Here is a 144,179-nt window from a genome sequence, read left to right on the forward strand (position 1 = left end):
TTATATAATGTTGTTTAAAAATGCTTTCCTTGCTAACTATATGTTCTCCCACTCTATTTCCCATTTACCATTCCTCAAGTCTATTGTATCCCGTCATTTTGTCTGTAACCTCTTCTTCTAAAGAAATCTACCTTTTGCAAAGAGAATGGCCACTGTGAATTCTTCATATGACTGAACCTCAATATTTGGTGCCACAAATGTTGAACCCCAAATACATCATTTGGAACCAGGTGTTGCACTCCTCAATCACATCAGTTCCCAAGTTCTGAGGATGAAGGATGTTACCCACCTTCAAACAGAGGCGACAGACTCGTTATTCAGAAATGAGACGTTTTTGGATGTGGCCAATGTAGAATTTTATTTTGCTATGCCTACTGATGTGCCTAGTTTTTACAAGAATTGTGTTTTTCTTTCTTTGGGGAGGAAAAAAGGAAAAATGCTTGTTAATTTTTTTATTAAAGCTTTTTATTTTCAAAACATATGCATGGACAATTTTTCAACATTGACTCTTGCAAAACCTTGTGATCCAATTTCCCCTTTCCCTTTACCCTCTCCCCCAGATGACAAGTAATTCAATATATGTTAAAATATGTATTAAATCCACTACATATACATATTTATACAATTATATTGCTGCACAAGAAAAATCAGAACAAAAAGGAAAAAAATGAGAAAGAAAATAAAATGCAAGCAAACAACAACAAAAAGAGTGAAAATGCTATATTGTGATCCACACTCAGTTCTTCATCCTCTCTCTGGATGAAGATGGCTCTCTTCATCACAAGATCATTGGAACTGGTCTGTATCATCTCATTGTTGAAAAGAGCCACATCCAGGAGAATTGATCATTGTATAATTGTATAATCTTTTTGTTGCCATGTACAATGATCTCCTGGTTCTTTTCACTTCACTTAATATCAGTTCATGCAATTCATGGAAAGACAAGTCTCTCCAGACCTTTCTGAAATCATCCTGCTGATCGTTTCTTATAGAACAATAATATTTTATAACATTGATTTTTTTTTTATTTCATTGAATTAAATGTAGGCTAAGGAGTCAAAATCAGTGTTTTTACCCTCCCAGACTGAATTCCAATTTTTTATTATTGCATATCTGAGTGCTTTGGGGCTGCATCTGTATACTTTATTTTGCTGTTCCTCACACCCGTTGATATATCTCTCCTCAAGCAAGATACAGTTAAAAAAAAAAAAGATATATTTATGTATAGATATATAGATATATACATACATAGATACATGTACTCACATGCACAGGCTGTCCTCCGTTTTCTCTATGCCTCGAATCTGTTATGCTATAGTTCTCTTTTATTATCCTGACTCAGTTTCTGTAATTATCCTAGCCTAGTCTTGACTCAGTTTCTCTAAGTGTTCTGCCTCAGTTTATAATTGTCCTGCAAAACCTCCACTCCCTCTTAATCAGAATATTTTATAAGGATAAAAGATCTTACGTTTTAGAATATCAGAATGCCTCTCCCCATCCCAAGCTACCAGAATGTCAGATAGCGTTTTTATCGAGATGCTGCTCCCCAAATCTGGGGAGCCTCCGCCTGTTATGTCTCCCCCTCTCCAGAGGCTCACCTCACCCTGTCAGAGTCCCTTCCCCGCTCTCAGCACCTGACTCTGCCCCTGCCTCTCTCTATCCCCAGAGTCTGAGCCATGTGCATGTATATGTCACTGAGAACTCACATTGTTGCTGGATTCTTGGAGATTATAGTCTCATTCAGCCCTGGGACAAAACCATGGATCTATTTCATCCCAGTAAATCTCTCCCTTTTAAATAAATTATTAAATTGTTCTCTAATCTCTATCTTGCCTCAGTTTCTCCGGCATTACACTTTGGAGGCTTCCCACCACTGTGTTAGAAAATGAGCAGGATTAGAGATAAGAGACCTTCAGGTCTCCTCCTTGGGCCTCAGGATGGCTGCAGATCTGAATTCTTGGCCTGGAGAGGCCAGGCCCCCTGGATTTTATTCCAGAGCCTCCAGGAAAGAGCAGTTTCCAGCCACAACTGTGCCCAAAGCCCAATGGTGGACACTCTATTTCAGCCATGGAAGAGTAAGTCTGGATATCTTAAGACCTGTTCTGTCTGTCTCTGCTAGCATCTGGATTCTCAGAATAATGAAATGCTGCAGGAGTACTACCTGGGTGTCTAAGACACATCTGTGTGCCAGTTGGCACAATTCTGGGCATTCCAGAGTATAAATCTGGGTGCCTTTTTTTAAAGACATCATCTGGCTAAAAAAGCTCTGTTTGGATTCTAGGAGGGAAGACTCTGGGGCTGACAACTTCCCTCAGGGCTATTCTTTCCAGATAGCCTCTGGTCTGTGAGTTAAATGTTTTTGACTGTCAGTCAACGTCTGTGGGTTCTGTGTGACTTGTTTGTTGGTCCTGTTGGTTCAGAGCTCTGCTAAATTAAGAAATTTGGGAATTAGTTATGTGTAGTACGGAAATGGTGAGGGAACACCATTTAATAAAAAAAAGCTGGAGAGAGCTCTAGAGAAAAGCAAAGTTTATTGTACATTCTCGCGAGAAGGGCGTCCCACTCTTCAAGTAGACTATCGAAGAGAGGAAGCGCCTCCTGTGGGCAGGACAGCACCTTTAATCCCTAACGCAAAACGCCCCCTCCCACCACTGACCCTCATCCTCATTGGCTGAGAGTCTTACATTCTAAACGCGAGATCTACCCATGAAATTGAACTTGACCAATAAGTACATAGTTGCCCATATTTGGATGAAATAGGGAGATGTCATAGGAGGGGAAGGCAATGCCCTTCAGAGTCCTTCAGGCCTACTCGAACTCTGAAGTAGATGAAGCCTTACTCGATTTTCACAACTGTCTTGAAAGATCTCACCTCATCTCATTCAGTCCCTCCTCTTATTTTGTACACTGAGATCTCTTCAAATTTTTGTAACATAATTTCACATTCCCTATGAATTCCTCACTTCCTTCTGATTCCTGTTGGCCTTGGGCCACAGGCTCCACCCTTACCCTTTTAACAGCATCTATTTAACAGACCCTTCAGCTTTCTCTTCCAACCTGATCATTCCAGATGATGAGTTTGGGACAATTCTGGTTATTAATCTGATCAAACAAGGGATGCAGATAGGGAATAATATAACACCACTAAGAGCTATAAGGCCCAACCAAAGGAGCTGCTTCCACCAGCTTCCCAAACCAGGACCCCCAAGAAGTATTGAACAGTGAGGTCCAAGTCTGTACAGCAACATGAGCAAGTTTCCTAATGTTCTTAGTGATTTCCTTCACTAGATTACCATTGTTATCAATCTTTATACAACATGTGGATAAATTTAGTTTAGCACAAACTCCCCCTTCCTCAGCCAACAAATAATCCAGCACAAGTCTATGTTGTAAAACAGCCTCTCTGGTTTGAGTAGCTTCATCAGCCAAAAGATCTAGTGCCTCAGCTGTCTGATTGGTGATAACCTCTACAACTGCCTGAAGCCTAATTATCCTGTTCAACATGTATATTGGAGTTCTATATCCCCAACTTCCATCTTGAGCCCAGGTCGCTGGCCCATACTCTTTGACTATTCTTTCTGGAGGCCAGGCCTCACCCCAACCATTTGCATCTTCAGTCCAAGTGATGGAGTTATCTAAACTCCGTTTCTCCCTTCCCAAATTATCATACAACTGAATCCCTAAATATTGGTTTGCCTGTTCGCAAAGAAAGAAAAATTTTGGCCTTATTAGTCCAATATAACAATTCCCTGTCCAATTGAGAGGCAGGTGATTATAGGCAGTTAAACCACAGATCCAATAATGACCCTTTAGAGCAGATTGTTCCCTTGGAAATATGTCTGAGCTATTCCTTGTAAAAGGGTAATATTGTTGGTCTCTCGTCCCTAGGGGGCTTCTCCCAACAAAGGGGTCATACTGGCATTTCCATAAACCTTGCTCTTTTCTCCAACTACAATTGGCAACTGGCCACTGGCCTGTTAGATTAGAGGTACTCCAAAATGTGGAAAACAGAGTCCCATGTTGCCCGGGTGTCCCTGGGGTGACATTATACCAACCCCATTGGTAACTGTACCCAATGTATATGTCCCTTTCCTCTTATTCTCTTTTATACATCCTAATACATCCCATTCTACTTCAGCAGTAGTGACTTGTTGATAGCAATATCCCTGCTCTCCTATTTCTGGGAGAACATCCAAGGTACAGTCTTTCTAGTCCTTCCCACACTTCAGTTGAGGATTCCTCCCCGTATCCCGCCAATATTTAGACATTTTTGTACAGTCAATTGTCTTTGGCCTCAGGTCTGTTCTCGAATAGGTCCACTCACATACACTAATTCCCAGCTTCAAACCTCGTCCTGTCTGATTTAAGCAGTATTTCCCTTTCCTATCTTCTGTCAATGACCACTGATGTTTCTCTTCTCAATTCTGGAAACCGGTCCCATTATGAATTTGGGATCTGTTGCTAAGGATCCAGGCTGGGCTTAAGGGGACAGGTACCCATGGCCATTGTTTGATTGTTGGGATCCACCACAGATCCAACAATTCGATAAGTTAAATGTGCTCCCTATATTCTGCATGAGCAGGAGAAATTGGTTCTCATCTCTAGAAGGTCATAAGGAAATAGATAAACCCAAAGCTTAGGGAGAGCCTCATAATGTTCAACTATTATAACACTGTGAAGTTAAGGTGAACTTCCCAAAGGAAAATATATCAAATCACAAACAGGCAAAGAGACCCAAAGTAAGGAAAGAGAAGTCATACAGTTACAATGCACTGGATTCAGAATCAGTGTTCCCATTCAGTGGAGGTCCCCTCCTCTTATGTAATTGGAGGTCTCCCCTGTCTTCAACTGTCCACTCTGATAAAGGTGGCGCCACAGGTCCTTTTGTCCTGGTGTGGTGTGTCCAGCCTCGTTCCTTGGTAGGGTCCGTCCCAGGACGGAGTCAGCTTCTCGTCCTTCCAGGAACGGATCAGCATCCAATCACCAACCTGAATTCTATGAACAGGGAAACCTAGAAGTCTGAGCTATTAGCCCTTTTTGTTGAAGTCCTTGCAAATGTTCCAGCAATGATTTCACATATCTCTTAACAAACAAATCCTTAGTTTCTAAAATAGGGTCCCAGTCTCCCTTAGGATAAGCCTGGAAAGGATGACCATACAATAATTCATAAGGTGAAAGCCCAATATCTCTACGTGGCTTGGTCCTGATTCTAACCAGAGCGAGAGGAAGGCATTTCGTCCAAGGTAATTGGGTCTCTAAAGATAACTTAGTCAGCTGCCATTTTATTTCTTGGTTCATCCTTTCTACTTTCCCAGAAGAGGGAGGATGACAAGGGGTATGGAGATCCCAAGTGATTTCTAAGGCCCTAATCAGATTCTGCAATACCTGGGCAGAAAAATGTGTTCCCTGATCCGAGTCTATCCTCTCCACCATTCCATATCTAGGAATAATTTGTTCTAATAAGACCTTACTTACTGTCGAGGCAGTTGCTCGGCCTGACGGGAATGCCTCCACCCATGAGGTCAGATGGTCCACTATGACCAGCAAGAACTTAAGGTGACCCACTGGTGGCAGCTCAGTAAAGTCCACCTGGATGCTTTGGAATGGTCTGATTCCAGGAGGTCGTCCCCCTTTTGGAAGCTGGCGTTGGGCAGCCCTGTTAGTCCTTCGACAAACAAGACAACTGTCCACCAGTTGTCGAGCCATAGTATATAGGCCGGGGGAAACATACCTTGTCAGTATAGCATCACACAGGTTTTGGACATCCCAATGACTGCCCTGGTGCAGTTGCTGAAGGACTTGCCTCAGACTTGCTTTGGTCAGTACCTCTCTGCCCGTCAGGTAAGAGCCATCGTCCTTCCGAGTTCTCAACTGCTCCGAGAGTTGAGGCTTTCTCTTTTTCCTCCTGAGTAAAACTAGGAGAGGGTAGACTAGGGGGAAGTACAGGTATCAAAGCCATTATGAGAGATTTCCTGATCTCCGGCTCCCTTGGCCTCCCGGTCTGCTAATCTATTTCCCCTTACCTCAAAAGAATTTCCCATCTGATGTCCCTTTACATGTATTACTGCTATATTCCTAGGAGTCAGAATATTTTCTAGTATCTCTCTGACTAGTGTATGATGAACCAGTTCTTTACCTTTACTGTTTACATATCCTCTTTCCTCCCAAATCCTCCCAAATACATGCACCACACCCCAGGCATATTTAGAATCAGTGTATATATATTCCCATCTTGGTCACACAATAATTTTAACGCTTGATTTAAAGCATACAATTCACAGCAATTCACAAGTTTGAGCCAACTAATGGGCAGGTAGACTGCCCTTGGTAACAGTGGAAGTTCTAACAAACCCATTTCTTTTCCCATTTACCATCCTAGAAGAACCATACATAAATTCTAAACGAATATTTATCATAACCTTGTGTTGATAACAATAAGGAATTTGTCCCAATGAGTTTATATCCAAGTAGATCTTTCATAAGTGAACATTATTCATACAAATCAGTTTGTTTTTAAAAACACCCAATGCAAATACAATCATATACAGAATGTCTAATTCCACACAAGAGAATTCAAGAAGTTTTGATAAGAGATTCCCATTATCTTATAATGGGAGAGACATTCTGCTATTCTGAAACATAAGGTCTTATCAAGTATTCTGATAGAGGCGGGGGGGGGGGGGGGGGGGTTTGCAGAACTAAGAGGCAAGGAAACTGAGGCAGGACTGAGTCAGGACAATAATTCAAAGTTAAAACATAAGCTAGCCAATCATAGTCTAGCAAATTTTCAGCTAGAGTCCCCTGTAAAGGCCTTTTGTCTCGGCAGCCTTCTCCAAACCCCGCATCTGCTAAAATCAGGTGTGTCTAGCTAGTGGACAGGTAAAGAGCTTTTTCAACTTTTTGCAGCCTCTCCCTTATCTGTAGAGACAAGAGAGCGAGACAAAAGGAGACCTTTCGTCAATCGCAGCAATTCTTAAAAGAATTGTGCCAAGCATAGAGCTCTAACAAAGATCCAGGCCAGAAGCAGCCTGGATGTCCGGTGCAAAAAAAGAAAAAAAATCTTTTACCTTTTCCAGAGTTCCATTCAGTACCCAAATTATGTCTATTTTTCGAGGTCCTTCATCAGGGAACCAAAATGATGAGGTAAGCAAAGAGTAAGTAGTTTCCAATTATGCCTGAACTGAAATAAGACATCAGTTTTTCCCAATTTTCTGACCAGTTAAAATCTCAGTTTCCCTTCCCCCCCTGTTTACAGAAATTATCAGATTATACACAACAGACTAGTAAATTTCCCAAAATAGCAATAGTCATACAGTTTTATACAGCAATAGTTCTGTTCTCCAGGGGACAAAAAGGAAGCAGGATTAAAATTATGATCTTGGATTATGGAGCATTCTTTTCTAATAGTATTGCCTCATGTTTCAACACTCTGGATTCTGTGAGCCATCTCCCAGCCCTCTAGATTTAATATTGTTCTAACTTGAATACCCCTTCATTTCATCTTCTCTGCATATTAAATAGGGGATTGATTGTCAAAAGTTCTTTCCCCACCATGATCATGCAAAACATGAAAAACGCATCTGAATATAGATCTATAGTCAGGAATTTGGGATTGGGGTTCCAGAGATTGCCCAGGTTCGTCTCAAAAAGAAAGGCAAAGTGGGAGCGGTCCTAGCAATGTATATCTCACTGACCACTTGGCTCTGATTACAAACATAAGAGGAAAAACCAGGGGCATGATTTAAGGCAGTTTTACTTCAGGTAGCTGTCCTAATTTTAACCATCCCACCTCCAGATGGTGGAGTTTAACGACCTATGCAAACAGTTATACCTGAATTCAAAACTCCAAGTAAATATTAGCTTCAGTCCCAAAAGATTTTATCTAAATGTAGGCTGTTCCTTTAAACAGTAGAAATAATTAATATCTAAATCAGCAAGGAGGTGCAGTTATTAAAAACAAACTAACAAACAAACAAAAAAAAAAACCCACTATACTTAATGGGAGGAGGGACCTCTCCACATGGTCACCCTTCCCCCACACCACCATGCTTCCCGACCCAATATATCATAGCTCCATTTAAACTATTAATTACTTTTACAAATCAATCTTTCCTGTCCCGTCTTTAAGTAAATATATATGTATATATTTTTAAACTTTACACTTCAATGTTCGCAAGTAACTGACCCAAATTTCATAAAACTTAATACATGCCCAACAGAGCTGACAAATACTTAAGGCATAGCTCAGTTACAAATTACCCAATTACCTCTAGCAAATATAACATCTAAGTAGGGAGATACAACCATAACCTCCCCGAAGTAAAAAAACCTATGTTTTAACTTAAAATCCCAATCACAGCTTTAAATTCCCAGTAATATAAAACTACTTTGCCATCACATTTATAACAATGAACTTCACTAAATAGCAGTTTCTTTCCCCTGGCCCACGTGGCCCTGCTGCAGTCAGGACACGTGGGAGGAAGAGGAAGGAAGCCACCATCTTCACTGGCTCAATCCCACAAACTTCCCCGAGTACAGGGTTTCTGATCCCAAATGGGATCTACTAACAGGTATTTCTGGTCAGCTGGAACGACCCCTGCTTCAAAAGACCTAGTTCTCCTCCCCGCCCGAAGGCCCCTGGAAGGGCTAATGGAATTAAATCCTCTCAGGTCCTTCCTTTCAGGTACCATTTAATCCTTTTGGTACCACCAGTCTGCAACAAAACAACATTACCTTATCCACTTTTTCCTCATATTTTGGTAGTTTGTTCCAATTACTTAATTTATCTCCCAAGGGAATATCTACCAGTATTTTCTGATATTTTTCTCATTTCTCTCCGTGAGGGCTGGCTGGGACTAGGCCACACCCATTGAATTTGGAAGGAGTTTAACAGACTCCTAAACGCCCAAACACGCTAACAGTCGCCTGTTAACCCAGTCACCCAGGAAGGCCTAGCTCTCTTCCTGTCTACCGTCTACAGCCCCCTCCAGAACCTATAACTAGACTCAAGGGGCTTCACAGGACGCTTACCTCCACTGGGTTGCTGTGCAGCAAATTTCTTGACTGATCTGTCCTCCACCAACCGGTTGGGATTTTCGCCGCGGAGTTTCCGTTGCTTTTCTCTGAGTTTCTCCATTTCGGGTCCACTCTACGTCAGGGAGCAAGGAGAAGCCCCTGGAAGCTGGCGGGCTGCCTAAATCAAGGCAGGGCGCCATCCCACTAGCACCCAGGAGTTCACTTACTCACCGAGTAAAGGATCCGGACTAGCCCCCAAACTGTGTGGTACGGAAATGGTGAAGGGTCACCATTTAATAAAAAAGCTGGAGAGAGCTCTAGAGAAAAGCAAAGTTTATTGTACATTCTCGCGAGAAGGGCGTCCCACTCTTCAAGTAGACTATCGAAGAGAGGAAGCGCCTCCTGTGGGCAGGACAGCACCTTTAATCCCTAACGCAAAACGCCCCCTCCCACCACTGACCCTCATCCTCATTGGCTGAGAGTCTTACATTCTAACCGCGAGATCTACCCATGAAATTGAACTTGACCAATAAGTACATAGTTGCCCATATTTGGATGAAATAGGGAGATGATATCATAGGAGGGGAAGGCAATGCCCTTCAGAGTCCTTCAGGCCTACTCGAACTCTGAAGTAGATGAAGCCTTACTCGATTTTCACAACTGTCTTGAAAGATCTCACCTCATCTCATTCAGTTATTTCAATGTTGCAATTGTACTTAGTATAAAATTTGCTTGTAATTTAAACTTTTAACAACTGGCACTTGGGTAGTTTAAATTCAGGCATGGCTTGGATGGAGCTAGCCTAGATAAGACCTCTGGAGAACAAAAGTAGTTTATGCTAATTGCTTTGAACTCTGGCTGGAGAAGACATTTGTTTAAGAAATTTAGGATGATTCTGAAATTGTGAGAAATAATTTTACTATTGCCTCTGCAGGCCAGATTTGTTCTGAGTATTCTTTTGAGAAGTTTTGAAATTGTGGGAAATAATTTTACTGTTGCCTATGCAGGCTAGATTAGTTATCTTTGAATATAAGATCTTAAGAAGTTCTATTAGCTTGCCTGAAAGGGGTCACGTGCCTCTAATTAGGTAAAGAAGGGTCTGACTTTTTTAAAGGCTCCAACTCTGGCCAAAGTTGGAGCTTAGGAAAAGTCCATTGGGAATAATGGCCATGTGGAGCCAGAGAGAAATTTATTATTTGAAATATGATAGGAAAAGCAGTTTTACATTATTAGGAATTTAAAGCTATAGTTGGTTGGATTTTAAGTTAAGATATAGGTTATTAAAACAAAATGCCAGTAGCTTACCTTGGGAGGTGGTGTTTATATCTCCCTACTTAGATGGTATGTTGCTTTCTAGAAGTATTGGGTAATTTGTAAACTATGCTCTGTTGGGTATATGTATTAAGTTTTACGAAATTTGGTTCAAAATTATTTGCGAATCTTGAAGTTTAAAGTTTTTTTTTAAAAAATGAGTTAAAAGACAAGGGACAAGAGAGATTGATTTGCAAAAGCAACTAATAGTTTAAATGGAGTGGGGAAGAGCAGCCACATGGAATTCTCTTTCCCCCAACTAAGTGTGTTCCAATCTCTTTCTGCAGAGACTTGGCTTTGGCAAAAGATTTCAAGAGAGAGGACCCACTTTTAAATTAATTGATCTATAATTTGGTAGGGCTATTTCTAAAAATTTAAAGGATATTTTAAAGAATCAGATTCTTTTCTGTAGAATTGGGTATTCTATATAAGTTTAATTGATCCTGATATTATGCCTATCATTTAAAGGGTTTCTGAAAATAATAGTATTTCCTTGTCCTTTTGAAAATGTTTCTGTTAAATATGAAAGATAACTTGTGAATTTACTGAAACCAATTTATTTCTGTTATCAGTATGAGGTTATAGTATTTCTAAAAGTTTAACAGTTTTAAGAATCTCTTGGATTCTTTTATGTGATATTAGGATGTTCTGCATAGGATATTCTAAGTTTTAGTTGATTGTATTGGGTCATCCTGAGGTCATTTACAGGACCTCTGAAAATAATATTTTTTTTGTCCTTTTGAAAATGTTTATGCTATGGACAATATGTAATTTGGGATATTTATCTATGTACTGGGTATTTTTAAAAGCAAACTGATTTGTATGCTTAATGTTCATTTATGGAAACATCTACTTAGATATGAAAGAAGTGAACTTACTGAGACAAATTCTTTTTTTTTTTAATTTTATTTAGAATTTTTTTCCCACAGTATATATGCATGAGTAATTTTTTTATAATATTATCCCTTGTATTCATTTTTCCAAATTATCTCCCCCTCCTTCCACTCCCTCCCCCCCGATGACAGGCAATCCCATACATTTTACATATGTTACAATATAACCTAGATACAATATATGTGTGTAAATCCAATTTTCTTGTTGCACATTAAGTATTAGATTCTGAAGGATAAGTAACCTGGGTAGAAAGACAGTAGTGCTAATATTTTACATTCACTTCCCAGTGTTCCTTCTCTGGGTGTAGTTGTTTCTGTCCGTCATTGATCAACTGGAAGTGAGTTGGATCTTCTTTATGTTGAAGATTTCCACTTCCATCAGAATACATCTTCATACAGCATTGTTGTTGAAGTGTATAGTGATCTTCTGGTTCTGCTCATTTCACTCAGCATCAGTGGATGTAAGCTGAAACAAATTCTTACTGTTATAAATATAAGATTATGGTAAATATCTGTTTAGGATTTATCTGAAACTTCAGCTAATGGAATTTGTTATTGGAAGTAAAATTCCCTGGGCTTATAGCTAATATTATTTGGGAGTTTTAAAGCTCCATTGGTACAATTAACTGGAGTAAGAATGAATTAAAGCTATTTGATCCTGTTTTGCTGAAAGTTAAGTTTAAACTGCTTGTGTTATGGTTGTGTCCCTGCATCTTTTTCTCCTGTAACTAATTTCTATGATAAGACCAATAGTCAATAAGAAACTGTTAATGCAATTCAATTATGTCATACCTTGCTATTTCCAATCTGGTTATAGTTATCATTGTATCCTAAATACTTGGGCAAATAAGTATTTAGTCTGATCATTTATCTGTTATTGGATATTGTGTCTGTGGATATTTAGATTTTTAAAGGTTTCTAAATAATGAGAGGACAAAAGCCTAACTGCTGTTTTATCTATTGGGAAGTTGCTGGCCAATTCATACTGGCCTCTTTACGTTTTGTATCAGTCTGTTCTAACCTTTATTTGTTAGATTTATGTTTTTTGTTCTAGATTTTGGTCAAATTACAGGTATTGACTCGCTTCTGGGACCTAGATCAGCTTTGATTGCCAGCACACCAGGCCATACCACATGTATCCTCTGCATGGACTGAGAGTGTCTGCCAGTGCCCAGCCTGAAGCAGTTTTGAATGAAGCTTCATCCCTTATCCCTGATGGACTAACACAAGGAATTTAGGAACCCTGATTGGGTCATCTATTACTGTTTAAAATTTGGGATGGGTTTGTTAAAACTGTAACTATTGCTGTATGTTTGAGGGATTTTTAGGAAACTTACTATACTAGTCTGTTATGTATAGGAATTTTGATTCACTCTTGGGATTTATATGTGGAATGGTCATTTGATAATTCCTTTCTGTGAGAAAAAAAGGGAGAAAGAAACTGGTTGAAACTGGTCAGGAAACTGGGAAAACTGATGTATTTTTCTTAGGTACTTCTGCCCTGCCCCCTATTGTTTTTCTCCTTGCTTAAAATCTAATGCACTTTGATTTGCTGGTTATGTTTTAACTTTGAAATCCCTTATTCTGCTGGAATTGCCCTGACAAACTCAGTGTTGGGGATTATTTTTTAGAAACAACCAAAATCAGACACCTGTCCAGGGACTGGCAGTCTCTCTTATCTGTTTCTCCACTCCTTTTACCCCAGTTCCTTAGTTAGTATTGACATCAGGACTCTAATAGTTTTGGGTTACCTGTCCTTGTCTAACTGCATAATTTGCTCAGAAATCTGTTTCCTAGCAGCAGCTCCTATTCTATCAGAGGGGACAGGTGGAGCTACTCCAGACCCCATTTTTTCCCTCTTTTGGAGTCCCTGACAGACTTGGGGTACCCTCTTAGGATGGGCAGCAGAACTGTCTTGAGTACTGCTATTCCCTACATAAGCAGAGGCTGAGTTAAATGCACAAATGATCACAGACCTAACTCACAGTGAACTAACTGTCCATCTCTGGCTGAGATGCTCCCCAACTGCAGAGGACCTGAACAGGGAGGCCTGTGTGTCTCCCTAAATGAGGAATGCTGTTTGATGCTGATAATTCTGGGATTATTAGGGAGAAACTGGTCCTTGCCATGAGTCCTTGCATTTTTCTAGTTTTATTTTGGTTTATTTGCTTTACATAAGGTTGGTCAAAAATTATGGTGCTAAGACCTTCTAGAGGAAGGCAATTCAATGATTTGAATATTCAGAAGAGAGAGTTTGTGGAATGTTATGCTACAGTTCTCTTTTATTGTCCTCAGTTTCCCTAATTATCCTGACCCAGTCCTGACTCAGTTTCCCTAAGTGTTCTGCCTCAGTTTATAATTATCCTGGGAGACCACCCCTCCCTCTTAATCAGAATATTTGATAAGGATAAAAGATCTTATGTTTTAGAATATCAGAATGCCTCTCCCCATTCCAAGCTATCAGAATGTCAGATTCCGTCTCATCAAGATGCCTCTCCACATTTCTGGGGTTCCTCCCCCTCCATTAGGTCATCCCATCTCCTATGTCTCCCCCTCTCCGGAGGCTCACCCCACCTTGTCAGAGTCCTGTTCCCGCTCTCAGCACCCTGACTCTGCCCCTGCCCCAGTCTACCCTGAGTCTGAGCCACGTGTATATAGGTCATTGAGAAGTCTCATTGTTTGCTGGATTCTTGAAAATGATAGTCTCATTCAGCCCTGGGACCAAACCATGGATCCATTTGGATCTCTCCCTTTTAAATAAATTATTAAATACTCTCTAATCTCTATATTGTCTCAGTTTCTCCAACATTATAAATTCTTAGTTTCTTTCAAAGATCCTCTCAGGGGTCACTATTTATGTGAAACTATTTCTGAGCCCAGTCAGCTTCTAGTACCTCTCTTCACAAATTATCTTGCATTCCACCTAGAATTAGGGGAAACATCCCACCATGATCTGGAAAATCTATGTGAATTTTTTCCCCAAATTTATTTTATTTGAAAAAACAGAATAAACAAAAAAGAAAAACAGAAAAGCAATACAAAATAAAATGAAACAAAACAAAAAAGAATGTTATCATGTAACCACTAGAACATCAAAATGTTGAAGTTGAGAAAGGGACTCCAAAAGTTTTGGATCATAGAGCAGTGTTGCAGGATGTCTCAAAAGAATTTGTTGGCTTGAACCCATCTCCTTAAGCCAAGGTGCAAAGTTTATAGTAAGTGTAATGCTATTACAAGCAGACTGAATTGTAGGAGAATCCTGCAGACAAACAGAAGGAAACACATTTATCTGGCTTTCTATCACTGACATGCTAATTCTCCGGCTCAGGAGTGGTCTCCTAAATTTGGTTATCACTGACAAGATTATTGCTATTGTCTCTGGAGTTCGGTTAAGGGACTATCCTGAGGCCAGAAACTGTCTGACTGTCAGCAATGAATTGAGGAGGGGTCTATTCAGAATCTCATTGCTGTTCTTAGATAGAGAGTGTGGGAAGTCTCTGAGGCAAACTCCAAAGCCAGAAGATTTAGGATTAAGAAGCCCCTCCTAAAATCCTATTACATCAAAAATATATAATAACAAATACCAATTTAAGAAAGTATATATAAGTAAAGAAATTATATTCATGAGCGTCTGTCTTTATTTTCTTGTAAATTGTTCTTCTCTGTTGAGCATCTTTTTTACTTTATTCTTTTCTCCTCTTTCATCCTCACCCCTTTTCCCCCAAGAAAGCAATAGTTAAGAAAGGATATATATATATATGTATGTATATACACATGTAAATATATTCATATACATACATATGCACATATATCTCCCTTTCATTCCCCCCCTCTTAAGCAAGTTAAAATTAAGAAAAGATATTTATGTATAGATATGTAGATATATACATACATAGACAGACACACCCACATACTCTATATACATATATCTTTCTTATCCTGGCTGACTCTTTAAGTTCTGTTCTATTAACTTGTTTTTACTATTACTTAATCTCCCCCTACCTAAGAATCCCTCCCTTGTTTTCTTCCATCTGCCCATCCCTCCTCCTCTCATTTCTTCATAGATTTTGGAGAATGCTACACCTTTCATGGTATATATGTACTATTGCCTATTGAATCCATTCCTGACTGAGTAGGTTTTCAGAATTATGAGCCCTCCTCCCTGCTCTGTATCTATTCTTACTTTGCACCTCATTTGTATAACATTTGTATAACATAATTGCTATTTTTATCTTTACTTGGCCACTCTTTCTTTTGAGCTTAGCTTATTTTTACGTAAATCTTAAATATAAAGCATATATTTCCCATGTAGAAAAAACATAAACAATTTGTCCACGTTTAAATAGTTTGTTCATTTTGAATTCCTTAAAATTGATCTTTGATATTGGCTTGTATATGTTAAATTTTCTATTAAGTTCAGCTTTGGTTAATAGAAAGTCCTGAAAATCTGCAAGTCAGTGAATGTCCATTTTTTTCTCATTGAAAATTATAGATAATTTTTGCTGTATATAATATTTTTTGTTACAAGCCTAGTTCTTTTGCTTGTTTGTAGATATGATTCTAACACCTATGGTCTTTTATTATAGCTGCTGCTAAGTCTTGTACAATTTGAATTGTAGTTCCAGCATATTTGAATTGTTTTTGTTTTTTTTTCTTGTTTCTTACAAAAATTTCTCTTTGATTTGGGTGTTTTAAAATTTGACAATAATATTCCTGTGTGCTTTCCACAAAGGATCTCTTTGAGGTGGTGATTGGTGGACTTTTTCTAGTTCTACTTTTCCCTCATGTTCTATCACTCCAGAACAATTTTCTGGGATTATTTCCTGCATTATTGTGTCAAGGTTCTCTTTTCAGTCACAACTTTCTGGCAGTCTAATTATTCCTATATTGTTTCTCCTTGATCTGTTCCCAGATCTGTTTTTCTTATGAGTTGTTTCATATTCTGTTCTATTTTCTCATTCTTTATAATCTGAATTGGTATTTCTTGGTTTCCTCAAAGCTTCACTGGCTTCCCCTTGACCAATTCTAATCTTCAAAGCATTATTTTTGTCTTTGAGACTCTGTACTTCCTTTTCTAGTTGGTTAAATTTTTTTTCCATACTTTTCTTACTTTTCTTGTGTAATTTTTCTTTTTCTTTTTAGTTTTTCCTCAATATCTCTCATTTGATTTTTAAATTCTTTTTTGAGTTTTTCTACAAATTCTCTTTGGGTAGGGAGCCATTTCACATTACTCTTTGGGGTAGAAGTTTTTTTTTTTTTTCTTTACTAAAATGTCCTCCTCTGAAAGTGAATCCCAGTTTTCCTTGTTCCCATATGTTCAGTGGTGGAGTTCTTTCTTCTTCTCCAGTTTATTTATTTATTTTTTTCAAATAAGAGGTATTCATATAAGCACTTCTAAATTTTTTGATGTCTCAAGCTCCCCTTCAGTTCTATATTCACCAGGAACCCCAAACTCTCCTGCAAGTGCCCACAGCCAGCAGCCTCCCTGATCCTCTGCTTTTACATTCCCTGGTGCTGGTTCCTTCTGGCCCAGGACTGTGTTGCAGCAGCACAGCTGGGACCTTTTGCACTTCAGACAGGTTAATCTCAGCCTGGAGTCTTTCTTCAGATCTTGTCTATTGTATTAGGAAGACCCCAATTCTACCCCAAGTCTTGATTTTCACCAGTCTGTGTTTGCCCTAAGGCACAAATTTGTTCTATTTGTGGGGGAAATTGAGAGAGCATGAAATTTACCAAACTACTCCATCATCTTCCCAAAATACTTCCCTCTGTGTGAAATTTTTTTTTATTCTCTCTTCATACCAGAGAAAAAGCCTGAATTATTACGGTATTAAAAGATAAAAATATATGTTATGCCACATTACACATGTGTTTTATGCATTTCTGAGTTTCTAAACATTTTCTAAGTTATCTGCTGGCCTTCCCATGTTGTCTGTGGCTTCTGTAAAACTCCTCCCCAAATTCTCACTTAATTTCTTATGCTAGTCTGCAATATAGCAAAACCACCAATGGGAAAAGTTGTAATGTGGAAGAAATAATTGTATTTTGCATGAAAAGTAGCCTTGTATAGGGAGAGAAGACTGGCCTTGGAGGTTTTAATAGCTGGATTCAAGTCTCAACTCTGACACATACTTGGCTATGTGACCTTATGCACTTATAGATCTAGAGCTGGAAGGAGTCTCAGAAATCTTTTGGGCCAAGTTTCATTTTTTATAGATAATAATAGCTAACATTTACATAAATCTACAAGATTTGCTAAGTGATTTTTATATGTTATCTCATTTTATCATCACAAAAATCCTCTGAAGTAGTTGCTTTTACTATCCCAAAAGAGCTAAAAGAAATTCAGTGATTAATCCAGTCACACATTTCATAAATACTGGAGGCAACAGTTTAACCCAAATCCCTTGACATTAGAGCCAGTGCTTTTTCCAGGAACAGAGTGACCCAAGCAATTGTCTTATTACAATAAAGTTGCAAACCAAGTGCCAGTTAAGCTTGGTAGAGAAGTTGTTCACTTGGAACCCCAATAAGGATAAAATAACAAGTCTAGTAAAAAAAAAAAGTGCATTATATAATAATATAGAATATATGTTACATAATATTAATATGTTCATATTACATATGTTCTATATTAATATATAATAATTATACATTATTATGTACATCATTATTATGCATATGCATGTTTTTGTAAATTGAAATATTTTTATGTTGTCTACTCCAGTAGAAAAGAGACTTTCATTTTTGTCTTTGTATCCAGCACCTAGTACAGTGGCTGGTAATAAATGTGAGCTAGATTTGATTTATCCCTCCTTCCCTTTTCCTATCTACTTTGGGATTGAATTCAAGCTAATGGTTCTTACCCATATAACCAAACAGAGGGAGACCATTACAAGAAGTGTCATCACTCAGTCATTCAGTGACAGAGCTGGACCTGAATGAATCTTCCTTGAATCTCTGTGTTGTGCCTTTTTTTCTACCATAATTCAGCCCTTCGGGGTGTTGTTATTTTTTGAAGTGTTGTGAATCCCTGAACACCACAAATGCTTGAGTTTGTCATGGTCATTTCCATTGTGTCTGACACTGTGACCCTTTTGGGGGTTTTCTTGGCAGAGGTCCTAGCATGATCTGGCATTTCCTTTTCTAGCTGTGGCAAATAAGGGTAAGTGGCTCATTCAGGGTCACTCCGTGTCTGAGGCCAGATTTGAACCCAGGAAAACGAACCCTTCCCAACTCCAGGCCCGGCACGGTGCACTGTGGCACCCCCCCCAACTGCCCCCTCAAGTCCTAATGCATAAATCTATATGTAGATAGGTTTCCCTCTCCCCCTCCCCCACAAAATCCATATGAACACTGTTAAGGAGCACAGGCTGAGAATGTGAGAAGCACTGATTGGTCTAAGAATGTATTAACAGAATTTCAGACAAGTTTTAGATTGCTCAGAAGCATCTAGTCTAACCCATATTTGGAGAAGACTCCTATCACTTATCCAATAGTAAAATCTATTTAATTTAATGAGAAACTTATCGAGAGCTATAATTCTCTACAAAAGCCCGTAGGTTGCCAGGTAGTAACAGGGACAAATGAGGCATCAGATTACTATATTCTGGCAAAATCTGAGCTGGGAATCAGGGATTTACAACCCAATGACAGAGGTTCAAAGGTCAGAGGGAGCAATGACATTGCAAACTTATTTAAGGTTGATGGGGACAGATGGCTGCCCTGAGGACTACCTACCTGCCGAGGCCAGGGGATGGATGTCAGGTGGGGAGAAAGGAGAAAAGTTACTCTGCTCACGGGATCACCCATTTGCCACCCATCTCCTAAACTGGCTAAGTGCTTCTCCCCTTTCTCCTATCAAAGATATCCATTCTGACAGCAGGATTGTGATTACATTTAGCAGTTTGTAAAATCTAATTAGACATAATGGGATAGAACACTAGGCCTGGAGTAAATAAGCTTCAGACCCCAACAAGTCTCTTACCCTATTTATCTCGGTTTCCTTATCTGTAAAATGGAGACAGTAAGAGCACTTCCCTAGTACCTGCAGGATTGTTGTGAGGCTCAAAGGAGACAAAATTACAAAATACCTAGCAGAGTGCCTATATTCATACTGGCTATTATTGTCACTGATGTCTATATGGAACCAAGGAAAACTCGGGAGAAACCCATTATATTTTTTAAAAATATACTTTATTTTTCCATTATGTCTTTTCATTATATTTTCACATACAAATGATTTTTCTTTAAAAATAGGAAATGCTGCACAAAGTACAACTTAAAAAGGGTCCTCATCAGTTCCATGTGGAACATTTCTACAGAAGAAATGAGCACAGACCAAGGGTACCTGGGACACCAGCACTGCTGCAACCTCATCATCTTCTGCAGGAATTCCCCTTCTGCCTTCTCCACCCCATGAGGAAAGCCACAGTGCAAACAATGCAGCCCCCTCCAAAACTCTGTCCTTGCTTGTCCCAGAAACCCTGGAGCTGCACCTGTTGGCAAGATGGAGCTATCAGAGTCCTGTGATATGGAAAGAAGAGCTCCTGGTCAGTGGTAAGCCCTAGGGGGCTCAGCCTGCAGGCCTGCTTCCATGACCCCATGGCTCCCTGGCATCAAAGGAGCAAAGCAGGGTGAGGTTCCCCCATCCCCTTGGCTCTGATTGTCTAAGATGCATTTGTATAGTTTGAATGGGTGCTGGCTCTGGGAGTGCGTGTAGGCCAGTAAAGTTAACTGGCCAGTAGTGTGCACACTTAGCTAAGGCTTGTTCTTGGACAGCAGACACGGCCTGCTCTGGGAATGCAATCAAAGCCTCGACAATGTGGCAGGAGCCACCGGAGCTTGTGCTCCAGCAGGGAATCTCCAGGAGTGCTTGCTGGGAGGAGGCGCTAGGCTGGGAATCAGAGCGGGGGTGCAGAGAACAAGACAGGCTCTGGCCAGTGTTTGGGGGCCTGAAGAGGCGGCTGCCTCCTTAAAGGCTGGGGCTGTGACCTGGCACAGAGTCCTGTACCCAGCAGGCGGCCAAGACGTATGCGGGGCTGATGCTCTTCCTGAGGACTGGCTGTTGCTAGCCAGAGCAGCTCTGGGGAGAAGAAACTGAATCTTGTCAGAGCCAGGCTTTGGTCCAGACCACTAGGGCGACATCGCTCAGATGTCAGCCACTATTGAAAGGCTGAAGTGCACATCTGCCCAGCAAACAATTCTCCATGAAATCACAGGATCTCCTGATTTGGGGACTGGAAAGACTGTCAGAAATCCAAATCTTCTCCTATAGATGAGGAAAGTCAAAGCTCATTCAACAGTGGTTAAGTGACTAGACCAGTCACACAACTAGTAACTGACAGTCAGAATTCAATCCCAAACCTCTTGACTTGAAATGATGCCTTACAGTTTCTCAAAAATACTTTCCCCCCTTTTTGTGAAGCCATAATTGCCTTTTGGTCTTGCCCTTGCATTCTTGGATCTGCTGACAGAATCTCAATAATGGGAAACCCATAAACTACATTCACCTCTTCAGAGAGTAGTTCAGTCCTGTTCCCTGGGCTCTTCCACACTCAATCCTGTACCAGCTTCTGGAGAGAAAGAAAAATATGCCTCGGTGTTCTGTCAGGTACTCTTCCTACTTCCCAGCAAGCCTGGATGTCTTACACTTGCTGGTGTCCCCACAGGACTAGGCAGAGGTAAATAAACACCCCTAACCCCACTGGCTTTCTCCTGTGCAGCCCATCCCCTCACTCAATTCTTGGGCAGAGTGAGCACTCAGGGATGTTACAGGGACCACGTGGCCAGCCTAGACCTGAGCTTGGAGGATGGACAATGGGAGACGCAGAGGCAGGGTCACAGAATGGTACACAAGATGCTGCGGCTGTTGGGACATCTGCCTTCCACTCGGGTGGCTATCCTGGTTGTCACATTCGCCACCTTTTGACTATTGTGGGCCGTGGAGATGCTTCTTGTGCTTTCTTCAATGTGAGGTCTTGCAGGGGGATTCTCTAACTTCCAAGGGACGTCAGACCTGCAAGGGCCAAAAACACATGGGGTGAGTTCCCGAAGTGATGGGAAGTTCAGGGGACAAAAGCCAAAACCTTCATTTTTATCTTGAAGAGCTTCAGTGAATTCAGTGAATTCCTATAGCACTCTCTGTGTCATGTAACCACAATTAATCTTCATGGAGTGGATTTTAGAAAGGAAAGTTAAGATAAGTATACAGGTGATTAATACAAATTATAATCACATAAGAAAATTCATCATAGATGAAAAGTTGTAAGGGATCTTAAGTACATCTAGTTTTATCCCCTAATTATTTTATCCCTGTTTTAGCCCCTATTTTTACAGATGAGGAAACTGAGACCTGGAGAGGTTAGGTAGCTTGCTACAGAAGCATAAAGAACTATGATTTGAGATAGTGAAAAGATAAAAAATAGGAAGAAAACAAAAGGATATGATTAATTTGCTTCCTTGTATGTCTAAAGTTGGTTGGTGTATTACCCTGCTTCTTAGAAAAATTAATTGGTCTGGGATTTCATCAGTATAAACAGCTTCTGCAATTATGTAGACAGTGGTTTAAAAATTTATCAACTGGTAGCTAACTTGGGGAAAGCCTCTCGGCCCTTAGCTTAGACAACAGATAATCAGTATAGTCTGTCACCAGTCTAAGATCACTACTGCGATAATTTTTGAGATCTGATCATCCTGATCCCACAATAGGTCATTAGAAAAAGACCCTACTAGAGAACACTGAGAATAACAGTCATGTTAATGTAAAATACTTATCTTTAAGTGCACAAAATGAAAAGCTTTCACAATAGAGAGATCACAGTTAAAACACATATTCCTGTTGTTTTGTTTGCTCCTGAAGTTTGCAGTGAGGATGCTTTCAATGAGCCTCCCAAGGATGAGCTTAATTCTAACTAATACTGCTATTCAACCACAATAAATATCCACTTGTCCAATAGTCTGTATGTGATGGGAGCAATACCTTAACTTCCAAACTTCTGATAAGTTCTAGGTTTTCCTTAAAAGAGAATGGAACTCTTTTTGAGAGGGGGTCAGGAGCTAAGGGCTCAGACTGCTAACACCATCCAGTTAGTGGACCGCAGTGGGCCAGCTCAGACATCCTACATGTACATCCTTGTTGAATACCAGAGACTACCCCTAGTAAGGCTTAACGGTTGTTGTTCAATTTTGACCCCATTTAGGGTTTTCTTGGCAGAGACACTGAAGCGGATTCCATTTTCTTCTCCATCTCATTTTACAGAGAAGGAGACTGAGACAAAATGGGATCAAGTGACTTGGCCAGTCACACAGCTAGTAATTGTGTGTAGGTCAGATTTGAACTCAGAAAACTGAGTCTTCCTGACTCCAGGTCCTGTACTCTGTGCACTATGGCACTACAAGGTCATAACTGCAGAACATTAAATGTAAAAAAACATTAAAATAGCAAGTGACTTGTGGTGGAAGAAAGGGAGGGAATTTAAAGCTCAAATTTTTTCAAACTTAAATGTTTAAAAAACACATTATAAAATCTGATTGTTTATTTTAAAGATAGTGACTTGTCCCAGAACTGTTTCTATCTGGACCCCATCTAAAAAGATAAGAATTGGATGACTGATGATGATGATGATATCTTATGAGAAGCAGTATGGTGATGAATTAGACCTGGACTCAAATTTCAGTTTTGACCCCAGCTGGTTGTGAGTCTGGGTAAGTCATTTAACTTTTCAGTAACCCAAGCAACTCTCAGACTAAATCACAGAAATGCTACAGATCTGCATCATTTGAAAAAAAAAATCTGCACTGAATTAAACTTAGAGTGCCCAAATCCTAAATCCAATAAAACATCATAGTGTTGTACATTTATTTATCAATTTCTAGACAACAAACATATCATCAATCATACATCATCTCATTTGAGCCATATAACAATTTATGGATCATAACTCTCATCAGGAAGGCAGATAGATTCGTGCCAACTTTTTTTCCTTTCAATAGCAAGAAAACAGGCAAAATCTATGTAACTAATGGCTCCAATCTGGCCATCATGGGGTGCAGAGATTTCGTCCTAGGACCCCAAGTATGAGCTAAAAATTGTTTTAAAAGTTTTACTCATAGACTTAAAAAAAACCACATCACTCACTTTGTATAGCTAAGAAAACAAATCAACTGGCTGACCAACTTCTCCTCTCTGCTGGAAGTTAAAGCTGCTCAAACTGTTCTGGTCCCAGTGGACTAGTTTCTGTGTAGGCCACCAGAAAGTGACAATGACTTACTTTTTGAAAGCCAAAAGCTTGTTGTTTTGTACCAAACATTCTTCAAGATTGGAAACCTGCTGCAAAATGGTCTTTTTGGTCTTCCCTTGAAAGATCATATTTTCCTGCACCAGGCCTTTGACATGGTCAAGCATTACAATTCCATAATCGCGGAAGGAGTGGATCCTATTCTTGGTGATCTGAGAAAACAAAATACAAACCTCATAAACAGGTAAGAACACAAAGCCACTTAGCCCGGATCAGCAGGACAATTCAGGTTATTGTGGCCCAGGGGGTGCAATTCAGGGAAGGATAAAGGGGTAGCTGCTAAATTTCACCCCCTCTCATCTTTCTGGACGCTGATGCCTTCCCCAAATGCAGTCTGCTTACTTAAGCTGGTTCTCTGTGCTCTTCTGGTGGAACTTGGGAAAGGAGCTCTTTGAAGAGTCAGCATGGGGCAGTATAGAAGTGGTAGACTTAGAATCAGGAAGAATTGAATTCAAATCCTGCTTTAGATACGGACTAGCTGTGGGACATCTCTGTGACTTTAGTCTCTTCATTTGCAAAGTGGGAGGATTGGAATCCATGGCCTCTTTCTGCTCTACACCTATAATCTTAGGATTCTTAGCCACTTTTGTTTCTGATATGTTTTAGGTCTTTAAATATCTTAAAGACTTCTTGTTTAAATACTTCAAGGATTTATGGTCTCACCAGGGTGAGCAGGGTGACCTACTAAGTAGGGGTGAATCCTTTCAAGTTTCAGATAAATCGAGGAAAAAGAGAGAATACTTAGGGGTGAAGAGAGAATCAGAAATGGCCTTGAGGAAAAGGGGAATGCCTCCAGAGAAATCATAAAAGAAGGAAATGCTTTTTTTTGTGGTGGCAAAGAACTGGAAAATGAGTAGATGCCCATCAACTGCAGAATGGCTTGAATGAATTAGGGGATATGAAAGTAAGGGCATAGTATTGTTGTATAAAAAATGATGAACAGGCTGATTTTAGAAATGTCTGCATTGATGCTGAGCAAAACAAGCAGAACCAGAAAAACACTGTGCACAGCAGTAGCAAGAATGTATGATGATCAACTATGATAGACTTGCTTCAGTGATCCAAGGCAATCCCAAAAACTTTAGATGGAAGCCACCATCTGCATCCAGAGAGGAACTATGGCGATTAAATGTAAATCAACATATGCTAATGTTCACTTTTATTTCTTTTTCTTGTTTTTTTTTTTTTTTTTCCTCTTGTGGTTTTTTCTTTTGTTCTGAATTTTCTCTCCCAACATGATTCATAAGGAAATATATGTTAAAAAAAATGAAAGTACATGCATAACCAAAAAAAGGGTTTGTTTTTTTTTTTAACATGTAACCAGGGAGAAATTATTATTATTTAAAAAAAAGGTGATTCCTGAGCCGAGTCTTGAAGAATTACACACTGACTATAACGTTACAGGCTTTACTCCTACCTAGTGGTAGTCTTATCGAGAGACAGAGGCAGCCAGGGAGCACACTCACGCCTATAGTCTGGAGTCTGCATGCCCTTCCCTGTGCCCAATGCTGCTCCTCTTTGGGCTACCTGTACCAAAAGCCATCAATCTCCTAGTTATGAGCTGGGGCTAAAGCTATTTATTGAAAGGTTTGTAAGTAGTTGATAGTTTAGTGGATGAAACAAGATACAAACAACTTATGTAGATTGGAGATAATCAAAGAAAGGCACCAGCATTAAGGAAGATAATGAAAAATAAACCACAAAATAAAAAGCTCAAATCCAGAAAATGAAAAAAAGAAAAGAAAAAAAAAAAAGGAAAAAAAAAAGAAAAATTTAGAGAAGACTTCTTCCCATCCTGCCTGCTGAATCTGCATTTCTAGTGAGAAGTCTCTCTTCTCAGCAAACTGCCCTTCTTGTTATATAAATATAGCTTTACCTACTCAGGGGATTAGACCCAGTATCAGAGGATGCCCTGGCAAAGGGGTGAGACACATACCTTCATGTTTGCTGCCTGCAGTAACTGTAACCCACAGCCCCGGTTGCCAATGATGTCATTTTCTAGGATGGTCCCGTCTCCCTTGGAGGAGACCCCAGGCCCCTTGTTGTCATAGATGCCATTTCCACGAAGCTCCACTCTGCACTCAGACTCGACAAGGACCCCGCCAAGATGGTTGCAGGAGATGCTGTTGTTGGCGATCCGGGTAAGCTGGGTACTCTGCAACACAGCCAACCCGCTCTCCTGGTTGGCGTGGATAACATTGGCAATAACATTCAGAGCTTCATTGCTCTTGACATACAGCCCAGCAGCTAGAGGAGAGAAAAATATTCCAGTGCATCAGTCATGGGATCATGCAGGAGTGAACCTTCTTCTAACCAAAGAAAAAATAAGAGCTCATTCTATACATTTCAGAATATAGCACACAAATTGAGCCCTGCATAGACTTTAAGGAACAAATCCTTTAAATATGAAATAAAGAAAGGATATTGTGAGGTGCTTCAATGGAGAGAGAACTGGACCTGGAGTCAGGAAAACCCAAGTTCAAATTCTTTCTTAGGAAATTACTATCGATGGGACCCTGGGAAAGTCACAACATTTGTCTCAAGTTTCCTCATTTGTAAAATGGGGATAATAGTTTATCTACTTCCCAGGATTGTCATAAGACTCAAATGAAAAGTGTTTTGGAAACACTTTCCATATGCTATGAAAACACAGTACTATACAAATATAATGTTAGATTGTAAAACAGCTAGAATGTTTCAGTTAGGATCATGTCATGAGTGCCAATGGAGTTGGAGGCTATCTTTTTCCTTCCTCCCCCCCCCCCCTCAGCAGAATAAATGAGTCTTTGAGCAGAGGAATTCTCTTACCTTTGCCTTTGACTCCTTGGCACATGACTGAATATCTAGCACATGGGAAGGATTTAATAAATGCGTGTTGAATTGAATCAATAGTCTCTCTTTAAAGAAAAACTGAAGTGTGTGAGTGTGAGTGTGATTGGGCCTTCTTTATGGTAGGGCTGAGTACTATCCTATTGGAACTCTGGGGACTTTGCTTTCATGCTCACGTTGGGAGAGAAGGGGAATGTTTCTAATTTCTTGGTTGGCTCTTTGACCATGGGACTGAAACTTCTGCTTCCCAATTCTTCCCTGAGATTTAATTTCTCTTTTATGCAATTGAGACATTAGATACACTTTATGTACTAGCATGATAAGTGCTGCAGTTTAGCTGGCTTCCATCAACCTGGAGAATCATGTGAATCTAACAATCCCTCAATTTCTAGGGACCCATAAAAGTTAATTATTAGGAGACAATGATTTTGGAGATCATAGAATCCCAGATTCAGAGCAGGGGGGGAACCTCAAAGATCATCCAATCCAATTCCCTTATCTGACCCATCGGTCAGAAATAGGTACAGAGAGGTCAAGGTCATACAGGGAGTGAGCAGGAGAGGTGGAATCTGAATCCATGTCCTCTGACTCCAAGTCTGGCACTCTTTCCCCTGGATCATGTTTCCTCAGGTTCCTGCCAGTTCTGTTAGTTGGGGTAGAAAAAACAAAGGGATAACCTTTCTGTCATTGAAGGTCAGTTTGCATCCTCCCTCTGGCCATAAAACATGAGCCCAGAGTTAGGGTGGGATTTATGTGGGTTTGAGGGAGGGAGGGCACTTATTTTTCCTTTGGTTTGCTGATTTGTCTACTCAACTGGCGCAGCCTCTTGGATGAGGAGGAAAGGCATACAGTGTGAGGAAATCACTGCAGCCACATTTGAAGACTTTAAGTTCCACTCAAATGAGTTTTAAAAAAATTGATGATGCCATCTGGGTTTTGAAGTACATATTCTGGAGTAAGGGAGAAAGCATCTGGCTTATTTAACAAAGAAGCAGGCTTGGCAGTGAACCGGAAACCTGCAGACGTTGTTTAAGAATGAAACTGAAGTGAAATGTAAGTCGTCAATCAGGGACAATAACTCAGATTGGGCAAGGTGGGGGATTAGGGGAGAAGGGGACTAGATACCAACACTGAGGCGCCTTATAATCTTTTTTCCCTTAAGTCCCAACTAAATTCTCAGCTTCTAAAAAAAAAGCCTTTCCTATCCCCTCTTAATTCCAGTACCTCCCCACTCTTAAGTCATTTCAGTTATATCCAACTCTTTATGATCCCTTTAGTGGGTCTGTTTTGGTAAATATACAGGATTGGTTTGTCATTTCCTTTTCCAGTTCATTTTACAGATAAGGAAAGGAAGCAAACAAGATTAAGTGATTTGCCTGGATCATCTAGTTAGTAAGTGTCTGAGGTTGGATTTAAACTCAGTTCTTCCTGACTTTAGGTTAGGTACTCTATCCACTGCACACATAGCTAGCTACCCGGGTATATAGTTTGCTTTATATAAATTTGTTTGCTTTTTTGTCTCCTGTATTAGAGTGTGATCATCTTGAGGACAGAATCTATCTTTTGCCTCTTATCCCCAGAGCTTAGCAGTGTGCCTAGCACAAAGTAGGCAAGTAAATGCTTATTTATTGATCCCTTTCCAGTCTGAGCCAGGAATTCTAGTGGGATTATGAAGAAGAGAGTAGGAAGTCTTTGTCTTTCTCATCCATCTGGAGGGCTAGAGTCTCTCCCAAGGTTATTAGTCTATTCCCAAAACATAACTTATTCTTCTACTGGTAGATGCTGAAAATTTAAGGTTATTTTTTTGTTTGTTTTACTGTAATGAATTATTATTATTAGTGATAATAATAATAGTAACGATGACTAGTATTTATATAGCACTTTAAGATTTGTAAAATGTTCCACGTTTTCTCATTTAATCCTCGAATTATCCTGTGGGGCAAGTACTATTATTACCCACATTTTATAGAAGAGAAAACTGAAGTTGAGAGAAATAAGTGATTTAGCCAGAATCTCACAGGGAATGGCTGAGGCAGAATATGTACGCTATCCACTATGTTATCTAGAATTCTCTGTCTCAAACTGGAGCTTATCTTAATAGCCTGTGAGCCAACTTCTGCGGGAAATTTCCTTTTTTTTTTTGGTAGATTAGAAAAGTGGGATTGTAAACTCCACTTCTTTCCAGTCCTACAGTTTTCACACACTCACCTCCATTGTGGTTAATACTGTTAGACTCAATGAGAGCCACGCTAATTGGCCGCCGAGAGGAAAAGTGGTCATCTTCACCATCCAGGTCATTTTCCCAGTTGGAAGCTTCACCTTCATCATTGAAATTTTCATTGCTTCCTTGGTTAATGAGGTAATCATTAGCATCATCCTTCTGACAAAACACAGCCACCCCATAGATGCTATTGTGGGCAATCTGGTTGCTTGTGATGTGTGGGAGGCTTGAGGACATAATCCACATGCCACAGCCTTTATTTCCTAAGAGATCAGAGCATAGAAATGAATGGGGCTTGATACCACATCTTATTACTTTAAGGAATTTAGGCAGAAGTGAGGAAGAGGAAAGATGAAGGGCCATTATTTTATACCATGAGATCCTCTGACAGTATAGCCAAGCCATCCGATGAAAATTGGGGGGAAAAAAGTAAGGAAAAAAAAAGTTCTTGAATATACATAGTTGAGCTCAACAACTTCCCACATTAAGCTGTGCTGAGGGTATAATAATATACTCAGTGAAATTTTTTTTATAGGAAGTTATGAGAATATGGTACAGGTAAATGGCTTTCTGATTTAAACTTAAAACAGATTGTTGCATTTTACACCTACTCTTTGGAAAAAAAGTATTCTGCTTGCTCCTCATTTAAGGGTATAAAAATCTTGTTTAAAATCTCATTTTTTCTTCCAATGAGATGCCAAAAGCTCCTAACAGGGTCCCTGTGCTTTTCTGCCAACACAGAGATTAAACATTAAGTGATTCATCTCTTCCTCCTCTGCCACAGATCTTGTAATTTCTATTGCTTTTCATTTCTCCATGCATTAAGATGCAGGCAGAAGCATCATAATGTATGGCACTTTGAAAGTTAGTGTGTGCTTGTTCTAAATAGAACTGAATAAAATGGAATCACAGGAACTTCAAATCATTCAAATTTTTAAAAGACAAGGAATAGGAATATAGGCAGCCACTTTTGCAGCTACTGTAACTGCTTATGATTTTTTAAGAGATGAAAATTAAACATCTGAATTTTAGTAAAAATAAGATCTTATATTTAAATAGCATTTTCTCCTTTCAAAAAAAAAGTGTGTAAATGAATGTATGTGTATATAGATTCCCATTTTTATTTTCATGATACCCAGGGAGTATGAAAAGGAATTAGTCCCAACTTATAAGTGATAGAACTTAGGTTTAAAGGGTTGTCCAAGGTCACATAGAGAGAATTAATAGCAAAATCAGGATTATAATTTTTTTTTTTTTTTTTTTTTTTTTGCCAATCTGTTCCACATTTTCCAAATAAGACAGACATAGCTACCGGACTTGTAAGGTTTCTTCTAATTCTAAGATCCTTTGTTTCCATGCCTGAAGGCAATTCTATATTTATGTACAGGCTTTTTCAAGGAAGGGAATTGCAAAGTATTTGATTTCCTCATCTGTAAAATGGGGATAACAACAGCTATAAAACTTAGCTCATAAGTTTTTTGAAAGGCAAAAATATGAGAATGTGCTGGAAAGCAGAAACCACTTTGCAATCTTTAAAGTGTGATAATGGCATCAATCTGTAATCCTTCTGCTGATCATTCAAAATCAGGTTTTGAACTATGAATAGGGATTTTAAAAAAAACGTCCTTTTAAGTAATATAGCCAGATTATTTCACCCAGCTCAATAATTCCCTGCAGAGATTCTGCCAAATACAGTGGTAACTTAGTCATATATCTCTGTATACATTACTGCAGCCCGGAAATCAAAGATATCCATGAAGCTTGATGTTCTCTGTGCTCTTCACATATGTCTAATCGTTTTCTTTGCTTCTGATCTCCCTCACAACATCTGAAGGAAAACCAGGTTTAATAAGACCTTTTTTTTAGTTAATTTACTTTGTTCTTGGAAAACAAAACCAAAAGTGAAAAATCCAAAAAATTTAAAAAAATTAACACAATCACATTGTGCTATTCTGGGCTTCAATCATTTTCAACCTAGTTTATAATTTTATTATGGAAATATCTATTTCATTTTAGTTTTTATAATAGCAGCTTTTTATTTTTCAAAACACACGTAAAAATATTCACCCTTGCAAAACCTTGTGTTCCAAATTTTTCTCTCTCCCTCCTCACTTTCCCCTCCCCTAAACAACAAGTAATCCAATATAAGTTAAACATGTGTAATTCTTCTAAATATATTTCCACATTTATTTGATATACTTTAAAATCTTTCTTCATCCCCACATCTAATATGAAAACATTTTCTTACAGCAATTTTCCTTCCTTCATACTTATCTTTTTTCTTTCTTACCTCCTTTCCTCTCTCTTGTTCTCCTTCTCTTTCTTCCCCCCTCCTCATCTCCCCTCCCTCCTTTCTTTCTTTTCTCTCCCTCCTCCCTTCTCCCTCCTTCCCCTCTCTCCCTCCCCTCTCTCTCCTTCCCTCAATGCTCCCCCCCCATTTCCTTTCTGCCTCTCAAAAGGAGGTACAAGTTAGTAATAAAAACAAGTATGGATATGATCAGTATTTCTGACAAGATGCTCAGTTTTATTTATATCTCTAGGAAAACCAGTTAGGGGTAATGTTAAAACATCTTTTAAATGCTGCAGTAAAATGTCAGCAGTGAAAAAAAAGAAAAAGAAAATCAATGTGGAGCATATCCATACAAATGACTTAAGAGACTAACCTTCAAGTCTCCTAGCTAACTATATATCTTCAGCATCTTAGATGTCTTGTATTTAAATATGGTTTCTCGTTCATCCTCATAAACTTCTTCATTTATCTTTCAAAGCCCTGCACCACTGGTCCAAATCTATCTAACCTCCCTGAGCATCACTCTCTCAATTCTCTTGGCAGCACAGCTTGACTTTTTCTCTATTTCTCCATCTCCTGTCCATGTGCTTTTGTATAGGCCATCTCCTATGCTGGGAATGTACTCCCTCCTCACTTTTGCTTCTTAGAATTACTCTCTTTCCTTTCTGAGTCCTTTAAGACTCAGCTTAAATTTTTGCATGTAATATGAAAGCCAAAGTTTTTGTTTGTAAGAATAAAGATACTTCCCACATACAAAAATAAATTGCCAAAAGAAAAAGGCAAGCAGTTGATATTTTTAAAGAATGGCAAGTAATATGTAACTATTTTAATATTATTTTTCCATCATGTTAAAGTAAGAATGTCTCCAAACTATAATTAATGTGTAAGACATAATAAAAACTCAAAACTATGAAACTAGATACAGTCTATCACATAGAGATCACCCTTGTAATGTATTTAGGCTCACTTTTTCCTGGAGTAGTTTAAATAAAAAAATTCCTTGTTTTGAAGTTCTATAGTTAATTTTAATTTTATCTATTATTTGGAAAAGATGAGCCATTTGTAGAGATATAAATATATTTTTCCAAAAAACAAATTATTTTGTATTTAAAATACCATTGTGCTTACTTTTTTAACATTGTAGTTATTTTAAACTATTTGTTATACATATGGTAATATTAACGCAGAATTTAAAAATTAAGGATCCTATAATACCAAAACCAAAAAAAAAAAAAAAAAATCTTTCCTAATTTTTCCCTGCTATTGCCTCTCTATCTTTTATTTAACAAATTTAATTTGTTTTTATTTTCTTTGTACTAATTGTATTTATTTATTTATTTCCCTCATGAAAACACTTAAGCTCTTTGGAAGAGAGATTGTTCTATTCTTTGTATTTGTACCCCAGCTCCTAGCACAGTCCCTGTCATATAACAGTGGCTGAATTAATATCGATGACTGATTCTCGACCTCCAAAGGCTAAACATTAACTTCTTCCTTTCTAACAAACTAGGCCCCTCTTTGCCTTCAAAAATACACCAAACTCCATGAAGCTTTCTCAGACGAATACTATCTGATTCTACTTATCCCCAAAATTTCCCAATACTTTTATTTGTTATGGTCTATCTCTCTGGATGGAGGTAAAACCCATCATAATGGTGATACATTTTGAGAAAGAGATGTTCATATTTTTCTTCTTTTTTAGTAGGAGGGAGGAAAAAACAGGAGGGAGAGAAAATAAATGCTTGTTAATTGGGGAAAATGAAAAAGATTTTTTTTAAAAAAAGAATATCTACCCAGGTAGTCATGGGTTTCACTGACTTTCTAAAAGTCATTTAGCAAGGCTCATATATTTTAAACTTCTAAAAATATTTTGTGGATTTCTCAAATATCAGTTAATTCTCATACTCTTTTTTGCCTCCTCTCTCTCCACCCCATCCCCAAATAACAGTAAACATCTTGCTATATGTAAAATAAAGGCCTTAATATAGGATATCACAAAAGTCTATAAAATATAACATGCAGAACAAATCTAATCTTATCATGTGATGGCATTGCAATTATATTAAAATGTTGACAATGTTCTCTTCAAGTCTTCTTTTCTTAGGACTCAAGTTCTTCTTGATCTCAAGTTCTTCTAAGTTATCACTGTATGAAATCATTTGGACTCTCTGTACTATTGTTGTTCCCCTTCTCTGAAACTAGTCTATCTTGTTACTATACTTTCTTCTTTTTTTATTTTTATTTTTAAAATGTTTATAATTATAACTTTTTTTGACAGTACATATGCATGGGTAATTTTTTACAACATTATCCCTTATACTCACTTCTGTTACGATTTTTCCCTTTCATCCCTCCACCCCTTTCCCTAGATGGCAGGCAGTCTTATACATGTTAAATATGTTATAGTATATCCTAGATACAATATATGTGTGCAGAACCGAATTTCTTGTTGCACAGGGAGAATTGGATTCAGAAGGTTACTATACTTTCTAAAATGGGAAGCACCTAACGGGGAAGCACAGAATATTCTGTGAATTGGTCATCCCCCTCATTTTGGATACTGTGCTAGAATTAAGACAGTCTTTCACAGAAGGCACAGAGGTAGAGTAAAAATGGGGGCAATGTATAAAAAGGAGTATGCTAGAGCCAGCTTATTCAGGCTCAATAGAGTCAACTGTTAAATTTTCTAGGTGAGCATCTACCTCCCAGAAACTGGAAAATCCTACAAATCAAGATTTGATTTAATGTTTTGTTGATTGTCTAGACTTTAAAAAAGTGAGGGAGAAAATGTTAATAATACAAATTAAATTTTCTGATCCAATCATTCTGGAGAGCAATTTGGAACTATGCCCAAAGAGCTATAAAATTGTGCATATTCTTTAAACCAGCAATAACTACTATTGGTCTGTATCTCAAAGAAATAAAAAAAAAAAGTGGGGAGGGGAAGGTTCTGTTTGTACAAAAATATTTTTAACAGCTCTTTTTGTGGTGGCTAAGAATTAGAAATCAAAAGCTATCAATTGTGGAGTGGCTAAACAAAATGTAAATATGATTGTGATGGAGTGCTATAAGAAATGACAAACAAGATGATTCAGAAAAACCCAGGAAAGACTTATATGAACTGATGCAAAGTAATGTAAAAAGAAGCAAGAGAATATTGTGCATAGTAACAGTGAATGACTTAGTGATTTTCAGCAATATAATATCCCAAGACAATCTCAAAGAACTAATGATGAAGCTTACTATCCATCTCTAGAGAAAGAACTGATATTGTTTAAATATAGATTGAAATATGCTATTTTTCACTTTTTTCTTTCATTTTTAAAAATTTACATCTTTTTGTACTTAATAACTAATATGGAAGTATTTTACATGACTGCACATGTATAACCTATATTTGATTATTTACTACTGTTGGGTGGGGGAGGAGGAAAGCCATTTGGAACTCAAAACTTTTTTTTAAAAAATCAAATGTAAAAATTGTTCTAATATGTAATTGGGAGAGGGGAGATGACATTTTTTAAAGCCAAAAGTGTGTCAATCACAATTTTTTTTTTTGAGAATTGGTTGTTAAAGATTTATTAGTAGACCCCTAGGTAGACTCTATTATAGCTCATTAAAATTTTTTTTTTCTTACCATATATAGTATTTCCTTCGATCAGTCCTTTTCCCTGTTCTCCTACAACCACACCATCTGAATAGCCAAAGCAGATAAGGTTGCTTCTAAGAACAGGATCACCTCCTTGGCGAATATCTGCACCACCCCAGTGATTTTCACGTATAACGTTTTCTAAAGTGAGATATAAAAGAAATTCACTAAGCATAATCAATCTGTCAGAAGGCCTCAAATAATCTAACAAAAACAGATAATAGAAACGAGAATGAGAAATCTAGTCAACTATATAATTGTCACATATACTTTGGCTTATCTGCATCCCTTCTGTGCCTTAGTTTATTCAGCTGTAAAATGAATTTTAGACTACATGATCTTCGAGGTCCCTTCAAGTTCTGGAATTCAGTTATGCTAAATTTACACATATACAAAGTGGGATGATAAAATATCTATGAACGTTATTCTGAGCAGGCTCAACCAGACAGCTAAAAGGATCCAAAACATAAAAATGTTTAAGTGTGTGATCTATCCCCTCATTTCAAAGTCCTAACTTGAATCAAAGGTACAAAGAATCTCTTCTATAACCAACTGCCAGAGAAAGGATGGAAGGTGGGGTATTGTGCCATGGCAAACAGATCCAGTAAAAAGACAGTTATATTATGTTTTTAAGAGTCATTATGTCTGTTGGGCTAAAAAATAAATTACTCCTAGTGTCTTACCCTATTATTGTCTTCTCTGTGCTAATGAGCATTTTCTCTCAGTTCAATTTCTAAAGAACTAATTATGTCAGGTTTTTAGAAGCAGAACATAGAAAAAACCGAAATAGTTTTTAGTATAATTCCATGTTTCTAAATTTTCTTCTAATGAGAATTCTGATGACTTTTAAGTCATATCATATAATAGATTTAGGACAATTTAATTAGTATAATTAGACCATATTCTCAAGTACTACTCAGTTCTAAAATTCAACAATTCCATAATTCTAAATCTACTTTGGTCATCAAATCTGAAAATCTGAGTAAAAGGCTGCTATGTATTCAATGACTAACTTTAATTACACTTAAACTATCAGTGAAGCTCTTCATAATTATTTTTTCACTGTTACTATTGACATTATCATATTCCCCCCCCCCCCTTATACAACTATTAAAGCTTATTACTGCACTAAGTCTTTTGGGACACCCTGTATAATGGGGGAAACAAATCTGTGGTGTTTTGAAAATGTAACTGTCATTATATCTGAATCTTTGTTTAAAAGATCATAGCATCAAGACAGCTAGATGGCACAGTGGTTGGAATGCTAAACTTGTAGTCAGGAACACCTGAGCTCAAATTTGACCTCAGGTTTTTACTAGCTATGTGAAACTGAGTAAATCATTTAATTTCTAAAATGGGGATAATAATAGCAACAACCTCTCAGGGTTTTATAAGGATCAAATGAGATAATATTTATAAAATGCTTAGGATAGTATCTGGCTCATAGTAAATATTTAATTACTGCTTATCTTCTTTCTTTTCTTTTTGTGACCCTTCAGCAGTCTGATGAAACTTATTAACTCTTTCTTAGAAGAGTGTTTTTATTTTTATTTTTTTTATTTTTTTTTAGAAGAGTGTTTTTAAATGTATAGAATAAAATACACAGGATTACAAAGAAACCAATTCTTTCAAACTTTCAGCTATCAAAATGTGTATATTTAAAAATAAGTATATTATTAAGTTAAGAACCAACTCTTGCTTTAGAAGGTCAACAAATTCTTTTCCTGAGTATTCTTTCACCGAAAACTTCTCAGCTGGTTTTAAGGAAGAAAACAATTAGGAGAACTAATGCTGGCTCAGATTTTATGGTGTGCTTGAAGGTTGGCAAGATATTTTCCTTATAACAACCTATATTAGATAGATACCTATATGCCCAGGATCCTGTAAAAATTTCCTTGACAAAAAGGGGTTGTGATTGGAAGAAGTTTAAGAAGCTCAGATTTAAATTCTCTGAACCTCAGTTCCCTCATCTATAAGATAAGAACACTAAAGCTTGTACTCTTAACTCCATAAGGTGATTGTGGCCTTTATTTGTAATCTACAAAGTGCTACAGCAATGAGAGTTGTGAATATTAGAAAGGGGATTATCCAGATTCCGGGATGAGATTGTTGAACTCAACTACATCTTCAAGTATATCCTGCCTCAAAGTGAAATGAGGCAGTATTTTGAGAGTTATCCCCTGGAAGAAGGCAGCTTTACTTTCCTACCTGTTATTTGTCCTCTTCCATTCTCATTTACTGCTATGCCAGCAGCAAGACCTTGGAAAATGTGGTTTCCACTAAAAGGGAAGGAGAGGAAAACCAAGCAATCAGATCAGACCATGTTCCAAATAACAATTTATAAAAGGCAAAGAAAAAAAAGGGGGGGGGGAAGAAGGGGGAGGGAGGAAGAATGGAATGGAGGGAGGGAGGAAAGGAGGGAGAGAGGGAGATAGAGAGAGACAGACAGACAGAGACAGAGAGAAACAGAGAGACAGAGAGAAGGCAGAAATAAACAGATTCAGGGAGGCAGAGAGACAGACAGAGATACGGAGACAGAGAGAGAGAGAGAGAGAGAGAGAGAGAGAGAGAGAGAGAGAGAGAGAGAGAGAGAGAGAGAGAGACAGAGAGAGAGAGAGAGAGAGAGACAGAGACAGAGAGAGACAGAGACAGAGAGAGACAGAGACACAGAGACACACACACACACACACACACACACACACACAGAGAGAGAGAGAGAGAGAGAGAGAGAGAGAGAGAGAGAGAGAGAGAGAGACAGAGAGAGAGAGAGAGAGGAAAAGAGGAGAGACAGAAACAGAGAGAGAGACAGAGAAAGAGACAAAGAGAGACAGAGAGAGACAGACACACAGAAACAGAGAAGACAAAGAGACAGAGAGAGAAAGAGAGAGAGGGAGTAGAGAGAGACAGAGAAAGGGGGGGGGGGGCAGAGACAGAGAGACAGAGAGAGACAGAGAACCACTAACCAAAATAAAATTATGGGCAAATCCGAAATAAATTAAAATAAGTCTTATATGAACTGATATAAAGTAAGCAGAACCAAGAATACACTGTATGCAGTAATAGAATGATCAATTATGATTTAGCTATTGTGAGCAATACATTATCCATATATTATCCAAGACAATGTTATGATGAAAAATGACATCTACCTCCAGAAAGAGAACTAATCAACTCTTACAATGCAGATAAAAGCATGCTTTTTTTTCCATTTTCTTAATTTTTCTTGCTTTTTGTATTATGTATATATGTGTGTTTTCTTTTGATTAATATGGAAAATAATCTGTAAGACTTTGCATGCATAATCAATATCATCTTTCTTGTCTTCTTAAAGAGATGGGAAGGGGTAGAAGGGAAAAAGAAAATTTGGAACTCAACATTTTAAAAAATAAATCTTAAAAGTTTTTTTAAATGTAATTGTGAAATATTTAATGAAATACCATTTATATCAATTAAAAGGCATACAATCTTTAAAATAATAAAAAATAAAACAGGAAAAATAATTAAGTGCTTACCTTAGTTTTTTTTTGAAGACTTCTACAAATATGACTATGATCTTGGAAATATAAATTCCAAGAAGTTTCTTTTCCCTATCCCTCAGAATCTCTTCAGACTAGACTAGTCTCACAAATAGGTCTCAGGCTTCTCAGTCTTAAATAGGAGAAATGACGAAGCAAAGGCAATCCTTTTTTCTCTTCTCCAACCTATCTAAATACAATCTATTCTTCAAAGCCCTGTTCAAGTCTCACTAACTCAGTGAATACTGTCTGTGCTATTCATCTGACACTTGATTACAGTGAAAAATTAACTTGTCAAAATGCTTTGGAAAGAGGCAGCATGGGGTAATAGATTTTAGGCAGAGCTCTAGATCTGGAATGGCTCACTCAAATTTTTTTAGCTTTGATAGTGATTTTCAGCTTTTCAGCTTTTTCACCTTTCAGCTTTTCCTTTAACTTCTGTGAGATTCAGTTTCCTTATCTGTTAAAGGGTATGATACTTTCACTATCTCAGGGTGGTTTGGAGAAAAGTATTTGTTATACCTCATGATGCAATAATAAACATTTCATTTTTGTGTACCTCTAACATAAGTTTGCCTTATGTTAGAGTTATTTAAATTTACATCCTATCTTCTGCTAGATGGCAAGTCCTTCCAGAACAGAGCTTTTAGCTAAGTGACTCCTGCAAGGACTTTCTTTGTACAAAGTACATAAATACCTTGATTAAGCCTCTTTGCCAAGTGTATCAGTGATCAGAGTAAGAACCAGGACAGGACTACCTAAACTGACTTCCCAGAAACAGAATCAACAACTCATTTGCAAGCTGTGAAAGGCAAAAACATTTTGCTTCTACCTTAAAATTATTGGAGTTAAACAAGGGAAATTATCTGTAATAATTATATATATTTGAAATTAGATGAAAAAAAATCAGTAGGATAGATAGAAACAAACTGCTTTTAACTTCTTAGGTTTCAAATCACCTGGTGGTTATTACATATGGCCCTTCAATTAATGGGCATTAACTGGTTCCTGATTTAGGAACCAGTATCATATAATTATCTCTAAGAACAACTTGCTGGTACACTGAATTATAGGTTGTGTGTCATAGTGAACAAATGTGTGGTTGGTTCTCTTCACTTAAGTAACTTCAGGGATATGTTTTAATTACTCTTAGAACTGATTACATAACCTAAGGATCATGGGACATTGACAGAATCTCTACCATTTAAAAGATGAAAAAAGTAAATGCAAAAGAAATATACATATAGATAGACGAGTATAAATATTTGTGAAACACTTTGCAAACCTTAAAATACTATATAACAATGTGAATTGGCAGAAATGTGTGTATATAAATATATGAAAACATATACGTCTCATGAAGCTAATTACAGATCTGTGTTAATATATGTATACATATATATACACATAAACGTATGTTGTTTAGTAGTGTCTGATTCTCTGTGATCCCATTTGGGTGTCTCTGGCAAAGACACTGGAGTGTTTTGCCATTTCTTTCTCCAGTTCATTTTACAGAGGAGGAAACTGAGACAAACAGGTCAAGTGATTTAGCCAGGATCACCCTGCCAGGAAGTGTCTGAGGCCAGATTTAAACTCATGATGATGAGTCTTCCTGTTTCCATCCCTGATACTTTACCTCCTGTGCCATCTAGCTGTCCAAATATGTGCAATATATGTGCACTATACACACATGCACATGGCATGTTCCACAAGCATATGGGCATTCCCAGTGTGCGTGTGAATGTGTGTGGCTGCATGGATGTACATTTACATGGGCATACTGGGGCAGTTTCCCCACACTGAGATCTTATGAAGCAGTGTTTTTTACATCCAATTAAGTTAAGATTTGTGCTCAGACAACAACAACATGGTAACTGGAGGTCCCAATAGAGGCAGCAGCGAAGGGGATGTGAAGATGACACACTCTGCACATACCTGACCTAAGTAAGCCTTTGTCACACAGGAGCGGGCAAAGTCACAACTATAGGAGTAACCTGGAGTCTTTGGAAAAGTCTAAAAAAGTCCTGAAGCAGCATTTAAAATGGGAGCTGTTTTGGTTTCTTCTGTGTGTATCCTTCCAGTACACTGATATGTTGAGAAGACAGCTAGAAAAGGGGGTACAAATTCCTACAGAGCTTGTTCCTTTTCTTTCTATCCCTTCTCAGTCGGGGAACAGACCGGCATCTAAATCTAAGCCTGGCACTCCTGTTAAGGACTGAATGCAGGTGGGAATAGCTCCCTATGGAGCAGATTCCCTGATGGAAGAAGGAACCTCCTGTTGGGGGATTTGGGGTTCTGTAAAGAGAAGGCCTTAACTTGTTTGGGCACTAATAGCAAAAACACGATACAGAAGGCATTTGTTAGGATGACTAGGAGGAACAACAATTCAAGGTAGTGATTTTCAAGCAGTTATTTTGAGTTAAGAAGAAATGCAGGATTTACAAAGAGCTTAAATTAGGTGTTCCTAACCCGAAGTCCATGACTGTCGAGTGATTCATGAAGAGATTTCAAATGAACTTTGATGAGGAGAAAATAATTCTTTGTTTTCACTAACTTCTAGCTAATATTTAGTTCCTTTCGATTGAGTGTTGTCAACAAGAAAGATTTCTTTTGAAAAGAAGACAGGGGCTTAGCCAGATTGCTTAAAAGATCCATGACACAAAAAACTTAAGAACCAGTAATTTAAATAAAGAATTAAAGCATCATTTAGTGTGGCATTTGATTCATACAAATATGACCAAATTAATAGATCATCAGTCCAACTCTCGGTTATCATTTGGACATAAGATAAAAGGGACAGTCTTGGGCTAATAATCAAGGACAGGATGAAGGTGAAAAGTCCAAAACATATATCGGGGAGAGGGGGAGAGAGCCCATAGTCCTAGGCTACAGGCATACTGGGACTATTGTGGCACTTGTTTTGTTGTACTGCATCTAACCATTGGTATCAACTCTGTAGACAAGACATCCAGTTTTGGTTACACTTAAATTGTCTTTCTAGGTTTCAAGTCACATATAAATCTTCAAGATGAGAAGAAAACACATTCATCCCATATTGCCACTCCACTTGCTCCTGCCAATGAAGCTGGATCCCATTCCCTTTACATTCAGCACCAAAGACTGAAGAACATATATTTCAGGCTGATTATAACTGACCATCTAAAAGGCAGTTGGCTGTTCAGGACAGCATCATTAGAACACACTGTCCCTTTGAGAAGGGTAGCAGCATAGAAAGGGCATCAAAGACTGAATTTCTGGAGTGCCTTTTGAATGTGCTTTACAAAGCTTTATATACAGAGGTATCAAAATAAACAGTGACCAAATAGCATCTATTTCAAAAGTGTGCTAAAGTACTTTCTACATTTCCTTTGCTATCAGTAGCAATAACCTGTGAGAGTAAGGCAAAACCAGAAGGACAATTTTCATGATGAACAAGAAAAAAAGTAAAAGAAGATAGTCACCAAATATTTCAGAATTCTGACACTGCAGTTTTCATTCAAGATTGCAGGGGCAGAGGAAGCTCAGAAAGGGGATAGACCGAAGGTGAGGAATGAGGCGTGCATTGTCACACAAGCATGTTTTACAAGGGAAGCTTCAACTGGGGGTCTGGAGGAAGAAAAGTCATTGAGAACTAACAGTGATATGAAAAAAAAAAAAAAAAAAAGAAAGAACATTAAACTAGAAAACATTTTTAAATGACCAGCAAGAATTCATTGCATTAAGAGAAAGATTTCATGTGATTTAGACCAAGAGATAATCTAGTCCAATCTTCTTGTTTTAGAGATGAAGAATATGAGGATCAAAGTAGTTAAGTAACTTGCAAGTGACAGTTCAAGGATTCAAACCTAGATTTTGCCTTTAAAGCTAGGGCTCTTTTCATCACATCATTTAGTTTCATTCCCTTTGCCTCTGAAAGCTTTTTGTCTCCAAACACCCATGGTCCCATGTGTAGCAGGTTTAGTTAACGTTGGAAGTTATTTAGCTAGGTTGAGAAGTAAACATCTTGTCTCCTTCTTAAAACATTAAGCCAATGAATATAATGTGTTGATAATGAAAACAAAGATGACAGATCAACAAATGGGCATGTAACTTATAAAATCAACTAATTGAAAATCCCCAATTAAACACTAAAATTGAAACCCTGAAAATTAAAATATTAATAAACTGAAAACAAAAAATACTTCAAAAACATCAAATTAATAACTAAAATTAGGAGCTAACTTTTTTTTTTTTTTAAATCCAAATAACCAGGATCAAAAATGACTGTCTGTGGTATGATCTGAAAAGCTCTGGTTGCAGCCTAAGCAGTTAATTTAAAAAAGAAGATGGTAGAGGTGGAACAAAGCCATTCTTGGCTTCTTTACATAGCTCATGAAATGAAGTCCCATGCAGAGCCTTCTCTTAGCTGCAAAGGGAATGCCAAAGACATGATTTAAGTCAGTTGAATAATAATTACAGCAGCAACTACCTAATAACAGATTGCAGGGCACAGAAGAGAGTGTCAAGAAAGCTTGGATCCAGCAAGAGCTGCAAACATGTACACCTATATGAACATACTTGTGTACATGTGACTCCATGTGTGTCAGTTGTCCGGCCAGTCTTTGAGAACGTGGGTTCATGCCTCCAGTATCAGAGTTGTAAAGGACTCCAGATGTAAAGGAAGCCTTACCTTTTTGGACATGGCTTTGGTGTGGGAATATGTTTAGCCTGATCATGTAATTTTGTTAGATGGATTTTGTTTTTATTTTCTTTTTCCAACTGGGGGAGAAGTGAGAAGACAAGATATAAATAAAGATTGTTTTTTTTTTTCAAAAAAAGAGAGGCCAGAATCTTAAAAAGATGTGACAAACTGCACAAAAGAGAGATTTGCAGTTTCATGTTAAATTTCCTCCTTCTGTTTATATAGTATATTATATTATATTTTATTTGGTATTTGAGTTCAAAATTAAAATAAATGAAAACAAAAGAATTTGGGATTTGGATAAGCATTGGGGTAGAAGTTTAGCAGAGGAATACCAACAAGAGTACTTTAAACTTATTTTATTTTTATACTTCTCAGTGTACTTTCATATAAAATATTTCAACCTCACAAAATCACTGTAGATTAGGAGATATTCCCCAGCTTTCAGGTAAGGAAACAAAGTCCCAAAGGGACCTTCCTAAAGTTACCCAAAGGCCTGATGGCAGTCAGGTGATAATTTGGGTGGCCATGGTATTCCTCTTATTACTTCATAAAATTGCTTCTCAATCATAATGACATTTCTGTATCCCTACATGATCCTTTTTCACAAAGCATACTCTTAAAAAGTAGATTCTTTTATTTTTATTGGAACAAAATCCACTTTTCTCTCTCTCCAAAAGATAACAAATTAAATGACTTAAATGTGTCATATTGTTTGGTCTTGGGTGGTCAAAATTCAGAATATAAATGTCTAAATTAGGTTCAGCATTTACTAAATATGACTTACTTCATTTTCATTCCTTCATGTTTTATTATTCAAATCTGGTTCAGTTTATATGTTTTGTCACACAAACTTTCCATACTTCCAAGTTTGTTGAATGACTATTAAAATAGGTTGATTGCTAGTAAGCAAAAAAAAAAAAATTAAGTAGAAAAGTGGAAAAGAAAACATTATCTAAGAAAGGTGCTTTCCCAATATCTTTTCTCCTTAATTCTATGCTGACTTATCCCATGACACACATGCTTTAGACTAAACTACTTTTCCTCTGTTAAATGTGAGGTTTTATATTTATTAAAGGTCAATTCTGGGAATTCCACATATGAATCTGAGAGATAAATGTAGAGAAAATTGGTTTCCACAATTTTGAAGATGCAAACATCCTTATTTTATAAGGCAAATTCTTAGAGACCTAATTCCCCTTGAATGCTGTTGTATCTCCAGTCTCCTCAGCAGTGGCAGTACTCTTTCTCATACTCACCCAACATAGGGGTCCTGTAGGGCAGGCAGAATACACCTTGCCCTTCCTGCCATTTCCAGACTCCCCCTTTGCCTGAAAGCACTGGGGAAAATGTTCAGTTCAATCCATCCTAAGTTATCACCCAAGACACATCCTAGTAACTGTTATCTCTAGGATCCCCAAGTCATTATCCCTCTTTTCTCAAGGAGTTCAGTACCTAGTTTTCAGTCTTACCACCCACACTAACTCCTGCTCTTATACTAGGGAACTTCAATATATGTGCCCCTCCAATTTGTTTCATCCATAGAATACTGATTACACACTATTTCTCCATCACCTTCTCATCCATAAAGTCACACTTCAATGATCAAAAATTCTAGAATCCTTTTAACAAGTCCTAACCTCCCACCACTCCATCTCTCCTTATGTCTTATCCCTCCTAAACTTATTCTTTGTCCCCAAGGGATCCTTTACTTTCTCCACCCTTCAATATTCTGCAAAGCAAACATCATTGCTTTAATCTCACCTCCTTCTCTTCCCCAAATCCATGCTCAGCCTAACCAATTCTATTCTACACCATTCTCTAGTCTCAGATCTCTTGCCCAGTGTCTTCTCAGTGCTCATGACTTGCCAAAACCCATTCCTTTTTTTTTTTTTAACCATTTTCCTTCCCTACTTAATGAAATTGGAAGGAAATTGTGCTATATGAATGCATACACTCTTCTAATCTTACTAATGCATTTTTCTAATCTTAACTAATCAACCCTCTCTGACAGATTTTCTATCCTATTCCTCAAAGGGCTATTCCATACCTCTTCTCTTCATAAAAAGTTATTTACATTCATTGTCCCTATTTCCTTTCCTCTAACTTCTCAACCTTTTGCAATCTGGCTTCTGATCTGATTTCTTGGGTGAAACTTCTCTATCCAAGATTGCCAAATAAATAGGACAGTTAGGAATATCGGATGGTTGATAATTTGATGGCCTTTTCTCAGTCCTTGGTCTCACAATATAACACACTGACCATGTGTTGAAGCATAAAAGACTCATAAACAAGTGTAAAGAAGTAGAACTATTAAATGCATCTTTCCAGACCATAATGCAATAAAAATTACATTTAATAAAAGGCTGTGGAAGTACAGATTAAAAATCTGTTGGAAAGAATGACAACAACGAGACAACATACCAAAATTTGGGGATACAGTCCAGGCAGTACTTAGGGAAAATTTTATATTTTCGAAATGCATGCATCAATAAAAGAAAGACCAGACCAATGAATTGGCCATAAAACCAAAAATAACCCAAAAAAAGACAAATTTAAATTACCTAATTGAGTACCAGAAAAAAGAAATCCTGAAAATAAAAGGAGCAATTAACACAATAAAAAGTAAAAAAAAATAAAAATAAATTAAAAATAAATAAAAGTGAGAAGTAATTTTATGGAGAATCCCAACAAAATAAACCATTGATTAATGTGATTTTTTTTTTTTAGAAAAAGAAAGAAGAAAACCAAATTATCAGTATCAAAAAATTAAATGATATATGCACAACTTCTTCCATGAAGAAAATTAATGGAACCATTAGCAGTTATTTTGCCCACTTATCAGCCAGTAAAGCTGACAATCTAAGTGAAATAAATGTTTTACTCTCCCACCCCAGGCAATTGGGGTTGTGACTTGCCCAGGGTCACACAGCTAGTAAGTCTTAAGTATCTGAGATCAAATTTGAACTCAGGTCCTACTGACTTCAGGGCTGGTGTTCTATCTACTGCACCACCTAGCTGCCCCCTAGGTTCATGTTTTACAAAAACAAATTGCCCTTAATAACAGAACAGTTAACAGAATACTTAAATAACCCTACCTTAGAAAAATATGTTAACAAGCCATAAATAAGCTTGCTAAGAAACAATTCCCAGAACCAGAAAGTGAATCCTACCAAATATTAAAGAAGTTAATTCCCAAACTATATAAACTATTTGAAAAAATAGGTAATGAAGCAATTCTACCAAATTCCTTTTGTGACATGAATATGGTTTTGATATCTAAATAAGGGAGAGCAGAAACTAGGCACAAAGCAAGGGAGAAAGTTATATATCAATTCCTTTAGAGAATATTGTAGCAAAAACTTTAATTAAAATATAAGGATAATACAACAATATATCACAAAAATCATATACTATGAATAGGTGGGATTTATACCAGGAATTCTGGTCTGGTTTAATATTAGACAAACTATCAGGATTAATGACTATATCAATAACAAAAACAATTTAAAATCTCATCCTTATTTCAATTGATACAGAAAAATTTTTGGGAAGATACAACACTCCTACTAAAAATACTAGTAGATATAAATGGAACTTTTCTTAAAACAATCAACAGTATGAATCTAAAACCAAGAGCAAATATAATCTATAATGAGAATAAGCTAGATGCCTTCCAAGTAAAATCTGGGGTGAAGCAAGGATGTCCATTAACATCATCATTATTCAATATTGTATTATAAATGATAGCTATAGCGATAAGACAAGAAAAAGAAATAGAAGGAATAAGAATAGGCAATGAAGAAACAAAACTGTCAGTCTTTGTAAATGATGAATCCTAGAGAATTAAATAAAAAAATTAATTGTTACAATAAACAACTTCAGCAAAGGTACAGGAATATAAAATAAACCCACATAGATCATTAGCCTTTCTATATATTTCTAATAAAGTCCATCAGTAAGAGATAAAAAGAATATATGTATATATAATAAAGAGATAAAAAGAGAGATTCCATTTGAAATAACTACACACATTATAAAATACTTGGGAGTCTAGCTACCAAAAGAAACCCAGAGACTCTCTTTATTTATTCATATAAATAAAGACAAATCTAAACAACTGGAAAAATAGTAATTGCTTCTGGCTAGGCATATAAATGACAATTTCTACTTAATTTAATATATTATTCAGTGCTATAAATCAAACTACCAAAGTATAATTTTATAGATGTAGAAAAAATTAATAAAATTATATCTGGAGAAATAAAAGGTCAAGAATATCAAGGGAATTAATGGAGGAAAGTGTGAAGGTCTCCTAGCAGTACTAGATCTCAATCTGTATTACAAAATGGTAATCACCAAAGCACTCTGAAACTTGCTAAAAGTAGAGAGGTATATTTTTCATGATTACACATGTATAACTTGTACTGAATTGCTTGTCTTCTCAATGTGGGGTAGTGGTTAGGAAAGAATAAGGGAATGAATTTTGAATTTAAAATTTTAAAAACTAATGTTAAAAAGTGTTTTTACATGTAAACAGAAAAAACTAAAATACTAAATGAGCAAAAATAAATAAAAAAATAAAATAAGGTGCAAATACCCAGTCACATGTCTTTTCTTGTTTCCCCTAAAGGCAAAGATCAAAGTCTTCCTTTGAAAGCCAGATTCCAGAACGTATTATTCCACATATAAACTGAGTTATCTTTATATGTAATCAACAACCATACACCTATATACACTACATGAACATGTTTATCTTATTTAGTGTTTATTAATTTCAGAATTTTTAAAAAAGAAAAAATTTCAACAATAGAAAAATAAAATGTTATTGTTTATGAGCTACTCTGTACTTTTGGTGTGTTTTCTGAAATAAAAGTTGCCCTACATCCAGTAAAAGAGAAAGAGAAAGAAAGAGAGAGAGAGAGAGAGAGAGAGAGAGAGAGAGAGAGAGAGAGAGAGAGAGAGTGTGTGTGTGTGTGTGTATAGTGGATCAGTGGGATAGTTTAGGTATACAATATATGCTAATAAATGATCATATTAATCTAGTATTTGATAACCCAAAGATCCAATTTTGGGGAGCAAAAACTCATCATTTGACAGAAATTGCTGAGAAAACTGTAAAAGTATGGCAGAAAGTAGGCACAAACCATCATTTCATATCATATATCAAAATAAAATCAAAATTAGTAGATAATTTAAACATAAAGGATCCTGTCATAAGTAAATTAGAGGGGTATGGAAATTTTATCTGTCAGATCTATGGACAAAGGAAAAGTTTATGAATAAATAAAAGAAAGAGAATCACAGGAAGTAAAATGGATAATTTTGATTACATGAAATTTAAAAAGTTTTGCAGAAATAAAACCAATGCAGTCAAAATCAGAAGGAAAGGAGGAAATAGGTGAGAGGGGAAATTTACAGCAAATTTCTCTGATAAAGGCCTCATTTCTCAAATATGTAAGGAACTAAGCCAAATTTGCAATAATAAGAGACATTAACCAATTGATAAATGGTCAGAGAATGGGAACACAGTTTTCATAAGAAGAAATCAACACTGTATCTACAGTTATATTTTAAAATGTTCTAAATAACTACTGATTAGAGAAAAATAAAAAAAGGTAAAACATTTTAAAAGAAAAAAACCAAAGATTCCACTTTCTAGAATTAAGAAATCATTATTTGACCAAAACTGCTAGGAAAACTAGAAAACAGTATGGCAGAAACTAGGCACAGACCAACATCTCATAACACATACCAATATAAGATCAAATGATTTAGACATAAAGACTGATACCATAAATAAATCAGAAGAGAAAGGAATAGTTTACTTGTCAGATTTATGGAGAAGGGAGGAATTCATGACCAAAGAAGAACTAGAGAACATTATGAAATGCAAAATGGACAATTTTGATTTTATTAAATTATATGCCATGGACATTCCATATACTCCAAAGACTTAGACATAATAGTAATAAGATCAATTTTGAAATGTTTATGATACTTTGCCTATGTTTATACATCCACAATTAATTAAATAATCTAATCAACAATATCTGAATTAACAGATACTGACATTTTATATGAATTATGTGAGCTGATGAGCTAATTGACTAGAAATGTTCTTCAAATCAGATAAACTGCTACAGAGAAGCATGGAAAGGTCTATATGAAGTGCTGCAAAGTGGAGCAAGTAGAATCAAGAAAATATGCACAGTAACCACAATATAAATGGACCACTATAAATCAACCAAAAATCATAAACATAATACAATTATAAAGATCAATCATGACTTGAATGAAGATATATCAGGGGGAAACCCTAATCATGTCTAGGTCTACAGATGTTCCACATTGCATTAGTATTTCCAGAGCAGAAAGACAATTCAGGATTACAAATGATGCGAAATATTTGGTACTATTTTTCTTTTCCCCTGACAAAACTCAAAACCTTTTAAGTAAAATAATTATATGACCTAATTTTGACCACTACTCCAACCAACCCAATTCACCAGTCCTAGATTCTTAAAGTACAAAAATTAATAATTTTGGGGGGTGGGGTAAGGGAGTGTTGTTAAGTGACATATCTATGTGCTTTTGACCAACTACGTGACTGGAACACACCTCTGGATTCAGCTTTAACTTCTTGAATACAATAAGATTTTTTTTTTTTTTTTTTTTTTTTTCCTGAGGCTGGGGTTAAGTGACTTGCCCAGTGTCACACAGCTAGGAAGTGTTAAGTATCTGAGACCAGATTTGAATTCCGATCCTCCTGAATTCAAGGCTAGTGCTCTATCCACTGTGCCACCTAACCACCCCTATAAGGAGATTTTAGTCCAATCTCACTGTGAAGTTTGCATAGTTTTGTTAGGTTTTGGGGGACAGAGTAATCCACATCTTACTTTCCTAATCCCCCCTCCCCTGTTGCCACTACCTCTCCTTGCCCACTAGGCAAGGCTCTGTGAAGTAATCTCATCAATGCACCTGATGAATTTGGATCTATTCCTAGTAAGCTTTTCCCAAGTCTACAAATACAATAGAAATGCTAAAGAATTTCTTAAATATAATTTTTTTATTTTTCAGAGCTGAAAAAAAAACATTCCTCAGTTTAAATCTACCTAGTGTTTGGAAATCAGTTGCCTATACATCTTTAATCGCTAAATCCAAGCTTATGGCTCTGATTAAATAGTATATCATGAGAACTATAAACAATGTATAAAAAAAAAATCCAAACTTCCCTCTCACTCCAAAATGAAACTGTCACTGCACATGTTTTGTTGGATCCTTCCTCCCCCACATATGAAAGGACAAATGTTCTTGGTAACAATTTATTATAATGTACTAATGTGGGTGTTTTATAGATCATTATATTCTTGTCAATGCAATTAGAACTACATGTACATGAGTCACAACTCTCAAGTATATAGTCAGGGGTTTAATTTACAGATAGTTTTAGAAATTAGTTTTGTTTTAACAAAACATTCTGTTCTTCAATTTGTCAGAGACAAAACTTGTGATCACTCAATTTCTCTCCTGTCATCCTCTGACAATTTCACTGGAACTGAGCCAATAATGGAAGAAAAGAGATCATTGTGCTTGTGTAAGGGAGCCATTTGGGTATTTTTCCACATTTAACTTGTGAAAATATCTACAATGAAACCCAAAAGTACATGTGTGATATATAGGGGGAAGGGAAGTAGAGGCCACAAGAAAAGTAAATTTATAGGGAACAAAAGGCAAGAGAGAAGAGGAGTGAGGAGGTCTGAATAAACATACCTCACAATGGGATTTCCATTATACAAAATGTAAATTCCAGCTTCTTTATTTCCATATATTTGATTGCTACGGATGATGCCTTTTCCGTTGCCAAGGACGACAATGCCTGAACGAAGGCCACTGTGTATCTTATTACACTGCAGGATTTTTATGCACATACAAAAAGAATAAAAGACAAAACAGAAGAAATATCAGTCATGATAGCGAATGATGGATGAAAAAGACAAAAAGCTTCTGTATATCTAGACAAAGAATAATGTTATTTTTTCATGAAGAAAAATAATTTCATTTTTCTTGAGATTTAAAACACAAAAAAATGTTATTATGCACCATGTGCTTTTTTCTTTCTTTGGCTTATCCACTGAAAATAATTTGGTCATGCTTGTCTAATGGTAGATTGCCTATCTAATTATACTATCATACTAAATAACATACTAGAAAAGGAGGGAATTCAATTTGAATAATCTAATTAAGACATATTCTTTAACTTTATGCAAATCTAAAAAGGTAGCAGACATTCCTCTCTGGTGTCATTTAACAACAATATTCTTCACTCATGTTACCTCATTTGTTCCTTAACAAGAACCCTATGAAGTATTCTTATTATTTCCATTTTACAGATGACAAAACTGAGGCTGAGAAATTAAGGGACTTGCTCTGGGTAATAAGAATAAATGTCTAAAGCAGGAATAGAACTCATATCTTTTAGAATCCCGAGTTTATTCTGTCCACTATGTCTCAAGATAGTGTTAAAAAGAAGCATTGAAAGAAAGGAAAAACAATTTTAACAAGTTTTTTCTTGGCCTTTCAGGATCCCAATAAACCACTTGAAGAGGATAAAACACACTGATCTTGTCTAATAGATGATGCAGCTTGGGCTGATAAAAGTGAACCCTGAACTACTGTAGGTAATAGCAGGATGACTGATGTGAAGCAATATCAATATCACATAGACCAAAGCAATGTCTTCCAAGGAAGTAGAAGCCTCCTCATTAGTAATAACTGCCTGTTTTGTCCTTTGGGACTGGGAAAAAAATGCTGTCAAATTATGTCCCATCCCTGAAAGGCTACGCTGAAACAGATTCCTGTCCCAAACTCCCTAAATATGGATCATGCAAGAAAAGTTTGATGATGGTTTATAACACTGAAATAATTACTAAACTGCCTCAACTTTTCTAATTAAGCTAGTTATGGATGTCATATTATACAATTCTGATGAAGAAAAGTCCAAATAAGATGACTCCTAACAAAAGAATATAAGAAATAGGAGGGAAAGACTTCTATTTCACTGTATATCCTCAGACTTTTAACCTCCAGGTGCATCAGTTTCTTTATCTGTGAACCAAGGACAATTGTAAAATTTCTTCACAGTTTTCTATTGATGTGAGTTGCACAAAAACAATCTTCACCACTGCAAATACTGGCATTTCCATTTCTAGCCCCTTTCAGTAATCTGGACAGAAACTGTAGCAACTACAAGCTAACCTTAGCAACATTTTTCTCTGTACATAAAAAGGTATAACACTTACTTTTCTTTTCAATGATGATGAGAAACACTTCTTAAACAACAGTTTTAAAAGTAAATGTTCTTATTTCAAAAATTAATCCTCTGACTGAAGGGCCAAGTACTTTTCTATTTATAGCAAAGAACTTTCTTTCTAATTTGCAACAATAGTTTTGGTTTTTAATGAGATTCCCAGACCTCCTAAAAATTACACAGACATAAAAATCAATAGGCCTGGTTTGACCTAAAGGTCAAAAAAATATAACATCATTTTACTCTACCATTGCCTTCCTCTGGATCCTAAAATAGAATATAATGACATTTATTTCTATCTATAAAAGACTTTCATGATTAAAGGCAATAGAAATACAGATTTTTAATTGTTTAAATTAAACTTGTACCTCAAAAGAAATAAGGAGAGTTAATTTTCCTCTTTCAGTAAATTTGTCCTGAGAACAGCTACTTCTAGAGAATTCTTTGAGTACATTTTTATAATTAAGATGGAACAAATTTGGAGTTCAAAGAAAAATATTGTTTCTGTTTAGTTTTTAAAAAGCCATCATAACCTGGCTCCTTCTTACCCTTCCAGTCTTGCTAAACTTGATTCCTTTCTATAAAATCTTTGATTCAGTGATTGGCCTTTGCTGTTCTGGGCACAAGGGACTTTAGTTCCATTCTACTGAGTGTATTTTTTTTTTTTTGGCTCTCATATCTAGAATGTTCTCCCTCCTCATCTCTACCTCCAGACTTCCTGGCTTCCTTCAAGTCCCAGCTAAAATTTGACCTTCTGGAGAAAAAAAAAAAAAGAAAAAAAAAAAAAGTCTTTTCTGATCCTCTCTAATGTTAGTACTTCTCATTCTCATCTAAGAGTAATTCCAGTCTATCCTGTCTATATCTTGTTTGTACATAGTTGTTTGTATGCATGTTGTCTCTCCTCTTACACTACAAGCTCCCTGAGGAAAGGAACTATTTTTGCTTTTCTTTGTATCCCCCCTTACTTAGCATCGTAGTAATAATGCTATGGACCAACTAGCTATTTCTCGTATTGGTATAAAACCAAATGATCTTAAGGCAGAACTAAAATCCTAAATGTTATTTCCTATAACATTAAATTAATTTTAATTTGAATGATTGATCTGTCTCTATGTCTTAAATGTCCTTACAGGGAGGGAACATTTCTATTCACCAATATTTTTAACACTGTAGGTACTTAAATGTTTGTTGAATTAATAGATGTCCTGCAACTGAAGTAAAGGGAAAAAAAAGAATGAAGAAAAATGACTAAACAGATTTGTGTGTGTGTGTGTGTGTGTGTGTGTATGTATGAGAGAGAGAGAAAGAGAGAGAGAAAGAGAGAGAGAGAGAGAGAGAGAGAGAGAGAGAGAGAGAGAGAGATGAACAGAGCCAGAGAAATAGAAAGACTAAACAGATTTACGAATGGAATTTTGAAATGTTAGCAGAAACCAGAAATGTCTGGTAGTCACATTTATAAAATAAAAATTTAAAAAGAAGAAGAGTAAATGGAGTGATACCAGTATGAATGGGTTGGCTCCCTTTCGGATATCCACACCAGCCTCGGAATTCGAATAAATGTTATTGTCAGCAATCAAACCTCCTGCTTCCAGGCGCAAAAATATTCCTGATGCTTTGCAATGGTAAATGTCATTCTTTAGCATGATGATCTAAACCAGAAAGAAAAAGTATTCTTTATTGTTCAGTTACAAAGTTCTAAAATACATGACACAATGAAGTCTAGTCTCTACTAGTCGACATGTATCTGAATTCTTTTCAATTCTTTTCTTTTAATTCTTCAATTTAAGCAATATGTATACATATATATGTAGGTTTATAACATATGTGTATACATATGTACATATATAAAAATATGTACTGCATATATATATATATATGTATATATATGTGAATAAAATCTGGCCATAGATTTCAAATAAAAGCCTATTTCCCCACCCCACCCTACCTCTCATTCTCTTACTCAGAACTATAGCTTTCTTATCACCACCTTGTCAATTTGAAGACAACTGGATCAATTTAATGTTTATTCTATACTTATCTATAGGTAGATGAAATGTTATTTATAAACAAAACCAAATGACCATTTTTTAAAAAAAAATTACAATTTTAAATCATGCAGCCTAGCTGTGACTTAATGAGACCCAATGGAGATGAAAAGAATAGCTATCATGTAGCTAGAGAAAAAATGGGGGAAAAGATAAGGAGGGATTTTCTGAGCAAGGGCATTGAAATGAAGCCAGAAGCAAAAGGCTTTTAAAAACAAGGGCTGCAGCCTCAAAATCAAAACAAAATAAAACAAAAATACAGTATTCATCTGTGTACTGTGGAAAATTAGAAGCCACACCCACAAAATATTGATCAACATCAGCAATATTCACTGGCACATTCAATACAGAGATGTTCAGGAAGGCAATAATTCATTCTGAATTCCTTTAGTATTGCTATATCATTTTGGAAACTGACACTGAGATGTGGGCTGAATATAAAAGGAATAGTTATCTCAATTCTATCCTAATAACTTCTGTTGTTTTTGTTCAGTTGTTTTTCAGTTGTGTTCGATTCTGTGACCCCATTTGTGATTTTCTTGGCAAAGATACTGGCTATTTCCTTCTCCAGCTCATTTTATGGATGAGGAAACTAAGGCAAGTGGTGTTAACTGACATGCTCAGGATCATAAGGCTAGTAAATAACTTACTTTTTAGTTACTGACATTTCTTTATGGCAGGTCTGCCTTTCCATATGGAGGAAAAATTTTAAAAAATTATCTTGAGCCTCTATAATTACCCAGTCCCAGTTTTGAATTTTACCTCGTCACCCCCAGTTATTTCAAGTACCTTGCCATCTGCCCTTCTGCTACTATATGTTCCCATCCCTACTCTTTTCTTTTTCTTGCTCAGCTCCAAATCATCCTAGAGCCCATATGGGATGACCCAATTAGAAAGCCATATTACTATTGGGGCACCTGCTCCTTTTCCTTCATTCTTTGACAATGCTGCCTGACCACCCACAAGGCTTGGATGACTTGGGAGCCAATCCCTCTGCCTCTAGGACAAAGTGCAAACTTCTTTTTTGATTGTCTCAGTTAGGCGATGAGGGTTAAGTGACATTCCCAGTGTCACACAATTAGTATGTGTCAAATGTCTGATTTGAGTTCAGGACCTCTTGACTCCAGGGCCAGCATTCTATTCACTGTGCTACCTAACTGCCCCAAAATACAAATGGGGTTGCAATTTCAAGGCCCTCACAATCCGGCTCCCATCTGCCTTTCTAGGCTGATTCTATATTATTTTTCTTCACTCACATTAAGCTTTAGTAATGTAATCAACTTCATCATACATGACATCCCCATTCCCCATCTCTTCACCTTTGTACAAGCTCTCTCCTAGGTCTGGAAAGTCTAGCTCTTTTCAAGAATCAACTGAAATGCCTCTTTTTTCAAGTGACCTTTCTCACCGGGATGTTTGGAATGACTTGGAAGCAGGTCTAGTGGAGGCAGCTGCCAATAATTGGTCTCATGCTAATCCTGACGCTGATAAGCATGAGAGTAACGTTGGCAGAGAGAATACCCTTAAAGAAAGAATTTTAAAACTTGCTAACTATCCTCTCATTGTTAGTGCCTGAATCTTCCTCATTTAATGAAAAATGTTAAAACTATAAACTACAAACATTAAAATATTTTCTAATCAGTTTGAATTTCCCTGAGAGGTATAGTTATAATTTTCCCCGAGTTTTAAATTTATCTTTATTTGGTGCTTTTTTAGGGAAAATCAAATCATATTCTTTTGAGGAAAAATCTCAAACATTTTGAATTACACCAGCAAGGTAAACATAACAGTCTATCTTTGCCCAAAGAAGCAAGCCCTTGAAAAAGAAAGGCTGTTATTACTGTCAGTATTAAATGACTAACCCTCAATTTTCCTAAGTGCCACATTTCAGATCATATTTCTATTACTAGCTAGATCCACCTGGCTAGCATTTACATACCTCTTTAAGGTTTACAAAGCAGCTTAGGTATAGTATCTCTTTTGATCATCATACTAACCAGATACTATAATTAATCCCAATTTACAGATGAAGAAACAGAGATTGAGAGAGGTTAGTTAGTGACTTGCCCAGTCACAAAGCCTAAGACTTCAAATAGTTTCTTTATCTTCTATTTACTTTACTATCAGCTTAATTTCTCTGAAAATAAACTTAGGTCAGAGAATTCCGGTTCACTCAAATATCCAAAGGATCTTGTTTGGCATGAGGGATGTCTTCTAAAGATTTTCTGTCTACCTTTTCCTTTTAATTTCAAATTTTCCTGAAAGATACAATCACTGACCATTAAATGTGACAATTAAATCAGGCCGCTTTGCAAATAAGATGAACCACAAAGATCAAAGTTGGAGAATAATAATATTTCAAATAAGAAAAAATTATGAGCAGAAGAACTTATTAAATAAAAGAATGAAACCATACTGAGATTCTAATTAATCTTGCATAAGTTAATGAGACTCTGACAGGGTTCTAATTGGTGTAAAAAATTTTGTTCATTCACAATTCTGGAAATAACTTGGATTAAGACTATTAGACAAAGTGCTAAGCAAATTTTATTTAGTAGAGAAAATCAATTCACCTATGAAAGAATTGGCTTGCATTTCAATAGACTTGTGATGGAAAGTGCCAACTGCATTCAGAGAGAAAACTATGGAGACTGAATGTGAATTGAAGCATAGTATTTTCACCTTTTTTTTTTTTTTGTTATATTGGTTTTTGTTGTTGTTGTTGTTTTTCTTTTCACATATTTTTCCTTATACAGCATGACGATTATGAAAATATGCTTTGAAGAATTGCACATATTTAACCTATATCAGATTGCTTGCTGTCTTAGGAAGGAAGGGGGGGAAATTTTTAGAACACAAGTATTTGCAAAGGTGAATGCTGAAAATTATCTTTGCATGCATTTGGAAAAATAAAAAAAAAAGGAGTTAGTTCAGTCTTTTCTCTCAAGCAATCTACACAATAGAGAAGGAACAACAGAGTGAAATTCAATGACACAGAGATAGAGACAAAAGACAAAGGTTTTTGTTCTCAACAATATCCTCACTGTGTTTAAGAGTGTGAAGAATTTGTTTAATGCTCCTGTTATGTTACAGTAACTGGGCTCTAGGGATACACCAAGTGTTGATCAGGGTCTGAAATGAATTCCTCTGGCATCTTAAGATTTTTTTTCCCTCACACAAGACTAGTTATGGTCATTTCTCCACTTATCTGGTCAATTCCTGGGTAAACAAAGTCTATGAAAGGTATAAGTGAAATAGTGTTAAATCAAGGGGACATTGTTGGGAAAAATGTTTAATCAATCAATTTTTAATGCATATTGCTTTATGAATCATGTTGGAAGAGAAAATCAGTACAAAAGGGAAAAAAAAAACGTTAGGAGAGGAAAAAAAAACAGAAAAAAGAAGTGAACATATAGCATGTGCTGATTTACATTTAATTTCCATAGTTCTTTTGCTGGATGCAGATGGCATTTTCTATCCAAAGTCTATTGGGATTGCCTTGGAGGGAAAAATATTTAATTAAAGTTAATTCATTCTCCAGGAAGCAAACTAAAAATGGGTCTAATTTAATGGCTGTTTTTATTTATTCTTCTAATAAAATAAAAAAAAATTAACAATAATAGAAATAATTCTAATAATAACTAGGGATTCATAAATAGATATTTGCTTTAGCTTTGGACAGCTGTGAAACTGTGTCAAAATTAGACTCCTTCTTTTTCTCCCTAAGGGAGAGGTAATGGGCAGAAGTGTCGCAGGTGGGGATAGCCATCAGGAAAAAATTGCAAGCATACTGACAGGTAATTGTAAGGTGTTGCTTTTAGGATATAGGGAAAAAAAGTACAGTGTGACTACCTTTCTCTTGTCAGGAGGAGGACTTAGGAGGATGGGATCTTGCTTCACCCATGAGACGTAGAGGAGAAAGTGAATGAAAAAGAAATTAAGCTGATAATGAAACAAATAAAAAATAAAAGACACTATTTGGAGTGTTAGACTAAGTGAAGTTTAAATCATGAGTGACTGCAGCAACAATAAAATTATATGATGGTCAATTCTGATAGATGTGGCTCTTTTCAACAATAACGTAATTCTGACCAGTTCCAGTGGTCTTGTGATGGAGAGAGCCATCTATACCCAGAGAAATTGTGGGGATTGAGTGTGGATCACAACATAGCATTTTCATGTTTCTGTTGTTGTTTGTTTGCATTTTGTTTTCTTTCTCATTTTTTTCTTTTTGACTTGATTTTTCTTGTACAGCATGATAATTGTGGAAATATGTTTAGAAAAACTGTACATGTTTAACATATATTGGATTACTCGCTGTCTAGGGGAAGGGGAAAGGAAGGAGAAGAAAATTTGGATGAATGTTGAAAATTATCTATGTATATATTTTTTTAATTAAAGCTTTTTCTTTTTTCTTTTTTTTTATTATAGCTTTTAATTTACAAAACATATGCATGAGTAATTTTTCAACATTAACCCTTGAAAAATCTTCTGTTCCAACTTTTCCCCTCCTTCCTCTCACCCCATCTCTTAGATGGCAGGTAGTCCAATACATGTTAAATATGTTAAAGTATATGTTAAATATTATATGTATATATATATATATATATATATATATATTGTGTGTGTGTGTGTGTGCGTGCGTGTGTGTATGTATATATATATATATATATACACATACATACATACACACATATTTATACAGTTATCTTGCTGCAACAAGAAAAATCAGATCAAGTAAAAAAAAAAACAAACCTGAAAAGAAAAACAAAAATTCTGATTTAGTTTTCTCTTTTATGATTTAGGTTACCCTAAACCACAATGAGCAGCTACAAGGGCACAGACTTAATGCTGTAGGACTGGAATTTACCTAGATTAGATTTGGTTTGCACTCTAAACAGAAGGTTTTCTACTTGGGTTGCATCCTGCTCAAAATGGAGAAGAGTAGGGCAATCTCATCTATCAGCCTTATCCTTCAAAGGCTGGTCCCCTGAGTGTGGAAATAATGTGGAACCCCCTACCTTAATCCTAATTTAATAACTGGTTATTATGATAATAAAAATAACTTCTTCTCTAAATACTTTGGAGCAAAAGAAAACCATGCCTTTTCTACAACTATCATAGGATTTAGAACTTGAAAGCACTATAGCGACTAGTTCAACCTTCCAATTTTACAAATGAGGCCTTGAGAGGTTAAGTCATTTACCAAAGGTCATGCTAGGCCTAGATTTGGACCCAATATTTCTGACACCAAATCCAGTGGCATTTTTCCTCCTGTCTCTCTAGCATGGAACACACAATCTGCTATTTGTTTATATAATGAATGGCAGCTATATTTGCTCAAGGAGGTTCAAATTTCAAATTAGCATAAAATATTAATTTGGAATTTTTAGGCTACAACTTGCCTACACACAGATAGAAATCTGACTCAGGCAAATTAGCACTATGCCTTCTTAAATTGGAGTCTATTTCATTTCTCAAAATTTATTCAGTCAAAGCTCTACAATTTTTACTAGAATAGGTGGTTAACTATTCTAGTAATAATCACAAAAGAAATACCTAAGAGATAAATTTCAGAATTTTATAAGCTGTCACACAGACCCCAAAATAAGTTAGGTTTGTAAAGAGCATGACTATTGTATAAAAGAACATTACTGAGAACTGCTTCATGCCTTGAATACACAATTGGAAGAGCATATGATACCTGTTCATTTGGGAATCTTCTCTTCCCTTTCCTATTGACAAAATCTCAGAATAATAACTTAAAAGTTGTAAAAAAAATTTCAGAATGCAGAAATTCTCTGAAACCACTAAGCAAGATCTCTCCATTTTAGAGATAATGAAAATACCACATAAAAACCCAAACTGTCTACTTGTTACAGAAGAGCATCATACATCTAAGCCACAGCTGCATAAATATGGAGGACTGCAGCTATCTCCTCAAATAGGTGATCCATTCTTGATCCTATGTCTGTCTCTGGTCTTCACAAGAGCATGAATGAAGAACAGACAGCAATTTCTACATTGACCTCATTTTTTGTGGTTTTGATAGAGGTTTAGAATAATTTAAAAACTAATTAATAATAATTGGCTAATATGTTCCTAAATCCTACAGAGGAAAGAAAGGAATGCAAATTTGATCTCAAGCTTTCAATAAAAAGCTCTAAAATAAATCAGATGTTGTATATTTTAACTGTGAAAAGGGGTGTTTAACATGTAACAATAATACAAGGAGACCAAGATTTTAGAGTAAAAGTGAAAGAACCCATTACTCATCTAACACTCCTCGGGAAGATATGGGCTAATTTCAAACATGGAAAATCTGCAGCAACTACAGCACTCTGACAAGGGCTTGATTCTCCTTCAATTTGTCAGCAATTAAAATCAAACTAGTGAAGAAGAAAATGTACAAGAACTGCTTCTCTATGATGCTAGAAAACAGGACAATTCACAAGAGCAAATGAAATGCACTTGATGCAAGCTGAAAAAAATTAAAATCTTCCTGAAAAGCAGATATCTCTCCTTGATCCATATCAGAAAAAGAGGAGATCCGTGAAGATGGAAGCATGAAGTAGAGTTGGGGGAGGCCCTAAATTGAGTCAGATTCGAAATTCTATTTCTAGTTCTAACTTGTCATAGCCTTTTTGCCTCCCAATTTTCTTTAAAAAGTATAAAGTAAGGAGCTGACCTCTAAAGATAAATTCTCTTCCAGTCCTAATGGTAGTGACTTAGGCAAAGCCCTTGAGGTATATTAATCATCCAAATTTACTTCCTCTTTGTAGACGAAAAATAAACGCCAACTGGATAACTTTACCCCAATTTTTCCAAAAAGAAATTCACTGGCTTTTAAAAAAGAAATTCTAAATAAAAGAATCGCAAATTTTCTGAGCCTAAAAGGACCCTTACAAATCTCAACCCCCTTAAAATCCTTTCCACAACATAGCAGCTTCTGCTTGAAGATGTCAATGAAGAGGAATCTACTATTTTCTGAAGCAGTCACTTCTGCTTTTAGAGAGTTGTAATTGTTAGACAGTTTTTCATTACATAAAGCCTAAATATGCCTTTCTGAACCTTCTACCCACAGCACCTATTTCTGCTCTCTGGAGTGACAAAGAACATGTTCTATCCCTTTTCCAAATGACAGCCCTTTGTATACTTAAAGACAGCTTTTGTGACCTGCTTTCTCCTCCCCCAACTCCAAATGTAGCTGAATATTCCTGGTTCCCTCAGCTGATGCTCACATAGCATGAGCTGATAATAGGTACACACAGCCCTTCACAATCCTAGCTGCTCTTCTCTGAATCCTCTCAGCTTCCTGATGACTTCTCTAGAAGGCAGTGACAAGAACTAAACAAAATATTCCAAATGTATTCTGACCAAGGCAAGAAGTGAAGGTGGGGAGAGGAAATAATCTTTATTCCTGAAAGAACACTTCTCAATGAGTCCAAGATTGCATGAACTTCTTTTAATGCCATATTCATTTTTTTATATAAATATTGAGTTTGCAGTCCTTCAAAATCCTTAAGATCTTTTAAAAATAAACTACTAATCTTGCTTCCCCATCCACCCTTTTGTACTTAGAAACTTATTTTTTTTTTAAACCACGATGCTACATTTATTCCTATTAAATTTCATCTTTTTTTGGACCAAAAAACTAGGATCTTTTTTTGTCCTACTTTGTCAAAATTTATTTGGATCTTGACTATCATCCAATGTGTTAACTCAGTTTCCTTGTTTGTAAAAAATAAAGCTAGATTGGGGCAGCTAGGTGGCACAGTGGATAGAGCACCAGCCTTGAATTCAGGAGGACCTGAGTTCAAATGTGGTCTCAGACACTTAACACTTCCTAGCTGTGTGACCCTGGGCAAGTCACTTAACCCCAGCCTCAGGGGGGGGGGAAATAAATAAATAAAGCTAGATTTGCTGGTTTCCAAAATTTCCAGGCTCTAGATAGATCTATGGCACTATCTCTCTCACATTTGTTTCATCTTCAAATCTGATTAAGGATGCCAATTATTATTTTTTATTTTATTATAATATATATTATATTATAATTAATACATTATATTAAATAATATGTTATTATTATTTACAAGACATATGCATGGGTAGTTTTTCAGCATTGACCCTTGCAAAACCTTCTGTTTCAACTTTTCCCCTCCTTTCCCCCGTCCCTTCCCCCAGATGGCAGGTAGACCAATACATGTTAAATATGCTAAAGAATATGTTAAATACAATATATGTACATAAGAGATGCCAATTATATAGATAAAAATGTTAACTTGCACAGGATTAAGAATAATTCTCTGGAATACTCCATTGTAGTCTTCTAAATTGACATCAAGCTACTAATGACTACTCTTTGGGCCCAGCCAGTCAACCAGTGCCCAAATCCATTAAATTATACATTCACCTAGTCTACAACTTGTCAGTTTTCTATAAGAATAGCATATGACACTTTTGTAAATGCCTTGCAAATTTACCTAAGTAAATTAGCATTTCCTTGAACTCCCAGTTTAATAATCATGCCTGCAAAGGAAATAAGATAATTTGGTATGACCTATTCTTGATCCAAACAGGATCGTTGTCCCCACTGATTTTTTTTTACCTCAAACTTTCATGGATCATCTTTTTAGTAATATATTCTAGAATTCTTCCAGGAACCCAAGTCAAGTTCACTAACTTACAATTTACAAATTTCATTATCATTCCTTTTGTGAAATTTGGGAAGATAGTTATTTTTCAATTCTGGAGTTTCTCTCTCATTCTTGAAGACCTTTCAAAGATTACTACCAGTGTCTCAGTGATCATATCTACCAAGTCTTTCAGAATGTAATTCATCTGGGTTAGGTGACCCAAACCATCATCAAACACTGATAGTTGTCTCTTAACTATCTTCTTATTTATTCTGAGTATCAATTTCCTATTTCAAACCTTTCGCTCAGTTCTTTCTATCCAAAGAGCATTTTACTTGGCAGAAAAAACAGAAGATAATAATTAAGCACCTCTACTTTCTTGTTGCTATTGTTAGGGCTCAAGGGGGATCCAAAAAGTTAGGGTTCCATATCAGTTGTTGTGTCTCAAAAGAATTTGCAGGCTTGGACCCATTTCTGGGTCAAAGAGCAAAGTTTATTATAATTGTAATGCCAATTAAAGCGGGCTAAGTTCCAGAAGATAACAAAGAACCAGGGGCAAGAAGATAAATTTATAGGAAAAAAGTTAGAGAAACCAAGTGCTTCATATCACTGATATATTAATTTTGTGGCTTAGAAGTTGAGTTGAGGAGTGGTCTGGTTCTGACTTTGTGCAAAGGTACAATACCCATAATTCTCTGGGCAAAGCTCATGGGAGGAACCCTTCTGGAGGTGTTTTTAGGCCTGAACTTGGCCAAATGGCAGACATCCAACTTTGTTCTGTCACCTTTTAGCACCTCATTATTGTTACCCATTAGTTTCAGAAACTCTGTTATCATTGACCAACAGGCTGTTATCTTACAGCTAGCTATAGTTGTAACCATAGCATCCTGATCATATCAAGAAAATTGGGGCAAGATAACCCAGGGGAAGAAATATATCATTCCAAATACATCACTCCCAAGTCCAGGTAGCCTTGGGGTTATTACTACATCTCCCCTAGAAGCTATACCACATCACTATCAGTTAACAGGACCACCCTGAAGAGTACTGTCTGAACTCTTTGAGCCATGGAACTCACTGCCTTTCAAGGAAGAACCATTCTCATTTTTAACTATAATTGTTCCTTATATCTCCCTATAATCTTTTCCTCCTTAAGGACATCTACATTTCTTCTTTGATTCCATTTTGCTCCCTCATACTACTAAAAAAAATTACTTTTCCATCCTTAGTTTTCCTCAACAATCTCAGCTCATTTTGAGCATTAGCACTCAACTATTCTTACAAGACCATGTCTTACTTTTCTCATCATTCTCCATTATCTACTCTTGCTTTCATTTTCTTTTTAAAAATCCATGTTAGAACATGTAGGTGTTCCCTGTGCATCCACACTGGTCTCTCCACAAAATTTTTTCCACCTGCTTTTTACTCCTTTTATGTAAGTTTCTTACACCCTTTTCTACCTTTATCCAGAAACTAGTTAATCAGAAAATGTCAAAAAGAATCTAAACAAAAGAGATTTATGTCAAAGAAAACTGGAGCTTTACAGAGTTCTTTGTAATATGGATATGATTAAACTTTCTCTTGACGTTTAATATATTTCTCTTTTTACTTGATTTTTAAAATTTTTGTTCCCAATTTTAAAAACAATTAAATTCTATCCAAAAAAGTTCTCTTTTATTTGAATTCAATGGGATTTGACTTTAAAAAGGAGAAGAATGGAAATATTACTGCTAAAAAAATACAAATTCTTTAAAAAATCTACTACTTCACTTAAAATTTTTTTAAAACATTCTATTATTTTTATGTGTTCTAGATCAAAGCTTCTTAACATGTAGTTTGTGACCCCATATGGGGTTTCATAAGAATGTCGGATGTGAAACTATAATTTATTATCAGTAAATGTTTGCTTTGTATACCTACTTTATAAACCTAAATACCCAGGATTATGTAAAAATTTCTTGGGGAATAAAAGGGTCTCAAGAGGAAAAAGTTTAAGAAGCTTTGCTCTACAGAAAGAATTCTAGGATCTTTGGTATTAATACTCTAAAAAGAGTGAGTGTAATCTAGAAAATACAGAACTCTCCTGTGCTCATGAGGAATATCCTCAGTACAAATATTTAAACTAATACAAACTTCATCTTGTTTTCAGTTCTGGTAGGGTCTTCAGGGACTAGATATTCTCAATGTTGACAAAGCAACATATATTCAGCATCTAGGGCAAGAAAAAAGATACTGAATCATAGTCTATGGGTAATTCAAAGTATGATTCATTGACAATCAGTGGTATAAGAGAAAGAATACTAAATTTGGAGTGTGCAAAAGACCTGAATTTGATTCTACCATTTATTATCTGAATGATTTGGGCAAGTCACTTCATATCTTTGGGTTTCAGTTTTCTCATATGTAAAATGGCCTCTGAAGCACCTTTCATCTCTAGATCTATAATCCTATGATTTTAAAGGTAAATTAGTCAACAACTATTTACTAAGCAACAGGCCCTGTATGTATTAAGTAAGCCCTTGGGCCCAATGCCAGAATCCCTTTTATGAAAACCCTTGACTACTTTTGTCTGAACTCTTCCACTCATGGAACTCGATGCTTTTCCAAAGCAAATCATTCTAATTTTTTAACAATAGCTCTTTCTTATATTAGGCCAAAATCTATTTCCCTAAAATTTCAAAAATAAACTAATCCATCTACATTCAATCAGGCCCACCAAGCCTTTTGCTGACATCTAAATTATCCATGGACACTTTGTTTTTTAAGTAAGAACTTTTTGTTGCTGGTATGGGGGAAGGAAAATACAATTTTTAACATCCAAGTTACATGGAATGCTCTATTTTTAGAAACTTCCGGAATTTGCTCATATTTGTAGAACAAAATGTAAGAATCTGAAATGTAATTAACTGAAAATGACTAGTGTATTTTTATTTTAAGGCAACTGGAAGACGAAAAAAGCATAGATAAAAATCTGACAATTAGTACCTTGGAAAGAGTAAATAAAATGCTGATATAATTATATCTGGGAAGAATTATGATATGACGAACTAGTAAAATAAACTTTCTTGAAGGGGAAGGACTTTTCAGCTCTAACATCCAGGCACAGGATTTTGCTGAACTGAAAATTCTGCTACCTTCCCAAAACACTTTAAATGGCACCCTATTGGATAAAATAGTCTGATGGAGGATTTCAACTTCCAAGTGTATTATACTAGCTCTCTTATAATGCTCACATCCATTTGGTCCAGTCCCACATGATACATTCTTTGCAAAGCTCCTTCCTGCAATCATCTCTTTTATGGACCAGGGGAGTAACTTATGGAAGTTGTAAAGCTCCAGTCCAGTAAGCTTTTCTCTGACTGCTTATCATTTGTCATCTTTGCCTCCTAAAAAACCAAACCAAACCAAAAACCAACCAAACAAACAAACATAACAAAACCTACAACTGGCTTCTGTGGGTAATTTTCCATTTTTTTCCCACCCTTCCACAGTAAATAAAAAAAGGGCAGCAACTAACTACTTTTGGTACCATAGCAACCTGGGTTAAAAGCAGTATTTTGCAGAAGCTCGTTATTAGCATGAAGAACATTCTGTGTATAATTGGTTACCTAATGACTAACCCGGAAGCAATCAGTTAGTTCTATGTCTCTTTTTGGAGAGTGCTTGCCACCCTTTAGTTCAGTACCAGTAGACTTTTCTTTGTTCCTGAAGATCTCTGGCAAGTGGTAAATGAATTTCTTCTAATGGGTGTGAGTTGGGTTTAGTTTTGTTTTGTTCCAGATGGCACAATATTCCTTCTGAGAAGAGAAAAATGAACTTTCCTCCCTTTTCTTTCTAGAGTCTCCTTTGGAGACTCAAGAGAGAATCACAAACCAACAGCTGGTGAGTGAGTGGTAACTGTAACTGTTGGCAGTGAAGCACTCCCGTGCTGACTTGTAGGGAGCCAAGAGAGCTGCTGAATGGAGAGCTTGGTCCATTGCAGTAATTACAGAATTCTCTGACTCTCTCTGGCTAGGCTACTATGTGCGCTTTTGTGTTTTTGAAGAGATGACAAATTTCTCTTTTCCTGTAAGTCTTGTAGAACAGTATTCTACAATGCACAAAGTGAATATGACTGAGGCAATCATTATATTGGTTGTTCTGTCTTTAATGCTTCATTTCTTTAAATAATTAATTAGTTCAGATTTGCTCCTGGATACCTGGCAGACAGCCCACCTTTCTCATCACCACTAGCAACAACATTTTCCCAAATGCCAACAACAGGCAGGTGGTCGTACTGGTCAGTACCAGGGTTCCTAGGAATTTCTGGTAAATGGTAAATAAATTTCTTCTCGTGGGTGTGAGTGGTTTTTTGTTTTGTTTTGTTTCAAATGGTACAATATTCCTTTTGAAAAAAGAACAATAAACTTTCCTCCCTTTTCTTCTCAGAGTCTCCTCTTGAAAGAGACTCCTGAGAGAATCACAAACCCACAGCCTTATAGGGGACCTTAGGAATAGCAGTATCCTGCAGGCCACTTGTCCTATTTCCAATCCAGTTCTCAAAGCCACCATCTGAGGAGGCAACTCTTGGGTTCAGCCATCCCTACAACCATCAACTGACTGTCCCACACAAGGTAGGCCAGCTGGCCTTGCTGAAAAAGTAGGGTCCTCAGGAGGACAGGCAGGAGGCAGCATCTGCCATGCACATCAAACCACCGCCACCAAAACAAACAAAAGCAGCCTGACCACAATCTGCCATTGCACCCTGACAGAGACAACCCAGGACTATGCTGAACTCAAACGCCTTGGAAAGGGCAAGGCTTCCTGCCCATCATCCTCAGCCATGATCTTGGGAAGCAGCTCCTCAAGAGATGCAACCTGGGCACTCTTCCTTTTAGGGGTTATAGCCATAGCTACAAAAGACTTAGAAAGTTCTTGTCACCTAAGTCCTTGGCATTATCAAACAGTTCAACATCAGAAACTAATATGATTTTTATAAGTGGAAATGGCATCAAAGAAGAAATATTAACATTTGACTTGCTAGTTCCTTAAGAACCATGGGATCTTTCCATCTGCCTCGCAGCTGAAATTTCCATAGCATTTTTTTCCCCATTAGAATTTAAACTCCCCTACACTTAACACATCGTTTTACCAGTAGAAAGCATATAATAAAGTTTTATTAATTCATTTAATTATTATTACTTTCCTATTCTCAAACAATTGAATTTTTTAAACTTTGATTAAATCAATTTTTACTTCAACTCAAATATAGGAGCCCCTCTTTTTGATTAGGTGATCAAAAGTTAAGATCTACCACTTGACACTAGAAGAACAACTACAGCTCTAGGGACAAATTTTTTTCTACTGAGAGGGAGGCAACAATCTTTTTAGAGAACAGGAAAGGAAAGGCAAGAAGGGAAGTGGCCATGATTAAGACTTAAATTACCAACATCAAGATAATACTATTTGTAACACTTTACATTCATTCCGATGCCAAAGCAAAAAACCAAAACAAACAAACAACAACAACAAAAAAGTCATCTGGTGGCTCTTTCTCTAGTGATTAGCTTCTCCAACTTTAGGTAGGCTGTTCCTCAAAGGATACATATCCTTTCTGTCCCTGGCTCATACTCGCAGCCTTTGAATCTGGAAGCACTGGATAAAGCAAGTCCTTCATTGACAAATCACCATCTTTGCAACCCCAGGATGCAGTAATACCTTATTCATATTTATCCATATTCCTTTACTTCTAAACACAAATACGTGAACAAATCAAATGGGTTAATAGCTATGTAACTTGGCTTAAATTTGTAAATTCCCTTTTGCCTTTCTATTATGGGAAAAAAAAATAACAATGCTAAATTTGTCTAAGAAAAAACATTATTAGTTCAAAGAGATCTGCATAAGTAATAGTGGATTTTGGATTTGGGCCAAAAAAAAAAAAAAAAAAAGATAATCAATTTTAGCACTTTAAGGACAAAAGTAGAATATTCTGATGGAAGATATCTTCAACATAAAAAAGATCCAACTCACTTCCAGTTGATCAATGATGGACAGAAACAACTACACCCAGAGAAAGAACACTGGGAAGTGAATGTAAATTGTTAGCACTACTGTCTATCTACCCAGATTACTTATACCTTCGGAATCTAATACTTAACGTGCAACAAGAAAATTGGATTTACACACATATATTGTATCTAGGTTATACTGTAACATATAAAATGTATGGGATTGCCAAATGTAGGGGAGGGAGGGGAAAATTTGGAAAAATGAATACAAGAGATAATGTTATTAAAAAAATTACTCATGCATATATACTGTCAAAAAATTTTATAATTATAAAATTTAAAAGAAATAATAAAATTTTTTTTAAAAAAGTAGAATATTAACTTCCTGGACTACATTCTTATGCAAAGAAATCTCCATTAACATTACTTTTAGAAGGAAGCCGATATGGAACTCACCAGTGCCACAATTGACTGTATGAATAAGTACCACAATCCTTGGAATAAGTTATAGGACTGGGCTTCAGGGTTTTTTCCAAGTCATTTTAGGAGTAGCTTTAGAATTACTTTATGGTAGAGGGGTTCCTCCTAAGTAATTCACTAGCAGAACAAAGAATCCATTGAGGCAAGTACCTTAGAAGGGCTTTGAATAACTTCAGAAACAAACCTTGACTAATCAGTGACATACTATTTCAATGTTGACCCTATGAAATTTGTATTTATAAGGCACAGCCTTCCTGATACAGCAGGAATCAGATGTCAGATATCAGGGATGCTGCTTATACCACATCTTTCCTGCCTTCCTGAACTCTTGAAGGTGCTCTCAAGAGTGTGGCCAGATTCGGGTATGGCCATTCTGAACCCACTGGATTTTCTGATCATGACAATAAATAAATGAGTACTTATTCACCTTCAGGACTGCTCTAAATTTCTCAATGATATTCTTTTAAAAAAAATCATGGACATGGACATGTTTTCTATAAAGAAATGAGTAATAATGAAAGAGAACAGCACTGGGAAAGCAAGCAGACCAAAGGAAATGCAACACACACATTTAAAAGGTACCACTGAGAAAACTAAGTTATCCAATAAGCCCAGTGATACATCAAGCACTCACTGCACATAGATGTTTTATACATAGGTCCCTCGGGTAAATCAGGAATCAGGTATCTGGAAACAGGCAAACAATTAGACTCAATTGATTAAAAACTCATCTCAAGGACTCAAACTTTTGCTTGTTTAAAGATGTGCATTTGAGCATTTCTCACAGCACCTTGCTATTCTGCACGCACCGGACAGCATACATCAGGTCCCTGAAGATGTTCCCTTCCATCTTGGCCCGGCCCTGGGAGCAGACAAAGACGCCCCCCTTGCCATCTCTAAAAAGGCACTTCCGAATGAGGCAGCCCTGCAAGGAGCTGGCAAGGGACTGAGCCTCACTGTCTCTCTGAAGCTCTTGGTGCAGGGTTTTCAGTTCCAGGCCGTTCTGGAGATTGGACAGCTGAGTGGTCTGTGGCCGGCCAAGCAGAGACCTGGTGGCCAGGGTGTGGCTCAGGCTGGGCGCCTGATGAGAGACTTTGTATACAAACTGGTCTTCAGGTTCATTTTCACTGTCAGAGCTCTGGCTGCTGTCATTGGACTCGGCATTGGGGTCAAAACCCTTCCGGTCCCTGGCAGAGCACAGATCCCTCTTAATTTCATTTTCCTTTTGGAAGTCTTTCTCACATGCTTGTGGGGATCTTGAAGGGGGAAGTAAGTTGCTCTGGTCTTCACCTATGACAATCTCACAGGTCCTTAGATTTCGTGTGGGTAGATGCCCTAAGGTTTCTTGGTTTGATGGGTTAAAAGGGGTTGAGTCTTGGATATTTGATAAAGCAGAAAAGGACTTGACCAGTCCCATAAGATGTTTATAGGCCCAGTTCCTGTCAGAGGATGGATGCCCTTCAACAGTCACAGAGGCAATTTCACTCCCAACAAATTCACAATTTTCAAGGACACAGAGGGCTACACTGTGAAGGCTGATGCTGGCTTGATTAAAGGTACAAAATTTGACTTGGCAGGTTCCTGGTGCATGAATCTGCAATTGCCCATTTTCAAAGTTGCAGTTATCAAATTGGACATGACCTGAAGACACCTAAAAAAGGAAAATAAGAAAATGAAATTGCAAAGCAACTAGGGATTTCCTTGCCCTATTCTTGATCTCCTTTTCCTTTACAAAGGATTTTTTTTCCTTTCAAATAAGTAATGAATTATGTATTTCTTAGCAACTAATGAACCTCTGTCCACTTCTCACACCCAAAGGAACTGTATTTCAGCATGATCTTCCTGGTCCCATTTACATACTATTAAATACCAACTAGTCAAAAAAGAAAAAAATTAAACTAAATGTATATGTCTGTCTCCCTCATCACATACCTCCATCCTGACCAAGTTCTAATGGGCACAAACAGCACTCCAAGAATAGAGCCCTTTATCTTTATATATATATATATCCTATATCCTTATCCCTTTCCATACAGCCAGGAGTCCTTGCAGTAGTTTTGGAGCTGAGAGATAGAATAAATCAGAGAAGAAATCAGTGATGATGCTAAGGGGAGCTTTAATAAATGTATTCCAGGTTGCCAGTTTGATCACATTGCTATTCCAGGAAATATCTTGTTTTTTTTTGCAACCTCCATGGAATTTATATCCTATACCTGGCCAAACTTATAAATGAAAAGAATTCTAGCAGCAAAGAATGGGAGTAGAAGTACAGTCCCCTGGTACCCAAGCATCACATATTGTACTCCTTGAACTGGGTGCTTTGGAGGGATGGGGAAATAGGAACAGAATCTCTCTCTATATATAAATATATATGTTTGACATTTGACAATATATAATGACATATATATTGGTTCAAGGAATACACAGCTCTACAGCTTCAACAAAACTTGGTATGACCAAAGTCTGAGTATTCATATTTGGAAAGACCCCCATAGTAGAGCACCTGTCATGGGCATTTGCTCTGGTGATAATATGGTAGAAATCTTCATTTTCTATGAAATGACATTTTTGCCATTGCACAGCCTTGAGCAAAAGGATTAAATTTTACTGGTAACTAAATCTGACTAAGAAACCAAGTAAGATGAGAACTGAGTGCTTTATTTTTTATTTTATATTAACCTAGTTGAGATATTTGTGACATGAGATCATATTCTTGGTTAAGGTCTCAAGAAGTCATTTGATTTAGGCAGGTCCATAAAAATTCTTCTGGATGATTAGAAGCCCTATTGATTTGTCCTAGTATTTAATCATCTTTACTGCCATTAAAATTTCCTTTATGGACAACTTAATTTTCATTGCTATCATTTAAGTCCACTTCTTGCTGTTGAATGCTCTATGTAAATGAATCACCTCTCTGGAGGACAAGTGAAACCTTCCCAAATCGGAAAGGAGTTATGTTACCCCTTGTTAACTTCTTTTTTAGGCAAAAAATTGTCAATTACCTCCTACTTTGCAAAGATAGGAAAAAAAAAAAAAAAAACCCTCAACAATTGTCTCCAGGCCTTCGTGCCAGCTTCAGGAGAGTTTAGTGGTCCAGTGAAACAGGTCAGGGACACACACTTCCTTCTTCCGAGGTTAGTCAGACATATATTACGTGATTCAGGAAAAATCGTTTAGTTTCTCTCAAGGGTAAAAGGATTGTTAACAAACTGATCTAGAAATTCTTTTTTAATCACAATTTTCAATTTCCATCTTCCTATTTCCTCCAATTTTGTTGTCCTTTTAAAGAATAAAATCTGCTCCAGAAGAGGCCACTCTGGACTTCTCTACCCTTCCTTCCCTCCTCAGGGTAGTAGATGAGATAAAAATGGATCATGAGGAAGCCGGAGGATAACATGGCACATGGGAAAAGGGCGAAGGGTACATACAATCCATGCATTATATAACAGTAATAGTGTATGGTGCTCTAAGCAGATTACAGAAAAAATCCGTTGGATGCTCCCCGCCACCTTGAGGGGCAGGCCGGGATGACCCCGTTTTGCAGGTGAGGAAAGGGAGCCCGGAGGAGGGGAGGCGGGCCGGGACTCGGGTCTCACTCCGGCCGCCACACGCACTCGCTGACCCGCCGCGGACGAGAAAACAGCAGCGGGACGGCCGGGGAGGGCTGCGGATCGGGACTGCGGATCGGGACTGCGGATCGGGACTGCGGATCGGGACTGCGGAGCCCGGGCGGCCCGCACGCACTCACCTTGTACATGACGGGGCTGAACCACACGGGCATAAAGACCAGGTTGCAGAGGCGGGTGGTGGCGCAGTGCTGATCCACGCACACCAGCAGGGCCACGTCGCCGAGCTTCCCGTGGCCCATGATCTCCACGGGCACGTTCAGGATGATCTCTCCCTGCTCCTCGTAGATGCCCGGAAATAGCACGATCCTGTCGTAGATGTTGGCCGAGGTCAGCGCGCTGCCCAGGTTGTCGAACTCACAGCCGGGCCCCACGTAGAGGACCCGGCGGTCCTTTCTCCGGCGGAACAGGTAAAAGCAGTTGGAGGACTCCAGCTCCTGGGCGTTCTTGGCCCACGTCTTGGCGGCCAGGTAGTGCTGCTTGAAGGCTTCTCTCCAAGACCGCGGCTCCACGTCGGGCTGATTGGGCCAGTTGGGATGCCGGCACTCGACGCACCTCAGGCACAGCTGGCGCCACCTGGTGCTGTCCAGGCTGAGGATGAGCTCGTACCAGGCTTTGCACACGAGGCTGCAGCGGCCCAGGTCAGGCAGCCGCAGGTAGGCCAGGATCAGGCGCCACAGCTCCAGGGGAAGGCCGCTCACCTCCATCGCCACCTGGGAGAGGGAGCACACACAGAGTGAGCATCAAATCGAATTCTCCATGCTTGGGCCAAAACTACACTTCCCTTTTACTTTACTTGAGGTCTTGACCTAAGGCCACAAAGAATGCTCGAGTTCCATTCTCAATGGATAGTGTGAGGGAGAAGGAAGGGTGATGGGATGATAATAACACAAAGTGACAGCCCCACACGTCAGAAAGCGCCTTATTTGTGCCTCATAAGATCCTGGGAAGTAGGTGCTATTTTGTCTCCCTTTTACAGGCAAGTAAACTAAGGCAAAAATGTAAGCAACACAGCTAGTGCTTGTGACACCAAACTCTTACCTTCCTGACTAGGACTCTAACCCACTATGCCAACTAGCCGCCTGGAGCCTCCTCAGAAAACTGGCAGCCATCTGGAGAAGGCCCCCGAGGATCTAAAGTTCTGTGGCGAGTTCAGGGGAAAGGAACTGCATTAATTCAGAATCGCAGCATTTCAGATTTAGAGATGGAAACGACCTGGAGGTGGTCTAATCTAAGCCCCTCAATTTATAGTTGAGGAAATGGAAACTTGGAGGGGTTAAAAAGTACACCCGGTGTCTTTGAATACAAAAACCTCAGATTTTTTAACTCTGCTCCGGGAAACCTAGGCTCTAAGGGATCGCCCTTAGTCTTACCTGGCTTATAAACCTATGTGTCACAGGGGCAGCTAGGTGTGCAGTGGATAGAGCACCAGGAGGGAAGTCAGGAGGACCTGAGTTCAAATATGGCTTCAAACACTTAACACTATCTAGCTGTACAAATCACTTAACCTCAATTGCCTCAGCAAAATAAGTAAACAAATAAATCTCCATGACACTTCCAAGTGGGCACTTATCCCCTTTTCTCCTGCTTCTGGCTCACCAAGTTTTGCTTTTGCTTACCAGTATTTGTGCCCCAGCACTTAACATAATAAATACTTTATTAGCAACCTGATTTATTATTCACAGTAGGAGGGGGAAAGGAAATAGCTGGCTAGAAGATGGTCCAAGTAGATAACCAGGATGAAAAATATAATCTGAGGCCTCCAATTGGGACAGTGTGAGACATCAGGGCAGGAGACCTAGAGATGAGAAAGTCAAGCCCTCCAGGATACAGTCTCCAAAGATCTGTAGGCTGCACAGGACAGTAATGTTGCCAGAGTGAAATGTCTCAGCCAAACTGCTCTACTGTCTCTTACGTACCATATTCTTTCTTCCAACATCCTTGCTGTGCATGGGCCATTCCCTCATGTCTAGAATGAATGTCCTCACCTTTGTCCCTCAGAATCCCTTCTTCTTCCACCATCCCAGCTCAAGTGAAACCTCCTGCAGGAAGCCTGCTGTGATTCTTCCCTCCCTATTGTTGTCAGTGTCCTCCTTTCAGAAATTACTTGATGTATTTATTTTGTATTTTTTGTACAGGGGATATCTATCTTTGTAACACCAGAGCTTGTTTAGTACCTTAGTTAATACTTGACATAAAGTACACAGTAAATAAATTGTTTGATGAGTGGTGTCTTTTTAAGCACTAAGGTAAACTACAAAGATTCTGCATTTGATTTAAAAAAAAAAAAAGGTTTTTAGAAATCAGTGGTATTGGCAGAGAATTTGATTTAGTAGCAGTGTATGTCAACATCTGATAATTCTAGGTGGCCACAAATAAACCATCAGCACAACAATAATAATTTTTTAAAAAGCAAACATAATCTTAGGCTATTTCACTTAAGTGAAGCCTGGCTAAAGAGAAGAAAAAAGCATTGCAGAGTACCACATTTTAAGAAAGATATAATTTATCCAGGTAATGAGGGTTTAGAAAGTATGTCATATAAGGTATAGTTGAAGTATCTCGAGATGTTTGTTCTGAAGAAAAGAAGACCAAATAGAGAAAGGATAGTTGCCTTCACATTTTTAAAGGGCAATCATAACAAAGAAAAATCACTGAAAGCAGTGTGGCCCAATGGAAGAAGCATTTGGATGTGGACTCAAAAGCCAATATTCAAAACTTGACTTTTAATTTCAACTTAGGTAAAATGAAAACTTGTACAACCACAATTTCCATACTTACAAAGTGAGGAAACTGGGGAGGCCCTTTCTACTTCTAATAATTTATTCTCTCTAGTTAATAAGAAAAGGGCCCTAATGGACAGAGTTTTTAGAAACCTATTTTAAAATAGCCACCTTATAATTGGTGCTGTTCAACAATGTCACTCATTACTTTGTGAAGCAGTTATTTCCACATCATTAAAGGCTTCCAGGGGAAGACTAGATGACCATCCTCTAGAGATTTCTATATCAAGTGGAAGGCTAATCTAGGAAAGGGACTTTATTTTAAATTAGAGCTTTCTATTTTCAAAACTTTGTATTCCTTTTTTTTTTTCCTCTCTCCCTTCCACCCACCCCCTTCCCTAGACAAGAAATCTATGTCAAACATGTGCAATTCTTCTATATATATATTTCTACAATTATCATGCTGCACAAGAAAAAGATCAAAAAAGAAAAAATGAGAAAGAAAACAAAAAGCAAGCAAACAACAAAAAGAATGAAAATGCTATGTTATGGTCCACACTCAGTCCCCACAGCCTCTTTCTGGGTGCAGATGGCTCTCTCCATCACAAGACCCTTGGAACTGGCCTGAATCATCTCATTTTTGAAAATAGCCATCTAGGAAAGGGAGTCAACAATTTTTTGTGTTACGGACCCCTTTAGCAGTCTAGTGAAATCTGTGGATCCTTTCTTAGGACACATAAAATGAACCAATTATATCAAAATATGTTTAAAAAAACCATATTCCAGGTTAACAAACTCTGTTCTAGAAAAATTCTAAAATCCTTTCCCAATGTGAAGATTTTATAAAACAGGAAAAAATTATTTTTAAACAAAAAGAAAAAAAAATCAAGGCTTATTTACTATGCAAAGTGTTCAAAACGACTCTTATGCCAGGAGCTAGGGATCTGTGGTAATGAAAGAAGTCATAAAGATTAACTAAACTAATAAGTTTTTATTAAAGACTAAAAAGTCTCCATGGATATTATAGAAAGAAGGCAGCAGTTTATGATGTCAACTATATTAATGTACTCACTGGAATAACCTCTTCTACTCTTCAATAGAGAATTACTGAAAGTCATCAAACAAATCAACAATGTCTATTAAATGTCGAGAATTTGTTTTACTTGACTAAGGGATATTTGTTACAAACATTTTGTTTTTCTTTTTTTAATGGGAGAGGTGAGAAAATATATGTTTCTCAACTGAAAAATGTTTCGTTAAAAAACAAAATACAAAAGTAAATATAAAGTAACTTCAGAAAGGGGAGTGCAAGTACTAACAACTAGGGGAATCAGAAAAGATCTCATGTAAGTGGTGACACTAAGCTAAGAATTTTAAGAAGTAGAGGTAAGAAGTGTAGTATACTTGAGGCAGGGGGAATATGCTTGTGAACGGCACCGAAAGAGGGAGATTGAACAGAGTGTATCATGGGATAGTTTGACCAGAACTTAGAGCAATTTCATAAAAGAAAAGTTGACAGGACTAGAAGAAGAAATAAGTGGACATATGGAATAGTGGTGGTTTTAATATGCCATTATTAAAATGTGGCAAACCTAGTAAAAAGATTTAACAAAGAAAGCATGGATATAAATTGTTCATTTAATATGCTGAAGGAGAAATTAAATGATAGAAACAGAAAGATAAATGATAGAAGACTTTTTCACATGTAAATGAAAATCTTACAAAAATAATCACATACTTAGTCATAAAGGAATCCTAGACAAATTTTAAAAGGCAATAATGCTACATACTCTCTTTAAGACCACCAAACACTAAAAATAGAAATAAATAACATGAATAAATGGCACAAGGCTCCATAAAACTAAAAATAATATATTAAACAATAATTGTTGTTAAACAATAAGAAAAAAAATTAGAAAAAATATCAATAGGATATTTACAAGAAAATACTAATAACCCTTTTTAAAATACCTATGGGATACATATGAGGCTATTTTTAGAGGCATAATTAATAGTACTGACTATCTGACCTAAAGATTTTTTAAAAAACTAAGTTTACACCTAAAGATATTAGAAAAAGGAAAACAAAGTAGAAAACAGATAATAGAGAAAAGAATAGAGATAAATAAAAAATGAATAAATAACTTCACTAATACACACACACACACACACACACACACACACATATATCCAAGGGCTGAGGGTTTTTTAATATGCCAATAAGACCGACATATCCACTAGCAAACTGTCTTTAAAATAGAGCAGAAAATCACCAAAACTAGAAATGGAAATGAGGAAGATATGAAAATTACAGAAGAAATGAAAGCTATAATCAGAAAATAGTGTGCACAGCTATATGCCAATAATTTGGAGAACTTAAATAAAATAGAAGAATCCTTACAAAAACATAAATTACCAAAAAAAAAAAAAAAAAAAAGCAAAAAGGTATAGATACTTTAAGCAGACTAATTTAAAAGAAGAAACAAAATACTGGAAGCTCTTCATGTTGTGAAAAATCATTTTTCCAAATGTTCTAGGACAAATAATTGCCAAATTACAAATTTCTGCCTTTCTAAAGGCAGAAAAAAGATGGGATGTTACCCAACTTCAACTCTAAAATTTGATGACAACAAGAAAATGACACAATTTCATGAATGACCATAAATACTGAAACACTAAACAAAATGATAAATGGAATATGGCAAAGCAGTGAAAAAAATACATCTTCTTAAAGGAGAGAAAGGGACCCACACGTACAAAAATGTTTGTGGCAGCCCTTTTTGTAGTGGTAAGAAACTGCAAACTGAGTGGATGCCCATCAACTGGAGAATGGCTGCATAAGTTATAGTATATGAATGTTATGGAATATTATTATTCTGTAAGAAACAACTAGCAGGATTTCAGAGAGGCCTGGAGAGACTAACATGCACTGATGCTGAGTGAAATGAACAGGACCAGGAGACATGGCAACAAGAAAACTATATGATGATTAATTCTGATGGACGTGGCTCTCTTCAACATTGAGATGATTCAAACCAGTTCCACTTGTTCAGTGATAAAGAAAGACATATACACACAGAAAGAGAACCAGAGGAACAGAATATGGAACACAATATAGCATTCTCACTCTGCTAGTATTTGTTGCATTTTGTTTTCTTTCTCTGTTTTTCTTTCTTTTTTATCTGAATTTTCTTGTGCAAAAAGATAACTGTATAAATACATATACACATATTGGAACATGTGTTTCAACATATTTAACATGTATTGGACTACCTGCCAGCTAAGGGACAGGGTGGGGGGAAAGAGGGGAAAATTTGGAACAAAAGGTTTTGCAAGGGTCAATGCTGGAAAAATTACCCACACATATGCTTTGTAAATAAAAAGCTTTAAGAATTAAAAAAAAAAAAAAAGAAAAACCATCTCCTTTTGGATGTTTTCTCTTTTCTAGGAATTCACAACACTGTTTCGTGCCCCAGTCTCCTTTACTGGTATCTCTCTGTGGAATAGCCCCAAGGTTCTGTGCTTGGACTTCTCCCCACCTCCAGCCCCCCACCTCCATTGATTCTCATAAGTTCAATGGTTATTTTTATGCAGATCTACATATTTACTGTTAAACTCTCTCATAAGTTTCAGTCCAACATTATCAACTGAATTTGGGGCATCTGAAAATGGATTTCTCACAAACATATTAAACAATATATCCAAAATCAAACCCATTATCTTTTCTCTAAAACTCTCCCTCTTCTCAATATTTCTCTTACTTCTGGGGCCCTACCGTCCTCTCAGGCACTCAAGCTCTCCTCATTCTCACACATCTCAAATATCCAAGCTATTGGCAAGTCCAGTTGTTTCTGCTTTTATAACAGCTAAAGTCTCCGTCTGCTTTCAAAAGCTGCGACGTTTGAGCAGGCCTCCTACAAATGCTCTAAACTATTGCAATAGCCTCCTAATTAGTCTCCCAGTCTCTAATACATTCTCTACTCAGCTGTCAAAGTAATCTTCCTAAATGAGCAGGTCAGACCATGTGAACCTCCTACTCAGTAAATCCCAAGATCAAACATAAACATTTAAAGCTCTTCACCATGCACTTTACAACTGAACTAGGCTGGTCTACACATGCTTGACTCTCCATCTCGTGATTTGTTCTTTGCCCTGGCTATCTGAAGGGCTGCTTCTGTCACTCAGCTTCCCTGGATTCCTTCAGGACTAAGTTTATACCCTTGGATCCTGCAGGACCATCACTGGGTCTGTAGCCCAAGGAAATCATAAAAGAGGAAAAAGAACCCACATGTGCAAAACTGTTTATAGCAGCTTTTTTTGTGGTAGTAAAGAATTGGAAATTGAGTAGATGTCCATCAATGGGGAATGGCTGAACTAGTTGTATGTAAATGTAACAGAATATTCTTTTTCTATAAAAAATGATGAACAAGCTGATTTTATAAAGGCCTGGAAAGATTTACATGAACTGAGGCTGAGGGAAACAAGCAGAACCAGGAATACATTGTATACAATAACAGTGAGAAAGTGTGATGATCAAGTATGATAGATTTGGTTCTTAGTGGTTCAGTGATCCGAAGCTATCCCAATAGACTTTGGTCAGAAAATGTCATTTGCATCCAGAAAGAGAACTATGGAGACTGAATGTAAATCAATACAAGTTCATTTATTTTCTGTTTTTTCTTTCTCATGGTTTTTCCCTTTTGTTTCATTTTTCCCTCCCAACATGATTCATGAAGAAATGTGTATTTAAAAAGTTGTTATACATGTATAATCAGAAAAAAAATATGACAAAAAAAATTCAAAAGAAAAAGGGTTAAAATCCTCCCTTCTAAAGGAGGCTTTCTCAGAAGTCCTTTTTTCCTAAGTATATCTTTCATTTAGATTTGCATATATCATGCCTGCATATAGTTGTTTGCATATTGTCTCCTCTATTGAACTACTTAAGGGCAGGAACAGCTTTTGCATTTCTCTATCTTCCTAGTGTCTTTCAGAAGGTATATATTTTTAATAAATGCTTCTTGATTGATTAGACCAACTTATTTACATCAAGACCATAAGAATGGTTTGATTTTAGGGAAAAAAAAAAAGACTGACCACTTGAGAACAGTGACTTCTAACCAAACAACAACTAGAGCTTTTGGATAGTATTTAAACATTGAATGAATACTAAACCTGAAAGCATAGACAAGCTTACTTGGTCACACGGGCCATATTTGATAAATTCTGAGATTATCTATTGGAGCTAAATTCCAAGTACAAAAGGTCAAAAATTCACTAATACAATTCATTCAAAAATTAAACATTTCTTAAGCATTTGTATGTAAGAAAATCTACCTCTGTCGTCTCAGAGCTTAAATCCACACATTTTACTGGGAAGATGCAAAATATATATGGATAAGTAAATACCAAGGTGCTTAAGAAGGGAGAGAGCACTGTCAACTGACGCATTCCATTTCCAAGAAGAAAGGCTTTTAATTAGGTGGTAGCCACTGAGCTGGGTTTGGAAGGAAGCCAGGCAATTCTAAGAGGGACCAAGGGGTTGCAGTGGTGATGAAACATTCCAGGGATGCATGACAGTCTCAGAAAGGCATGGACATAAGAGATGGAAAACTGAGTAAAAGGAACAGTAAGGAAGCTAGTTGGGCTAGAACACAGTGTATGAATGTGAATCATATGAAATGAGCCTGAAAACCAGTCTAGAATGGCTTTAAATGTCAAGCTGATCTGCTAAATATTTTCAAGTAGGAGAATGTCTTAGTCTAATCTGTTTTAAGAACATTAATATGGTTCCATGTTGATGATGGATTTGGGAGGGGAGAGACTAAAAGCAGTGAGACTAATTATGAGGCTCTGTAATAGTCCAGGGGAGATGTGATAAAGGACTGAATTAAGGTGGTAGGCTGAGAAAGGGAGCAAATACAAAAGACATTAGTGAGGTACAACAATCACAATTTGGCAAGTAATTTAGATATATGGGAGATATAGGGAAAAGGAAAATCAAGAATGACTGGGATTTCACTTTGTTGGATTTTGTCACTCCAAGATGGATAGTGCTACCAGTGGAAACAAAGCTAGCACTGGATAGTTTTCCCTTTCTAGATCGCCTAGTGGCAAGCTCCAATTCAGAATGAAGAATGAAATAATAATGAGCCAAAAGAAGTGAGGTATCACCTCTGGGCATTCAAGCTTAATTCATTAGAGAACTCTACTGTTGGAGAAGAAAAACTTCTCATAACTGCTCATACCTAGCTAAACTACTCAATACCTACTAATGTAAAGCTATTAAACTAATAACCAGCATTTATGTATCACTTTAAGGTTTACAGAGCAAACATGTTATTTCATTTGATCCTCATATAATAATAGCTAATGTTTTTCTAGTGCATACTATACGCCAAGCTTTGTGTTACGTGCTTTAACGATTATTATCTAATTTGACACAACAACCCTGGAAAGAAGGCGCTATTAATTTACACAAGGAAACTGAAGCAAACAAAGGTTACCTGACTGGCTCAGGGTTAGTGTTTGACTCTGGATTTGAACTTGGGGCTTCCTAACTCCAGACCAGCACTCCACCCACTACACCACCTAGTTGCCTTCCTTATGTTAATTCTGGACATGTGAGCCAGTCTGGGTACCAGGGTAGATAGATTACTGGCCCAAGAAAACAAGAGAGATTTATAAATACTGACAGATCTAACACTGGCGAGTTAAAAAAAAAAAATTTTTTTTAAAGGAGCTATCAACTTTACTAGGACAGGATGGATAGACAGCAGCGAGCCTCTGAAGCTAAGATAAACATGCTCCTGTGTCTGGAAGGAAACGGGAAGAAAACACACAGCATGTTACTACTTCCCCCAGAATTCAAGGCCGACCCAGGCTGGGACCACAGGCTTTCACAGAGCCCAGGTATATTTCTGGTGTATGCTCCCAGGATCCATTCTGGTCACGACAGATTTTAAAAGAGAAAAACTGCTCACAAAAGTCTGGCAGGAATACAAAGTCCAGCTTTGCACCCTACTGTGAGACCCGAAGTATGCTAACGGGGCAGTGAGGAACATGCAGGGATGGCAATCCAGGCTATCAGAGGTCTCTTCAGAGTGTGTGGGCTTTACTGCATGCCTCCTGGTGCCCGGGGGAGAGCCGCAGCTGCCTACTGGTCTGGGCTTCTGAGTCCCTGAAGATGAGACTCACAATTTGTGCATCGCTGAATCTCAGCCCAGAGAAACACGAGAGAAGCAGGCAGCGGCACGCTAGAGTACCCAAATTATCAGGGCTCAGGGGTAGCACCATTCTGCCAGGGCAGCTCAGGGCTGGGGCTGTTGGTCAGCAGGTCGGAGAATATCAACCCAGTACAAGGGAGATAGCAACTAGGGGCAAAGAGGGGACATTGGATCATTTCCCAATTATTGGGACTATGTAGTTAGCGATCAGGCTGGCACACGGTGTACCTGTGGTCATGGTAAGAAAGTGATGCAGGCAGCCAGCTGCTCCCCAATATAGCGTGTAAGGAATATGGTAAGTATACAACACTCCATGATATATAACTTCCTATGAGCTATTTGGTCTGCAGCAAGCAAGTCTAATTCAAATATGTGTTGTGTCTCTATCTGGTACCTAAACAATTAATATAAGCATTTATTAAGTACCTATTATGTAATAGGCACTGTGTTTTTAAGTGCTAGAATGCAAAAGTGAAAAGAGTCCCTGATCTCGAGAACATAATAAGCTCCTTTAGAGCAGAGTATTTGTATTGTTTTATTTGTATTTGTACTCCCAAAGCTTAGCACAGTAACAAAAGGGAGAGAATTTGATGAGTAGGATCTAAGGAAAGGCATTCCATGCTTAGAGGTAGATTTTGGAAGAAAGATGATTGAGTAAAAAGGACTTTGAGTAAATGTTTGGGAAAAAATTGGGAACTAGAAGAAAGAAAAGAAATGCAGAAGTCTCTAGTGATCACAGAGAGTACAGCTCTGGATCCTGATCTAAGTCTGTAGTCCCTCACAACAACCTATAGAGTAGGGTTTTTTACTTAGCTCAATAAACTTGTTTTAAAAAAAATATAATAATTGTATTTAAATGTAATTGGCCTTCTTTGCATTCCTATGTATTTTATTTATGTATTTAAAAATATGGTTCCATGATTGCACATATGTAACCTGTATCAAATTGCTTACCATCTTAAAGAGAAGGGAGGTAAGAAAAAGAGGGAAAAAATTTGGAACTCAAAATTTTTTCAAAATGAAATTGTCTTTACACGTAATTGGAAAAAAAAAACACTATTTAAAAAGAAAAAATTGGTTCCAAAGAGTTCAAAAGCTTTACCAAATTACCAAAGAGGTCCATTACACAAAAAAAAATTAAGGAAGTGAAGCAATGGGCCATTCTCTATGGGGAATGCTATATTAAGAAAGATTGTGTGAAGTAGTTGAAAGAATACTTTACTGGAAACCAAATAACCAGAATTTTATCTGCCAAATATTGCCATATGACAATGTGATGCTGGGGAAGTCATGCAACCTTTCTGCTCTAAGCAATTCTCTAAGATCAGAAGTTGCAAGAGGATGCCAACCTGCATGAGTAGAGTGAACTCTGGGAATTCCCCGTACCAGTGCAAACCAAACATCCAGGCTCCATCCCTACGAATAGTTTACAAAGTGTTTACCTTAAAACAACCACGTGACACAAAAAGCAAGATTTCATTACTATTATATCTTGTTCAGGGGTGGAAAGTGTTAGATTTAAAGACATAATACAAAAATTTCATCTTGTCAAAATTACCTTTCAAAATCCCTTAATTTGTCCAAAACTACCTTTAAACAGTAGCTAAAAAGGGATAGGCTCTCTTTAAAGGAAAGCAAACTGTATCAGAGAGCAGATGGATGATTTGAGATATTGCTATGAAATCGATAGAACATAAAATTAAATTTTCATAACATCAGTTATGCTTTTTATTAGAGGAGAGGCTGAAACTAGTACTTTTATTCAAATGAAAAAAAGGCTGTCTGCCTTAGTTGATAGGAGATTTGATTACAGTGAGGGGGAAAAATAAAAACAAAAGAGATCAATAAAAATTTTAAAAATTAAAATAAGTTGGCTCTTGTATTCAAGGATCCAGACAAGGGGGCGCTATGTGTGTGTGTATGTGTGTGTGAGAGAGAGATTGAGAGAAAGAGAGACAGAGACAGAGAGACAGAGAAAGAGACAGAAAGAGGAGAGAGACAGAGAGAGAAAGAGACGGAGAGGGAAGGAGAGAGACAGAGACAGAGACAGAGAGAGACAGAGACAGAGACAGAGAGGGAGGGACAGAAGAGTTTTGACATTCCCTGATGTGTATAAATTACACCAGGTTCCTTTGGGGAAGATGGTTTATGACTCACCCTGTTAGATTCCCAAGCTTGTCAACAGCCCCCTGGAGAATACCCAATTGTCTTTCTCTCTCCATTATGGCTGTGGGACTCCAGGGGATCTGAAAGCATGCAGTTTCAGAGAGAGGTTAGAAAGACTCTAAACTTAAAACCCTTGGCTTGAAGACCTTAGGGAAACTTAAGGAAAAATGCAATCAGCTCTGGCCGCCCCAGTATTTCTCATACTCTCACTCTGAGCAACGGCTGGCTGTTGTTTTCCAAACCCTTCGCTAGCATCAGACTCCACATCAAGGTCCCTAGGAGACATGTGCTAGTCACTCCTTTCATTTTAATTCCACAGCTCAAAGGCTCCCCCTGGTAAAAGGAAAGGAAAATATGGAGGATAAAAAAAGTGTTACCTAGGTATGGAAATCCCTGCAGAAACAGTTCTTTAAAGAAAAGCACTTAAGTAAAGCTAAAGCAGAGTAGAACTGAACGTCCTTCATTCAAATAAAGTAAAGTTTCTAGCTGGAGAAATTAAGGAAAAAAAAAAAAAAAAAAAAAAAAAGGAAGGAGCCTGAATGAAAGGTTCTAGCTTCATTAGGTAGTGATTCATGGAAAGCCTGGATCAGGATCTACAACTGGCTCTCCTGCTGACTTGTGCATTCTTAGCCAAGTAACAACTTTGTAGCAAAGTTATTATTTCTCACATTTGAAGAACAAAAATGAGTTTGTTAATTTATGGGACTATTAGTATCCAAGGGATTTTTAAAACAAAAAATGAGAAAGGAAGCATAGCATCTAATTAATCAGAGAAAATAAAAAGGAGCTTTTTAAAATATTAAATTTGCTAAATCAGCAAGTAATAAAATGCATTTATTAAGTATTTCCTACTTGCCAAGCACTGTGCTAAGCACATTTATGGTAAGGGACATATACATTCATTCAACAAATAACGATTATGAACGTTCACAGGCAATGCATTTTACTGCAAGAATGAGATAAAATGATGATAAAGACAAAGTTTCAGTCCAGGGAAAGTTTATCTAGTAGTAGATGAGATGAAATATTTCTACAAGTAAGGAACAAGTACATAAAAAACTAAACATTCTAATAAGAATTCAGATGAGAGTGAGAGAGAACACTTCTGGAAGGGAGGTTTCATGGAAGAAATGAAAAAAAAAAAAAAACACTGGATCTTAAAGAATGGGAAATAATGACAGATGGAGAGAAAAGGCATTTTAGGCACAAGAAAGTGAGTGGGCAAGGCCACAGAGGCCTGTAGGTATTTTGAGGAACAAGAAGTAGTGGAGTTTGGTCCATGTTGAGGATGTATAAAGGGGAGCAGTGAGAAATGAGGCTTGCAACACAGTGAAATCAGAACCAGACAGTATTAAACACCTGAATGTATACTCACCAAAACAGACACGGGAACTACATATAGTACATAAACACAAACCACTTTTTACACAAAATCAGATATAAATAAATGAAGTAACATTTATTGTTCACGGGCAGGTAAAGCCAAGATAATTTTAAAAATGATAATTTACTCTATTTATTTTAATGTCATCCTAATTACTTAAAAATTATCTGAGTCAGAAAAGAACAACTAAAAAGAGTCAGAAAAACTCCAAAGAAACCAGGAGAAAAATGTTAAGGAAGCAAATTCAGTAGTCTCAGACCTCAAAACTGTTTTATAAGTTGAGTGCATCAGTGAAGTATAAAATGGATAATTTTAACTAATTTAAATTAAAAATTTCTTGTATAAGTAAAGACCATGCAGGCAAGATTAGAAGGAATGCAGAAAACTGGGGGAAACTTTCCTAAATCCTATCTCAGGATGTGATTGGGTTGGAATATTGCTATCATAGAGGAAATGATGAGCTGGTTGATTTAAGAAAGACTTGGACTTATGAAGGAAGATGCTACTCACCTTCAGAGAAACAGATGACAAGCGGAAATAGGCATAGTGTCTTACATATATATGTATGAGTGTATATGTATGAGTGTATATATGTGTGTGTGTGTGTGTATTTATGTGTATAAAAGTATATGTATCTGTATCCATTTTGGGAGGGCGGGAGGAAAAGAGGGAGAAAAACTAAGGTAAAAAGTGCACAGGAGAGAACAAAGGAAAACCTATAAAGAAGCAAAGAAAAGCTGAGTAGCTTTGAAAATAATGTGTATTGTTTATTACACAGGTTTTCTTGAAATAGAAATGTATTGTTTTATATCATATCCTCTCAAGTACATGGCAATATCTTTTTTCTCTTTTCTCATTTTACATTTAAGTTTAAAATAAATTTTAAAATTTACAAAACAAACAAAACACTCAGAACTCTGAAGTCATTATGGAGATCCTTTACAACCAAATAAAACAAAAAAGTCTGAACTTTATTCTATAGGCAATAAGGAGTAATTGAAGGTTTTTAAGGAGGGAGATGAAACTGAGTTCTGCATGTGGAAAGTTTCTTTAGCAATGGTGGGTTGGATGGACTAAGGATCTGGGAGACAGAAAAGTCAAGGTTACTATAAGAAATAGTTGATGGGAAAATCAATGAAGTCCAGAGCTAAGCTCTATAATGGGAATGAAAAGGAAATGAAGGACATGAAAAATAATAAACCTTGTAAAATGAGAAACTAAAATAAGACAATTAGATTTTGCAGAAGAGTTAACTGAGGACAGTCTGTCATATTTCCAAGGTCATATAATTAGTAAAGAGGCAAAGTCAAGAACTGATCTGAGAGCCTCTGACTTCAAATCCACTGGTCTTGCCACTGTCTGTCTCCTGCTTTTCTCCTTTAGTTTCATTTCCTTTTCTATGACATAGCCCTTGGTTAGTGCTTTCTCTCATTTTCATTACCTTTCATCTTGGAAACAAAGGGCTCACACAACTGGTTTAAAATCAAAGACCTACTCTGACATTCTACTTAGATAATTGGGAACAGAGTGATTAAATATGGAGGTGGATGCTTTCTATTTGGTCCTTATTGACACACACAATGAATAATGTTTCATTCCTGGGAATCTTATATATGGTGTGCTGAAGCTCATGAAGCTGGTAGGACAGCTTTGTGACAAATCTTTTATTATTTCTGCCACTGAGGCAGGTCTGGACGCTCCCTCTGCCAAGTTGTTTGAAGTCACCTCCATGTCTTATCTGATGCTCTTTCTGGATTACTAAAGCACACCCCCCCCCAATAAAAAAAAAAAATCACATCACACGGCCAGCCTTTGGATGGTGAGCCTCTCTGGTGAGCCAACAAACATTTATTAAGGGATAAGCATTAGGATATAAAAAGGCAAAAACGTGGTCCCAAGCTGCCCACAGTCCAGTGGGGGAGACAACATGCAAACAACTATGTACCTCTGAGATTCCTACCGCTTAAACTGGGGGCAGCTCAGAAGAGAGAGAGGCCCTGCAGAAGTTAAGGTTTTAGCTGAGATAGAAGAGAAACTGAGCAGGGAGAGTTCCTTGACAGAGCCAGGAGACTGGGGGCTGTGTGCAAGCAAGTGTAAGCAGGCCAGCGTTGTTGGGCTCCAGGCCCCCTTCAGGGCAGTAAAGTGTAAGAAGACTGGACAGAGAGGGAGTCAGCTGGGAAGATCGAAGTAGGATTTGATATTTGAGCCTGGAGGTATTTGGGAGCCATCCTGAGTAAGGGGGCCAATGTGGCCACATCTGCACTTTTAGGAAAACCACTTGGATAGCCAAGTGGAGGATGGTGGTGGTGGAAGCAAGTAGGGAGAGGCAGCAGTGCAGGTGATGAGAACAGATGATGGGAGGGCAACTATGAGAGTGGGGAACAAAGGACTCGCGTGTGGCACAGGTTCCCGGGGCCCTGGACAATCAGCCCAGTATTCACCAAGCACATATTCTGAGTCTCTTCTCAGAAGTATTTGCCAGAGTGCTGCTCACTTGGTCTAGCCTTGGAAAGCCCAAGGTGACCTCTACACCACTGCAAGGCATCAGAATAAGACCCAAGTATTGGATGGTTCCAGTCCCACCATTTTTAATGTCATTCAGAAATTGAGAAGAGTACAAGCTCTCATGAATTCATAATTTGAGGTTTTTCCATGGAGTGGCAAATAAGTGACAGATCAGTGGTTCTGACACATCCCTTAAAACGACACTTTTCAGCTGTGTTGGGTAACATATTTCATTTTAATTTAAGGACATTCTCAAGCATATGGTCATAGTTTGATCTCTCTTTCTGACTCATTGTCTCAGTCTGCTTCTGACTCTGCTTTTTCTTTCTTTGAATGTCTCTGAATATCTATTTCTCTCTGATCCCTCTGCTTCTCTTTGTCTCTCCCCCTTACCTCATTTTTGGTATATTTTATGTCTTAGTGTCTTTATTATTGCTTTTAAAAAATATTACTCTAGAGGCAACTAGGTGGTGCAGTGGAGAGAGCACCAACCCTTTAGTCAGGAGGACCTGAGTTCAAATGCAGCCCCAGACACTTAACACTTACTAGCTGTGTGACCCTGGGCAAGTCACTTAACCCTAACTGCCTCAGCAAAAACAAAAACAAAAACAAAAAACCCACTCTAACTTATGAATAATATCATTTAAGCAAAGTAAAAAGACCAAGCTATCCCACTGTATCTTGACCTCTGTCTTGCCACTAGACTCCAATGACTCTGCACATATCTCCACTTAAATATGATTCACTCAAAAGTCGAGACATCACCCTGCTGACATCACTGATTCTCTTCAAGAACAAAGGATGAGGGGCAGCTAGGTGGCGCAGTGGATAGAGCACCAGCCCTGAATTCAGGAGGACCCGAGTTCAAATCTGATCTCAGACACTTAACACTTCCTAGCTGTGGGACCCTGGGCAAGTCAGTTAACCCCAGCCTCAAGGGAAAAAAAAAAAAAAAAAGAACAAAGGATGAACAACAATAATAACTGACACATAGAAAAGCCTGCCAATTCCTGCAGAGGACCAGGTAGGTACAATCTCCCTCCCCTGAGCTTTTTTTGCATTTAAAGACTCACATTCTTCATAAATTTTACATTATTTTTATCTACCTAGAGACATTTTTCTAATTTCTGAACTTAGTGGACCCAATAGGCTAATTGCCAGAAGACCAGAACTTAAATAGCTCAACTCCAACCTGTGCAACTTTGGACAAGTCTCATTTGCAAAATAGTAAGTTTGGACAGGATGATCTCTAAGGCCTTTTCCTGCCCTAAATTCTACATTTTCCTATGGAAGAAAGGAATATAGAATTTTAGTTAAAACGCTAACTGGTTTTGGTTTGGGTTTTTTGAGTTTTTTTGGGAGGGGGGAAGAAAAGTAGCTTTATCACAAGGATGGAAAGGACCTAGTTACCTTAAAACAAATTCCAAACTACTTGTTTTCCATGGTTTAGCCATCTCTTCCCATCCTGAACTGGCTGGCAATGATGCATATTATGACACTGAGCATCACTGTACAGAATTAATTACATTCAGTTTTTATTTTCTATTTCTACAAAAATACTCAGCTATACAGTCCTAACTACTCTAATTTCTGTTCTTATAGGCCCAAATTAAGATGAGAGGGGGAGTACAAATACCTTTGCATCCAGTGGGGAAAGATGGTTCAATTTTCTGTGCTTAATAGGTATACCTTAAATCTTGTACTTTGATACCTGTGTTATCTGACTTGGGGTACCTTTAATAGAACCAAATCTTAAAACTGTGAGTAAAGCAAAAAAAGTACTTAGATACCATATATGATATATATGTTTATTTATTTATATATAAATACATGTATAGATATAGGTATGGATATAAAAACAAAGTATTAGCAGTCAAGAAAAAGGATTTTAACTCCTTGATAGGCATAAGTCAAGAGTTGGCCAACCCTTAGTTTCTTTATTTAGAAAGGAACGGATTTAGACTAGATGTGCCTTTTTTTTGGACAGAATAAACACTGAGTTACTCAAAATTTTGTTTAATCTAAGAATCAACATTTTGTTAAAAGTCTATCAAGAGAAGCTAAAGCCAGTCTTATTCCACTTAAGTTTTAACAAGCATCCTCATTCAGGGCTTAAGTACAGTTCTCCATGGCCAAATCAAGGAGTATATGTATCTTGAATATTGACCAATCTAGTCTGTGTCAAAGCAACCATGGGGAGATAGGGAGACAGACAACACATAGTATAAAATCTTTGAGGTATCTATCAATTCTTGAAAAAAAAACTTGTCTTTCATTCTAATGTCTGGCGTGTTCTGTTATCCTATTAAAAGGTATTGCCCCTTTCATATTATTTTCACATGTGACTTGAACCAAAGGTTTAAATGATTTCACTTAAGTGCTTGATGGTATGTGTCATGCCATCTTCAAATAGAGAAAGCACATTTTTAACCTTTTTCAGACTTCATATATGACCTACTTACATATTCTCTCTCCATACCTCCTCTTTCTCCATCTTCCAGATCATAGTAAAGTCCTTAAGGAAAGCACAAAATCTTATTTCTTTTTGTGTTTCCTTCTATAGAAAGAATGTTTATTGAAATTAAGTGGCTCTCTGCAACATTAAAGAGTAAAAACCTTGCAGAATTTGTTCCCACTCACAAACATTTGGGGAAGGGGTGGTGGAAAAAAAGAGAGAACATATTTTCACTGATTATCCAACCAAAGTACACCTATTTCTGTTGCCAAGAAGGCTCCTGTATCAACTGAATAAACTTCCTTAGAACAAGAACCCTAGCCATTGGGATGAGGAAATGTCCTGTGTAGGGAGGGTATACAATTATAAACTTCCTAACCAGACATTTGATTTTGTACAGTGCCAAGTAAGTCCCTTCTCTGCCAAAACTAGTTTACAACTTTGGGCAAGCTGACTCCTCAGAAACCTTCAACGGCACTCTATAGTTACTAAACAAAATTGAAATTCTTTAGTCTGGTATTCAAGGGTCACCAGCTCTGGCTCCAACCTGCTTCTGAGCTTTATCTCTCAAGTCTTCTCCTTAGGGACATTACACTCTAACCAAATTTCCCTTCTCTGTACTTTTGTAAAGTTCCCTTTTCCTGGAATGTCCCCTACCTATCATTCAGGACTAGGGTCAAATACCAGCTCTTAAGTCTTGCCTAATTCCCTTCATCTCCCTTCTACCCGAAGCTCAAGTGCCCTTTCCCATCTGATCTTATAGCACTTTATACTCCTCTCATGTATTTATATTTATTTATATTCTAATTATATCACATTTCTCAGTTTGCATGCTTCTTGAAGGTAGGAACTTATTTATTCTATTTCTCCTAGTGCTCATTACATACTGGTTGGTGGCCCAAATGCAAAATTTAAATCACCTTAAGCCATATTTTGCAAACTGTTTAGAATAATGCAATTAGAATTTGACTAGGAACTAGAAGACCTGGTTCTACTTCTAATTGCCATCAAGTACCTCTGGAATATTAGGACAGATCACTTAATTCTACGGCCACAATTCCTTACCTGAAAAACAAGGACTGTAAACTAGATATATATTCTTAACCTGGGGTCCATTAACTTAAAAATATATTTTGATAACTATATTTAACATAATTACTTTCTTTTGTAACATATTTTTTATTTTATGCACTTTTAAAACATTAATAGGAGCCCATGACACACAAAAAAGTTAGGAAATCCTGAGCTATGAATGAATGTCATCTAAAAAATGAGGGGATTGTAGACTTGATGGCTTTTAAGTTTCCTTCCAGTTCTAAATCTAAAATCCTGAAATCATCAACTACTTTTAAACTCTTTTTTTTTTTAAGTCTATAATTCCAAGTTTTCCCATTCAAATAGTTCACATAAGTTACATAAATAAAAATTATTTATAAACACCTATCTTAAAGAATAAAAAGTTGGAAAGTTGTTTTCCAACACAAAATCTATGTTTAAAAGAAAGAATAAAATAACATCACCAAAAAGTGCCACGTGATAAAATTACTCTGTAAATGGAATTTAAGCCTTCTTTTAAAGACCTGAGGGACCCCATTAGATGAAACAGTAAAAAAGCAAAACAAGTTAAGTCTCCACAATCACCACCTTTGGGGGAACTTCTATATTTGGCAGAGGAATAAATAAACACTCTTTACTCTATGCATCTTTATGCGTTGGGTTTTCCTTACAGAGTCAAATCATGAGCTCCTGAGGGAGACAGGGAAGTGGAGGAAGAAACAGTTTTAAATATGCTCCTTTTTGTTGAGATTACACAAATTTGTTTCAACCTCAGCAACATATAAAAATCTGAGAAGTTAAAATGGGAAGCCAGTCTTCTTCTATTTAAACATAACTAGCTTCTCTTAGAAAGTTCAGGCACTCTTTCCTGACCGTCTATAATAGATGTCAAGTGTCTGTCCATATCAACACAGAAGCAACAATACACTCTGCCCCACTGATAACACAGCCGCATCTCCAGACAGTCTCGCCCAGAGATCCCCGTCACAGAGACACAGCTGCAGAGACATTAGAGAGAATCAGAAACACAAGCTAGCTGGGAGAGATGCACAGAAACAGGAAGAGCCAGAGACACAGACAGATGCAGAGACAGGCAGAGACTGAGACACAGATGCACAGAGAGAGACACACAGAGAGACACACTTGGAGAGTCAGAGACAGACAGAGCAGCGGGCACAGAAAAAAACGGAAATACACTAAGACTGAGAAGGCATAGAAACATAAGAGACAGATTTCAGAGACAGACACAGAGAAAGAGACAAAGGAACGTTCAGGGATGAGAATCGAGGTGCATAAGAAACTGACACAGAGAAAGAGACATGCATGGAGGGAAAGTTAGCTAAGCACCGACAGACAAGGAGAGATGCACCGAGGGCAACCAGAGAGAGACTGGGTCACAGACATAACACAGTAACAGGCAGAATTGACAGACGGGTTAAGGAACACTTAAAAGTCAAGGAAACAGAAGCCCAGAGACTGAGGTGGAGAGATGCCCTGAGAGACAGAAACAGGCAGACACAGAGATAACCCGGCATCCAGAGAGAGACAGGCACAGAGACACAGAGAGACTCAGAGATAACTCTACAACCCAGAGACAGACACAAAGAGATAACCCGGCATCCAGAGAGAGAGACAGGCACAGAGACACAGAGAGACACAGAGATAACTCTACAACCCAGAGACAGGCACAAAGAGAGGCAGCGAGACACAGAGATAACCTGGCATCCAGAGAGAGACAGGCACACAGATAAGCCAAAAACCCAGAGACAGACACCGACAGACACACAGAAAGCGGGGTCAGGGATCCTAGGAGGACACAGCGGGTCCAGCGCTCCCTCCTCTTCCTCTCCCCGTTATCCCCCTTCCTCTTCTCCCCAGAGGCGGGAGGGGGCGCAGCTTTTCCTAACCCCCCCTCCCCCCGGCCTCGAGGGCCTCTTCCCAGAAGCCCCCGCGGCGGGCAGGCTCACCTCAGCGTTGTCCCTGCAGCTTGAGCTGGGCCTGCAGCATCGCGCCCCCACCCCCGGGACAGGGAGCCAAGGCCGCCTCAGCCGCTCCTCGCACGCTCCTCCTGGGCAAGCGGGAGAGAGCTCCTCCCTCCCTCGATTCGGCTCCTCCCCCCTCCCTCTCTCGAGCCCTCGACTGCTTGTTGCCAGGGGGTCGCCGCGGTTTCGGAGGTGTCACGTGACGGCGCCGCTGCGAGGGATGCTGGGATCCGGCTGGAAGCCCATCTGCAGCCTGGGGTCCTCCATGGGGTGGGAAGCCCCACTTAGGGCCGAGGTTCGTAGGACTGTAAGAAAGCTGGAAGGGGCCACCTCAGAGGCCATCCAGTCTAAACCAGTCATTTTTACAGAGGAAGGACTGAAGCCTCCGGAAATGAAGTAGCTAGTCTGGGGTCCCCAGGTAGGACTTGAACCCGGATTCCTTGATCCCAACTCTGGACAAATGACAGAAGGAATTCTTTCCTCAAGTGCCGGACCTATTCGTTAAAGACATAGCAAGGAAAATCCCAGTAAGGACATTTCTCACCATCAGCCACATCGTGCGTTTGGTATTAATTCAAGTCCCTCACTGAGTTTTTCCTTCAACCTCAATTTAATAAGGTGACGTGACTAGAACCAGCCTAGAGAAATTAAAACAGAACCTCAGCATGAAGAGTGGTATTTTATCTCAGATGTGCAAATTTCCTCGCCTCCGTTTTAATGTTAAATCCCGCTGAGATATGGACCCCGTCTAGAACATACTTCTTCCCTGGAGGTGTCAGTGAAGGCAATCTTGATCAAACGAATCCTTCCCCGTAACATGGATGTCAACAAGGATCAATAATTATTAGTATAAGGTGTGAGGTTGTTGAGTGGCTCATTGGTATATGAAAATGTCAGGAAATTAAGCTGAAATTTGGTCAAGAACTAGAATTTGGCATGGATTTCCTCTCTACTTTCCCTACATTCATTTATGTGGACAAATGGTAAAAGTGAAGAATTTTCTTTTAAAAGATGGCTCCTACCCACATAGAAAATAGAGCAGTGCAGATAGTGTTTGATCTGGAGTCAGGAAGACCTAAGTTCAAATGTGAGCCCAAACGTTGTGTGACTGAAACCGAGTCACTTCCATTCGTTCTTTACAGTAGTGGCTGGTTCCCTGCCAGGGAAGTTGCCACAGCCCTGGGTGATTCAGCCACTCCCAAGGCCTGCCGCTGGTTTCCCGGGGCGCTGCCTGCTTGGGCACAGCTGATTGGTGGATTCTTTCATTCCTATTTTAGCCCCTGCTTCTAGGATATTCTAGGATGTCAAGGCAATTCATGGATATTTAATGAAACAGAATTTCTGAGCATTTTTGATAAAAGAAAAGAGCTGAAAGGAAGATTTGATGCTCAAAAACAAAATTTAAGAGAAGCATAGAAAAGGTAAACAGAAAAGAGAAATCATAAGGGATTTAAAAAGGTTAAACTTTTTACATCCTACATGGAAAGATACTTGTAACTCCTAAGAACTTTTTAATTAGGGCAGTATACACTGCCAGAGGAGAGCACACAGACAGAGGGTAAGCTGACTGTGATGGGATGATATCCAAAAAAATCAGAATAAGGAGTGAAACAAAAGGAATACAATAGGAGGAGGGGGGAGAATGGGATAAATTATGCTGCAAAAAAATTCACAAAAAAGATTTTTTTATAGTGAAAGGGAAGATGGGGGGGGGAGGAAGGTAAGAATGCTTTAACCTTATTCTTATCAGTATTGGCTCAAAGAGGGAATCATATACACAATGGAGTTTAGAAAGCTATCATACCCTATTTCCAGAGGAGGATAAAAGAAGTGGGAAGAAATATGCCAGGGCAATGGTCAGAAACAAAACACTTTGGAGGAGGAAAGGTGGAAAGGAGAAAGAAGGATTAATGGGTGAAAACAATATGGAGAAAAATAAACAGTAATCATAACTGAGAATGTGAATGGGATAAATTCACTCTTAAACAGCAGAATAAATTAAAAATCAGAATTCTACAATATGTTGTTTACAAGGAATATCCTTGAAGCAGAGAGGCACAGAGTAAAATTAAAGGCCTAAATGTGTCACCTGAAGTTATAAAAAACAAAAACAAAAAACCCTTCTCAGACAAAGCAAGGGATAAGCAAGAAAACAACATTTTGCTAAAAGATACCATAGGAGACGAGGTGGTGCAGTAGATACAATGCTGAACCTGGAATCAGGAGGACTCATCTTCCTGAATTCATACTTTATCGAAAACACTAACTAGTTATGTGATTCTGGCTAAATTAACTTTGCCTCAGTTTCCTGACCTAGAGAAAGAAATGATAGACCATTTCCATATCCTTGCAAAGAAAACCCCAAAAGGAGTCACAAAAAGTTGAACACTACTAAAACAACCTGAATATAAATTATAATAATAATATTGCATATCAATTATTTTAAAAATTTTAATAGCTTTTTATTTTTAAAATACATGCAAAAATTGTTTTCAACATCCACCATTGCAATACCTCGTTTTGCAAATTTTTCTCCCTCCCTGCTTCCTTCCCCCTAGATAGCAGGTAATTCAGTGTAGGTTAAGCAATTATTCTAAACATATTTCCACATTTATCATTCTGCACAAGAAAAATAAGATTAAAAAGGAAAAGAAATGTCAAAGGTGAAAAAAGCAAGCAAACAACAAAAAAGTGAAAATACTATGTATGTTGTGATCCACATTCAGTCCCCATAATCCTCTCTCCGGGTGCAGATGGCTCTCTCCATTACAAGGCTATTGGAATTGGTCTCAATCACCTCATTGTTGAAAAGAGCCACATCATCAGAGTTGATCATTACATAATCTTGTTGCTGTGTACAATGATCTTCTACTCACTTCACTTAGTATCAGTTGATGTAAATCTCTCCAGGCCTCTCTGAAATTATCCTCTTATAGAATAATAATATTCCATTAACATTCATATACCACAATTTATTCAGCCATTCTCCAACTGATGGACAGCCACTCAATTTCCAGTTCCTTGCCATTATGAAAAAGGCTGCTATAAGCATTTTTTTTGTACATATGGGTTCTTTTCCCTTTTTTATGATCTCTTTGAGATACAGGCCCAGTAGACACTGCTGGATCAAAGGATATTTAAATAGCTGTTTTAGTGCCCAGTTTTCCCACATCCCCTCCAACATTTATCATTATCTTTTCCTGTCATTTTAGCTAATCTGAGAGATCTGTAGTGGTATATATTCAAAGTTGCATTAATTTGCATTTCTCTAATCAATATGATTAGAAATGACTTTAGTTTCTTCATCTGAAATTGTCTGTTCCTATCCTTTGACCATTGATCCATTGGAGAATTGCTTGTGTTCTTATAATATTGAGTCAATTCTCTACATATTTTAGAACTGAGGCCTTTATCAGAGTCCTTGAATATAAAACTTTTCCCCAGTTTTCTACTTCCCTCCTAATCTTAACTGCTTTGATTTTGTTTATATCAAATTTAAAAGGTTTTATACAATCAAAATTATGCATTTTGCATTTTATAATTTCTCTAGTTCTTCTTTGACCATAAATTCTTTCTCCACAGATCTAAGAGTTAAACCATCCTTTGTTCTTCTAATTTGCTTATAATGTTACTCTTTATATCTAAATCATGAACCCATTTCGACCTTATCTTGGTATAGGGTGCTATAGCAATGCCTAGTTTCTGCCATATTATTTCCCAATTTTCCCAGCAATTTTTGGCAAATAGTGAGTTTTTATCCCAGAAGCTAGAATCTTTGAGTTTATCAAACACTAGATTGCTATAGTTATTTATTATATATTATATATATTATTATATAGTTAACTATTACTATAGTTGATTATTGTATTTTGTGAAACTAATCTATTCCACTGAACAACTTCTCTATTTCTTAGCTATTACCAAATGGTTTTGATGACTGCTGCTTTATAATATAGCTTTTGGTCCCTTGAAATTCTTTGCTTTTTGTTCTTCTAGTTGAATTGTTATTTTTTTCTGCTCTGTAAAGTAATTTCTTAGCAGTTTGATTGATATGAAACTGAATAAGTAGATTAATTTAAGTAGACTTGTCATTTTTATTATCTTAGCTCAGTTTACCCATGAGCACTTGATATTCTTCAAATTGTTTAGCAATGGTCCAGGATGAAATAAATATTGCCTGAGATTTAAGAGATCTTAAAGAAGGGAAAGGGACCCACATATGCAAAAATGTTTGTGGCAGCACTATGTAGTGGCAGAAACTGGAAACTGAATACTATGGAATATTATTGTTGTGTAAGAAACAATCAGCAGGATGATTTCAGAGAGGCCTGGAGAGATTTAACATGAACTGATGATGAGTGAAGTGAGCAGAACCAAGAGATCATTGTACATGGCAACCGCAAGATTATACAAAGATCAATTCTGATGGATGTGGCTCTTTTCAACAATAAGGTGATTCAGGCCAGTTCCAATCATCTTGTGATGGAGAGAACCATCTGCACCTAGAGAGGGACTGTGGGGATAGATCACAACATAGTATTTTCACATTTTTTAAATCATTGTTTGCTTGCTTTTTGTTTTCTTTCTTATTTTTTCCCTTTTTTGATCTAATTTTTCTTGTGCAGCATGATAATTATGGAAATATGTATAGAAGAATTACATATGTTTAACATATATTGGATTATTTGCCATTTAGGGGAGGGTTAGGGAGAAGGGAGGAAAAAATATATATGTTTTGAAAATAAAAAAATTTATAAAAATATTTAAGGCAAAAAAATGAGGAAGCATTGAAAAAAAAACCTATTATTTTTGGAAGGTTAATTGAATGCAAGAACTATTTTGGCTTTGTCTCTGTATTCTTAGCCCTTAATTCAGTATATTCTACATATTAAACTCTAATAAACATTTGTTAAATAAAATTTAAAAAAAAGAATAGAAGCTTCTTGAGAGTAGGTACAGTTTCACTGCTATTTTTTTTTTACAATGTTTAAAACAGTACCTGGCATATAGTAAGTGCTTAATGAAATTTTGTCAACTAATTATTATCATGGCTATATCTAGATGTATACATCCATGTAAATACTTCATAGCAGATAATACTGATCCATTTATATGTTTCATAGTGTGAAGGCTCCTTCCAATTACAAAATTCTAAGAAGCAAAACTCTATTGTTATATACATAATTTGGAAGGGCCTAGAACTACAGAGACCAGACATTATGGAAAGCACTTGAGTAGTCAGTTTTCTTAGCTCTGGCATCCTAGAAGTCTTTCTAGCATATCATAAAGTCAGATCATGTCCTTTGACATTATAATAAAGGAGAACTGAGAGCCATCTTCATGCTAAAATGATGCATAAGAATAGAATTTTTGTGGCCATTAGTTGTCTCAGTTATAATAAAAACCATTTAACCCCTTGACCTCAATGACCTCAACAGTAAAATGAGAAGACTTGATCAGATAGCTCTTACGTACCTTCCTAGCAATAAATCTACAATCCTGTAGTCCCAGATTCACTAGAGAACCAGATTATAGTTGCTTTAGTTGTATCACTACATTGTCCCACTGTTATCATCACCTTTTACAGAGTCATTCTTTTTCATATTTTATTCTTTGATCCATTCATTATTTAGGATGTCATCACTGTTTAGATATATATACTTTGCTCTTGTTCCTTAAGTAAATTCCTTTTTTACTGAATTATAATCTGTAAGAGATGTAGTCTTCCTTCCTTTTTAGCATTTATTTATAATTTCTTGATGTGTTAGCACTCTATGATTTAGACCATGTGGTGCCAAGAAATTTCATACAAAGGGCATGCTGCTCCTTAAAGGTGGATGGTGATACAATAGCAAGCTCCAGTGGGGGAAAGACTACAACTGCAAAGCAACCTTTGAACAGAACACTGGTTTAAATCCAGTCTTAGGTACTTACTAGTTCTGTGACCCTGGGCAAATCACTTAGTGTCCGTTTGCCTCAATTTTTCAACCATAAAGTGGGATAAAAGTAGCAATAGTCTCCCAGGACTATTATAAGGATAAAATGAGATAAATTTTTTCAAGTGCTATATGTTGTTCAGTTGTTTCACTTGTGCCCAACTCTTCATAAGCCATTTGCGATTTTCTTTGCAAAGATAATGGAAAGTTTGCTCTTTCCTTCTCTAGCTCATTTTACAGATGAGGCAAACAGGGTTAAGTGACTTGCCCAGGGTCACACAGCTATGATGTGTCTGAGACCAGATTTGAACTCTTTCTGACTCTAGGCCTGATTTTCTGTCCACCATACCACTGTACCAATGCCATAGAAATGCTAGCTATTATTATTACAGGCCCAGAGCAGTGGCCTGTTGTTGTTTGTCCTTTGTTCTCAAAGGCAGATACCATGACACATAAATGAGTTGGGTTGAAGTGAGGGAGGTCTGTGCAAGGTCACCTGCCTCACTTTCTCTTCCAAGAAAGGCAGTGTTATATACTGGTGAAATACCTGAGTTATATTTTACAAGGTATGTGACTGGGCCAAATTATTTGACCCCTCCAAGCTTCACCAGTGTGGCACTTTGCACATAATTTCAGAATTTTTGATATATTCATAAGTCTCGCTGATTTTCTTTTTTATCTTTAAAATTATTTGTTATATGAGCTAACTCCTAAGAGAGAGTAAGAAAAGATACATTTGGGGCAGCTAGGTGGTAAAGTGGATAGTGCACCAACCCTGAAGTCAGGAGTTCAAATCTAGCCTCAGTTACTTAACAATTCTTAGCTGTGTGACCCTGAGCAAGTCAACTTGACCTCAATTGCCTCAGTGAAAAGGAAACGATACTTTTTTGGGGGGGAATATAAAAATAAGTAAAAAAATTTACTTAAAAAAAAGGTTCCCACCCAAAGAAAGTCATAAATTCTTGTTATTGACTCAGGAGAATAATTTCCCTTTAAACTGATGTCATCAGGAGACAAGAAACAAGTATTTCCCATGTAATCAATCACATTTTTGAATAATTTATTTAAAATGCACTTTGAAAAGTAAAGTCTCTCTTTAAATTGGGGATCATTTTATAAAATAGCTAATATGATAGATAGTAACTTAACAGAGAACTTGTGGATTAGTAGTATTTCTTGTTGGTTCCCTATCATTTTACTTGTTTAGATTATAAATTTTATGATAGGCTTTGGAGTCAATCCAATTAAAAAATTATGGAGCACCTATTGAATACAAAGCACTGTGGTAAGCAGTAGGGGAAATATTAGGATTAGCTAAGAGATTCTAACTACTAAACAGTATTTAGCAAAGAAAATTTGGCTACATAAAGGCTGCCTCTTTAGGGATATATGACCTTAGAGATTCTGAGCTTTCAAAAGGCAGAAAGACTTTCTCTGAAGTGGTAGTCCTAGAAATGGGGTTAGGTATTTGAATTGTGATCTTAAGAGTATAATGAGTTCCCCAGATGAGGAAAGCTCTCCATCAATACCAGTCAACACCTCCTTTGAACTTTATGATCTTAAAAAATTGCCCAGCCACTGAATGTCAGAAGTCTAATTTAAATGCAAACTTTCCTGGTTCTAAGGCTAGCTCCTTATCAGTTCTGCCACTGTATCTCTGTAGTCCTAGAGTTCAAGTATAAAATCCTCCTAAAGATTCTCTGTGCACACCAGCCCTTAAGTCAGAAGGACCTGAGTTCAAATCTGATCTCAAACACTTATGATATCCTAGCTGTGTGACCCTGGGCAAGTTACTTAATCCCAGTTGCCTTAGAGGGAAAAAAAAAAAGAATCTCCATGCTTCTGATCTATTTGATTTTCAATTTATCTTTTATATCAATCAATTATTGATTATGAATATTAAATACCTACTATGTCATGTCAAGCATCTTATTAAGTATTGGAGAAACAAAGAGACAAAAGACAATTCCCTTCTTCAATGACTTTGAAATAATCTTCACCATGCATTATTCTGAGCTTGACATTCATTTACTCACAAGCCTCCTACAGCTCCCTGTTGTCTGATCTCTAACCCACTCTGATACAGACAGAATGATCTCTGACCCTAATTCTTACCAGTGTTACCTCCATTCCTGTCATGGACTCACCACCACCTCTAGTCTCTTATCTGCTGTGCTCTCCCCTTACTTTAAGGTTCAGTACCAGTGCCATCTTCTGCATTCAGTCTTCCCTGATTGTCTTTCTCCCTAGGTGGAAGTGATCTCTCCCTCCTCAAATTTCTTATAATGCTTCATTGGAGTTTCTCCTTTGCCATTATCATGTTTTCCTATGTGTCATAGAATATTAACCATAGTAATTATGAATATGCTTCTCCTGCCTTTAAATTGTAAGCCCCCCTGACAATAGGAGTTGATTTTCATGGCATCTATTTTTGTATTCTCAGCATCTACCATAGTGCCTTCCCTGCAGTAGGCACTTAATAAGTATTTGTTGAATTTGAATATGACCAGTTTGAGTGCTGGAAAGATTTGGGGGAGGGGGAAGTGTAAGAAATCTCTCTTTTTGTTTATTTAAACCAAGAAATCAGCAAGAAAATCAGGATTCTAAGTATAAGCACTTAGTGAAGGCCCTTGGAAAAGCTATAAGGTAAGCAAAGCATGGTGTAATAGAAATCCTATTTGGCTGGGAGTAATTGAGTAGTAGTTTGGGTTCTATTATTAAGCCTATGTTACCTGAAATGCTTACTTACATGTGGACGTGCATGTGTACACACACATATAAGTGAACACATACATCCCCCAACAAAATCAGTCCATAACCAATCTCATCCTTACTTCTAAATGCTTTCCTCCTTAATCACCAAGGAAAACTGCATAGTACAACCCTATCTTCTTCCATAACAGTTGTTATTTGTCCTGCCTCTTTAAAAGTCTTTTTAATATTCATTTTACCTTGATTTCACTTATGTAATTAATATGTTGAGGAAAATCACACTTCATTATTTATATTGGGTCTTGGACTCCACTTAGAACTTACTCTGAGCTGGGAACAATACAATGTCTTCTCAGTGAAATTATACAGTAATACAAAGGAAACTTTTCACATAACAAAAAAAAAAAAACAACTATATATGATCCTGATTATTACAATATGTAGCTGAAGGCATTCCTTTGGATTAGAATGTCTATTTATCTGGGGGAGAAAAAGAAAAAAAGAGACAGAGACAGACACAGAGGATAAAAGAAGGAGTCAGGCTTAAAATTGAACAAGAGATAATTGGGATAAATCTCAGCAGGAACAATGCACAGTGATTTTGTTGCTAAAAAGTCTTTTTTTTTTAATATATATATGCTGATATTCTGCCAGCAATGCTATGTGACCATGAGTCACAGAACCACAGCATTAATTATGGCATGGTGACTAGGGTTCTTCCATAGCACACTCAGATTTAGAGAGTACCAAAATGTTAAATAATTATTTTGAGGGATTATACATGTTGATAGATCATTTCACTTCTTTTGCATCATGGATATTAACTAGCAAGAATAATCAGTTAAACTCCCAATACTAACCAGATGTTTAAGCTTCCTATTCTAACACAAATACACTCAGGAGAACTCCTCCCTACTTCCTCTCCTCCCTAGAGCAATACAGTCTCCAGAAATGGTCACATTGTGTCTGGCATTTTTATTTCCCCAACAAGGGCTAGTAAATAAATGGCTTCTCTTTGTGGGAAGGAACTGGTTTCCCAATCTAACTGATAGTATTTTATCCAAAATTGGGTCCTCACATCACATCTCTCAGATTGACTAAGATGACAGGAAAAGATGATTGGAGGCGATGTGGGAAAAGTGGGCCACTGATACATTGTTGGTGGAATTTGTGAAATGATCCAACCATTCTAGAGAAGGGTTATCAAACTGTATACCCTTTGATCCAGCAGTGCCATTCCTGGGTCTCTATTATAATGAGATCATTAAAGAGGGAAAAGGACTTACACATATGAAAATGTTTGTGGCAGCTTTTTTTGTAGTGGCAAAAAACTAGAAATTGAGAGGATGCCCATCAATTGGGGAATCGCTGAAAAAGTTATGGTATATAAATGTCATGGAATATTATTGTTCTGTAAGAAACAATCAGCAGGATGATTACAGACAAGCCTAGGGAGACTTAAAGGAACTGATGCTGAGTGAAGTGAGCATTACCAGGAGATCATTGTACATAGCAACAAGATTATATGATGATCAACTATGATGGACTTGGTTCTTTTCAACAGTGAGGTGATTAAAGACAATTCTAATAGATTTGTGATAGAAAATGCCATCTGCAGCCAGAGAGAGGACTGTGGGGATTGAATGTGATAAAAGCATAGTATTTCCAGCTCTTTATTTTTCTTTGTTTGCTTGGGTTTTTTTTTTTCTTCTTTCATTGTGTTTTCCCCCATTTGTTCTGATTTTTTTTTGTATGTGTGTAGCATGACAAATATATGAATATATTTAGGAAAATTGTATATGTTTTAACCTATATCAGATTGCTTGCTATTTTGGGAAGGGAGAAAGGGACAAAATTTTGTAACATAAGATTTTGCAGTGGTGAATGTTGAAAATTATCTTTATAGGAGACAGCTAGGTGGTGCAGTAGATAGAGCACCAGTCCTGAAGTCAGGAGGATCTGAGTTCAAACCTGGTCTTAGACACTTAGCTGTGTGACTCTGGGCAAGTCATTTAACACTGCCTCAGCAAAATTTTATATATACATATACAGAATAAAACTGTTCTAGTAATAAATAAATAAAAAGACAGAGAGAAAAAGAGAAAGAGAGCCATAACTTAATTAAAAAGAGAAAGCAGTGAACTCACTAAAAATAGGAGACTTTTGTTCTAGAAAGATGAAACTCTGCTACATCTCTAACCAAAATCAAGTTCATGTGACTGAACAAATGGAGGTTCAGATCTGACTATTCTCTCATCAGAGATGGCCTCTGTCTTGACATTTTTCTCTTACTTCTTACAGCTTTATTCAAGCCTTTTAAATGTACCCAATTCCACCAGGTCTGGCTATAAATATTTGAACAGAGAAGTAAGGAGCTTTATGTTTTGAATAAATCATAAGAATCAGACCTTGAGCAGCCCCAGGGCCTTTTGCTATGGGACTATCTTTGTACTGCAAGGGCTTATAACTGTTCCTTTCTCTGATTGTTTCTTAGTGTCACCTTACAAAGACAGTCTGTTTCTTTTCTGATCCTTAATAACTTCAATAGGTTTAGTCTTTATCCTTAAAATGAATAACACAAGAAACTTAAATAATCTTTTTTTTAAATAATAGCTTTTTATTTTCAAAATATATGCAAGGATAGTTTTCAACATTCACTCTTGCAAAAACTTGTATTTCTTTTTCTCTTCCCTCTACCCCTTCCCCTAGACAGGAAGTAATCCAATATGTGTTAAACATATACAATTCTTCTATACATATTCCCACATTTATCATGTTGCACAAGAAAAATCAGATCAGAAGGAAAAAATAAGAAAAAGCAAGCAAACAATAACAAAAAAGGTGAAAACACTATGTTGTGATCCACATTCAGTCCCCACAATCTTCTCTGGGTGCACATGGCTCTCTCTATCACACTTTGGAACTGGCCTGAATCATTTCACTGTTGAAAAGAGCCACATCTATCAGTTGATCATCGAATAATCTTGCTGTTGCCATGTATAATGATCTCCTGGTTCTACTCATTTCACTCAGCATCAGTTCCTGTAAGTCTCTCCAGGCCTCTTTGAAATCATCCTGCTAATTGTTTCTAATAAAACAGTAACTTAAATCATCTCTTTATGGGGCCAAATAATCAAGCATGTCCTGGGTGATCAAAATAAGGAATGTGATCACTGGTCCATCAACACTCCTGGGGAAATCTGGGTTTTCTTCATAAGTGACAATGGATAATTTGTAAGAAAGAAGAATATTACTAAGTGCTACCAAGCCTTCCCATTCAAACTAACTTTGTATTTATTTATATTTATTCTGTATAATTTTTACCTATGTATTTGTCTTCTCTGCCACTAGAAGATAAACTTCTTGCAAGTAAAAAAAAATTGTTCTAATGCTCTCATCCTAACCAAAAGAAAATGGCACATATCTGTCCCATTTGCCAAGGACACTTAGCTAACTGATCCCAAAGGAAGTTAAGAAGGCAGAAATATCTGGAGCATATATTCTAGAACCTGAATATATATGATTTCTCATTTGAAAAAGAAAACAACTCTTGTCTGGTCATTCTCCAATTATTCCATGTGTCTGAAGGCAGAGAATGAGCCATTTCTTATCTTTGTATATCATGGTTAAGGAGTGCTTTGAACATGGTAATAAATGTTTTTTTAGTTGTCTCTCCTAGGAGAATATAAACTCCTCCATGGCACATACTGGGTCTCTCTTTTTTTTTTTTTTTTTAATATTCCCCATAGTGTACACATACTACAATGCCAGGAAAATTAGCCACTCTTATTAAATGCTGACTACATTGTACAGAAGGTGAAGGAAAGATCTCCAGTTGGTTTTTAAAAAATCAGAAGCCAAAGAAGGGAAAGAGAAAGCAAGAGAGGTCAACCTAAGAGATTCAGTAGGTATCAATAAAAAGCAAAATTCAGAAGACCTTCAGTAAGGCAGTCCTTCCATTGCAGCAAAACTATTATGAACACTAAAATTTCTACAACATACCACTACAAGAGCCAAATACAAAAGTAAGGAGGAAACAAAAAGCTAACAGGAAAATTAAAAGAAATAGAAATGTAAAATATCTTTTTGTTCAAAAAAATTAACTTCTTATGTACAAGATAGGAGAATCAATCAATAAATCATTATATATTATATATTATATTATATATATTAGATATATTATATTATATTATAATTATATTATAATTATATTATTATATGATGTAGAAAGGTCAATCCTGGTGTAAGAGGGCCTTTTCTGATTCCATTTACAATTCATGCAGTTACTTCCCAGTCCTATGCCAACCTTTCTGTCAAAGCAGGTTAAGAAGCAGTGAGAACAGAAATTCTTTTTCCTTTTAGTAACCCCAGGACTTTGTATAATATGTGGCACAGGGAAAGTGCTGATTTGATTGATTGGTTGATCCATAGTGCTGATAGTACTATTGTACATAAGCCATTCAAACCTTTCCAAAAGTTAATATGGGAGAGTCTCAAAGAGGTGCTGACAGATCAGACATGCAGCTTTAGATGTCTCATTAAAGTCCTATTATTGCAGCAACACTTAATTCCAGAAGGTTGATATCACAGCCAATGGAAAGATAATAATCAAATGGAATACAAAAGCACTTATTAAGTGCTTACAGTAACACGTATATGTTAAGTGCTAGGGATCCAAATAGAAAACTAAGACAGCATTTACCCTCAAAATTATGTTCTTATAGGACAAATAACACATAAAAGAAGTCCATTTTCAAGCCAGAAAGACCTGGAATAGTTGCAGCATACAAATCACCTAGATAGGGAAAGCATGGCTCTGCCCTCCTCCCCAACAAACTCCAAGGCAAAATTAGTGATTAAGACCAGAGAAGTCCAATACTACCAAATCATATTAAAATATAATTGGGAAATATTTAGCAAAATAAAGAAAAATGCAATAGAACACAATTCATGTTAATTTGTGTTTTTCTAAGCCAATTTTTGACTTGAAGAGATTCTTTTATTTGGTTTTATGATCCCCATTTTTATTTGACTTTGACACCATTAATAAAGACAAGTGATCCTTGACAGTGTAATATAATAATCAACTTGCTAGTTAAATTTCCAAATGGTGGAATAACCCTATCTGAAAGTGCTCCTTCTAGACCCAATATTGAAGAAATTTATTAAAATGCATCAGAAGAGAGAGATTCCACACAACTCTTCAAAAGTTGAACAATTCAAATTTATAGCCAAGGCAAGTAGCAGTTTAAAAATAGATTTGAGTTGCACAAAACTAGGCAATCTGAATACTTGAAAGTGGGCAAAGAAAGAGAAGTAAACATTGTACTTTTTCAATAGTGAAAACATGTCGAAATGCAATTCTTTTGGAGAATAAAATCTATTTGAAATGGATATCATAAAAAAAGAATAGATGCTTACAGAGGTCAGGGGAATTTATTTTTATATTCTTATCCCTAGAACTTGGCAGAGTTTTTGACACAGAGTAATCATTTAATGAATGCCCTCTCATTCTAACTTAATGTCCAAGGATTATTGGCAGAGTGTGGTCCATAAGGAGACCTAAAGTATTGCATTACTTTGGCTTTTCAATTATATACTCCTACCAAGACATAGCAGGTATATCTGAAAGTAAAAAGCAAAGTGTTTAGTCAACCTGTTAGATATGAGGAATTCAACATCTTAGTGTCATCTTGATTCTTCCAGACAAGGATGTATTTTAATTCATTAAGAATGAATCAATCCCAGAGGGGTGGAGATCAGTATTTTTCAAGATGTGGTATTATAGAATCCTTTAGTACCCTGGAGTTCTATGTGATTCACTTCAATTCAATAATAAGCATTTAATGGGTGCAAGTAGTATGCTAGAAATGGAAACCATAAAAACTAAAAACAGTTCCTGCCTCTATAGTTCTGTATTTCAGTGTTGACAGTTTTATTTGGGTTATTGGGGCAGAGGAGAGAAGGCATGAAAATAGACATAATTCTATTTTGCTCCAAAAATGTCCTTTTATTTCAAAAAAAGGCTATATCCTGGATTAATATGTATGGGTTACATCACTGCATTCAAGCAAATTTGTGTTCTGTAGTTAAATTAATTGGGAGAACTCTGGAATAGTTGATCTTGAAGATTCCCCCCCCCACACAATTATGCAATTCCATGATTAAGATTCTTTTTCCTCACCTGGGCAGCTCTTAAAATGCTGTGACTATAATTTTTCCACATGGTACTTTTCACAATAACCCATAACTATTAATAGTGTTAACTAGAATCCCTCTAGGGCAATTAGAATTATAGTTGATAGAGTACTGGGTCTGGAGTCAGGCAAGCTCATCTTCCTGAGTTCAAATCTAATCTCAGACATTTATTAGCTAGCTGTGTGACTCTGGCTAGGTCAATTAACCCTTTGTGCTTCAATTTTTCATCTATAAAAGGAGCTAGAGAAGGAAATGGCAAACCACTCTTGCATCTGTAATAAGAAAATCCTGGGGCAGCTAGGTGGTGCAGTGGATAGAGCACCATCCTTGAATTCAGGAGGACCCAAGTTCAAATCTGGTCTCAGACACTTAACACTTCCTAGCTGTGTGACCCTGGGCAAGTCACTTAACCCCAGCCTCAGAAAAAAGAAAAGAAAAGAAAGTCCTAAAAGGGGTTTTGAAGAGTCATACATAACTTAAAAATGGCTAAACAACCCACCAATAATAACAAAGAATCCTTCTATATAGTATTATCCAATCCATCATCCAACTCTATACTTTTATATCTTCTCCATGCCTAGAATGTACTACTTCCTTACCTCTGTATCTTCAAATCCCTAGTTTCATTTTAGACTCAGCTCAAACACTGCCTTTTCATGAAATCTTTCCTGGATCCTTCCAGACACTAAGGCATCTCCTTCCAAAACTATCTTTTCCTCATTTGTTACATTTTCATATATAATTCATGTCCCTCCAGCTTGAAATACCCTCACCTTTAAACATCTCTAGAAATACTTAGTTACAGCTGCAAGTAACCTTCCCCCAAGGACAGGGACTCTTTCACTATTGGCTTTGTATCAAACCCGAGAACAGTGCTTGATAAATGATCTGATTAAGTGGAAACTGGATCAGCAGAGTACAAGCTTTGTTAGGTTCTATATATTGGAATGGATTTGAGAATGGTTCCAGGAACCTGCTAAAAGAATTTTCTAAGTATAATCTATTTAATTATAGAGAGACACATCAGACCACCTAGAGATGAAGGTTTTTTTGGTCAATCTGTGAAACAAAGAAAAATAAGAAGTGGCCATTAGTTCTGATAATGCCTCTTATGACAAGATGATGGTGACAAAATGGTGAGAAACTAAGGATCAATGTTTTTAGACTATCAATAAGTAAAGCTCAGTATTTTTATGTAACTTTGACTAGTCTCACTCTAAAAATACAAGCACTTTATACAATGAACAAAAAAGTAGACATGTAGCTAGAGGAGCTAAAGTATATCTATCTTTATATTCTTGTAAATAAAACAGAAGAAAGGCAGTTGTAAAATGTTAGGAATGGGTCATAGGTATTCTTTTATATATATATATATATATATATATATATATATATATATATATATATATATATATATATATATATATATATATATATATATATATATATATATATATATATATATATATATATATATATATATATATATATATATATATAGGTATTCTTTGAGGAGGCAAAGAAAGGAGTTAATAAAGTGGATTTTATTGTATATCCAAAGTCAACTAGAGACATTATTTCATAAAATATTTGTTCATTATAAATTGCAGTCACATACAGATCAAGAATATATTGTAACAATAAGTATTTGCAGAAAAAACACAATAAAAATAAATTGTACACCATCATTCACTGAGGACAAATACAGAAAAAGTTCCATGAAGAACTTTATGAGACCCTCCAAATTAAATTATCATACACTCTGACATTTTGTGATTTCACTGAAAAGATGAAAATGGATGGAAAATGGAAGATAAAGGATCCTCATGCTTCTATATTATGAACACCGTTTTTGACTAAATATAAATTGATAGGGCGCCTAGGTGGTACAGTGGATAGAGCACCAGCCCTAAAATCAGGAAGACCTGTGTAATGTTTTGGTTGGTTTTCTGGAGGTCTCTGGACCAGCCTTCCTTTCAGCAGGTTAATCACCACGAGAATAGCCAAGTGTTAAAGTCCAAATTCTTTATTGTCTCCTTGTGTAGGGCCCTGGGTGAGCTTGATCTCTGGAGGAAATGCAGGAGGACAGACCAGAGCCACCACAGTGGTGTGAGATGGAGTGAATCTCTCTCCTTGGCTCAGAGCTTGAGCTCCCACCTCCAGTCTTCTGTCTTCTCTGACTGACCCTGGCTATTTGTCCCAGTTAATATGCTCTATCATAATTAGATCATTCACAGTATACTGAGTCTAAACCAATCATTATATCACTAGGGAACTATTATTTGTGATAAGATTAAATCAGTCATACTGAACTAGAGAACTATTAATCACCATGCCAAACTAGATAACCATTGTCTTATCAATTCCACTGATTTAATACTTTGTAAGAATCCTTGTTTCAATTACAGAGTGCTAGCCCATAACAGACCTGAGTTCAAATTTGACCTCAAACACTTAACACTTCCTAGCTATGTGATCCTGGACTAGTCCCTTAACCCCAATTACCTCAACAAAATTAATTAAGAAGTGCCAAACATTGCAAGCACCTGATAATACAACAAATGAAATAGATTTTAATAGGTAATAAGGACTTCTGATTGGTATAGAAATTATTCCTAAATTGTCTGTGTTATCTAAATTATACCATCAATTTATTGAAGTTAAGAATGTGATTTAAAAAAAAAAGTTACAGTGAAAAATATATGAAAGACAATAGGAAGTAGCCCTGAGCTATTTAAAAAATACATTTAAATAAAAATTAAAATATGGGAAATTGACAACATAAATGGCACTGACACTAACTATAGTACAGAAATTTAACCTATGCAGCTTAATGGCCAGAGAGGAGACCAAAATATCCCAGAAATTACCTTACCCAGTCATAAGATTTGTCAGAGGGAGAGAAATGCTGTGAGACAACACAAGATTATAATATAAAACTCATTTGTAAAGTCTTAGTAGGAGAATAATGAATACAGTAGCTTCATTTAAAACAGAGGGAAGTAATAGAGGGGAAAACTTGTTTAAAGAAAGTTTACTAAGATATCCAATTAAGCAACACTATCCCAGGGGCAGTTAAGGATAAATATTGAAGGAAGACTAAGAATAAAAATGGAAAATATTTGGAAAAGTAATTATAAAAAATTTCTCCATCAGGTATAATGTAATCACCACCACATTTGAATCATACCACTACAATCCTAGAAATTCTAGTAAAAGAGGTAGATATGATACTAAAGAAAACAAAAATGGAAAAAAAAGCAATCAGACTGCGCAACATTTTTAAAGATTTGATTTGTGTTGGAGATGACACAATAATAAAAACATTGAGGAAATGATATACACAATATCTGAAGGAGAGAAACACACTAAAGTTGCATAAAAATTTGCATCTTATTATTAATATGGAAAAAGGCAATTAAGACACCAATAAATATAGACCTACATGCCAATTCTCCCATTTATACAAAATCTTTATGAGTTTTATATATATCAAGGATATTCTTAATGAGGGGATAGATAGAAAAGTAGGCTTTTACAAATGATATTCAATAATAGACATATCTTTGCTAATATTGATAATATTAACATCGTACTATGTTTATTGCTTGTCAACTATGGAAAAGTATTTGATTCAATAAAAGAAAACATGTTATAGGACTCCACCCATATATCAAAATTTCTTGAAAATTTGTATTTTAAAAAACTTGTTCAGAGAAAGCTATGTGATATGTTGGATAGAGCACCAACCTTGGAGTTATAAGAACCAGTTCAAATATAGCCTCAGACACTTGCTAGCTGTCTGACCCTGGACAAGTCACTTAATTGCCTCAAAAAATAAATTTAAGTTAAAAATAAAAAATGCTGTTTAACACTTCTCTAATGATAAATATCAAGCAAGGTATAAAGTAGGGAAATGTGTGCTCAGCAACGATGTTTTTGAGCTCCTCTCTATATATGTTGTTGGGTGACTTGAAGAGAGTATTTTCCTGTCTACTATGCCTAGCTCCATGCAGATCAAGCAATTATTACTATTACATAAAAACTCTCAGTTTTAGATTCTAGTACAATCTAGTACAATCCAGGTCAACTTTTGTGATATTGTTCCAAATGGCTAGCTGAGAAGCTAGCTTATTTCATGTCATAAAACAGCTACTATGGGACAAATCACTTTGTCCCTCTGAGTTTATTTCTTAATCTATAAATATGATCATAAAAATGACTGCCATATCTCATAATTATTATGATGATCACACATGATAATTTATGTAAAGCAATTTATGAGCCAAAGTGATACATAGATGTCAAATCTTATTATTCCAGGCTCACTTAACTAAAGTATGCTTTCATTGATGGGGATTATACAACTAGAGACCAATGCACCTTATCAACTCCCAAAGATTTAATGATCATCTTTTTGTAAGTGGCTTCTCAATCTCTACATTATTTATTGCTTCTCTGTCTTCTGATCTCCAAACCTGTCATCACCAACTGCTTAATAGACATTTCAGACCGATTCTTCTAAAGGCACCTCTATATGCCCTGAAATGGAACTCATTATCTTCTCCCCAGAGCTTAACACTTCAGACTTTCAGCTTTTTTATTTCTACTGAGGATACCATCATCTTATCACTAACACAACTTCTCTCCTGTACTACTGCAACAGCATCCAAATTAGACTCACAGCTTCCAATCTTTCTTCTCTCTAAGCCTACAAATAATTGCCAAAAATAATTTTCTTAAAGCAGAGTTCTAACCATGTCACTTCTCAACTCTGACTTGTAGGGTCAAATAGAAACTCCTTTGTCTGGCATTTAAAATCCTTTACTCTTTAGCTCCAACTTACCTTTCCAACCTTCCATTACTCCCATCACACATTTGGCATTTCAGATATATTATCCTCTTTATGATTCCTCATCTGTAGCATAGCCTGCCTATCTGCCCTTGGATGTCTCTCCAGCCTGGAATATCCTCACCCCTTAAATTCCTTAGGAACAGTCCCAGCACTACCCTGAGCATTAGATCTTGATTTCTCTCCAAGTTGCAAGTAACCCTTTCATATTCCCTTGTTCTTCATAGACTTATTTACATAAATTTATACAGCATGCTGTCTCCTACAATTGAATACACACACACCCCAGGCCAATTTTCCTTAACCTTTGTCACTTCATTAACTTTTCTATCATCATTTACTCAGAGATACTTTTAGAGTACCAACTTTTTCCACATGACACTAATGAAATGATGAATCACTTTAGTTAACAGTGTAAATAGAGGAAACCATTGATCAGGCAGAGTTACTAAGGGCAGGTCTACCATCTGTCTGACTAAATCCTTACAGGAAAGAAAAGAAGTAAAAAGGGGATAGTTAATCCTAAAGAAATCTTCTTTAATCTTTCTTAGCTTTTCTCTTTCCTTCCTTCCCCAACCTATTGTACTTAATAAATGATTGGTAAGTGGATAAACTTGTAGCTTATTATCTGTTTACCTACACTTAAGTGAAATAGTGCTATTCTCCAGAGGGCTGTTTGTAAGGAAAGAATCCTTTGGAAATCTTTTAAATTTCCACCTTATTTATACAATAATAAAATGATTCAGCCAGACTTACCTTTGTAAGGTTATATAAATGATGCAAGATAAATTAAAGTTTGTTTTTTGTTTTTTGTTTTTTTAAGAGAAAACAAGCAAATGTATACTGAAAAGTTAGAAAGGCTATGAAGTCAGTAACTTACAGGTGTGAAAACTAATATAGAACCTTTCAAGTCACTGACTCCTAATTCTGCCACCTACCTCATAGCTTTGATTGGCCTCAGGACTAGAAATTCATTTGGTGATTGTTTATTTGCTTCACCTGTCAGTGATAAGGGTCAACGCCCACTCACCACCTAAGTGTGCATATATATACACATATATGAGGGGAAAGTCAAAGTAGCTGCTATAGCTGTATCCTCAGGGCTTGTCATTGGGTAAGTAGGGGAAAAGGTGTTGCGCCATGGTTTAGCCTTTTAATTCAGTGGGGGTATTTTTTCACTCTTTAGAGATATTACTCTCCTTTGAAGAAAACATATAAAGAAAAAACATCCTCAACTGTAAGAATTATATGTGGCTATCATAATATATCTTGGTAGAGAATCTTTAAGGTTTTAAAAATATAATCGTTGCATAGTAAATATGTCCAAGCAAAGACTAGGCCCAAGAGTGAAATTGCAGTTCAGAATATAAAAAAGGGTCACACCCTATTTAATTGAGAGTGGCAACTGATTGCATTTTAGGACTTTGTGGTTGAAGGAATTGTAGAGCTCAACTGTTCCAAATTCTCTTACTCTATAGATGAAAAATATTAAGGCCCAAAGACTCTTTTACTTAAAGGTTTTTTTTTTTTTTTTTTTTAATTAAGCTAGGATATAAACTAAAATCTACTGAGCTCCAAATCCAGAGAGCTGCAGCCCTTCTCTCCCCTCCCCATCCACTTCATTGTGATATCTTGAAACAGGTTATCTTTTTTTTCCCCCCACAAACTAGTTAAAAATAGTAGGTGCACAGTGGAATGATATGTTTAGTTTTGGGGTTTGGAGGGAGCAGGTCCCCAAATAGAGCAGCCCTCAACACCTAAAACTTGAAGAAGGAAAAAATCTCAGGCACCTTTCAGTAATTCCCCAGTCTCTGTTGGGAGGCCAAGAGAAGTCTTGGGATTAAAAACTGCATGTCTTGGTGCAGACAGTGACAGGGACCAGCTAGTTCTATCCAAACTACACTACTTAAAGTCTAGAGACTAATACTAACTCATGTACTCTGATTCTGTCTCTTCCCTCCTAAACACTCTCCTGGTTAGATATGGTGGAGGAAGGGGAAATATTAATGATAACATGTGCATAGTTCTTAAGGGTTTGCAAATTGCTTACATGTGTCATATTTGATCCTGACAAAAATCCTATGAGCTTGGTGCTATTATCCTCATTTTACAGATGAGAAAATCGAGTTTTGAGAGGTGCTGACTTCTTAATTTTTTTCCTAGGAGAAAGTCAATTCATCAATCTGGCTTTTTTTTTTTTTTTTTTTTTTAAGTATAAAATCCAAGCATTTTAGACACTAAGAAGTAATCTCAGCTAATGAAATTCTGGTGACTTCCCGAGGGTATAACTTTGAACTGAATTTGACTCCTTCCAAGCTGGGGAGTTGAATGAAACTGGGAATTCCGAGTTGGCCATTCAACTCTCCTCACATCCTTCACAAAAGGAAAGTAGGATCTGATTTGTAAATTGTCTGCAATAATACTAATTCCTTTGGAAATGAACTAAACTTCTAAAATACTGGTGATGTCTAAGTGAAGAAAAATATGGCTTTCTAATATTCTAGTGGATACAGGCCTTTGCCCTTTAAAGCTTGGCATTTCACTAATTATTCAACATAACACTAACCTCCCTATACTGGCTGATTGTTCTTGTAATCCTTTAAGGATCTGCTCCATCTTTATACAAGTTCTGATCTCCTGCCCTCCTTCCTTAAAGACCTCTTGAAGGTAAACCACTATTCCTCAGCACTATTTCTATCTTCAGATGACTAGGAGATAGCACTAATATATATATATATATATCCACTTTAACTTTTTTTTTTTTTTTTTTTTTTTTTTTTTGGCATTACTATTTCAGGAATTCTTGACTTGAAGGGGGAAAGGTTTCCTTGTATCTTCTATGTAAACTTTCCCTCTTCTTCTGACCTCCAAATAATCGCCTTCAAATTACAAGTATGCAATGTTATGGCAACTGATTGTTATACACACCTATGAAAGCAGGATAAAAGGGCTAGGGAAATATTGGGGAGGAGAATTAAGGCTCAAAGGATCCTGGGATGGCAACTGGGATTATATCCTTCTTAGACACTGGCAACTTCCCCTTCCCTTTTTTTTTTTTTTTTTCCCAAAATCCAGAAGTTTGGATCATTTGTTCCCACTTTTATATACTTAGGTGAATTGCTTGCTTTTAATGTGTTAATTTGATTTGATCCTCAATGATCCTGTATGCTGGATGATGACAGTATTTATCCTCCATCTCACAGGTAAAGAAACTTTGTTGTCATTTTGTTTAGTCATGTCCCACTCTGTGATCCCATTTGTAGTGTTCTTGGCTGAGATACTGGAGTGGTTTGCCATTTCCTTTTCCTGCATATTTTACTGAGGAAACTGAGGTATAAATAGGGCCATACAGCTAGTAAATAGCTGAGGCTGGAATTGAACTTGGGTCTTCCCGTTGTTTTGGTTTGTTGTTGGTGGTGGTTTTTAATCACTTAAACTGTTTAAAAAATTTCTTGCTCAGTTACAGCTGTAGAAGAGCTCCAACTCGATCCCAGGTATTCTAATTTCTAACCAAGCATTCTTTCCATTATATTGCATGGCCACATGTGCTGCTAAGATGCAATTCTCCAGAGTATTTCCTTTCAATATAATGTAAAATCTTTTTGAGACTTATGTAATTAGTCATTCTTCTTAGTTTGGAACAGGAAGAAAAAATGTTCAGATACAACTTCAGCCACATAACTACTAGTAGCACAAAGACAGCTTATGTGGACCATGGTATTGGAAAAAAGACTCTCCGGCTTTCAGGAACTGGTGCAAGTTCAACACAGATTGAGCAGACCTTATCTGAAAAGATGCTAAATGATGCAAAACATATTGTGACTAGGCTTAAATCCAAAGGTAAGTGAACGCTTCTTTGATAGGAGGTAAACATGATGTACTTAGTAGAAACACTTGAAAAAGGAGACAATACTGATTGCTGGCTTATTAAATTTATCAAATAAAATAGTCCTGTCTCAATGTGCTAAAACTTGATTTTGGATTTGACAATGTCTGTCTACTAATTCAAGTAAATCTCCTCTTGACCAGGAATAAAGTAACATTAAACTATCACTCTAACTCTAAAACAGAGCTTTGACCCAGAATTAGTTGAGAGCTCTGATTACTTCCAAAACTGGGCCAACATAGTTGTTTTGGTTGCCGGAAACAAAGGTTTTTTTTTCCCACACCCCCAAGCTGATATAGCCTAGGAGTCCTGTTGTTTAGGAATATGGGAGCACTAGACTTAAGGTAATATATACATTATAATAAAATGTTAGACTTACTTTTGTTGGCAATATTGATATAGTTTTGTTTTGTTTTTTCTGGCTGAGGCAATTGGGGTTAAATGACTTGCTCAGGTCACACAGCTAGGAAGTATTAAGTGTAAGGCCAAATTTGAACTCATGTCTCCTGACTTCAGGGCTGGTGCTCTATCTACTGCTTCACCTAGTTGTCTTCTCATAACATTCTTTCCAAGAGGATCTACAATGTTCTAATCTAATGAGCATTTCACCTGTGATTTAAGACCTTTGATTGTGTTTGTAGTCAACCTAAGGCTGCAGAATTCAGTAACATTTGAATCTGGAAGGGTTCCAGAGATCATCTTACCTAATTCCTCCATATTACAAAAGGAGTCTGGAGAAAGGGAGGATGTTTAAGGTCACATGAGCAGGAAATGGAGCAGGTTTTGAGCCTAATTCTCAATTCCAAATTCAATGCCCTTTCTATCATATTATGCTCTTGTTCATTGCAGTTATTTCTTGTGAAATAGAAAATTCCTTTGAATTTATTATGTTCTTTTTTTAAAGATAGAAGGAAAAAGTAACTACAAGTGGTAGTTTAATTACTCTTAGCCCAGAGTTGTCATTACTAGTACTAACTAGCCAATCAACATTTTCTGGTTTTTAACCAATACCTTTATTTTCAGCTTCAAATGAGCCTATCAAGCAAGAGAGAGTGACTGAACCACAAGTACTAGAACAACAAGAGGTAATATTCCTAATTACCAGAAGAAAATTCTGATTCTATTAAGAAAACAATCTAGTCCTGGCTCCAATATCTCAAATGTCTTAATTCATAGCATCTCATTAGAGATCGACACTGAGTTTATTATAAGAAAGAAGTAATAACTTAGGCATGTTGAAGTCTCGAGTGGCTTTTTCTGTGTTCCAGTAGATATAGCCTGATTTTTCTAAATATTAAACTTGTGAATTCAAGAGATTGAATTTATAGAAAACCCTGGTAGACTGAAGAAGGGCTCCATACAAATCCTTCTTCCTTCCTTCCCCCTTCTTATTCGAAGGGGAGTTAACATTAGTGGTATCTATACTAATTGGAGGCAGAAAACTGAAGAGGGCAGAGTAAAGAGCCTGTGAAGAGATCAGATAAAAAAGAATGAATAAATGCCAAAGCTATCAGGAAAAGAACAAATTTCAATATGGTATTAAATCTAGGGAGTGATCTTCTATGAGCCGATGAAACATTTAATTGAAAGGAAACTTTATCAACAAGGTAAGTTTAGGTAGTAAAAAAAAAAAAAAAAAAAAGTGGTATTTTACTTCTCACAAATGAAAGTCCATATCCTGTCCTCAGCAGTAACTGACCACAACATTCAAATCGGTTTGGGGGGAAAGAATGAAATGAACATTTATTAAATACCTACTAAGTAACTACTATGTGCTAGGTGTCTTTGCAAACAATATTCCATTTGGTCCCAAACCTATAATATTGGTGCTATTTTCATTCTCCATTTTAGTTGAAGAAACTAAGGCAGACAGGTTGTAAATCACAAAGCTGGTAAATGTCAGATTAGATTTGAAGATGAAGCTAACCAGTTCCTTCTATACAGAATGTAATATTAAACAAAAGCAACATCAAAACTATGTAAAGGAGCAACTAATTTCTTTCCAAAGATGTTCCTTCAAAAAAACTAGTGCTTTGTTCCCTTTACCAGTCATTAAGCTTAATCCCATTTCTACAAGAAGCTATTGCACAGCTTGTGAGCCTTGAATCCCAGTCTGCCACACTTATGTGGAGATTCCTCTATTTCCCAAAACTATTCTTTCTCCCCTCCCCCCAGTATCATGTTTTTCTACCATTAATAACAATCCCATGTTTTTGTAATTGTTTCCCTTGGCTTCTTCTTTGGCTAACCATTCCCATATGTAGTTTAACTTGAACTTTTGTTTGCCTATCATTAGATTCTTACCTAGTTTCCTTGCCTCTCCTCTCAGAACATGTTTCTCTACTTTTTCATTCCAAAGAACTTCCCTTTCCAATATTTTTTGCCCCAAATTTTGAACTTTAATGTTAACATTAAAATACAAACAAAATGCACACAAATTCTAAGTAGCATTAGATATTAAAGGTCTCTGAAATGACTTTTCTTGTCTACTTTGTTTAAAGTTCAAAAAAAAATTAAGTGTCTACAATATCACTACTAGAAATACAAAGATGGTAACATTTCTTGACCTCTATTAAGGTAGATCTTATCAGCACTTTGAAATTCCTATGAATTCTGGGAAAAGCCTCCTAATCTTAAGGAGGATAGGTGAAATTTCCCCACATAATGATGGTTATGAGGATCAAAGTTGAGATAATGAAACATTATCTAATAGATCAAAAATATAGTTTAATTGAAACATACTATGTACTAGTACATACTTGAGAATTTGAAAAAGCTAAAGCAGGATGTTACCAAAGATGGCACACTTTCTTTTTTTCTTTCTAGGTACCACATTTATCCATGGAGATTATAATTGACAAGGTTCAGCCACTGAAAGAAACAGATTCATTGAGTTCCAATGATGTTGGCATGAGCAAGGAAGCTATCACAAGCACCAATGATATTAATAAAAGATCCATGTGTGAAGAGAAAATCTTCTCTGAAATCCGAGAGAAGAAACAAACACTAGAAGAATTAAAAGTACATATGGACGAATACCACCCAATACCACCACATGTGGGTCAGTGACTATAAAGCTAGATATAATTCCTCTATCTTCCTTATTCAGTCCTGCTACATTAGAGTATAAAATAGTCTACCTAATTCCAGATGAGACTGGATGATTAAGTCATAGGTTATATCAGGAATCAGTTTCTTTTAAATATGAAGATGCTGCTAATAGCTTGTACATAAACTTATCTTTAAGGGTATAAAAGTCTCATAGCACTCACAAATTTTCAGCCCTGAATAAGAATCTAATGCTGTTCTATTATTTTTAGTGCTAAATGCTTTAAGAAAAACTGGATGAACTTATGAATTTGATCATGTAGCAGTTTTGCTTTGCTTACAATAAAGCAAAGAATATACTATAGATTTGTAAGATTTTTGAAACGGACTCTAAAATGGATCTTCATCACCTCTTAATTCTAATTCCTTCCCTCTGTTAATTATGTCTTATTTGCTTTGCATGTATTTGCTTGCATGTTGTCTTCATTAGATTAAGATCATTGAGAGAAGGGACTGTCTTGCTGCTCTGTGGTATCTACATTAATTGAAGGCAAAAACCTGAAGAAGGCAACCCTTAATACAGTCCCTAGCAAATAGGTGCTTCGTAAATGTTTATCAATTTAAGTGTTTTTCTAATAGAATTATTAATGTTTTTTTTTAAATTCTATGTAGCTAACATCAAAAAATTGTCAGAGGAAGAAGATTTTAGAAAAGACTTTGCAAGAGAGAGAAGCCATTTTTTAACCTTTGATTCTCTATCAAGCAACTTCCAACCCCCGACATATAAAAATGCAATGAAAAATATGAGAGGCACCAAGAACAACATCAGAAAACTCTTGTATCAGCTCTATGAAACAATTGAATTGGTAGGATTTTCTATGTTTTAAGCTACTCCTAAAAACCAACCAGTTCCTTTCTAATGGGTTTTTATAGACTCTGTTGTGGAAGCATAAAGTCATAGTGCTTTTCTATATAGGAATCATTTAACAATCAGTCTCTAACTTCTATTTAATGAACTAGTAAAGAAAAATCATTTCACAAGGCAGCCTGTTACCAGGGCACTTATACTTTGGTGTAAATTGTCCCTCACTACCTATGCATAACTCACTTATGTATAACCTAAACTTGCCTTTTGCTGTAGCTTCTACATTCTTATCTTCCCCTCCTCCATTCCCACTCTTACCTCTAAGAGCAGTAGAACAAGGAAAAAAAAAAAATCTCTTGTCAACTTTAAATACTTTAAAGTCTTCTCTACTCTAGCCTAAAAATTTTCCTGTTTATCTGCATGGTTTCAAGACTTCTCAACATTCTGAATATTCTTTTGATCTCTACTGTATCAATGGTGGTCTTTAAACATAATACCCAGAACTGATTTTATTAGAAACATAGCTCTGATCGGAGCTTAATCTCTTAGGATACTGTCTCAATGATGACCATGATTGTACAAGTATTTACTGCTATCTATCTGCCAGATCGTATGTGTGTATGGATGATGAGGGCTGTTAAAGTGGTAGAAGCAAGCTTGTTTCTAGATTCCACTTAGCCATGCTAGCATTTCTATTAGGGCAATTAATTTTTATATCATGTATAAAAACATTGACCTTCAACTACAGAGGGAGAATTATAAATTAGACTCCTTGATCAGCATACTTAAATTTTGAAGAACAGTTAGAAGGCAGACCCATGTCTTCAAACTTTCAAAATGCTTTTGTTCCACTAGACTTATAGAAGAAAGCAACGTTCTGAGGATCAGCAGAATTACTATAAGGCACTATTTGAGCTATGGATCAAATGGAGTAAGAATCAGCCAGAAAATGAGGATGAAGATGATATTGAGGTATATATGTCTGACACATGGAATACTAATGTCAAACTGATAACTTGGCTATTAGGTAAACCTGTCTTGTTCCCATGCATTATAAATACCTAATAGGTTCAAGGAGCATTCAACTAGGAAAACTTTACCATGTCAATACTAAAGGATGGAGAGAACTTACAATTGGGAGATCAGAAAAGGTCTACCATAGGAGAATAAGCAGGGACTCTCATGGCATGAAGATGAGACTATTTTCTAAGCACATAGTATTCTGTCTCAAAAGTAGGAATCTTGAGTTTTGGGGAATAGCATGTAGGTAGTTTGGCTGGAACAGAACACATAAAGGGGTAGAGGGGAAAGTTCCTCAAGAGAGGATCTGATGGATTCTGCTTTAGGAAGATTACTTTGGTTGCTTATCTTGGGGAAACATAAGAGGGGGATAAATGAGACATCAGGAATCTAAATGTGATTGTCATAATAGTCTGGATGAAACAAGATCTGAACCAGAGTGGAACCACATGAGTAGAAAAAGGGAACAGATAGAAGGTATAGAATCCATACGACTTCTACAACTGGTGGGGGAGAGTGGGGGGAAGGCAGAATGAGGAACTAAGGATAATGACAAGGTTGAAAACTTAGGGTAACTAAAAAGTAGGACACCATGTAAAGCCTGAAGCTGATATACATTTAGTGCTATTCTCTCTCCTTCCCCCCTCCCCTTTCCCCCCTTAAGTGACTTGCCCAGGGTCACACAGCTAGGAAGTGTTAAGTGTCTGAGACCAGATTGGAACTTGGGTCCTCCTGAATTCAGGGCTGGTGCTCTATCCACTGCGCCACCGAGCTGCCCCCGATATACATTTAATGAAGAAAACAAGTTAAAACACATTGTTGGACAATAGTGTGTCCCTAATGTATCATATTAAGTTAAAAGTTCTTATCTTTAGGAAGTCTTGGATTATAGTGACTTTAAATCATTTTCTATAAAACTCAAGAGTTTAAGGCATCTATATGGACCATATATCTTAACTAGTGGGAATAGTCCAAGTTGTGGGACAATGAAGAAAAGGAAATGACACTAGGTTCTTAGAGTTCAAAATTAATAATCCTGAGAGATCAATTCTGCTAATAGCACTTTAGTAGCCAATAACTCATACATTAGCTGACTTAGTTCAGAAAGTTTCAAAGTTGACTATCTGAAATGTCAGTAGACAAATATCTTTGTAGCCATATTTGATTTACATCAGGAGAGTTACTTGTGGCAACTGTAGTCTTCGTAAGTATTTAATATGTAGAAAATAAAATGGCAAAAACATAACAAAAGAAAATTGACATTAATCAAGGAAGATTTCATGGAAGATAAGGATTCTTACTGTACCTGAAATGGTAAACTGAGAAGGGGGTAAAGAAAAGGTAATTCTCAGCATAGTGACTTGAAAGGCACTGATCTTTCAGTATCATCCAGGCAGCTGGATTAGTTTTAATCAAATGAGGCTTTTTTTTGGGGGGGGGTATCAAAATCATCTTAAAATGTGCCTCCTGGAGGAAGATTGTCTTGCTCCCTTGCTATTTGGGGGAACAAGAGGGGGAAAACTGGGGAGAATATCAGTTGGGAGTAAGATAAATTATTCTAGGAATAAGACTATCAAGGCTCTTAGACTTGTTAGGTTTTTCTTTCTTTTTGCTTTATATAATTTTCTTTTCTAAAATGCAGAAGAAATAAGGACAAAATCAACCTTAATCTGATGTAGATTAATGATTGGTCCTATGAATCTGAAGCTGAGATTTGGAGGAGACTATAATCTTGAGGAGAAGGAAGATTAGCTGGGGGTCTAGAAATGACGATCCACAAGTAACTAGCTAGGAAGGAGTGAACTTCCAAATATATTGCTTGCTGATTTGCAGTGGTTGTAGCAGAAGGAGAGCAAAGTAGTGTCCCAGTTCTTGTTGATCCTGTATTGAGTGTTTGTAAGGAGGAGCCATCTGCTTTGGAGAAGCATCAAGGTATGTAGCTTCAGGGGAGATTTCCATAAAAATCAGAATATGGTGAGGAAACAAGACCTAGACACAAATAGAGCTGAAAGGAGTCTTGGAGGTGTCCCTTCCATCTAGAAAAGGAAGAAACAAGGGCCTTAAGAAGTTATAACTTTGCAAGCTCCAAGTAGAGCTAAGATTCAAAATTGGGTCTTGTCTCCTAAGTTTTTACAAAACTACAAAAAAGACTCTCAAAGAATAGGAAGACATGGACAGAAGTCTTAGGGCTAAGTTTATTATATTCTGAAGAGGTATCTCAGGTATGAGGCATCTCTACTGTTCCTCCACAAGCAAAGATTCCCAAAGCCAGGTGGGTTATAAGAAGACAGAAGAACCTCCACAGAACCGTCAGAGCCCAAAGCTAAGGAGAAAGACAGCAAATAGCTGGTACTAGGAGCAGGTAGAAGCAGGATGTCACACCTGGGACCCAGTACTCATCACATCATGCTAGTTCTAGCTATGGATCAGAACAGTACATTAAGAAGCCTTAGAGGGACAGCTAAGTGGTACAGTGGGTCAGTACAGGCAGTAGTCAAGAATGAGGTCAAATTTGTCCTCTGACACAAGCTGTCTGACATTGGGCAAGCCATTTAACCCAAATTGTCTCAAACAAAACCAAACCTCATCTAGCCCTTCTGAAAAGGAAAGACTAAAAAAAGGAAATAAGTGGTAGGGATGGGTATTAGTCTAGCAGACAAGATACTGAAGCAGGGTAATAAGGAGAAGAAAGGGATTCTTTGTCAATAGGATTTGGCAACTGATTTTTTCCTTTTGCTAGAATTCTGCCCTTTTCCCCTTCATGCAAAGATGATTGAACCAAAGGGAGTAGAAGAATGGTGGCACTAAACAGGAATGCCAACTATTTAAAAAAAACTGGGCAAAAATTTTAGAATTCATTTACTGTATTTTGCAGATGAGGATTGAGATACTCCTTATGGGACTATGGCAAAATGCTTTGTAAGAGGAGGAATCTAAGTGGAGTTTGCCAACTCCCAATCCAGGATCTAAAACAAAATATGTTAACTATTAGCAATTGTCTATAAATATGTATGCATACACAGGGCTAAATCTATACAAGAAATTAGAGCTGATAGAAGGCTCAGGACATTCTAGATTAATGAAAAAAGGTCTATTTAATAGTGTCACATACTTACTAAGCTCCTTCTGTTCCCTTTCTTGTAGCTCTTGGAACTCCTTATTCTGGATATGTCCCGGATCATTACTCTGAAATTGCAGTCAGCCTTCATGGATCTCATACCTAAAGTCCAAGGTCTCCCAAGCAACCTACAAGACAAGCTCCAACAGGCTTGTCGTGACATGCAGGACCTTCATACCATGTTTTCCCTAAGCAATGGGTTTGAAGATCTAGACAAGCATCGTCTGACCCAGAGCCAGTATAAGCTGACCCAAGCCCAAGGAAGTTTAGAAAAATTGTATTGTTTCTTAGAAGGAAATGTAGAACCAATTTTCCCTCTATAAACACTCCTTAAAGAAAAATCTTGAATTGTGATCTGGAATCGGATTGATATTTCCAAATTCCTGGCAAGCAGTGTTATGCTAGTTTATAGTTAAGTATGTTCTTTGTACTTCTCAGATTATGCAAATAAAGTTGCATTGAAAACTCAGGTTTTGTGGGTCATTTAATTAGAGAATGGAACATAGATTTGGGGCAGCTAGGGATGGAGTTCCAGGGCCTGGAGTCAGGAAGATCCGAATTCATCTAATTCAGATGCTTAACAGCTGTGTGACCCTGGGCAGATCACAACTCCTATGTATTTTATTTTTATCTGTAAGGAGATAACAGCACCTACTGCCTAGATGGAGAGAGGATCAAATGAAAGAATAATTATAAAGTGCTTAGTACAGTGCCTCTCACAGGGTGAGATTCCTAACTTCTCCCCTGCATTGTGGGCCTTTTTAAGGCTTGGAGTTCTCTATAACCCTTTGCCTTGCGTTGAAGGGCAAGACAGGACAGAAAATCCAAAGGTTATTAGAGAAAATGGGAATTCTTGAGGGTTTTAGTTTAGGGGGAAAAGTATTAGTTCTATATGGCTTCTTTTCTCAGCAGGACTAAAGCTTAAACTACAAATTCTGGAAAAACTTAAACTGCTTTCAGCTCCTAGGTAACCAATCATAGAATTAAACGGACAATCTCTAGCTTGCTGAATTGCAGGTAATGAATTATCCAAAAGCTCCTCCTCCACTAGTAAAATAACATCAGCTTGGGGATGCAATTTAAAATTTGTCTGGCAATCTTTTTTTTTTTTTTCTTTTCTTTTCTTTTTCTTTTTTTTTTTTTTTTTTTTAAGCAAATAACTCGCAAAAAAAAAAAAAAGTAAAATGGCAGAGACACTTAAATGTGCTAACCATCAGACAACAAAGCAGGAAAGAATAAATGTAATTTATCTTTGTTCCAGCAGTTTCTCTAATTATCCAAAATTGAGCAGCATCACATGCTCTGGGGCTTAAAGCTGTCTCTTCAGCATCTCCCTTTGGTTTCCAATTCACTCCTTTTCTCTTTCTTGAGATGTTTTAGAATTATCACTGAAACAGAAAATTCCGAGTTGAGATCCCAGAAGACTCACTTTTTATTTTTTCCTTTTTTTTTTTTTTTTTTTTTTTTCTAGAAAAGAAGTAAAACTCCTAGGATCTGTAATTTAGGCCACTTCACAAGACACCCAGCAGCACAGGCAATAATCACTACAAAGGGTGGTGTCAGAAATTAATCTATTTTGAGGATCTATTCTGGGTTAGCTGACCAGGACATGTGGTATGTGTAAAGGACTGATTTTTTTTTTTTTTCTCCTCTTTCCCCCCCCTCCCCATTCCTTGCTGTTTGCAGAGCATGAAGGTCACAGTCCCCTTGCAGCACAGGCCCTGTGAAGATGCAATCCCTTCCCCTGCTTTTGTCCCAGCTCCAACAGATGAGCCTGGCATCTCCTCTGTGGTTTTTTTTTTTTTTTTTTTTTTTTCTTTCCCCCCCCAGGTGCTGCAGGTAAACCTGCATCAGACCTGAGCCTTGATGACTACTTTGTAGCTAAGTCTTCTGGGACCTCCATGGAGTGTGGAAAGCTCACTGTAGCCCATATTGAAGTCAATCTTCTTTATCTGCCTTTGTTCTTTTGCTTGAAGATATCTGGTAATTCTATAAAACACTTTTTTGACTGCAAAATTTCTTATGGGATAATATAACACCGTCACCAGGTCCTGGATGCCTGATTCCCACTATTTTACCTTCTCCAGGGTCCTTACTGAGGGTGGGCATGTCTGGGTTCTCTGCAGATGGCTCTAGCCCTCAGTGATAATGTTCCCCCAAGGGTGTGTTTGGGGAGCTACCCTACACTAATTCCCACTTAACCACTGAGATTAGGGTTTAGGAACAAACACTTCAAAAGGATAATTACAAACATATAAACTTTCAGCATATGAGAAGAATAATTCTTCCCTCCCTCACAGATGTCACTCTGGGGAACAGAAGGGCATTAGGTTCACAACTCAATTCAGAGCACAGGCTCAGTTTCAAGTTCAGAATCTGTTTTGGGCTTGAGTCCCGGGCCCTGGCTCATCAATGCTTCCCTGGCAGGCTGGCTAGATACAAAATTCCACCTGGAATCCTGGCTCCAAAGTTACCATGGTTTGAACTCCTAGTTTGGCAGGGACTCCACCAGCACCTGAAACGGTACACACATAAAAAAAGGTAACAAAAAAAAAAAGACCCAGATCTACTTCTTGGAGGCAAAGTAAAAAAGCATGGGGGAAAAAATCTTCTACCTCTTGGTTCAGTTCATGGCACCTGAGTCAATGGTGGGTGAACTATGATGTTCAGCCTTTGGTCATAACAGGGAAGATGGGGCAGAAAGAAATGTCAAACTGTCCCTGTTTGGACAGACACAGACCATTGTTTGTGTCAAAGGAAACTCTCCTAACTATATGTGTAAAGTGCTTCCATTAGGTGATGGAGGGCTGCTACAAGCCCCATTACAGGTGAAAATCACAATTGCCCTTGTACATGTGGGATTGCATATGATTCTGTAACATTAGCAGCTTGGAATTTAATATGGTACTGGGGAAGCAAGTAAAAGGACTTTGACTGGAAAGAACTGCTCAATTTGGCCAAGGACAATGTTAAAAAAGAAATCTTGCCAATTTGCCAAAAACAGCAAATTTCAAATGCAGAGATATGAGGGCTTGACCCTTTGTGGATACCCAGATCACCTAACATGGAGGTACCAGAATTCTCTTAGCACAAGGATGGGAGATCTCTCCTTCGAAAGACTTCACAACCCAGAAGAGATTGTAATTTTAAATATGGACAGATTGGATTACTTCTTTCCTGCTGCTTCTACAAGGTAAAGATCACTTTACCCAAAGTATCTTTATCCCTCTCTTTTATCCTAGCTCCAAGAAATGGATCTAGTGCGTCTGTTCTGTATTTTTTTACCCTTCTATTTCAGATGCCAGTGGTGATCACCCTCTGAACCTGGGCATTCAAGTCATGACAACCTTGAAGCTAAGATTACAGGGGGGCTAGTACAGCCAGCTCAGCAGAAAATCCTTGGGGTGCCAGGATTTGGTCCCTACGGGGGTTTAGATCTAGAACCTAAGAATATGCTATATAAAGAGTGAGTTAAACTATGAACCTGATCTAGCTCTTCTTGCTCTGTGAGTTGACTCCCACTGAGGTGGTAAAAGATAGGAGGATTGCACTTTTCAAAAATTTTTTGATCAGTCAGTTATTAGTTTGTGTATTTGGCAAGTCATTTAATTTTATTCTCTCTATCTATAAAAGAGAGGGAATAGATTAGACAGTCTATAGTGTCTTTTCCAGCTCTCACACAGTGTTGCTATATTTGCATACTCTGGTATGATTGCTTGGATGCAGCCCAAGGAGAAAAGCTTCTAAGGACAAAGTGACCAGTTTCCATGATAATGAAGACCAGGGAGTATAATTTGAAAACCAAATAGAGTAGTTTTTCTCAGTCATGGGGCAAGGACTGGATTTCTTCAGCCCTAAGTTGGGAATTCTAAAATAGACATCTAAACTTTTTTTTTTTTTTTAAACATAACTCTTAATTCTAAAGAGAGACTCGGCCCAAGAGGTGGGGTCCTTAGAAGGGATTAGGGGAGAGGATCAGTTGCTGTGTACAAGAGGAACAGATTGGGGGAACTTGGGGTGGGGATACAGTTGCCACCATTGGGACCAGCAGCGTCATCTAGCTGCCTAGGGAGAAGTGGACAGAAGCCTCCAGAATAAAGGCTGTGCAGATCCTGATTCCCAGAAGGAGAGTCAGTGAAGGGTGGAAGTTTGTGGCAGATCACATGGAGTGAATATTCATAGCAGACAGCAATGTAATGGACCAAGAATCTATGCTCATATTTCCAATAGAACTTGATCCCCATACATAGAAGGATACAGTGAGTATGATGAGCTCTGCTGGGGCCCATCCCTGGCCCGCCACCATAAGCCTGAATTTATTTGCCCTTTCCTGGGATATGACAAGGAGGAGGCTCACAAGGTTACCCAGCTCCACAGCTGCCTTTATGAATTTCCCTAAGAAACTGTAGATACCAGCTCCACCTTCACATAGCATCGTGGACAGCTGTAGACATTTCCAGAAAGAATTATATTATGAGGGGTCATTGTACTTGTATGTGATGGAGTAGGGAAAGTTTGCCAATGCAAAACAAGTTCCCAAGTAGAATAGGATCATGGGTGCTCCTCCAGGACTCCCTGCCTATACTTATAATCTAGAGCTCAATAACACTTATTTGTGGGGTGAGGGGGTGCCCTTCCATCCCAGTTAGGGGAATAGACTCTAGAAGGAAAAATGCTTACTGGTCTTGCCAAACTGAACCTGTCAGCTCCATGTAGGGGAAGGGAATAAATACTTATATAATACCCAGTGTGTGCTGCACACACTATTCTCCTTTGGAAGCTTAGAACTTGAACAAAAAATGAAATTAAAAGTGAGGTATAATTACCTATGTTTTTATTCATAGTGCCAGCTGTTGCTACATTTCCTTTCTTTATTTTAAGGTACTTATATTTTACCCTATAGTGATTAGTGATTACTATTACATGCTTAAAATTTGCTATCAGAAGAACAGAAAGGGAGGAAGGGAAAAATGCTAGTTCTGTCCCACATTATAAGCTGGGTGATGATGGGAACTCAGGCTACAAGGGTAATGACAATGGTAGTAGGGGGTATTAATGAGAACTATTACAATAGTATGGTAATTATAACTAAATGGAAATGGCAATTATAATTAAAAGCTAGGAAAACAGGGATAATGAAGTACAGTGGATCTAGGGTATAAAGTTGCTGTTCTTGATACTATAAAGGAAGAAAAACTAATCTAAATATAGTGTTCTATATTGTTTTGGCCTAGAAAACTTCATCAGTTCAATTCAGGAAAGTTCCTGAGAAGGGCAGAATTTTTAGTTTTCCAAATTGGCAGAGGTTTAAGATAAATTGAATAGTTTGTAATCATTTAACAAGTAGTTTCTGTTTCTGCTCAACAGTTTTGACCCAAACATGATCCAGGCACCTATAACAGATGCACATATACTGAGGACATCCTTCCCTGCCCCAGCATAGCTATCCCCTAACCCCTACTCCCATCATCTTTTGGCAAACACCCTCAGAAGGCTCCAGACTCTGAAGCAGTAACTGGGAAGAGGCCAGCTGTCCTTTTATTTCAATGTCTAGGAGTCCACAATTGAAGTGGAATGGATGAGTTTCAATCAGCACTGCAGATCTCACAGTCTTTTACTCAGAACTCTACCATTCCATCACATTTTTTCCATAGAGGGCACCTCTATTCTTCGAGGCACCCAGTTTCACAACTTTGGTATTATCCTAGTCTCCTCACTTTCAAACTGCATATTAAATCAATTGTCAGATTTTGTCTTACTCTACAATCTCTCCAATCTGTCCTCTTTTTTGTGCTTTCAGAGTCAGCCCTCATTACCTCTCATCTGGATTCCTGCAGTAGCCGACTATTTATACTTCCTGCCTCATGTCTTTCCCTCTTCAATCTAATTTACACTCGAACTGCTTTGATACTTCTAAAGCCTAGATCTGAATAAACACCTATGCCTTTTTATTACTTGTAGGATAAAATGGAGGTCTTTTGCATTGTAATTTTAAATTATTTTATAAGCTGCCTCTGGGCTACTCTCCTAACTCGCTCTCATAGCTTGGGTCCCCAAAAAGGTAAATGCTACATCAGATTGTGAGATTTTTTTCATGGGTACATATTCCTACAACTCATAAGCTGCTACCAAGTGTGCTTCCCATCTACAATTAACCTGCAGATTCAATTAGCTGTTACACTAAGAAAACAAAACATGTAGTAATAAAACATTCCTCTCCATAAACCTGGAGTGCACTTTCCCATAAATAAACATGTAGTGTCAATGAGAAGAGTGGGAAGTAGTAGACACATGTGAAGGGAAGATGTAAGTGCAAGACCTAAAACCACGAATCCTCACATGGCTTCTTTAAGAGCAGAGTTATTTTTTAAATAATTACACCAACTGAGGTGAAGGAATTTTCTCCTTTACACATTAATCCCCTTTTTGTACTCTATGGTCCAATCAAACTGTTCTTCCTATTCTTCACATATAATAATCCATCACTCATTTCTGTGCCTTTATACCGGAATGTACTTTCTTATTACTTGGGATTTCTTGCTCAGGTACCATGTTCTATAGGAATCTATTTTTTTAGTCACATAGTTCCTAGTATCTTTCCTCCCCAAAATACCTTGAATATATACACTTATTCTGTATTATCTCCCTTTGCAAAATGAATTATTTTTTTGTAAAACTCTTGCTTCATTTCTGCTTTTGAATCCCTAGAGCTTAGTACATTGCTGGCATTTTAATAACATTCTTGTTGATTGATCATGGGAGAGAACTTCCAAATCAATGAGATCACAGGCACATTTTGAGTATTTAAGAGATTCACCTCCTCCTTGGTTCTAACATCTACAGATTTTGTTGAACCAAATCTATGAAACAAGTCACAAGAAGGATGATATAAAAATATATATCCAAAAAGAGATGTGAGAAAAGACATTTCCATACACTACAAAACAATTGCAGGGAATTCAAAATGAATTGCAAGTGGGGTGAAGCAAGTTTGTTCTCAGTTTCTGACCTCTGAAGACAAGCCTTTATGTTGCCACACACTCAGGTTTTAACTGGTTAATAATAAAAACATCTGCCATCTAGGGGTGTTGTAAGTATATAAATGCTAGTTATTATTAATTGTCTGACTAGGAAAGAATATATTAGGACTATTGCCTCTTCAGTTCTGGACACTATCATTCATTCTTAATAGATTCATATTTATAATCAGAGTATTATATATTGTAGATATTCAAATGTTTGATGGATGAATAATGAAGGTTCTAAGAGAACTCCAATAGACTTGAGATGAAAAATTACATCTGCATTCAGAGAGAGAGAACTATGGAGTCTGAATGTGGATCAGAGCATAGTATTTTTATAGCATAGTATTTTTATTCTTTTTTGTTTGTTTTTCTTTCTCGTGGGTTTTCCTTTTTGAATTTTCTTTCACATGATTAATATGGAAATATGTTTAAAATGATTATACATATTCAAACTATATCAGAGTTGTCTTGTGTACAATGTTCTCTTGGTTCTGCTCACATCACTCAGTTCATGTAAGTTCTTTAGTTTATGTAAGTTCTTTCCAGGCTTTTCTGAAATCATTCTGCTCATCATTTCTTATAAAACAACAGTATTCCATTACATTCATAACTTATTCAGTCATTCTCCCACTGATGGGCATCCACTCAGTGTCCAGTTTCTTGCCACAACAAAAAGGGCTGCCACAAACATTTTTGCATGGGTGGGTCCTTTCCCCCCTTTAAGATTTCCTTGGGATATAGACCTAGTAGTGACACTGCTGGAGCAAAGGGTATGCACAGTTTCTTAGCCCTTTGGGCATAATTCCAAATCAGCATGGAAACTTTTACCACTGCAGAGAGAAACTAGATTAGGCCTCAGGAGACCAGTCTTAGGGAGGTGCTTGAGGTACACAGAAGGGCTTAGAGTAAGTTATTGCAAAGTAGCAATGCAAAAACAATCCGGTTAGCAGGCAAATTGTGCAGTGTGAAGTGAACTGTCATTCTTAATAAATCCACTTAATGAAGTTGCAGCTGTGAGATTCATTTTCTTTTCAGCATAATGGATCTCAAAATAATGACATTTATGCAGACATGAGAGCTACATTATAGACGGGAAGTCATTTGGCTTTAGTGATGTCAGAACACATTCGGCCCTTAGCTAAGAGGTTCAAAATCCTGGAAACTGGCACTGAGCATGATTTGGAACAAGATTATACAATTCAGCTGCCCACATGAAATAAGAACTCGTGGAAATGAATGGGCAAGACAGTCATTTCTGAAAAGGAGGGGCTCATTTCTTGAGAGACGACATGCATGGAAACCCAAGAAGAAAACAGTCAGTGGCCTTGGTACCCAAGAAAATCCATTCTGCCACTTTTGCAAGTTTTCAACTAATAAAAAAGTCTTTTTTTCCTTTTTTTTCCCTTTGCAGTTTCATTAGACACAGTGAATCTCTCCCAATTGGGAAGTTTTCCCCAGCCCCTAGTAAAAGAAACATGTATAAATGAAATGTATCTATAAAGTCATATTTGGCAATCATATTTCTATATTTTTAAAACAGAGCCTTCCAATAAGATACAAAGTTTTGACAAAACTATATAAAACCTTGAGTATTTGTCAAGGAACATTCCCATAAGCAAGGCCACAAATCAAAGATCCCTCCTTTCTAACAAAGGAAAACAGCTGTGGCATTAAGATATGCAGTTTTATAGTATCAAGTAATAAATACAAACGGAATGCAGGTACAAAAAAGATTTTAGGAATGGGTCTAAAATTTTTCTACCACAATAAGAATCCTGAAGGATTTCATGGATTGGGGGGATTAACCTATATCTAAACTGAGTTATTTAAACCTTCCATAACTCAGGATCAACCTGGCAGTTTCCTTCTGAGTCTTAATCAGTCATCTCAATGTAGCCACTCTATCAGTTCTAAATCTAATTGTATTATCATCTTGTCTCTACTTCTCCCTTTTCACTATGCTGTGCCTCCCTCAAGGAAAGAAGATTCTTTATCGAACTACACTGCAGGTTTTGATTCATTCCTTTTATTGTTCACTTAAGTAATTTTTTCTAGGGATAGAAAATGGAGTAAAGAACCCATTAAACAATATATGTATTGACAATAACGCTGAAGGTCAAAGAGACAATAATGTCTGAGGAGGGATTTTTAAGTTATTTTTTTATTAAGGCTTTTTATTTACAAGACATATGCATGGGTAATTTTTCAACATTGACCCTTGTAAAACCTTGTGTTCCAAATCTTCTCCCCCTTCCCCCATTCCCTCCCCTAGATGGCAAGTAATCCAATATATGTTAAGCATGTGCAATTCTTCTATACATACTTCCACATTTATCATGCTGCACAGGAAAAATCAGATCAAAACCAGAAAAAAAATGAGAAAGAAAACAAAATGCAAGCAAACCAAAAAGAGTGAAAATACTATGTTGTGGTCCACATTCATATCCTCTCTCTGGGCTCTCTTCATCACAAGATAATTGGAAGGGGCCTGACTTGTGTCATTGTTGAGAACCACGTCCATCAGAACTAATTGTCGTATACTCTTCTTGTTGCTGTGTACAATGATCTCTTGGTCCTGCTCATTTCATTCAGCATCAGTTCATGTCTCTTCAGGCTTTTCTGAAATCATCCTGCTGGTCATTTCTTACAGAACAATAATATTCCATAACATTCATATACCACAATTTACCCAACCATTCTCCAATTGATGAGCAATCACTTAAGTCTCCAGTTCCTAGCCACTACAAAAAGGACTGCCATAAATATTTTTGTACATGTGGGTCCCTTTCCCTCCTTTAAGATCTTTTTGGGATACAAGCCTAGTAGTAACACTGCTGGGTCAAAGCTTGATAGCCCTTTGAGCATAGTTCCAAATTGCTTTCCAGAATGGTTGGATCTGTTCACAACTCCACCAACAATATATTGGTGTCCCAGTTTTCCCACATCCTCTCCAACATTTGTCATTATCTTTTCCTGTCATGTTAGCCAATCTGAGAAATGTATAGTGATACCTCAGAGTTGCCTTAATTTTCATTTCTCTGATCAACATTGATTTGGAGCACCTTTTCATATGACTAGAAGTGGTTTCAATTTCTTCATCTGAAAATTGTCTGTTCATATCCTTTTACCAGTAGAGAATGGCTTAAATTCTTATAAATTTGAGTCAATTTTATATATATTTTAGAAATGAGATCTTTTTCAGAATCCTTAAATGTAAATCCCCCCCCCCCCCCAGTTTATTGCTTCCCTTCTAATATTATCTGCATTGGTTTTGTTTGTACAAAAACTTTTTAATGTAATTTAATCAAAATTATCTATTTTGTATTCAATAAAGTACTCCAGTTCTTCTTTGGCCACAAATTCCTTCCTTCTCCACAGATCTAAGAGTTAAACTATCCTTTGTTCTTATTTGCTTATAATATCCTTTTTTATGTCTAAATCATGAACCCATTTCAATCTTATCTTGGTATATGGTGTTAAGTGTGGGTCAATGCCTTGTTTCTGCCATACTAATTTCCAATTTTCTCAGCAGTTTTTGTTAAAGAGTGAATTCTTATCCCAAAAGCTGGAGTCTTTGCTATAGTTTAGATTGCTATAGTTATTATTTTGTCCTGTGAACCTAATCTATTTCACTGATCAACTAATCTATTTCTTAGCCAGTATCAAATGGTTTTGATGATTGCTTGCTTTATAATATAGTTTTAGGTCTGGTACAGCTAGGCCACCTTCATCTGCATTTTTTTTTTTCATTAATTGCCTTGAAATTCTTTTTTTTTTTTTTTTATTTTACTTATAAATTTTTTTTGACAGTATATATGCATGAGTAATTTTTTTTTATAACATTATCCCTTGTATTCATTTTTCCAAATTATCCCCTCCCTCCCTTTACTCCCTCCCCTAGATGACAGGCAATCCCATACATTTTACATGTGTTAGTTACAATATAACCTAGATACAATATATGTGTGTAAATCCCATTTTCTTGTTGCACATTAAGTATTAGATTCCGAAGGTGTAAGTAACCTGGGTAGGAAATTCTTTACTTTTTATTCTTCCAGATGAACTTTGTTGCTATTCTTTCTAGATCTGTAAAATACTTTATTGGGAGTTTGGCATGACATTGAATAGATTAATTTAGGTAGTATTGACATTTTTATTATATTTGCTCAGTCCACCCATAAGCACTTGATATTTTTCTAATTGATTAGATCAGATTTTATTTGTGTTTTGTAATTGTGTTCATACAGTTCCTGACTTTGTTTTAGCAGATAGACTCCCAAATATCTAGTTATTTTAAATGGAATTTCTCTTTGTATATCATGCTGCTGGATTTTGTTAGTGATATATAAAAATGCTGATGATTTGTGTATTTTGTGTCTTGAAACTTTGCTAAAGTTGTGAATTGCTTCTAGTAGTTTTTTAGTTAATTCTCTGGGGTTCTCTAAATATACCATCATATCATCTGCAGAGAGTGATAATTTGGTTTCCTCATTACCTACTCTAATTCCTTTAATCTATTTTCTTCTCTTATTGCCAAAGCTAACATTTCTAATACAATATTGAATAGTAATGGTCATGAGTGGGGCAACCTTATTTCAGCCCTGATCTTACTGGGAATGGTTCTAGTTTATTCCCATTATAAATGAGGCTTGCTGATGGTTTTAAACAGATGCTATTGATCATTTTAATGAAAACTTCATTTATTCCTATATTCTCTAGTCTTTTTTAATAGGAATGGGTGTTGGATTTTGTTAAATGCTTTTTCTGTATCTATTGAGATAATCATAATTAGTTTGGTTATTGATTTTAGTCAACTATGCTAAGTTTTCTAATATTGAACCAGCCATACATTCCAGGTATAAATTCTTCTTGATTATGGTGTATTATCTTGGGGATGCTTTGCTGTAATCTTGTTAAAATTTTTGCATTAATATTCATTAGGGAAATTGGTCTATAATTTTCTTTCTGTTTTGATCCTACCTGTTTCAGTATCAGCACCGTATTTGTGTCATAAAAGGAATTTGATAGGACTCCTTTCCCTATTTTTCCAAATAGTTTGCATATTAATTGTTCTTTAAATGTTTGGTAGAATTCACATGTAAATCCATCTGGCCCAGGAGATTTTTTTCTGAGAGAGTAAATAGTTTGTTTAATTTCTTTTTCTAAAATGGGACTATTTCCTCTTCTGTTAGTCTGGGAAATCTGAATTTTTTGTAGGTATTCCTCCATTTCACTTAAGATTATCAGATTTATTGACATAGTTGAACAAAATAACTCCTACTGATTGATCTAATTTCCTCTTCATTGGTAGAAAGTTCTGCCTTTTCATGTTTGTCACTAAAAATTTGATTTTCTTTACCTTTTCTAACCTAAATCTTTAGTTAATCTAAAATTTTATTAATTTAATAGTTTTACTTTCAGTTTTATTAATCTCCCCTTTTATTTTCAGAATTTCAAGTTTGGTATTTAATTGGGATTTTTAATTTGTTCTTTTTCTAGCTTTTTTAGTTGCAAACCCTGAGGAGGGATTTTGAATCCAGATCTTCCTAATTATTAGTCCATATCCCTCTCCATCTCACTGTGCCACATAGGACCATGAGCATGAATGTCAGACTTTGATGTATTAGTTAGTTTAGTTGTATTTCTTTCCCAGACCCTGTGCCCTCTTTAAATTCCTTGTTATTGAAATGGATCTCTAAAAGGAAGAGAAAGAGATACATTGAAAAATGTGAGGTAGAAACACCAAAAATCACTAAGTTTTAAAAGGAAGGCATAGGGACTGGATTGTATAGGAAACAGCCTCTACCAATACAGGTCATTATCCTCTTTGGATATTTGGATTAGTTGCATAAAGTGATAAGAGATAAAATAATCTGCCTAATGTCATTTAACCAGTATGCAGAAGTGGGACCTTGAACCCAGGTCCTCCTGGCTCTGAGGTTAGCTATTTACAACATACTGTCTCATTTAAAAATAAAATAGAGAGTAAACTCAACTGGTACCATTTTGATATCCATTTTCATGCTGGAGCTGTCCATAAATTTCAACATTGTTTACCCAATTTTAGTAAATACCAGGTGGCCATAAAATAATACAATCTGGAGATACCCATAAATATCCTTTTTCCACAGTCAAATAAAGGAGACTGACTCAGGAATAAACATCAAACCCCAGAAATGATCACCTACTTCCATTCTCAATCAATTCTTCCTATCACTCCTGCTATACTATTTCTTATAATACAGGCTACTTTGACTATATACACATACATGTATATTTCAATATAGAAATGTGAAATATATGTGTATTTCAATATAGAGAGGTTGTATGGCATAGTAGAAAATTCTGGGTTGAGAGTCAAGAAGATATGGGTTAAAAATCAGATACTTTCTGGTTATGTAATGCTGGACAAGTTACTCTTTGCCTTATTTCTTCACCTGAAAAAAAAGAGGGTTGATTGGACATAAATGGCTTTTAAACTCCATTCCAGCATGTAACTGGGAACTTATCATTTATTTAAAATAAATATCTTGGTGGAAGTATTAATGCACCTATTGGAGCTATTCATTGCAACTCCCTAGGAATCTCTTATACTGATTTTAAGATGCCATCTCTGCCCTCTTCCATTTCTGTTTCCCCCAGTATTCCAATCTCCCTGGCACTTAGTAGTATTGGTTAATTTATGTTCTGACCACTATTCTATCTAGAAATAAAGCTCTTTATTCCCCATGGGAGGGGAGGTGGAAGTACTTAAAATATACTTACAATGACTAGGTGGGACAATGGCTAGAGCACAGGGCCTGGAGTTCAAATCAGGCTTCTCATATGCACTTCCTAGCAGTGATCCTGGGCCAGCACTTAACCTTAACTTCCTCATATGTAAAATGAGCTGGAAAAGGAAACGGCAAACCACCCCATTACTATCTATACCAAGAAAACTCCAAATAAGATCATGAAGAAATGGACACAACTGAACACCACCATAATACTATACAAAAGCATTTAGCAAATGCTTTAATGATTGATTACAAAATAAAACTCTTTCAATTTCTCCAGTTAAAAATGAACTTCCTTTTACATTATCAAGGATCCATCAGCGGTGCCATAAAGTTCAATGGTTAAATAGAGGTTCCTGAAATGGTACAAATACTGGCCCATTGTACCCCTTCCTTCCACGATCGATCCTCTGTAGCTTCCCGAGTGATCCAAATAAAGTAGGGGAATTGGAGGACACTTCAGGCTTGGGTCTGACAGAAGGGTCCTTAATACCCATGTGCTCAACATCCTAAGGTTTGTAAGGTACACCCCCAATGTGCTGACCACCAATTACTTACTTTCTTATCAACACCAAGTTTTAGGAGCCATATTCAGATTAATTTCTGTGACTTCTCCCATTCCCAGAGTGAACATATGCACCAACAGTAGTATTTGCTCAAGCTACCAAATCCCAATATCTTGTTAAAATTTCACCAATTGATCAGGTGACATCTATATGGTTCCATGGTGAGACAGGGAAGGGATAGGGTATGTCAGGACACAGAATAAATCCAATCATATATCAAACCTATTTTCTTGAAGAATTTTATTCTATTTACATCTCCCTCTCTCAAAACAAATCCTCAGTGAAGATCTGGCTCCAAAGGAAATTCATCTCTATTAAGCCAAGTGCAAATAACTCCCCTTATCTCAGTCATCTAAAAAGGGACAAAGAACAAATCCCTTTTGGAAGTTCCAATATGTCTATCACAAATTTTAAGGAGGCCTTCAGTGTTCCTGGAAGTCATAAAAATGCAGAGCAGTAATCCTTTTGGCACTTGTTAAATTGCTAAATCAGACTACACTCAGAGAAGTCATGACTCCAAGGATTCCCGAGTTCTTATTTGAACCTCTCTAGTAATCACCATCATCTTATGTGGAAAGGGTCAGCCCACTGCTTGTACACTCAGGTCCTGGAGACACAGTCCTCCTCCAGGTAGCTGATAGGACCACCCACTGCTAGGAATTCTCCAGGTTTTGCCTTTGACTATTCTCCATTTCCTCAGCTCCTATAGAGAACATAGGGTAATTTGTAGCTCCTCATCCCTTTCAGGAGACATCTCTTTACTTGAATGACTATCAATACCATTAGCTCCCCTTGCAGAGCCAGACAGTGTCCTTAGGCACATATAGTTTCCCCACCCCACTACACCATATTTGTGGGGCTGTTATCCCAACTCAATTACCTTGTATATCAAGAAGCCATCTTATGTTTACTCTCCTGACTACGCCAATCATTAGGCAAGCTTCAGAGTACAGCAATTATTTATGTGTAGGGACTCGATTATGTATGAAAGGCCTGGGCTTTTTATTGGCCCCAGACCTAGAAGTGCATCAGAGAAGCTGGAGCCAATCAGACTTCCTGAAGGCAGGAAGCTTCCCTGGGGAAGCTGGGGGCAATGTTAGGAAACTACCATCCAAACACAATCATTTCAATAGTTGGGGTGGTCATCAATTACGAGGAGCACCTTAGTAGTCTTATTGAATTGATTACCTGGTTGAGAATGCAAATGGAAGTAAACCCTGGAAACTTTGGAGACTACAGACTAAAAGTAAGTAATAACAGCATCAGAGGAACAAGTAAACCTGAAGGAAATAGATGAGAAATCATAGCCCTAATTTTAACACTTTCCTCCAGGGACTATCACTAATTTATCAAGTACATAGTTGTTTGCCTATTGTATCTCTGATCTCCTTACTTTCCCACTTTGAGTTCCTTGAGAGCAGGGATTGTTTTTTTGCAGAGTGCCTGGTCTATAATAGGCACTTAGTAAATGTAGAACTGAGTTCTTGAGATTCAACCTCACCTGCCTCAGTTCAGAGCTGAGATGATAAGCCATGAGTTACTAATAAAGACAGGCAACTGCCATATAAACTTTCAACATAAAAACTAGATCACCACCTAATCATCTGTTTCAGGACGAATTATGTTCCTCCTTTGTTAGGTAGTAGCTGCTGTTTTTTTATCAGTAAGTTATCTTTCATACTGGTTGTTCAAAAGTTAAAGCAATGACACAAACTGAAATTGTATTTTTCAGGACTGGCAAATTAACAAGGGTGTAATTCTGACACGATGAACAACAGTTTTAAGTTTTATCACACACTGAAGTAAAGGAAAAAAAAAGGGAAAATTTAAATCAAATCTACTACTTTTAAAAAACGGCACATTTATTTTTAAAAAAGACCAGTACTGTGCTAATTATCATAAGGTATTGATTCCAACAAAAGTAATCACAAGAAAATCTTTCACAATGCATAATCCTCATAGAGGCAGGAGGTTGAACAGAAATGAGATAATTTCAGAGGTAGCTCCCTTACAATGAATACTCACTATAAAACGTAGTTTGATAAAATTATTTACAACTGAACCAAAATTTATGAAGGTTGTATGATGCCGACACAGCAGTTTGAGACCAAAGTCTGCTGAACATTTCTTAAACAATGTCAAAGAAAAAAAACTTCATGCTTTCTTTCAGTTGTTAGCATCAGTAAGTGGAGTTTTCATATCTATTCAGTACCAGAAGTCTCTGATGTCTTTTTGTGCCTGTTTATTAGCAAATGGGAAGAGAAATCATAATCACAGTCTGAAGTTCATGCTCTCACATGCTCTCTCTTCTACCATGATCTTCATATGCTGTCCAACTTCTTTAAAATATAGGGTGCTAGGGGAGAGAGGGAAAGCAAAAGCAAAAAATTAGCTATTTAGATTACAAGTTCCTTCACCTGATTCAGTTATTTATTTTGAGTGTTTTGTGAGTAAAATGTCATGACAAGTAGACCAGGTTCATACATGTGGCATTTTTTACTAACATTCCAAAACTCTACGTAAAGAAATGTCAATAAATCTTTGTCTGAAAAAGAACTCTAGGCAAAAGAGCTAACAGAACCATTTTTTTCATGTGTTGATTAAAAATTCAATTGTGTCAAATGTATCATATGCTAATAATTAAAAACATTTTTTAATATATTAAATTTAAGTTAAAAATGATGTCTATTGGTCAAAATAGGCAAAGATAGCAAAAAGGTCAAGATTTTCTCACTCTATATACTTTTATGAGTTAATAATGTATCAGCTGGGAGAGGTAGGTGACATAGTAGATAAGAGTGGAAGACCCAAAGTCAGGAAGAACTGAGTTCAAAACCAGTCTGAGACACTTCCTAGCTGGGTAAGTCACTTAATCTGTTTGCCTCAGTTTCCTCATCTGTAAAATTGGAATAATACCAGCACTCACCTCTCCAGGTTCTTTTGAGGATCAAATGACATAATAATTGTGAAGTGCTATTACAGTGCTAGGCACATTGTAAGGTAAATGTTAGCTATTATAAGCAAGCACTTATTTGAGTGACATCTATGAACTACTCCATACTAGGGGCTAGGTTCCAAGGAGGAAATGGTCTCTGCCCTGAGGCACCTATATTCAATCAAAAGAGATAGCACTTGGATTTACAGGTATATACAAAATAAATGGGGAACAAGAGGAGGCTGTAGAAGCGGGGCTCAGGGAAGGTTTAATGTAGAAAGTAGTATTTGAGGCAGACTTTGAAGGAAACTAGAAATTTTAGGAAGTAGGAATGACGATGGACAATACAGACAATGCAAAGGAAAAGAGATAAGTGATGTAGTGGAAGGAACAGAGAGATCAGATTGGCTGCACTGCACAAAAGGAGAGTAATACATCATAAACTCAATTCTGAAGGACTGTCAATGCCTACCAGGGAAATTTACATTTGATTCTTTGAGTAAGAAGAGGCCACTGGAGTTTATTTAGTAGGAAAAGTTATATGGTTAAGAAAATCATCTTGGCATTCTATATAGGATGTATTGTTAATGGGGTAATTATGAGATGGAAGACCAATTAAGACACTAATTCAGTTATCTAGGCAGGAGATGATAAGCTTAGGTCTGAACTCAAATGGTGGTTATGTGATTGGAGAGAAGAGGAAAAATGAAGAGCTGTTATGAACCTCAAAATTACAAGATTTAGCAACTGAAAATATAATTAAGGACTAGGAGTCAAGAATGTGAACTTGGATTACTGAAGAATGGTGGGACTCTACAGAAATAGAGCAATTTAGAAGGTGTGTTTGGGAATGTCTAATTCTAGACAGAGTTCTTTGAAATACCTATTTATTCTGAAATATCTAACAGCTGGAGATTAACTAGGATTATACATAACAATAACATAAACAAAACTTCAG

At 36.9% G+C, this 144,179-nt stretch overlaps 3 protein-coding genes across 7 annotated transcripts in view; 1 reads left to right on the forward strand and 2 right to left on the reverse strand.

The window, feature by feature from the left end:
- Positions 1–19,271: 19,271 nt before the first annotated feature.
- Positions 19,272–94,950, reverse strand: FBXO10 (F-box protein 10). 5 transcript variants are annotated; one of them, XR_012484683.1, is made up of 13 exons: positions 94,270–94,950; positions 72,913–73,503; positions 69,955–70,815; positions 53,513–53,662; positions 50,477–50,613; positions 36,716–36,786; positions 34,496–34,648; positions 28,556–28,831; positions 25,455–25,765; positions 23,492–23,670; positions 21,019–21,237; positions 20,732–20,794; positions 19,272–20,490 (listed from the first exon to the last, which is right to left on the reverse strand). XR_012484683.1 is itself a non-coding variant. In XM_074281785.1 (12 exons), the coding sequence occupies exons 2-11, from the start codon at positions 73,495–73,497 to the stop codon at positions 21,060–21,062; spliced, it is 2,901 nt and encodes a 966-aa protein (XP_074137886.1). In that variant the 5' UTR covers positions 73,498–73,503; positions 94,270–94,950; the 3' UTR covers positions 19,272–20,794; positions 21,019–21,059. The 5 variants fall into 5 exon arrangements, 3 of the variants coding, with proteins under 3 accessions (XP_074137886.1, XP_074137884.1, XP_074137885.1); XR_012484682.1 differs by having other exon boundaries at positions 20,732–21,237; XM_074281785.1 differs by having other exon boundaries at positions 19,272–20,794.
- A 20,088-nt stretch (positions 94,951–115,038) lies between these two features.
- Positions 115,039–126,388, forward strand: LOC141550794 (perilipin-2-like). Its single transcript, XM_074281788.1, has 7 exons — positions 115,039–115,096; positions 117,617–117,822; positions 118,892–118,953; positions 120,695–120,929; positions 121,589–121,782; positions 122,637–122,753; positions 125,946–126,388. Exons 2-7 carry the CDS (start codon positions 117,636–117,638, stop codon positions 126,240–126,242), a joined length of 1,092 nt encoding a protein of 363 aa, XP_074137889.1. The 5' UTR covers positions 115,039–115,096; positions 117,617–117,635; the 3' UTR covers positions 126,243–126,388.
- Positions 126,389–142,129: 15,741 nt separating this feature from the next.
- Positions 142,130–144,179, reverse strand: part of TOMM5 (translocase of outer mitochondrial membrane 5) — a 4,420-nt gene continuing 2,370 nt past the window's right edge. Inside the window, exon 2 of the mRNA XM_074281789.1 lies at positions 142,130–142,642. Within this exon, the coding sequence (XP_074137890.1) occupies positions 142,608–142,642 (35 nt within the window). The 3' untranslated portion in view covers positions 142,130–142,607. The remainder of the gene's footprint in view (positions 142,643–144,179) is intronic.

This window comes from Sminthopsis crassicaudata, chromosome 1 (assembly GCF_048593235.1).
Source record: "Sminthopsis crassicaudata isolate SCR6 chromosome 1, ASM4859323v1, whole genome shotgun sequence".
Lineage (NCBI taxonomy): Eukaryota > Metazoa > Chordata > Mammalia > Dasyuromorphia > Dasyuridae > Sminthopsis > Sminthopsis crassicaudata.

Excerpts from the sequence above, each read along its gene's own strand:
- FBXO10 (XM_074281785.1), bottom strand. The coding sequence starts at position 73,497 with ATGGAGGTGAGCGGCCTTCCCCTGGAGCTGTGGCGCCTGATCCTGGCC. Across the intron at positions 50,614-53,512 it reads GAGCCAACCCATTCATACTG|TGTAATAAGATACACAGTGG; the intron begins GTATCACTCCAT and ends AAAATCCTGCAG. Across the intron at positions 21,238-23,491 it reads AAGCTTTTGGCTTTCAAAAA|GTCTGACGTCCCTTGGAAGT; the intron begins GTAAGTCATTGT and ends TGGCCCTTGCAG.
- LOC141550794 (XM_074281788.1), top strand. The coding sequence starts at position 117,636 with ATGTTCAGATACAACTTCAGCCACATAACTACTAGTAGCACAAAGACA. Across the intron at positions 121,783-122,636 it reads TCTATGAAACAATTGAATTG|ACTTATAGAAGAAAGCAACG; the intron begins GTAGGATTTTCT and ends TTGTTCCACTAG. Across the intron at positions 122,754-125,945 it reads AGGATGAAGATGATATTGAG|CTCTTGGAACTCCTTATTCT; the intron begins GTATATATGTCT and ends CCTTTCTTGTAG.